Source organism: Oryx dammah, unplaced genomic scaffold, assembly GCF_014754425.2.
Source record: "Oryx dammah isolate SB20612 unplaced genomic scaffold, SCBI_Odam_1.1 HiC_scaffold_25, whole genome shotgun sequence".
Taxonomy (NCBI): Eukaryota; Metazoa; Chordata; class Mammalia; order Artiodactyla; family Bovidae; genus Oryx; species Oryx dammah.
Genome location: NW_024070209.1, coordinates 810,599 through 942,822, shown reverse-complemented (window position 1 = coordinate 942,822; position 132,224 = coordinate 810,599). Strand labels below are relative to the sequence as shown.

Here is a 132,224-nt window from a genome sequence, read left to right as displayed (position 1 = left end):
ATTATGGTCTTTTTCAGTGAGATCCCACATGCTGTAACTAAGACCCAGCACAGCCAAAAAAATTTAAAAAAACTCAAAGAGAACATCATGTGAAGATGAAGGCAGAGATGGAGGTGGTGCAGCTACCAGGTAGAGACCACCCAGGACAGCCAGCCAAAGTCCAGGAGCCGGGAGGGGCCTGCAGCAGGCTCCCCCTCGGGCCTCTGAAGGGGCCAGCCCTGCCGACCCTTTGATCTCGGTTTCCAGTCTGCAGAACTGGCACAGTCAGCTTCTGTTCTAAGCCCCCGGCTTTGATACTTGGTTATGCTGCTCCCAGCAAACTGATACAGATGCTACTAGAAAGGCAAAGATGAGGGGCCCAGGTGTTGTGGGTGGTTTACCTTTAAAATGAACTGTGAAGGCCCCTCAAGCTCTGTCCTATAGGCACTGAGCCTACTTCATGTTGGAACAAAGGGTAAAACCTTGCAAGGCAAGCATAGCTCAGGAGTTCTCAGCTCAGACTTCCTTCTTGGAATCCTTACGCTGCCTTGTTCTCAACAGAAATTATATCATTTATTTCTCCCATAAAGTTTCCAAAGCAATGAAAGCATCCGCTTTCCCTTCTGGGCACAGGTGGGACTCTCTGGAAACCATGGTGTAGAACAATCCCTCTTGTTTAAACAACTTACAGACCTGGCCTCTTGTGAATTTTCCAGTTATCCCAATTTGTTTCCAGGAGGAGACCTGAAAACGCCTTCATATGATGGACATTATGAATGGTGCTTCTAGTGTTAGCATACCCAGGTGAGGAATTAGGTCCCAGTGAGTATCAATGAGGCTTCCCTGGTGGCTCAGTGGTAAAGAATGCACCTGCCAAGCAGGAGACTCGGGTTTGATTCCTGGGCCAGGAAGATCCCTTGGAGGAGGAAATGGCAACTCAGCCAGTATTCCTGCCTGGAAAATTCCATGGGCAGAGAAGCATGGCAGGGCTATAGTCCATTGGGCCATGAAGAGCTGGACTCCGCTGAGCACATATGCATGAATGCAACTTGGATCACACAGAGAGGAGGATGAAGTATAGCCAATTTTCCGTTTATTCAGAAACAAACGACCTTGTAGACTTCTGAGAATTGAAAGATTCTTTAGAAAATACTCAGTCCACTTCTTTGATAAGAGGTCATGGGACTCATCCAGGATGGCACAGCTGGTTCAGTGTTGGAAAGGAGCATGGAAGCCTGGTGTCCTGGTTTGAAGGCAGGCTGTCTATCACATGGAGAAGGACGTCATCTGTAGAACTGGTGTGGCTGAGGGGGGTCATGCATACCTTGTTCTGGAAGGTTCTCTCTATGGGCTCCTGGACATTTCAGTTTAACCTTTACATGCCTCCAAGAAAGGCCAGGCACCTTCATTCCACCTTCTCCAAAGCTGTGAGAACCCCACCCCAGTACAGCCAGCCACACAGACTCTGTTCCCAGCTGCAGAGAGGCCAGTCCCTGCTCCCTGTCGCAACTCCATAGATACGATCGAGGGTGGGGGGTGGGGGGTGAATCACGCCTTTGCGGCGTCCTGCAGATCCTCAAGGAAGGTCTGTTTCCAACCACTGAGGAAGCAAAAAGCAAAACAGACCTGTCGGCTCAGCCACATGCCTTATTGTTGTCAGTCTGAGCATGCATTTTACATCAAGAGAAGGGCTGTGGTCAGGCTAGAGGGAGCCGAAGGGAGATTCAAAGGTTCTTCAGCTCTCAAAGATCTCAACCTCTTCAAAGTTTCAACCCTCAGAGCACTTGCAGGGTTTCATTCCACTCAGCAGACGCGTTTCTGCCCACACGCTCAGGTGCCACGGGCGTGTGTGGGGAATCGGCTGCGGTCCAGAAGGACAGCTGGAGGAAACCGGACGGCTGCCTCTCTGCAGATACCTTCCCAAGAGGATGGAACTTCTCTGGGATTTGATAAACTCCTTGAGGGCTTCGCAGATGGTGCAGTGGTAAAGAACCCGCCTGCAGGGCAGGAGATGTGGGTTGGATCCCTGGGTCAGGAAGATCCCCTGGAGGAGGAAATGGCAGCCGACTCCAATATTCTTGCCTGGAGAATCCCATGGACAGAGGAGCCTGACAGGCTCTATGGGGTCACAAAGAGTTGGACATGACCGAGTGGCTAACACTTTATTCAGATTTCCTTAGTTTTGTCTCCATCTTCTCTTCTCGGATTCCATCCAGGACATCATATTGCATGAAGTGGTCCTGTCTTCCTAACCCCCTCTCCGTTGAGACATTGTCTCAGACTGTCCTTGCGTTTGGCCTGGACATTTTTCAGGAGCACTGGTCAGGTATTTTGTAGAGTGTTCCTCAATCGGGATTCGCCTGGCGTTCTCTCACGATTAGGCTGGGATTATGGATTTCTGGGAGGAAAACCCAGAAGTCAAGTGTCCTCATCACATTACAGCAAGGGTACATGCATTCAAGACGCCTTATTACTCTTGATGTTGGCCTTGATCTTCTGGCCCAGGTAGTGTGTGTTGAGTTTCTCTGAAGCTTACCTTATTGCCTGGGGTCCTCTGGGCCTTCGTTGTGGCACGCAGGATCTTTGTTGGAGCTCATGGGCTCTCTAGCTATGGAGTGTGGGCTCAGTAGCTGCGGAGCATGGCTTTGTTGCTCTGTGCACATGGAATCTTAGTTCCCCGACCAGGGATTGAACCTGCATCCCCTGCATTGCAAGGTGGATTCTTTACCACTGGGCCACCTGAGAAGTCCTTCAGATTCTTTTCCTCCCTTTCCACACTGTACTCTTGAAAGGAAGTTTCTGTGTACAGGAATTCTGCTCCCCCTCCTTGGGGGCAGAGAATCTACATTAATTATCTGATATTCCACTGTGTGGGAGATTTACCTATTCTCCATCTGTTTATTCATATTATCAGTGTGAACTTTTCCATATTTATTTTATATTGGATTATTTACAATCCAAGACTATTTTATTGCTCTCATTGTTTCCGCTTTGGCCAATGGGAGCTCTTTCTCGCAGTGGCTGTGCTCCTTGGATGCGCTTCCATCATTGCCTGTTGCTGTCTGCTTTGCTGAGCCCTTACTCTCTGACCCCAGAAGATGCTTCAGGCTCCTGCTGCCCATCCTAGAAACAGCCATTTCTCCAAGAAGTCCTAGTCCCTTTTACTGGAGAACTGTCGTAAAGCCTAAGTCCTGGGCATGAGGTGTGCTCACTTGCTACAGGGATGGCATTTCTTTCAGGACTTCTTAGCTGACAGAGCAAGTAAATCTGCGAATTGGGACTTGCCTGCTGGTTCAGGGGCTAAGACTCCATGATCCCAAGGCAGGGGGCCCAAGTTCAATCCCAGGTCAGGGAATGGGACTCCACATGCCACAACTAAAGATTCCGCATGCCGCAACTAAGACTCAGGACAGTAAAATAAATAAAAACAAAAGATTCAGAAAACGTAAACTTACTAACCCATATCTATAAGTGGGCTTCCCTAGTGGCTCAGACGGTAAAGAATCTGCCTGCAATGCAGGAGATGAGGGTTCAATCCCTGGGTCGGGAAGATCCCCTGGAGAAGGGAATGGCAACCCACTCCAGTATTCTTGCCTGGAGAATCTCACCGACAGAGGAGCAGGCTATAGTCCATAGGATCGCAAAGAGTCGGACATGACTGAGCAACTAACAATTTCACTTTTATATCTATAAATATGTTGTATGCATCCATCTGTATCAATATTAAGCTAAACATGAGTCCCTGTGGGGGTCTACGTTGCTAATCCACTGCTCCATCGATCATTTCAGCCTCTCCCCCTGGCCTGTCTGTAACCTCCCATTCCAGTGATGAGAAACTTGGCTCCCAGGATCTGCCATCCATGTGTCTAACTCTTCAGCTTCAGATTTCATGACTCAGGGCTTCACTTCCCACACTCCTACGGGTAACAACTTTCTTATTATCTCAGTATTCCATTATAGGGACACATCACTGTTCATCTGTTTACTTGTCGCTATATTTGGGGATTGTTTCTAGTCTTGAGCTATTAAAAGCAAAGCTGCTAGGGCTTCCCTGGCAGTCCAGTCAAGTTTAGGACTTGGCCTTCCAATACAGGGGGTGCAGGTTCAACCCCTGGATGGGAAGCTCAGATCCCACACGCTTCTGGGCCAAAGAACCAAAACATAAAACAAACAACATTGACTCTACCGAAACGGAAACAATGAAGACTTTAAAAATGGTCCACATCAAAAATTAAATATTTTTAAAAAGGAAAGCCGCTGTTAACATTCATGTGAGCAGACATGTGCTTTCATTTCTCTTGGGCAAATACTAAGAGTAGAGTGGCTGGGTCACAGGGCAACTGTATGCTTATTTTTCTAAGAAACTGCCCATCTGTTTTCCACAGTGGATGTGCTATGTTGCATGCCCACTGGCAGTGTATAAGGTGCCAGATCCTCCACATTTCAATCAGTATTTTCAATTTCAGACATTCTGATGGGTGTGGAGTGTTATCTTGTATTGTAGTCTACACTTTATTTCCTAATTCCCAACGATACTGTGCTTATTTGGCCTTCATACATCTTCTTTGATGAAGTGTATGTTCAATTCTTTTTCGCATTTATAAAATTAGGTTGTTCTCTTATTACTGATTTTGAATTCGTTTTTAAATGTTCTGGATGCAAATCTGTTGTTAGATATGTGACTTGCAAATATGTTCTAGTGTATGGCTTATCTCTTCGTCTTCTTAACAATGTCTCTCACAGAGTAGAAGTCCTTAAATTCTATGAGGTCCAATGAATCCAACTTTTCATATGTCATGCTTTTGTTGTCAGATATCTAAAACCTTTTTGCCTAACCCAGAATTTCAGTTTCAGTTTCAGAGGCTCTCTGACTTTCTCTTCTGCCTAGAATTTTCTTCTGTATTTTCTTATAGAACTTATACAGTTGTAGGTTTGTTTTTTTTTAATTTATTTTAAGTGGAGGATAATTACTTTACAATATTGGATGGTTTTTGCCATACATCACCATGAATCGGCCATGGGTATACATGTGTCATTCCATCCTGAACCCCCTTCCACCTCCCTCCCCACCCTATCCCTCTGGGTTGTGCCAGAGCCTCAGCTTTGGGTGCCCTGCTTCATGCATCGAACTTGCACTGGTCGTCTATTTTACATAGGGTAATGCACGTTTCAGTGCTATTCTCTCAAATCATCCCACCCAGCTGTAGGTTTTAAAAGTCGACCTATGATTCATTTTGAGTTAATTTTTGTATACGGTGCGAAATAGTCATCAAAGTTCAACCTTTCATGCATGTGGATATTCCATTGTTCCAGCATCACTTCACTTGTTTAAAGAGTATCTTTTTTTCTATTAAACTGCCTTTGCATCCTAGTTGAAAATCAGTTGATCTACTTCTAAAACACAGATTCTGTTCTCTTGATCCATCTGCGTGTCAATACCACATTGTTTCATTCTTATAACTTTACAATAAAATCTAAAATCAGATAGTGTTACTCCTCCAAATTTGTTCTTCTTTTTTCAAAAATCCTTTAGCTATCCCAGGTCTATTATGTTTTCTTTTAAATTTTAGGATCAGTTTATCAATTTCTAAACACACACACACACACAAAGTCTTTGAGGATTTTTGACCGAGATTGCATTAAATTGATGTATCAACTTAGAGAAAAATCACCTTAAAAATATTGAGTGTCCTGACCCAGAACACATATATCTTTCTGTGTATTTAGGTTTTCTTTCATTCTTCTCAGCAATACTTTGTAGTTTTCAGCATGTGCTCTGCTTAGTTGCTCAGTCAAGTCCAACTCTTTGCAACCACTCTTTGCAACCGTGGACTATAGCCCGCCACACTCCTCTGTCCATGGGAATTCTCTAGGCAAGAATACTGGCGTGTGTTGCCATTCTTTCTCCAGGGGATCTTCCCAATCCAGGGATTGAGCCCAGGTCTCCTGCACTGCAGGCGGATTCTTTATCGTCTGAGCCACCAGGGAAGCCCAAGAATACTGGAGTGGGTAGCCTATGCCTTCTCCAGGGGAACTTCCTGACCCAGGAATCAAACTGGGGTCTCCTGCATTGCAGGCAGATTCTTTACCAGCTGAGCTACCAGGGAAGCCCAGTTTCCAGCATACTTTCAAATCTGTTGCCAGATTTATTCCTAAATACTTCCTATTTTTTAGATTACTATCAGTGGTATTTTTCATTTCAATGTCTGATTGTCCATTCCGGGTACATAAAAATGCAAGTGATTTTCTTATATTGATCTTAGATCCTGCCCTTTTTTGGACTCAGTTCTAGTAAGTTTTTGTAGATTCATATAGTTTTGCCATATTTGTTCGTTTCATGCAAGAGGATAAATCTGGTTCCTGTTACTCCATTTCACTGTGATTAGAAGTATGGAGGCTCTGCTTTTTGAAAAGTGTGTCTACTATAATGAGTCAGGGCATGGGGAGAGAGGTTGTCTGAAGTCAGGGTACAGTGTCAGCAAGACCAAGCACACATCGGAAATCATGAGTCTAGTCTGCTCTGGCTGAGGCCCACGGATGCGGAGGGTATTTCTCAGAAACTTCTGCCCTGGTAAGTAAGAGTAAGATATGTGAGGTCTCGGTTTGAGAGGGCCCTCTGCAAATGAATGTGTTAAACTCAAAGATGATTTAGTGTCCATCATTAAAGACACTCACCGAGGTATGGGACATCCATGTAATAGAATACTCTGCAGCCAGCCACCAAAACATGTCAAATAAGCTCACTGGCATGGAAAACGCTTGTGCTCTATGACAGGATTGGTTTTTAATGCTGCATAAATCACTGCAGATGGTGATTGCAGCCATGAAATTAAAAGACGCTTACTCCTTGGAAGAAAAGTTATGACCAACCTAGATAGCATATTGAAAAGCAGACATATTACTTTGCCAATAAAGGTCCGTCTAGTCAAGGCTATGGTTTTTCCAGTGGTCATGTATGGATGTGAGAGTTGGACTGTGAAGAAGGCTGAGCGCCAAAGAATTGATGCTTTTGAACTGTGGTGTTGGAGACGACTCTTGAGAGTCCCTTGGACTGCAAGAAGGAGATCCAACCAGTCCATTCTGAAGGAGATCAGTCCTGGGTGTTCATTGGAAGGACTGATGCTGAAGCTGAAACTCCAGTACTTTGGCCACCTCATGTGAAGAGTTGGCTCATTGGAAAAGACCCTGATGGGATTGGGGGCAGGAGGAGAAGGGGACGACAGAGGATGAGATGGCTGGATGGCATCACTGACTCGATGGATATGAGTTTGAGTGAACTCTGGGAGTGGGTGATGGACAGGGAGGCCTGGCGTGCTGCAGTTCACGGGGTCGCAAAGAGTCGGACACAACTGAGCGACTGAACTGAACTGAACCATTTATCACAAACCTGGGCAGTGTAACTGCTGCTGCTGCTGCTGCTGCTGCTGCTGCTGAGTCGCGTCAGTCGTGTCTGATTCTGTGCGACCCCACAGACGGCAGCCCACCAGGCTCCCCCGTCCCTGGGATTCTCCAGGCAAGAACACTGGAGAAGGTTGCCATTTCCTTCTCCAGTGCATGAAAGTGAAAAGCTAAAGTGAAGTCGCTCAGTCGTGCCCGACTCTTAGAGACCCCATGGACTGCAGCCTACCAGGCTCCTCCGTCCATGTGATTTTCCAGGCAAGAGTACTGGAGTGGGTGCCATTGCCTTCTCCATGGGTAGTGTAAAGCAACACCCATTTATTATCTCACAGTTCTGCAGGTGTGGAGTCCAGGTAGGCTCACTGCGGTGTCTGCTTGGGGTCCCACAACCTGAAATCAGGGTGTCAGCCAGCCCATGCACTTATCCTGAGGTTCAAGGGAAGGATCTGCTTACAAACACTTTAAGTTGGCAGAATTCAGTTCTCTGTGACTCTGGAGCTGAGATCTCCATCTCCCTGCTGGCTGCCAGCTAGGGTTTTTCTCAGCTCCCAGATGCCTCCCCTGTTTCCTTAGCTTGTGGCCTCATCTTCAAAGACACCAATGGACATTAAATCTTTCCTATGATTTGAGTCTCTCTGACTTCTCTTTTTGCCTTTAAGGGCACATGGGATTCCTCCTGGAATCTTCTAGACAATCCAGGATCACCTGCTTATATTAAACTCAACTAATAACCTTAAATTAAACCTACCAAGTTCTTTTATGCCAAGTAAGGTAATCTTTTCATGGGCATGGTAGCTCATGGTATTCATAGGTTCTGGTGTTTAGGCATAGAATCTTGGGGGACCAATTTTACAATTCTGCATTACATAGTTACCAACTAAGGCCAGATATGATATACAGTATGTGCAATATGATAATCTTTTTGTAAGAAAAAATGCAATAGAAAAACCATGGGTTATATTTATTTTCTTCTTTATCCTTGATGATTTTTTTTTTTTACAATAAACACATATTGCTGGTTATATGAAGAGTTTACACAACACTCAAACCCATAAAAATTCACTGGCAAGATGGAACTCAAGGGACATTTTCCCACAGACAAAAATGTTTTGGGGTGACTAGAGTCCTATGACATTCCACAAAAGACATAATTCTAAAACTCCATGCTCCATGTATTATTTCTAGCAGGCACTAAATTCCAAGTTCTAATCAGGATACCAAGAATAAATGACTCTTACTCCCTCATCCCCCAGCCCCCAAGAGGCATCAGCGGGCAAGGGGGCTGGTGATCAGAAGCTATTAATATATGAAGAGACCATGCTCTGATGTCTGCAAGAACATCTGCCTCAAGAAAGGAGGAGGTGGAGCCCCTTACAGCATGGCGGCACTGGGGCTGGCCTCGTTGTCGTTCAGCTGCTCAGCCATGTCCCCACTCTGCAACTCCGTGGACTGCAGCCCACAAGGCTCCTCTGTCCATGGGACTTTCCAGGCAAGAACACTGGAGTGGGCTGCCATTTCCTCCTCCAGAGGGTCTTCCCGACCCAGGGATCGAACCCGAGTCACCTGTGTCTCCTGCACTGGCAGGTGGATTCTTTACCGCTGAGCAACCCGGAAGTCCAGGAAAGCCCTGGACTTGTGTACGTGTGTGCAAAAGCGTGTGCATGTTAGCAAGTGAGGGAGTGTGTGCATGCAGGGCTGGGAGCTGCAGGTGATCCGCACTGACTTGGGCTGCCTCTTCCCAAGAGGAGAAACGTCTGCTATGCAAATTCTTGTATCAGAATACGGGTTTTACTGAAAATAAGGAACCTGCAGGGGCATGAGAATTTATTTTACGACTTTCCACTCTGTAATTCTCTCTTCATCCCGGATGGGCCCTCCTGGAGCAGCCACTTCCACCTCCCCCCAACAGCCCCTCCCCCCATCCTCACTCACTGCATGGGCTTGCTTATTCTTTCTCCAGCTCATTTGGTTGGTTGTGTGGTTGGTTTGGTGGGGACTCTTTTCTTCATCCTCTCTTGGACCATTTTCTCCCTGATCTCCCTGTCCCCAAATGAGAAACAGCCTTCGATGTTCTTTGGTGATGAGTGGTTAAACACTACAAATCACGGTACATCTATCATGGAATAGCCCTCAGCAATCCAGAGGGAGGTTGGGTATCCATGCACCCAACAACATGGGTAAATTTCCAGAGAGTTACGCTGAGCAAAAAAGACATATGGACCACGACCCCATTTATAAAATATTCTTGAAATGGTAAAATTATAAAAAGGGAACAGACCACTGGTTGCCAGGGTTGAGGGAGAGGAGAGAGTGGGTAGGAGGGAGCATGGGTTATAAAAGGGCAGGCTGAGAGATCCTTCTGGTGAAGGAAATAAAACATACGTTGACTGTGGTGATGGATACACAAGCGCACTCATGGGATATAACTGAACAGAACTAACTGCGTGCATGGGCACCTGTGTGTGCACACACACACCAATGACTATACTAAAAGTGCAGCTATGTCAGCGTTCTGGTTGTGATATCTTACTATGGGTCTGCAAGATGGTACTTTTGGGGAAGCGGCATTAAGGGTACACGGGATTTCTCTGATTTATTTCCTACAGCACGTATGAATTTCCAATTACCTCACAATGAAACTTTAATTGGGAAAAAAAGTGAAGGATAAAGGAAGATTTTTCTCAGGCAAACAAAAACAGAGGGCGTTCATTCCCAAGAGATGTACCCTGCAGTGGATGCTAAAAGGGGTTTTTGAGGCAGAAGGAAAGTGATGGAGGTCAGACACTTGGAGCTGCAAAAGGCAGAGATGAGTGTAGAAGAAGGAAGAAACAGAGCTAAAAGAACGTCTTTCACTTTTCTTATTCTCTATTGATCTAAATTCCTAGCTGTGACTTTGCAGCTTTCTTCTTAGACTTTGAAGCTAATTCTTTGGGCCAGTGTCAAGCATGTTTCTCGAAAGCTTGCAGACTTCAGGCAGACTCTGTGACCTTAGGCCCATGGGAGGGAGACACAAGGGTCTCCCAAGGGTGCCCCAGCTTCTCCCAGGCATGATCCTCATTCTCCCTGAGGAACCATAACAGTATTTATGGGAGGGACACACCAAGCCCTCAGCACGTGGATGCTCTCCAAGGCCACTCACAGCCTCAGTTCTGCCTTTCAGTGCTGTGTGACCTTCGGCAAGTTACGTAAGCTCTCTGGTTCCAGGTTTCATAGTTTTTGTGGTTGTTGTGCTGGGCCTTCACTGCTTTGCAGGGCCTTTCTCCAGTTACGGTAAGGCAAAGCTACTCTCCATTGGCTGTGCGCAGGCTTCTCCTTGTGGTGACTTCTCATTGCAGAGCACAAGCTCTAGGGCACGTGGGCTCAGCAGTTGTGGTGTACAAGCTTAGCTGCTCTGCGGCAGGTGGAATCTTCCCAGACCAGGGACCAAATTTGTGTTGCCTGCACTGGAAGGTGGGTTCTTATCCACTCTACCACCAAGGAAGTCCCAGATCTCATATTTAACAGTACTTTTCCGGGCAGTGGTGGCAGTTATAAGATATGGGACAGAGCCTGCCACATAGGTGCTGAAACACGTTCCTCCCTTACTAAGATGTATATGACCTTTCCTCCTGCTGGGTAGACAGCCAGCACTCACGGAGGAGATCCTATTCCTTGACAAAATTCCCATGTGAGGCTACAGTGCTTTGTCCTCTCCTGAAAGCCTGTCATTGGCAGAGAGGCAAACCTAACTATCAGTTATCCCCTACATAACTTCTCAGTTGTCCTCAAAACTCAGGCTGTGGACAAGCTTCATAGGAGGCCCTGAAGTTTAAGGAAGCAGTTCTAGACCCAAACCACCTAAGGAAACAGCCACCCTGCCACCTCCCTCCTCCCCAAACCCCTTGAGTAGAAGCCTTGTGTTGCCTTCTCAAAGCTCCAAAACCTTGGCAGCTTGGTTTTAATACAATTCTACAGTCCATTCTAGAGACCCAGCAGTCAGAATAGCATCTCTAAAATGAAATCATTTTTATAGGTTCCGTATATATATGTATGTATGTATATGTGGGTTAATATATGATATTTGTTTTTCTCTTTCGGACTCACTTCACTCTTTATGACAGGCTCTCGGTTCATCCACGCGTGTTCTGTTGCTAAGTCACGTCCGATCCACATCTCTACAAATGACCCCCTTTTGTTTCTTTTTATGGCTAGAAAAATGGCACTGATGAACTTATTTGCAGTGCAGGAATACAGATGCAGACATAGAGAAAAGACGTGCGGACACAGAGAGGGAAGGGGAAGGTGGGATGAATTGGGAGAGCAATGTTGACATATATACATCCCTGATAGCTCAGCCGGTAAAGAATCCGCCTGCAATGTGGGAGACCTGAGTTCGATCCCTGGGTTGGGAAGATCCCCTGGAGAAGGGAAAGGCTACCCACTCCAGTATTCTGGCCTGGAGAATTCTATGGACTGTATAGTCTACAGGGCTGCAGAGAGTCGGACACGACTGAGCGACTTTCACTCACACTTCACTCAAGTGTAAAATGGAGAAGGAAATGGCAACCCACTCCAGTATTCTTGCCTGGAGAACCCCATGGACGGGGGAGCCTGGCAGGCTACAGTCCATGGGGTTGCAAAGAGTCAGCTATGACTGAGTGACTAACACTGTTTAACACTGTGTGTGTAAAATAGATAGCTAGCGGGAAGCTGCTATGTACCACAAGGAGTTCAGCTTGGGGCTCTGTGATGACCTAGGGGAAGAAGGGTGGGTGGGGTGGAAGGCTCAAGAGGGAGAGGATATATGTGTATTTATGTGGATTCACTTCATTGTACATCAGAAACTATCACAACATTATAAAGTAATTATGTTGTTGTTCAATCACCAAGTTGTATTCGACTCTTCACGATCCCGTGGACTGCAGTATGCCAGGCTTCCCTGTACCTCGCCATCTCCCAGAGTTTGCCCAAGAAAGCAATTATACTCCAATTAAAGAAATAAATTAATAAATAAAATGAAAATCAGGCTGTGTCAGGCTTCCACTCCCTAAATCCACAGGGGCTCATGCTGTACTTGAAACAAGAGGTGCTCATCAGGAAGGCTTGTTCACAGAGCCCCAGACCTGACCCAGCCTCCTCTGCCTCTGCTCCTCCGGGGCTCCCATCATTCCAGCCACCCTCGCTTTCTCTCTGGCTTTCAAATCCACGAGTGCCTCAGGGCCTTTGGACTTGCTGACTCTCCGCTTGCACTGCTCTTTGCTTGACCTGAGCTCATCTCCAGTGTCAGCAGGCAGGCTTCCCTGACCATTGTCTAAACCAGATGTCCTTCCTCCCCCGCAGCAGCCTTCTCTCCCCTCTCTGTTTGTCCCACGCACTCCCCACAATCTGACAATGTCACTTCATTTACATATTTACTTGATTTTGGCGGGGTGGGGGGGCGTGGGGGGGCTTCTAATTTTTGCCTGTTTCCTCCTTCAAGAACATCAGCTCCGTGGGACGAGGGACCATGACCTTTCGGACCTAGTGCCCAGATGTGGGCCAGGCATGTGGTGTGGGTGGTTTCTAATACGGATTTGTAAGTGGAGAACTGTTCCTCCCCTCCTGGCACAAGTAACTCATGCCTGCATAGGCTCCTGATCCCTGGAGAACCATCAGTGGGTCCCAAGCCATTCCCAGACCACACTCTGGGAAGCTTGCCCAGGGGAAACGAGCCCACGACCCCAGACAGTCATGTCTGGTGTTAGGACCCAAAGACAAAAACTTTCCAGCCCAGGCTGGGGGCCCAAGGCAAGAGACGCTGAGCAAGGGGTCACCGGGCATGTCACCCCACGTGTGTCCCACATGCAGCCAGGCAGCCAGGTTGTTCAGGATTAGGGAGCGGTGCCAGTTCAGCTGACACTAAGGCAAAGGGATTGTACCTGGAAAAGATTTATTTTTCTTGCTCCATATCTCATGTCACCCTCACGTCCCCTCCCCCTCTCCCGCTGGCTGAGCTGCACACCCCTCCCTCCACGGTCGTGATACTTCAGCCAAGACCAGAGCGACTCCCCACGGCCCCCTGCTCCCCACCAATATGTACAGATGTCTGGGTATCCAAGGAGGAACGTTTGTCAGGAGGCTCCAGGAGACAGATGACTATTCCATAAAGATTTCATTTTTGTTGGAGTCCATCCATGTCTCTATATTGTCATAAAAAGTCAATAGGAAACTTCCATTTAGAAAAAAAAAAGAGGCACAATTAAAAAGAAATAGGGACAGCTCCAAGAGAGGTTGAAGATTAAAGACCGAGAGGCCCAGGGCAGGCAGGGGAATTTTATGAGCTACCAAAGAAAGAAAAACACACCACACAGAAAATGTGCCCAGCAGAAACTTGTCTTGGCAGCCTTAGCTGAGTCGAGCCGGCCCGTCTGGAGTGCTGATCTCTGCAGACCCTAGCGTGGGGGCAGGAGCTTGGGGTCTGCTCAGGGTGCGGCTGTGTGCCTGGCCTCTAGCTGGAGAGGGGCTCAGACCCCCAAGAAACACAGCAGCTGCCGCTGTTGGGAGCCACTGAGGCATTAGACTTCTGAAACGGTAGAAATACGCCCACCCGGGAGCCACAGAGGTCAGCAGCCCGAAGCAGATTAAACCATTGTAGGTTCAGAATCCAAGACTCCTCCGAGATGCTCTTGAATTAGCCCTTATGGAGTTTTCCAGATTCCAAGGATATGGAGTTGGACTTCCTCAGGTTTGAGAGACTGAATATACAAATGGACAATGATCAGGCCTAATATAAAAACAGAACTCTGGGATTTCCCTGGCCGTCCAGTGGTTAGGACTCTGTGCTTCCACTGTAAGGGACACAGGTTCGATCCCTGGTCGGGAAACTAAGATCCTGCATGCTGTGGGCATAGACAAAATTTCTTTTTAATTAAATAAAAGCAGAATTCTGCCCCATAACCTATAGCAACCTGCCCAGGAAACCAAACCCTTATCCACAGCCAACAACCCAGGAAACCAGCCTGCTCTAAGTCAGACTCACAGGAACCCAGATTGCTGTTTTGCTTGACAATCCAGGAAGATAAACAGTCATTGCTGTAACCATCAGCCAAAATGGCCAGGAGTTGATGAATCACTGACAGCTTCTCTAATTTTTGTCCCCAAATCCAACTTAGGACCAACACGAGAAAGCCAGATATAAGCCCTAATCAATTATATAGGATGTCCGGTCCTATGTAGCCTGCCTCCAGATCCACTGTGCCAACAGCCTCCAGATCCACTGTGCCAACAGCCTCCACATCCCCTGTGCCAACAGCCCCCACATCCCCTGTGCCAACAGCCTCCAGACCCACTGTCAGCTGACAGCCTCTGATCCCTTCTCACCCCTCCCTTACTATAAAGCTTTCCCATCCCCCTGCCTTTGAGTCTCTGCTACATGCAAGTGATGGTGGCTGACCCCCTCTCTCTAGCAGGCTCTGACCTTCGGCTGATCTCCGAGTCTTCCCACAGGTTAAATGCCCCTCTCCCACCTGTTAGTGGTGCCACCTTATCAGATCACTTCCAGACTCTGAGCCTCTGTCCGAGCATCTCAGTCATGAGTCAATGGCAGTGGGGTTGCCTCCATAACTGGTCACAAAGGATTCATGAGGTCCTTCATATATGGCTCCTGGCAGAATACCTGGCATACAGTTACTGCTCAGTGAATACTGACCACCATTTTTATTATGACGTCATTGCTAATCACCCTTCAAGAATCTTAGAGATGATCTTCTCCTGGAGCTGTTCTGATGACCAATCTGGGAGGAATGAAAACTAAGTCAACTGAGATTCATTGGTGTCAAGCCTTAAGTTAAAGTGGAAGCTTGGAGCTTGGTGAGCAGCCAGGGAGCAGCCAGGGCTCTTTGGAGAGGAAGCTGATGGGACCTGGAAATTCGATATCTCCACTGAGGTGGGTGGAAGGAAGCCAAAGGGATTTCTGTCTACAGGGCAAGGACTTAATACTAGGCTGTTAACCAACTCTGTGGATTATGCAGGGATTATCAGGCCCATTTTACAGATAAAGAAACTGAGGGTCATAAGAGGTTAAGTGAATCTCTCAGTCACATGGGTAGGTCTTGAATCCTAAGGTGCTTGGGATTAGAATCAGCCAGGGAGAGGGAGTCTTCCCATAGAGTGTGGAGACCACAGACTCAGAGGCAGTGCAGGACAGGGACAGTGTCAGTAGGTTCCAGCAAGGGTCCTGGCAGAGAGAGCCCAGTGACCCAGACACACCAGGGGTGCCAGACATGAGGAATGGGCTGCGGCTGCAATGGGTCAGCCTTGGTCTCTTCTGTGGGCTTCTGGGCAGGACTGAAGGGGACAGGGTGAGCTCCTGAGCGAGTTCTCAGGTCAAAGAGCCAAGCTCAAGGGAAGAGACTGGAGGGGTTCAAAAACCAGACCAAAGGCAGAAGGTGGATTTTAGAACTTGGCTGCAAAACCAGCCAATGACCTAGATGACATTCAGCTTACTAAACTGGGTCTTGAACTCGTCTGGACTAAGACATGCCCTGCCCCGAGGTCCATAACCTTGATGACCTGCAGGTGCAAACAGATGGCCTTGGCTGTGGGGAACTGGGCAGGTGAGCCCAGAGGTCAATTTCACTCTAGTCTGTACACCCACATGTATTTACAGGCCTGCACCAATGGTGTTGATCAGTAAGCAGGGAAGATGTAACAAATGAATGCTGTCCTAGAACCAGCCTGGAAGGATATGTAGGAAACTGGTAACAGGAGAAGAAAATCAACCTTTGGATCAGAGTTAGGGGGCTTTTTGTGCTTGAGGATTTTTACAATGTGTATATATTAATTTTCAAGAAATAATTATGACAAAAGACTACCCTCGTTAATGAGGATGAAAAAGATTACAGAGTTGAAAAGACAGTTGAAAGATCAAGAAAAGAAGTTGCAAGACTGTACAGGGACCCAAACCACAGTCTAGGAGGTACATCTGCTCTATGTCTCAACACCCCTATCTGGGCATGGGGACAAGAATTGTGTGTCTTTGGCTCCAGCAAAAAAGCCTGGATGAAGAGCATGCCCAGGCCAGGGCCAAGGGGGCAGGGGGTAGCTAGGCTTTCCTTTCGTCTTAATAAATGGAAAACTGGGATCTCTTTTAGCAATTAGAAATGGATAATAAACACAGAGAAAGGAAGCAAAAGAATAATTGTAAAAATGATGATGGCTCACATTTATATAGTCCTTTCTGTATCAGTTGTAAATGTGCTTATGTGCTCAGTTGCTCGGTCACGCCTGACTCTTTGTAACCCCACAGGCTGTAGCCCAGCAGATTCCTCTATCCATGGGATTTTCCTAGAAACAATAGTGGAGTGGGTTGCCATTTCCTTCAACATGGCAGGTCCTGTTTAAGAATTTCTTGCATAACAGCTGGCACTCCCCTGATGGTCCAGTGGTGAAGACTTTGCACTTCCGCTGCAGAGGGCATGGGTGTGATCCCCAGTCAAGGAACTAAGATCCTGTATGCCAGGGGTGGGGGGCTGGGGGAGGATAATCTGTCATACATAATAGCTAATACAATCCTGATGATGATGAGATAGGCACTATTATTGTCATTTTTTACAGATGAGGAAACTGAGGACCAGACAAGTTAAGCAATTACCCAAGATCACACAGCCAGTATGTGTTGCAGCTTGGATTAAGCCAAGTATTCTGGCTTCAGGGCCCACACATATTTTTATATGTGTCCTGATAAAAGAAATTTTCACATATTGAGGTATGGGGAGATCATTCTGCCTTATACATGAGTTAACCTGAATTTCATGCTGACTATCACAGCCTGTTTGTGGCGTATCAAACATACACTGTATATCTACTTTAATTATAAAAGAAAAAGGTTCATTGGTCAGAAGTAAAGCATGTCTATGTTAAAAATAAAGATCAAATCCCTCTTCCTGCGATGCCCATGCTGGTCCTCCTTTGATGATATGACTCTCCTCCCAGGTAGCAAGGCCATATTGACTCACTTTATACATGCTGATCTATTTTTTTTAAACCTTGAAGGACTATATCCGTGACTCATTTAATGTTCTTTGTTCTGACAACGTATTAAACTGCTGAAAACCATGCTTCTCCCAAACAGATCCTCTGAGAGGTTGTCTTCTGGGCTATACAGTCCTCAGTTTGGCTCAAATAAAACTCTTTTTGATTCTGATTATAGATTGTTTATCGATTATTTCTGTCGACCAAAGCATTCAGCTTCTCAAATCCTTTTATTTGAAGAGCCCAGATGAAAGTAGGGGGAAAAACACACAATTCACAGACCCAAATGGACTGGCCTGAAGTCTAAGAGGTCCCCTGGCCCTGTTTTTACCCCACATATAATTCCTTAAGAGACGGTCCAAGTGGATCTGAAGCCCCAACGGGAATCGTCTACCTGGCTCAGAGGACTGCAGGGCCTGGATGGGGAACAGACCCCTTTCCCATCTTACCTGTGAATGCCCCACCCTCAGGCCTGGCATCCCACAACTGGAGAGGCCACCAGCCTGGTCTGCCTCCAGCCTTGCTCTCTAGATAGACGAGCCAGGTCCCGGACTGAAAAGGGAAGACTCGACTGAGTTTACCAGGTGCAGGGTGGAGAAGGCACAGACTCCCAGGCCCCCTTTTGCTGGTGTCCTGGACCTTTCATCGAAGAGGACTGAACTCCAGCTTCCCTTGTGGTCCAGTGGTTACAAATCTGCCTTGCAATGCAAGGGACACCGGTTTTTCGATCTCTGGTCCAGGAAGATGCCACAGAGCAGCTAAGGCTATGCGCCACAACTACTGGGCCTGTGCTTGGAGCCTGGCAGCCACAGCTACTGAAGCTGCAGGCCCTTGAGCCTGCGCGCCACAACTAGAGAAGCCGCCACAGCAGGAAACCGACACAGGCAAGAAGAGAGCAGCCCTCGCTCCCTTAACTAGAGAAAAGACCCACCCAGCACGGCCAAAACCAAGTTAAACAAACAAATAAAAATGTTAAAAAGAGCAAACTAAACTTTTTTTTTTTTAAAGTTGATCTAAGTCCTTTTAAATCCATAAGACTTTGACAAAGTCTCTGTGGCTTCATGATTGCTGCCTCCAATAGGGACACCGATTTTCCTGGAAAAAAACAAGTGCTGAAATAGACCTAAGTTTAGCTACAGAAAATACACACTGAGGAATATGTACCAGTTGCCTGGATGTTGGAGGAGTGATAAAAGGAAAAACAAGCTATGTGTTTACATGACTCCAGTCATTTCCGGTGATTACGAAAGATGGGAAGTGTCTGCCTTTAGAAATCTAGGAAACAAGACTAAAGTGAATCCACACACACAAAACCAAATCCAGTGTCAAAATACAAGAAATGAACATTGCAGCAAAAAAAAAAAAAAAAAACCTAATAAAAATACAAGGGGTCTGTGAAAATCTGTTCACCTGGACTGCAGAGATGTTTTCTTGCTTCTGAAAGTTAGTGACAAGGGAATCATGGGCACTTCAAAGAACACGGCTGCCCATCCTACCATGAAAATGCTCCCAGGACAAGCTCTTCTTCTCCCAGTTCACTGTTTTCTGTTTTTCTTTCTGAACCATGGTAGATAGAACAATCACTCCTTCACAGTTAAGATGTACGTCAGTGATAAGAACAAAGTCTGATGTTGGGTTTTGATCTCTGCACCCACAGTGGGAGTAATTCTGTGAAACTCCAGGCAACTTCTTCGATCTCTTCGTGTTGTTGTTGTTTAGTCCCTAAGTCGCGTCCAACTCTTTGTGACCCCATGAAATGCAGCCCACCAGGCTCCTCCATCCATGGGATTTCCCAGGCAAGCGTACTGGAATGGGTTGCCATTCCCGTCTCCAGGGGATTTTCCTGACCCAAGGATCGAACCTGCATCTCTTGCATTGCAAGCAGATTCTTTACTGCTCAGCCACCATGGAAGCCCTTGATCTCTTTGGACCTAAGTAAAGAAAGATACTTAAGCCATAGCCAACAAAGTTATCCAGATAAAGAGACACTCAAAGGTGAAGTCTAAATTCATCGGCAGGTAATGCCCATAACTGCTCAAAGGGTCCAGGGCCACCAGCAATTCTTTTGATTTGCTTTCTCCTCAAGGTTCCTATTTCATAAAAGCCACACTTCACTTATCAGTAATAACGCATTTTGCCTGTTTGAGTTGGCCCAAAACATAACTAAACTATCAAGCAGAAGTCCTGGTTGATTACTTCTGCAGAAAGTTATCAAAAGAAATCAATGTTTCCATGAAAAATAAGATGTCATTTTAACCAAAAGTGTTAGTTGCTCAGTTGTGTCCTACTCTGAGATCCCATGGACTATAGCCCGCCAGGCTCCTCTGTCCATGGGATTTCCCAGGCAAGAATACTGGGTAGCCATTCCCTTCTCTAAGGGGATCTTCCTGACCCAGAGATCAAACCTGGGTCTCCTGCATTGCAGGCAGACTCTTTGCTGTCTGAGCCACCAGGGAAAAGTTAACCAAAAGTAATGTCACTCAAAATGGGTTAACTATGTATTTCATATTTGGAAACAGTGTTTATAACTTACAAAAATTGTCCTTCAACTGTACACTATCTTCCGGAATCCTTTTGAAATCCAGGGACCTTGAACTTGGAATTACTGTATCTGGTGGTCTCAAAGATTCTAACATTCCATGATATTTAGCTTCAGATATTCTGGATGCCAAGGGGGAGTATGGATATTAAGAATTCTCATCCACTACCAGTAAGAATATAATTTGGTACAATATTTGTCAAGGCCAATTTTGCAATACATTTTAAAATCCTTAAATGGGTATAGAAGAAGTTCTAGTTCTAATAATGGTGGATGGAGTAGGTCCTTCCTACTAGACCAAACCTCCTGAAGATAACAAGTAACAACTCAAAACAAAATATTTTAGAAAGGAAAGCTGTGAAAGCACTGGAGAGCAACCAGAAGCAGGCAGAAACCAAAGGGGACTTTGACCTTTGAAAAAAGGAACCACACAGGATGAGACCTATGTTTAGACAGTTTTCTGATGAGGGCACTCCTCAGCCTGCCAGACAGAAAGCTGCAATCTTAACTGTTTGAAGTGTCAGAGGACAGAGTTCAGGGCTGTCAGAGTGGCTGAAAATCAAAGAGCTAGATCCTAAAAGAAGCTAAAAATTTTAAAAACTGAATACAGATTTCAAATGCTGAGAGAGACAAGAATGTAGAGTTTGAATCTTGCCAACTTTTCCAGGAGAGATTTCATAAACACCTTGAACATTTTATTGATATCAGAGAAGAAGGAGGGGAGACGATCAAAGATTATGTCCCAAGACAGAAGATATTTCCCTCATATTAAGCAAACTATCCAAAACAGACCCATTTTAAAGAGTAAAAATCAACCAACCCAATCTTTCAATTAAAAAAAAATCAAAATCAAGCTTCCATAACTTCAAGTTGATATGCCATAATTACCTGCCTTCTGTCGTTAAAGACAGACAAAAGATACAGAAGCTCTAAACCCACTGTTCACAAAAAAATACAATAAAAAATTTCTAGATCTGCAAAGAAACAGAAAAATGTGACACATACTCAAGAAAAAAAATCAAGCAATAGAAACAGAACTCTAAGGTAACCTGGATGTTGGAATCAGCAGATAAGAAATTTATAGTAGCTATTCTAAATATATTTGAGGAATTAAAGGAAAACACTGCCATGATGGGCTTCCTAGGTGGCTCAGTGGTTAAAAAAAAAAAAAAAATCTGTCAATGCAGGAGACTCAAGTTCGATCCCTGGGTTGGGAAGATCCCTTGAAGAAGGAAATGACAACCAACCTCAGTAGTCTTGCCTGGGAAATCCCATAGATAGGGGAGCCTGGCGGGCTACAGTCAATATAGTCACAAAGAGTCAGACATAACTTAGTGGCTAAACAACAACATCTCAGCAGAGCAACGGAAACAATTCTTTAAAAAGAATCAAATGGAAGTTCCAGAACTGACGAGACTCAGAACTGAAAAATTCAGTGGATACCCCAAAAAGAAAAATGGGTAAGTAAACTAGAAGACAGGCCAATACAAATAAGCCAATCTTTTTTTAAGGTGCCTTCAAAAAGATTATGCCATTCAGTGCACAAATAAAGGCATAGGAACCGAGCAATGTGATCTATGATAAATCTAAAGCAAAATGAGCTCTTTTAGAAAGAAATTGAGAACTCCCCTGGCAGTCCCGTGTTTAAGACACTGAACTCCTAAGATAGGGGTCATGGGTTCAATCCCTGGTCGGGGAACTAAGATCCCACATGCTGCATGGGGTGGCTATGAAATAGAAGTGTGTGGTCAAAAAGCATTCTCTCTTGGTTTAATTGATATCTTTACTCAAATAAGCCAGTCTTAAAAACACAAAACAAAACAAATTTTTTAAAATGAAAGAGCTTCAGTGACATTTGGTACAATATCAAGCATTCTAATATAAGTGTAATCGGAATCTCAGAGAGGAAGAGAGGGAAAATGAGCAGGAAAACATTTGAAAAATATGGCTGAAAATGTCCTAAACCTGATGGAAAACACTAACTTCTAAACTCAAGAATCTTAATAAACGCCAGGGAGGATAAACATACACACTCACCACAGAAACGTGTGTCATAGTCAAACTGCTGAAAACTAAGAAGTCTTAACCAGCCAGAGAAGAAAATGACACAGATACAAAAGACCAATGACGGGAGTCACATCTGAGTTTTTATCAGATGCAAAGAAGCAAGAGATCATGTGATGATAAGATAATGAAATGATTAGCTCTAAAGTTCTACATCCAGTAAGATACATTCTTCAAAAAATTCAGGAAACAGACATTTTTAGCTAGCTGAAGCTGAGCGACTTCATCAGGAAATGTGAAAGGAAGTTATTCAGATTGATGAGAAATGACACCAGGAGGAAACCTGGGTCTTCGACATGGGGAAAATTTACCAAAAATGGTAAATATGTGAGCAAAATAAAAGACTACTTTTTTGTCCTTCTGCAATTTATTTTAGAGACAGCCAGTAATTGTTTTTGCCATGATATCATACAGCATGACTCTCTGACCAACTGGAATTAGACCTTATCGACAAGTATCTAAAAAAATCTTCAAATAAAAATTAAGCAACACATATTTAGGCTTACCATTTATAACTTAAAAGTAAAATCCTGAAGCTATAAAACCATGGAAGATCTTTGCAGTCTTGGGCCAGACAAAGATTTCTGAATGTGACAGGGCACACAGGTCCACTCTGGCACCCGGATTTTGTCTTGGAAAAGGAAAAGTGGAAAAGAAACCTTGGGCAATGTCAACACCTTAGATCTCACTGTCTAAGTTTTACAGTTAGTTTTACTAACTGAGGACTCTTCAGGTAGTAAAATGGAATATTTGGTTGCTACCAGTAGGAAAAGGGCTTGGAGTTCAAGATGAACTTAGATATTTAAAAAAATGAAAGTTAATTTTTTGGGGTTTTTTTGCCCTTCTGACATGCAATTGAGTTATTTGTGCATTTCTAGAAGATTAAAATGTGAGGAGTGGCCCATGGAGAAGCAGCCTTAGGGAAGAAAGAAGAGGAAACAGTGTCTGGAGACCTCAAGGACTCCAAATCTAGATTCCAGGGTCCCTTGACACTACGATGTAGTCCTGGTAATAAGATGTACCGCACTAAGCTTCATTGAGCTGTACTGGCTCAAAGCAAGCGGTTCTCCCTTTGAAATTCAAATAGAACCCCTGTGCAGTTTTACCTCCAGAGAAAGGATATTTTCTTATATATATGGCTTTCCTACTGGCTCAGACAGTAAAGAATCTGCCTGCAATTCGGAAGACCTGGGTTCAATGCCTGGGTTGGAAAGATCCCCTGGAGGAAGGCAAGGCAACTCACTCCAGTATTCTTGCCTGGAGAATCCCATAGACAGAGGAGCCTAGGGGGCCACAGTCCATGGGGTCGTAGAGAGTCAGACACAACCGAGCGACTAAGCACAGCACACACACACGCATATGTGTGTGTGTATATATATATATATATTTTTTTTTTTTTTAAATTTAACTTTGAAAGTGAAAGTCGCTCAGTCGTGTTCAACTCTTTCTGACTCCATGGACTATACAGTCCCTGGAATTCTCCAGGCCAGAATATTGGAGTGGGTAGCCTTTCCCTTCTCCAGAGGATCTTCCCAACCCAGGAACTGAATCCAGGTCTCCTGCATTGCAGGTAGATTCTTTACCAACTGAGCTATCAGGGAAACCTCATATTTAAGTTTATATATATTTAATATATAAATTTATGTATGTGTGTCCATGCTAAGTTGCTTCAATATATATAGAATGTCAATGTCATTATACATATAGTATAAATTTTATGCAATAAATCATATGTGTATATATATTTAATATATAATTTTATTTATTATATATTAATATGTAAATTCTATGCTATTTATAAGTATATATTTAATATAGGAATTATTTATAAATGCATGTTTAATATACAAACTATATATATATTTAACCTGGTGGCTCAGATGGTTAAGCGTCTGTCTACAATGGGGGAGACCTGGGTTCAATCCCCGGGTCGGGAAGATCCCCTGGAGAAGAAAATGGCAATCCACTCCAGTACTATTGCCTGGAAAATCCCACAGACAGAGGAGCCTGGTAGGCTACGTGTAGTCCATGAGGTCACAAAGAGTCGGACACGACTGAGCGACTTCACTTCACTTCACAGAGTTGATTTACAATGTATATCAATCTCTCCTGTACAGTCAAGTGACGCAGTTAAATACATAGATACTTTTTCATTTTCTTTTCCATTATGGTTTATCACAGGCTGTTGAATATACTGTATGACCTTGTTGTTTATCCATCCTATGTGTAACAGTTTATATCTGCTAATCCCATGTTCCCAGTGATTCCCCAAGAAAGGATATTTTCTACACTGACTCAGTACCAACTCTGAGAAACTTGTCTGAATTTTTTTGAATATTAAAATTAATTGTCATTAATAAACGAAACTCTTATCAGTTCCGTGGAATCCTAAAGGTTTTGAAGCATTCACCGTCCACAGAGTCCAAAAGCCTGGAAAAGCTCTGGCTTCTGCTCCAGGAGGGGATGGTAGGGTCGTCCCTGTCCCTATTCTCACCACCCACCCTGAGCATAACCAGCGGGCGGCAGAGACATCCCGGTGGCCCCAGGGGACCGAGGCTCTTTCATCACTAGAGAATTCTAAGGACAGGTTGGAACCTGAGTGACCAGCCGTCCTGGCTGCCCTGCGACTGTCCCTGCTTCAGCTTTCAGAGGCCATATCTCAGGCGGTTTCTCAGTCACTCTGCTAGCAGGTCAAGAGCTGTCGGTAGGAGGCTGTGCCCTCTCCCTAGGGCAGCTGCTTCCTGTCCTAGAGCCTCTGTTCAGAAGGTTTCTAGGTATGGATGCCCCCCCCCCCACCCCTGCCTGCTTCGGCCTTTTCTCCCGGCTTTGAGTTCTGTTTGATGTCATCCACCCCATCCCATGCCTATTTGGATCTCAGCTACAGTCACCCTTGTCTGGGCCCTTCTGGGTACCTTCAGCCCGAGCACACAAGGCTAGGTTCCCAGAAGACCCGTAATTTAAGAGTTACTAACAACTGTAAGTTATGTGTAAATTTCACAGCTAACCATTCTGAGACAAAGAACATTTACTTGCTGTTGTCTTTAGATCTAGGTCATTCAAAATGCTTTAAAACTGTACAGCACCAGCATTCACTGCCCGCTTCAGGGCCCTCTTACCTTCGAGTAAAAGCCCAAGCCGGGGATTCGCGTTTCTGCTTTGTTTCCGGTCCATGGGAGTCCTAAAGTGGTAAGACAGAGAGACAAAACAAAAAGGACATGAGTAATGTTCGCTGATCTCTGGCTGAGTTTGCGGGCTCACTGCTGAAGCTGTCCTGTAACTTTAAATGGCACGGCAGTCCACTGGCAAGAAGGCTGGTTTGGACTGCAACAACCTTCATTTACTCATTCATTCAACAGTTATGCATTGCATGTCAAAGTGCTTTAGAGATGAAACTAAACAAAAACCCTGCCAGCATTCATTAAGGTCCTGGCCTGTTGTGACTAACCCTTGTGCCCACTTCTGTACCTTCTGTGTCCTTCACACAGCAGGGTATGTGGGAGTCCAGTGAGCAAATTCAAGGCTGAAGGAGAAGCAAAAGTCTTTCTTTGACCATCATGGGGGACCCTGCCTGGGTCTGAAAATTAAACTGACAAAGAGTTAACAGGAGAAAAGCATACACGTTTATTAAGTATGCACATTTTACATGATCTAGAAGCCATCATAAGGAAATGAAGACCCAAAGCAAAAGTTAGACCTGAGTACTTTGTGCTGGGTTTGAGGAGGATGCCCAGGTGTGGAGCATATGACAGGTGAAGGAATAGACGTGAGTGTAATAAACTGAGGGAAACTGAGCAAGGCCTGTTTGTTAGGATTCTTCTCTTTATCTTCAGAGATAAGGATGATCTTCCAGGTAAAGGGAGGGTGCCTCTCACAGAAGGATTTTACGATGTGTCTCAGGGAAGAAGTGCAAGTGGAGGTAGAAAAGGGTAGCTGCTATTTTCTCAAGTCCCTTCAGTTTAAAACACTCGATATGCCCAGCTACCATGTATTTTTGGGTAGTGTATTCTGGACCTCATCATGGCACTGGCAATAATGACGTCATCTGATATAATCAAAGAGCCTATTGTTGGACAATAGGGCACTAGGAGCAAAAATGAGTCAAACCCATGCCATCCTTCAGCACCACCCCTCCCCCAATGCACTCCCAGCCCGTGGTTCGCTGACCAGCAGCCAGAGCCTTGATGCCGGGACCAGGTTTCCCAGATACATCAAGACATCTGTAAGATGGCACTAAAATGTATCTTCAAGTCCTGCATTTATTCAACACAGTTGACAATCGTTGTGGGCCTCCCTGGCGGCTCAGTGGTAAAGAATCCACTTGCCAATGCAGGAGACATGGGTTTGATCCCTGGATCAGGAAGATTCCCTGGAGAAGGAAATGGCAACCCAACTCCTGTATTCTTGCCTGGGAAATCCCATGGACAGAGGAGCCTGGCGGGCTTCAGTCCATGGGGTGGCAAAGAATCAGACATGACTTAGCAACAAAGACAATCCTAGTCTCACAGGTTTGGGACACCAGTCACAGAATCTGCACCTGTGAACTCCATCACAAAGGGCCCGTACACTAAGAGATTGGAGTTTCCATGAATCATGGGGAAAGCCCAGTCGCTGGGTTTGGGAATGGGCAGAGGAGAGAACAGGAATGGCAAAAATAGGCCTGAGGCAGGAGTAATGTGGTCCAGGAGGGCACTGCTGTGTTGAATAAGGTAAGCCCCAAAGTCTCAGACAACAGCATCACAATGACAGAGCTTGGTGGCATATCCCCACCCCCACCCCCCAGCAAACCCCCAGGCTATACGCAGAGAGAGGAGGCATTCAGAGTCATTCCCTCCCCAAGATGCCACACAATGGAAGGAAGGGGCATGGCCCCAGAGGAAACTGGGTGGAGCAGACACAAGTAGCCCTGATACGCTGCAGCTCTCTTGACAAGGCTTCGTTGCCTCTGTAACCGGGCTTCTGCAAGTACCGCTCAGGGGTACAGGCAGCCTCTAGAACAGTCAAGGAAGCGGAATCTGTGTGTGTGTGTGCACGCACTCAGTCGTGTCTGACTCTTTGTGACCTATGGACTGTAGCCCTCCAGGCTCCTCTGCCCATGGGATTTTCCAGGCATGAATACTGGAGCAAGTTGCCGTTTCCTTCTCCAGGGGATCTTCCCGACCCAGCGGTTGAACTCGTGTCTCTTGCATCTCCAGCATTGACAGGCAGGTTCATTACCAACTGAGCCATCTGGGAAGCCCTGTATCTCTAGAGCCTCCAAAAGAGAATGAGGGTTTGCCTTGAGCCCAGTGAGATGGATTTGGGGTGCCTGGCCTCCAACACTGTCAGAGAATACATCTGTGTTGTTTTAAGTCACCCAGGGTGTTTATACCAGCCAGAGGAAATGAAAACATCTTACATGACAAGCAGGAAGATAGAGAGGGACCAAGGGGCTCACTTGTCACATCCTAGGAATCCAGATCTTGCCTTCTACTGGGTAGCATCCTCCTGGAGTCCCAACTCAGGACAAGGCCCTAAGAGTCTCAGGGTGCCCTGGGGCTCAGCAGAGCCCTGGGAAAAGCAGTGGTCCTTCCATCAGCTCCAAGAGGGCTGCTCACCAACCCTCAGCCTTCAGCATATGGGGCATTTTACGACTGTTCTGTATTCACTAATGCACCTGCCAATGGAAAGAGTCTAAGAGCTCTCCGGGCTGATCTGGGTGTCTCCACGGTCTCCATGAGTCTGAACTGGCACATCCGTTGTATGAACAAGTGCGTACTGGAAACATCCAGATCAGAGTAGGAGTTGCCGCAGACTCAGAAGGCAGAGGATGGTGAGGGCCCTCAGAGCAGCTGCTGTTACTCAAGGCGTTTTGATCACCAAGCATCAGGTATGCTGGCTTTCATCGATATCCTCTGAAAGATGCACACACAAGCGCAGGTGGGAACGAAACGTTTTCTGCTGCTCATTTCATCCCAGCCTCAGCCCAAACGTATTTATATCTCAAAATTTCTCAGCACAATGAGGTGTGAAGCAGGGGGTGGGAGATGCTCAAGCCACACTGTGGGGGAGGGCAATTTGGTCCAAGCTCCTGTTTACGGGAATGGTTTTCTACTAACACAGAAAAAAACAAAACTTCTGAAATAAAGGAGGACTGTAATTGTTTGTTTCCTTTTGCTTTTTTGGTTACAACAGTAAAAACTGTCCTTCAAAATAGTCCCCAAAGACATCAGAGCTGGACAATGATGAATGGGGAACAGATGTTTCTAGGCTGTCAGAATGGCAGCTTCCTCCTCAACACGTGGGCTCTGGGATGCAGGGAAGGGGTCACTGTCCGGCCTTGGAGGCCAGACAGACCAGGCCTGGCAGGCCAGGGCTCAGGTTCCAAGGGTGAGCGGGACGGCGGGCCAGCCTTCCCTTGTCAAGTTGGGCAACTTGGGGCTTTTAACTGCCTTGGGGATGAGGGTGTGCTCCTTGAATGAGGAACTAGGACTGGCCCTGACTTCCCAGCAGGCGTACAGCTCAGTTTACAAAGAGCTGGTTCCCCAAGGCCTGGGAGGCAGGGCCCAGAGAAGGATCTGCCTTTCTCAGGACCTGGGAGCTAGCGCTGCAGTTCTGTGCCACCCACTTTCCCACATCACTTCACTTGCCCACTTCCCTCTCCCCAGAAACCCCACATGGCCAGCGCCTGGGGATGGTAGATGGGAGTGGACCCGGGCGAATGGCCAGGCAGCCTGTTGCTCTCAGAGGCCCCCCACCCCATCCAGCCTCTGGTCTCCGGTGGCAGCAGCCTCCCAACAGGTCACCCCACGGTTTTCCTCCAATGACCTCAGTACTTGCTCCGTGGGCTCCTGCTGTCCGTGTCCACAGAGTGTTCAAAGGCCCTGAGGGGCTGGAGGGTCCAAAAGAATACACTGGAGTGGCCATAACCATGCCAACCCCCAGGGCATCTGGTACTGGACACATGCGAGCCCCGCTACTTGCCCTAAGGCTCCCCCACACTCAGAGCTCCTCCCCCGCCCAGCAGGAAGCAGAAGCAGGGGTTGAGGTCACCCCACATCCTTCTTTCCCACCACACTCACAACATCACGTGCATTGCACAGCATGGCCGAACCCCTACTCCTGTTAGGAACCTCCCGTGCGGCAGGTTTTAGATGCCAGGGGTTAGGTGGGAAGCAGCGTCTGGAGTCCAGCTCCTCGGGTTCAAACCCCAGGTCCAGACTCATCATCCTCCACGGGCCTGTGCATTTCATACCCTCTGGGTGCCTCAGTTTCCCCATCCTTAAATGGTGAGTTTAATACTTCCCAAGGGAGCTGCTTGTGACTATTAAATGTTAAGTGCAGATGGTGACTGCAGCCATGAAATTAAAAGACGCTTACTCCTTGGAAGAAAAGTTATGACCAACCTAGATAGCATATTCAAAAGCAGAGACATTACTTTGCCGACTAAGGTCCGTCTAGTCAAAGCTATGGTTTTTCCTGTGGTCATGTATGGATGTGAGAGTTGGACTGTGAAGAAGGCTGAGCACCGAAGAATTGATGCTTCTGAACTGTGGTGTTGGGAGAAGACTCTTGAGGGTCCCTTGGACTGCAAGGAGATCCAACCAGTCCATTCTGAAGGGGATCAGCGCTGGGATTTCTTTGGAAGGAATGATGCTAAAGCTGAAACTCCAGTACTTTGGCCACCTCATGCGAAGAGTTGACTCTTTGGGAAAGACTCTGATGCTGGGAGGGATTGGGGGCAGGAGGAGAAGGGGACGACAGAGGATGGGATGGCTGGATGGCATCACTGACTCGATGGACGTGAGTCTGAGTGAACTCCGGGAGATGGTGATGGACAGGGAGGCCTGGCGTGCTGCGATTCATGGGGTTGCAAAGAGTCGGACATGACTGAGCGACTGAACTAAACTGAACTGAAAGGCGCTGGCCTGATACGCCGGGGCACTACTTATAAGAGGCCCAGAGAGTGAGCACCTGGCCTCACGGATAGACCCAGGTGGTCGTGTGGGGTGTCTAGCATGGACCACCCTTCTCAGCTTTCAGTGAGTTCGCAGGGCGCAGGCGTGGGTCCTGCGGGCCATGCTCTGCGCATGCGCACCGGCTGAAGCCAGGAGCGCTGCTGGGAACAGCATCAAGGCACGGAGGATGCGGAGCAGAGGACAGGGGGACGAGGGGCCAGCTGGAGCCCAGTTCGCTCTTGCAAAGCACTTCCTGAGCTGCACATTCAGTTACCACAGAATGAGTCAAGGTCCCTTTCAAGTGGCTTATTGAGCTTCCCTCTGATCTGGTACAGCCTCCCCAGGATGGACGGGCCACAGGCTTTCCTGGTGAGCTGTCAGGCCCCGCTCGAAAAGCCCTCAACTGGGCACCAGTGCCAGGCTCTGCACAGGCACTGCTTCACTTCTTCCCTACATCAAACCCACAGTCTGGCCTGGTTCCCATTTTACAGATGAGGAAACTGAGGCTCAGAGAGGTTGGGTGAGCGGCCTGGGCTCACACAGCTGGTCAGGGTCAGGGCTGGGATTTGATCTTGTGCCTGTCCAGCTCTTACCTGCTAGCTCTTTCGCCTGGCTCAGTGCAGTGGGCCAAGGCCATGCTCACCTTACCTGCCTGGGTCAGATAGAGGTCCGGAAACTCTCACTGGTAAAATGGAGACACTGGGGAGGTGAGGCTGTGGAAATGCAAGGCTTAAACCCCTTTTCTCTCTTCCCAGGAGGAAGCTGGGGACTATACTTTCTAGGCAGGAAATACTAGGGCCCCACTGACAGGGTGGTATCTCCCGTGGACAGATTTCTCATAAGAAGGGAGTCAATTTGCCTATAAAATATCTGGGGGAATGCCCTATGGGTCAAGTAGTTAGGACTCTGAACCTCCACTGCAGGGGGCCTGGGTTTGATTCCTGGCCGAAGAACTAAGATCCCACAAGCTGCCTGGTGTGACAAAAAAAAGTCTCCCCTGACACACCAAGATTCCATGGTTGAGGGAGACAGCCACAGAAGCTTTCTCTGAAACCTGTCTTCAAGACCAGGCACCTGCCTGGGTGGAGGGGGAGCCTTAGCGGTGAAAGCCCTTCATCCTGGGGTAGGGAGTGCTGAGGGAAGGAGGATGGGCCCCAAGGCCAGTGTAGGTCCCACCCCAGGGAGCGGTCCTTTTGGGTCTCTGGGAAGGAGGGAGGGCTTCTCAGTGGTACCCAGGGAAATAAGAGAGAAAAAAGGAAGCAGGTGCATTTGAAACACAAAGCCAGCCTGTGGAAAACCCACACCAGCCAAGAGGGTCTGGATTGCGCTGGGGCTGGTTTGGTTGTTTGTTTTCGCTTTTGTCCTTGTTTTGATTGAGTTTAGGAGTTTTCTTAATAATCACCACTAGGAAAGTGAGGTGGCCACCCAAATGAAAAAAAAAAAAAGAGAGAGAGAGAGAGAGAAACAAAACTGGGTGATAACAGCAGACAACAAACCTAAGGACATTTTCATGGACCTCGCCCATCTTTTTGAGATGGAAATGAGTCTGAGCCTAAAGTCATATTTTTTTCTCCTGATTCCCTTTGTCTTTTTTAAAAAAGAAGCTTTCACTTACAGAAATATTTCACAGTACCCTTGTAACACGTACACACTATAAATGAGGCTCAGGAGCCCCTTGACCACTGCCCTGCGGACAGGACCTCCCAGCTGCCCACTGCACCCCGAGGGCTGGAGAGCTCTGTGGGCTGGGTGAGGCCTTGGAGTCCTCTCATAGTTACTGCTTCGTTTTTAAGAGTAGGCTCAATGCTGGTGACTAAAGCACATGCCTAAAGAAGCATGGTTTTGTGGGAATGCAAACTAGTACAGCCACTATGGAGAACAGTGGGGAGATTCCTTAAAAAATTGCAAATTGAACTGCCTTATGACCCAGCAATCACACTGCTGGGCATACACACCGAAGAAACCAGAATTGAAAGAGACACGTGTACCCCAATGTTCATCGCAGCACTGTTTATAATAGCCAGGACATGGAGACAACCTAGATGTCCATCCGCAGATGAATGGATAAGAAAGCTGTGGAACATATACACAATGGAGTATTACTCAGCCATTAAAAAGAATACATTTGAATCAGTTCTAATGAGGTGGATGAAACTGTAGCCGATTATACAGAGTGAAGTGAGCCAGAAAGAAAAACACCAATACAGTATGCTGCTGCTGCTGCTGCTAAGTCGCTTCAGTCGTGTCCGACCCTGTGCGACCCCAGAGACAGCAGCCCACCAGACTCCTCCATCCCTGGGATTCTCCAGGCAAGAACTCTGGAGTGGGTTGCCATTTCCTTCTCCAATGCATGAAAGTGAAAAGTGAAAGTGAAGTCGCTCAGTCGTGTCCGAATCTTAGTGACCCCATGGACTGCAGCCCACCAGGCTCCTCCGTCCATGGGATTTTCCAGGCAAGAGTACTGGAGTAGGTTGCCACTGCCTTCTCCGCCAATACAGTATACTAACACATATATATCGAATTTAGAAAGATGGTAATGGTAACCCTCTATGCGAGACAGCAAAAGAGACACAGATGTATAGAACGGACTTTTAGACTCTGTGGGAGAGGGAGGGGGTGGGATGATTTGGGAGAATGGCATTGAAACATGTATACTATCATGTAAGAAATGAATCGCCAGTCTATGTTCGATACAGGATACAGGATGCTTGGAGCTGGTGCACGGGGATGATCCAGAGAGATGATATGGGGTGGGAGGTGGGAGGGGGGTTCAGGATTGGGAACTCATGTACACCCGTGGCTGATTCATGTCAATGTATGGCAAAACCAATACAGTATGGTAAAGCAAAATAAAGTAAAAATAACAATTAAAAAATATATTAAAAAAAAGAAGTATGGTTTTCTCTCTTTGCTTTGGAGATATTTGTATTTATAAAGCATGTTTTAAAAATATTGTCATTCATTAAGGACTCTGAAACTGACCACTATATGTCACATCTGGCGATTAATATGCATCAAGGATGGAAATGGGAGCAAACATCAAATAAATTAGTTAAACATGAAAAAAAAAAGCATGTTCTGTAAGTCAAATTGCAAAGTTCGCCACAATGCCTCACTCCTCAGAAGGACCTAGAAAGGTCTGAATTGCCCCTAAACTCTTCCTCCAAACAGTACCTAAGCCTTCTTTTTGAAGCTGTTTCACAAACCCCACCCCCACCTCCCATGCTCCAAGCCTGGACTGGCCACCTTTCTCATATCTATTTCAGAGATCCCTGGGTCAATAAGATCCTCTGGAGGAGGAAATGGCAACCCACTCTAGTACTCATGCTTGGAACATCTCATGGACAGAGGAGCCCGGCAGGCTACAATCCATGGGGTCACAAAGAGTTGGACACGACCGAAGCAACTGAGCATGCACGCACACACCACAATCACAGAGCTAAGAGTCTTGCCCCAGACTACCCTCCCTTGTTGGTTTCTCCAGAATAGCAGCAACTCCTGACCTCAACTTCTATCTTCTCACTGAGATTTCAGGAAATGATAACCTCCTGGGCACGAATGTCTCATATGCAGACTCCCATCAGAGTCCCTGGGTTTCCTGACTAAAGCCAGCTGCTCCTGTATCAGGCTTCATGAAGCTCTGAGCCTGTGTTCTTATGGAGATTTTCCATCTAGTCTCTCAATGCAGGAGCACAGGAGACTTGTAAGGCTCTGGAACATTCTAGAAGATCAAAACACCAGACCTTCAGGCAGCTGGTTGTAGAAATGGAGGAAAGAGATGCACCAACTCTCACCCCTGTCCTCACATCCTCCAAGCTGAGCTCATCCACACTGGGTCATGAGGAGACAGTATCCAGAGTTCCTGGTTGGACTCCATTGTTGCTCTGACGATAGAGTAGATATATTGTGTGAGTGGTAGCCACTGAGGTGGGTACACAGACTTCCCAGAGGATACTGTGTAGACATGCTGTACACATGGAGGGCTGCCCACAAGGGTCAGGACAGAATGCCAGACTTTAGGAACTGCTTTCCCTTCCATGACTTTTAGCACATTGAAGACCCTGAGAAGTCTTGCAATACTGGAAATAGTTCAATTCTGTAACTCAAGGTTTCCCAAACTTACTAACTCAGAGAACTCATTTCTGGCAAAACGCCTGTTGCTGTCTCCCAGCAGAACACACGCTGAGACCTGCTGGTCCAGCCATCTGGGGAGAGTAATGATGTTGGTCACAATGCTTCTTAAACAGTTGATAATTTGTGCTGCTGTACTCCAAGGGCCCTGACACCCAGCCTTTTTTCTGATAGTTTAGACAGACGAAACCCTAAGGTGTTTTCATGATGGCTTGAGTTTAAAAGAATGGGATCTCAAACTGTGGCCCCTGTGATCCCTGGTCCAGGAGGATGCCACAGAGCGTCTAAGCTCACGCACCACAACTACCGAGCCCAAGCTCTAGAGCCCGCAATCTGCAGCTGCTGAGTCCTCGAGCCTAGAGTCCATGCTCCAAGAGAAGCCACTGCAATGCGAAGCCCACGCGCTGCAACTATAGAAAGCCTGCGGGCAGCAATGAAGACCAAAATAAATTTTAAAAGATCACGTGTGTGTAGACCCTCTGCCACCTCACAGAAAACTCAGCATTTCTTGTTAAGTGTGCCCAGTGTTAAGAGCTCAACAACTATGGTTTCCACCCAGGAATCCTTCAGGGGACTTATTATACGTGGGTGTTGGCATTATCTGGGCAAGACAAAAGCCCCATTCTTCCCTGGTCGGATGTTAGGTGCTAATAATTTGGGTCACCTCCTGAGGGTGATCCTTAGCCTGGTTCTCAAATGTGGGCCTCAATCATGTCACAGGTAAACAGGGCTCATGAGCTACTCCATGTATAAACCAAAAGACCACCTGGGAAGTAGACAGTCCTAGAAGTGTAACGGAAGATGAGCAGTGGGCAAAAGCACAAGGTGATCAACTTTGATGCTGGCATTCTTGATGGGACGTCTCCGATTCTGGAGGGCAAATGAGCAGAGCTGCTCTGTGTCACCCAGCGAGGTCTGCCTGGAGACACTTTGGTGTTTACCTGCCACATCCTTTCAGCTTTATTGCACTCAATGGCCTTGTATATTTAATGCGGAAATTTGCTGAAGTGGTTACCAAGCCACGGGGAATAGGAAGGCATGAGGGAGCCACTTTCTGACCCTGAGGCTGGCAAAGTTGCCTCCTTAACCAGACCTGTGCTGGGTTACGACGTTATTTACATTTACAGCATTAAGTCTTGAAGCAAAAATTGTAGCAGGAGCTAACTGGAGTACAGGCAGCCTGCTCTGCCATGGATTTAGGATGTTTACTCAATGGCGGATGAGAACTTTCAGGGAAAGAAGGATTTTCCCCTCTGTCTTTCCACAATACAATGTCAGTCCACAGTGATCAAGGTCCTGATTTGGGGATGAGGGTGCAGAGCCTTTTTAAAAGCCTTCAGATCCTGTATCTGACCTTCATAGTTTTGCTCTCAAATAGGTGGGAAAAAAAGTAGAAATAGTGACAGATTTTATTTTCTTGGGCTCCAAAATCACTGTGGACAGTGACTGCAGCCACGAAAATAAAAGACGCTTGCTTCTTGGAAGGAAAGCTGTGACAAACCTAGACAGGATATTCAAAAGCAGAGACATCACTTTGCCAACAAAGGTCCATATAGCTGAAGCTATGGTTTACTTTGCCAACTAAGGTCTATATAGCCAAAGCTATGGTTTTTCCAGTAGTCATGTGTGGCTCTGAGAGTTGGACTGTAAAAAAGGCTGAGCACCAAAGAACTGATGCTTTGGAATTGTGCTGGAGAAGACACTTGAGAGTCCCTTGGACTGCAAGATCAAACCATTCAATCTGAAAGGAAATCAACCCTGAATATTCATTGCAAGGACTGATGCTGAAGCTCCAATCTTTGGCCACCTGAAGTGAAGAGCCGATTCACTGGAAAAGACCCTGATGCTGGGAAAGACTGAGAACAGGAGGAGAAGGGGGCAACAGAGGATGAGATGGTTGTATGGCATCAGTGACTCAATGGACATGAGTTTGAGCATACTCTGGGAGATGGCGAAGGACAGGGAAGCCTGAGCCTGTCCTTGTGCTACAGACCCAGGGTTCGCAAAGAGTCGACACAACTGAGTGACTGAACAAGAACTAAGAAGCAATCAGATGAGATGTCAGCGGGGCTAGGGTTTACAGTGGGGCTGAAGGACTGCATTGCTTTGCCCGAGTATGGACAAAGCTGTATTAAGTGCCACTCACACATGTAGGAGACGTGGGTCGGGAAGATCTCCTGGAGAAGGAAATGCAAACCCACTCCTGTAATCTTGCCTGGAGGACCCCATGCACAGAGGAACCTGGTGGGCTACAGTCCATGGGGTCACAAGAGAGTCAGACCTGACTGAGCGACTGAAACAACATCACGGGCCTGACGTTGAATCAGGAGCATCTGGCCGCTGTGCCACTGCAGGAGGGACTCAGAGAATCCCCCGCAGAGGCCCCCACGCCCCTGCCAAGGGTTTGTCTTCAGGTTCTTGGAACTGATTCGTGATGACTCCAGAAAAGGGAGGCCTTCCATTCCTCCCTCCTGTGATAAGACATAGAAAGAAGAGCCACAGGTTTCTGTCAGTCCAGGCAGAACAAAACTTCTGATCCCACAGAGTAAGGGAAAGACGTTGGCCCTCAGAGAGGAGCCTCTTTCCAGAAGGGGATTCCTTACAATGTGGCTCTCGCAGCATCCATCCTACACTGGGACCCAGAGGCAAGGACACGCAAGCCCTAGAGTGCTCAGAAGCATTCATCGCCCGTGCTCTGGTCCTGCTGTATGTGCCCGTGTGAATGTTAAGTCGCTTCAGTTGTGTCTGACGCTTTGCAAACTCATGGACCGTAGCCCACCAGGCTCCTCTGTGCATGGGGTCCTCCAGGCAAGAATACTGGAGTGGGTTTCTACGCCCTCCTCCAGGGGACCCTCCCAAACAGGGATGGAACCTGGTCTCTTACATCTGCATCGGCAGGTGGGTTCTTTACCATGAGCGCCACCTGGGAAGCCCCCTGGTCCTGCTGGTCTTTAGTTATATGACTTTGCTTTGGGCCTGATGGTGGGTGAAAAGTTGGGGATAATAATACCAACCACGTAAGGTTGTTTCATAAGTGAAGTTCACGTTTTTAAGCAGTTTGGTTAGAAAAGCCCACTCTGAGTATCAGCTTTGCTGCTTCCTAACTGGGTCATTGGGGACAAAGTCATTTGCCCACTCTGAGTCTTCATTTCCTTATCTTAAAAAGGGGAGAAATGGGCTATGAAAGAGTGGAGGGGTGTGCTTTTCATAACAAGTATGTTTCATGGTTTTCGATAACTGTTAGATTCATGTCTCAATTTGATGGAAAGATGTATTTCTCCTTGAATTTAGGGAGGAATCAGAGGAGATTGTGTTTTATGCTGAAGTTACAAACACTGGCCTAACTCCAGCTAAAAGTCTTTCTGTTTTTACAAGCACTGGAGGGGGATCCAAATGACACCCCAAAATGTGACTCTTACAGGATTTGAAACTTTTGCCTCATTTGAACCCTGTCATTTCACAACCTTTTCTTTGACAGAGGCCTGACTTCCCAGTACTCATGTTTGTTTGTTTTGTCATCTAAACCAGTGTGGCACAACAGATATAAAGTAGAACTACTTTTTTTCCCCGAGTAAGCTCTAGAGTTTTAATGTTTGAACTCAATATAAAAAGAGGTAGACTCAAAGTAACAGCCCCCCCAATTTGCCACATCCGGGAACCCCTTTTTCCTCGCAGAGGTTTAGGAGAGGAGAATCAGATATGAGCAGCAGTTGTAATGATGAATTGTTGGGGAAGATTTATTACCAGGGGAAGGGATAGTTTTGAATCTACTTTTCTTGGTGCACACAAGTATGTATGTAATTTTGCAAAGCACTTTTGAGATAGAAACACACACGTGCACACACACAGGAGCTATATTTAGTAACACTACCCATGCAGTCTTGGCCTTAAAAACTCCTGTTTCATCATCTGGCTGGAGAGCCAGCAGCCTGAGCTTTACTAGGAGCCCAGGGACGCAAAGCCTTATAAATACTAGCATCAGCCAACCAGCCAGAGCAGGGACAGCAACACCATCGCAACTAAATTACTGTTTCGAGGTGATGCATCTTAAAGCAGCACACAGTTCTTTCCAATTTCAGTAGTTTGAAATGAAAACAATGCAAATCAACTAATTTACAAAACCAAAACCAATTCACAAACATAGACAACAAACTTACGTTACCAAGGGGGGAAGGGGGCGGGGAGGATAAATTAAGAGTATGGGATGAATAGATACATTACTACAGTCCGGTATGTATAAATGACCAGGCTTCCCCAGTGGCTCAGTGGTAAAGAATCTGCCTCCCAATTGCAGGAGACAGGGGTTCGATCTCTGGGTTGGGAGAATTCCCTCGAGAAGGAAATGGCAACCCCTACAGTGTTCTTGACTGGGAAATCCCATGGACAGAGGAGCCCGGCAGACTGCAGTCCATGGGGCTGTAAAAAAGTCGGACATGACTTAGTGACTAAAACAACAAAAATGAATAAAACAGGTGAACCACAAAGACTTACTATATAGCACATGGAATTATATTCAATATCATGTAATAACCTATGATGGAAAAGAATCTGAAGCTGTCCATCTGAAACTAACACAGTATTAGAAATCAACTATTGCTTAATAAATTTAAAAAATGTTTTAAAGAAAATAAGCAAATAAATAAATAGTTTGAAATGAATCAAGGAAGGGGGAAGACAGTATTGACCACAGCAACTGAATTTCTGAAAAATATTTTATTTACAAATAAAGTCTTACATATGAATCTTCAGATTTACCAGTCCCAACAAACATTGTACTGACTGATACCTGTGTCAACTAGAAAGATCCGAAAGGGAAGGAGAAAGTTCCATTCTGTAGTATTTACAAGTATCTGCCTTTGTTTGATTTGAGACTGGTGATTCACGAGCTACTGCAGTGTGTGAAACAGTCTGCTGGTAATGCCAGCTCAGATCTTCCAGAACTAAACCTATGATGAATTCCAGGGGACCAAAACCTCTTTATGATTTCTACAGAGCAGACTCATATCTGGGTGTGTTCATGACATTTACAGAAGTGAGGTGCCTGGGGAACAGGAAGGGGTGCTTTATAAGGACAGATAATCTCTGATGTATGAGCTCATTCATCAGATAAAAATATAACACCTGGGCTTTAGCCCACTCTTTATTCTGAGAGAAAAGAAGTTGAGGATGAAGGGAACCCAGAGCCTTAAGTATTGATTTTTCACAGGCTGCCTCTCTTAACACATTTTGTGGTTAGTTTCAACCCCATCTTTTAAACTGGTGGGAATGTAGACTGGTGCAGCCACTGTGGAAAACAGCATGCAGGTTTCTTAAAAAACGAATAAAAGTAGAATTACCATATGACTCAGCAATTCAACTCCTCGGAATACATCAACAGAAACCCAAACACTAATTCAGAAAGGTACATGGACCCCAACATTCATAGCAGCACTATTTCAATAGCCAAGATATGGAAACAATCTAAGTGCCCATCAAGACGAATAGATAAAGAAAAATGGTACTTGTATACAGTGAAATACTACTCATTCTCTTTTTCTAAAAAAAGAATGAAATTCTTCCAATTGCAATAACATGCATGGACCTAGAGGGCATTATGTTTAGTAAAATAAGTTAGGCAGAGAAAGACACGGTGATATCACTTATATGTGGAATCTAAAAATACAGATATGTCATCAAATATGCAGATGATACCACTTTAATGGCAGAAAGTGAAGAGGGACTAAAGAGCCTCCAGATGAGGGTAAAAGAGGAGTGAAAAAATTGGCTTAAAATTCAGTATTCAAAAAACTAAGATCATGACATCCAGTCCCTTCGTTTCATGGGAAACAGAAGGGGAAAAAGTGGAAGCAGTGACGGATTTTATTTTCCTGGGTTCTGAAATCACTGTGGCCAGTGACTCTAGCCATGAAATTAAAAGACACTTGCTCCTTGAAAGAAAAGCTATGACAAACCTAGACAGCATATTAAAAAGCAGAGACAACACTTTCCCCACAAACGTCTGTATAGTCAAAGCCATGGCGTGCTGCAGTCCATAGGGTTGGAAAGAGTCAGACACGACTGAGCGACTGAAATAAACTGAACTGAACTGATGGTTTTTCCAGTAGTTGTGTACAAACGTGAGAGTTGGACCATAAAAAAGGCTGAGTGCCGAAGATTTGATGCCTTTGAACTGTGGTGTTGGAGAAGACTTGAGAGTCCCCTGGATCAAACCAGTCCATCCTAAAGGAAATCAACCCTGAATGCCCATTGGAAGGACTGATGCTGAAGCTGAAGCTCCCATAATTTGGCCACCTGATGGGAAGAGCCAGCTTCTTGGAAAAGACCCTGATGCTGGGAAAATCTGAAGGCGAAAGGAGGGCAGCAGAGGATGAGGTAGTTAGAGAGTATCGCTGACTCAATGGACATGCATTTGAGCAAACTTCGGGAGATAGTGAAGGACAGGGAAGCCTGGTGTGCTACAGTCCACGGGGTCCCAAAGAGTCAGACATGACTTAGTGACTAAACAACAAACTATAACAGATAAGAAACCAATTCACAGGTATAGAGAACAAACTAGTGGCTAGCAATGAGCAGAGGGCGGGAAAGGGGCAGGATAGGGGTAGGGGGTTAAGTACAAACCACAATGCATAAAATAAATAAGCTACAGGGATATGTTGTGCCACACGCAGAATATAGCCAGTATTTTACAATAGCTATACATGGAATATAATCTTTAAAAACTGTGAATCACTATGTTATACACCTGAAATTTATATAATATGGTACATCAACTATGTGTCAATACAAATAAACAAATATTTTTAAAGCTTCGGCAATTTGTTTCATCTTCTCTGCCTCCTTCTCCTCTGTTTCTTCCTTCTTTTCTAAGGGAGCAGAGAGAAACTTTCTTAGAGGTCCTCTTTGTAAAGTGAAGTCACTCAGTCCTGTCCGACTCCTTGCGACCCCATGGACTGTAGCCCACCAGGCTCCTCCCTCCATGGGATTCTCCAGACAAGAGTACTGGAGTGGGGTGCCATTTCCTTCTCCGGGGGATCTTCCCAACCCAGGGATCAAACCCGGGTCTCCCACATTCCAGGCAGATGCTTTAACCTCTGAGCCACAGGGAAGCCCCAGAGGTCCTGTTAACCCTGTTCTATATCTAAGGGGACTCAAATATTCTCAGTGTCCTCAGTTTCTCTTCCAATGGGAGCATGGTTTGAAAGATGGACTCCACCAGCCTTCAGCTGAAGAGACACAGTACAGCCTGATACAGAGAGGGCTCCTCTTTTCCTCTATTTCAAAGCAGCTTCCAGATCTGGTGTTTTGAACACATCTCCCCAGGGCTTGAAAGCCCAAAGGTCCTATCTTCACGTAACAGTTAAGGAAATTATAGGGTAGAGGTTAAATGACAGTTTCAAGTGAAAAGCTCATGCTACAACCCAGGTCTTCCTTGTTCTGGTTAGTTCCTTGTCCTGGTTCTCCTTTATCACAAAATGCTCTTGCACAATCCACCCTCTGGGACAGTGTTAGTAAACAAAGACGGCTGTCAGCCACCTGCCTGCAGAAATAAAGGCAATTACACATGTATCTTAAGGCTCAGTCTAAGCTGCCAAGACTTGAGACACCCTCTTGACTTCCACTAACTTCTCAGAGGCTCCAACCCTTTGGCCACCTTGATGCAAAGAGCTGACTCATTGGAAAAGGTCCTCATGCTGGGAAAGACTGAAGGCAGGAGGAGAAGGGAGTGGCAGAGGATGAGGTGGTTGGATGGCATCACCGACTCAATGGACATGAATTTCAGCAAACTCTATGAGATGGCGAAGGACAGGGAAGCCTGGTGTGCTATAGCCCATGGGTCACAAAGAGTCAGACAGGACTGAGAGACTGAACAACCACAAGGTCTTAGAAGTTACAAGGGCTGGAAATGGACTGTGATGGTCACCAGGGCCTGAATCCACAGGGAAATGAAGGTCAGGCAGTTTCTAATTATAAACAACAAACCAGAGTTTGGACTGGCTGTTTTTGTCGTCTCAGAAAACCTTCCACAGAATGACTTGTCTCCCTTCATTGTGTGAGGTTTGCGCTTTTTTGAACTGCTCTGTTTAGACAGTTTGAAAGTGTTTTTTCATTAATTTTTGCTGGCCAAGCGTCTCCTGAAGCCGAGTTAAGAAGCAGAATAATGAGGCTTTCAATCATACACGAGACTGACAATCAGCTAATAAAAAATTCCTTTTTTTTTTCTTCCTATTTCCTCAAAAGGCAGTTCTCAGAAAAAACAATTCATTTACTGTATGTACCCTGTTTACCAGCAAGGTTAAAAGTTCAGGAAAAAGAAAGACATCAAAATATTTACATTAAAGCAAATCAGAGTCCTCCTCCTGCGTCTGGCGCTGTAGGTTTCGGATCGGCCGCTGGTCATGCCCCTGCAGCAGGGAAAGCCATGCTCTGGCTGGCCAGCCCCACACTGCTCCAGCTCACTCTGTCTACCACTGTTTTTTTTTTTTTCCTGTATTGCCGTCTTTGCTTCTCTCACTTTCTAGATCTTTTCTTCCTTTGGATATGATTTTATGACTGGGGTCATTAAGACCCCATCCCAGTAATTTTGCTGACGGCCTATTTCTACCACTTCCTTTATAACTGTGACTTTTAAAACATTCTCCACATTCACGTATTAAAATAATTAAGATGGTGGTCCCGTGTATTGATTCTGTACTCTGTGCCTCATGTTGGGCCAAATGGTTTCATAAGAAGGCTTCCCAGATGGTTCAGCAGGCAAAGAACCTGCTCTCACTGCAGGACACACGGGGGATGCAGGTTCCTTCCATGCCTGAGTCTGGAAGTGCTTTCATACATTGCGGCAAATACCCTCGTGTGCCAGCCTGGGAAGCATTTCTCTCCATAGTCGATGATTTTGGAAATCGCGACTCAAAGAGATCAAACTTGCAGACTAAGACCATGCAGACTAGACTTGGGACCCAACAGATCAAGGGCTGGAATTCATGGCTTCATTTCTCTACTTTAGAGGAAGAGCCCCAGGACTGACCAGCTTTTCAGAAGTACTTTCCTGGGTTCTTCTTGCCTCGGGAAGGAACGGGTCAAGGAAAGTCAGGTGTCCCTCTGCTAATGCGAGCAATGATCTTCCAGAGGGTGTGGTGGGTAACGGCAGGACAGGGGAACATGCCAGCCGTGGGTCAGGCCAGCTATCCTCACCTGTGGTCAGCACCTTGCTGCTGTGCTGATCATGGTGGAAACCTGGCCTTAATGAGAGAGGGGCCCCACCAGGCTGGGCTATGTGGCCTCTGCAAGTCTGTCCAGGAGGAGGCAGTCCTGGGGTGCCAGCCAGGGACACAGAGCTGGAGCGGGCAGCTCAGCTCTCCTCCGACACAGGCAGCGGGCATGAACCCTGGAGCCAGGAACACTCGAACAGGCACCTGTGCAGGGCAGAGAGAAGGGGCTTCCAGAGTGAGTCTGCTGTGGGCACATCCTTCTTATGACCCTACTATGTGCCAGTCACCAGCCGGGCATGAACAATGGGGCCGGGGATGGCCCCCAGGCTCCTGGATGAAGGTGGCTCAGGGCCTGTGCTCACCAGGCCCAGAAGGTGTCCCTGTGCGTCCAATCCGTGTCGCCTCTCAGAGTGGCTTCCTTGAAGTGCCCCAAGGGGAGAGGAGGGGCAGAGGTCTCCCCTTCTGTGGCATCCTGTGAGTCTGAAGCGGGGCTGCCAACAACCCCTGAGGGGTCAAGAAGCACACCCATTCCACACACACCATGGACACACACACACACTCCACAGACATCCTCCCCAACACACACAATCCACACACACATGTACGCACACGTCACAGAGTCCGCCCCCCACACCCACACCCACTTTGCACATGTAGTGTGCAGACATCCACACATACGTACAGGTGCTCATGCGCCACAGATACCCATGATCAGCTACACACGAAGCACACTGAGCGCACACACGTGAGCCGTAGACACCTACGCCCACACCGCACGCGTGCCATCCGCACAAAGCTCCATGACCACAGCGCGTGAGTACGAGCACACATACACACACAAGAGCGCGCGCACACATGCGTCCTCCCTTGTCGCTGACTCTCCTTATCCTGGGGCACCAGAAATAGGGGGTGAGCTGCCAAACCACCTTCCTTCTGGAAGAGAGGATGGGTGTGTGAAGGAGTTCAGTGTTTGTAAAGCAACTTCCTGGGCTTTCCAGGGGGTGCTAGTGGTAAAGAAGCTGTTTGCCAGTGCAGGAGACATAAGAGATGCGAGTCTGATCCCTGGGTCGGGAAGATCCCCTGGAGGAGGGCATGGCAACCCACTCCAGCATTCTTGCCTGAAGAGTCCCATGGACAGAGGAGCCTGGCGGGCTACAGTCCATGGGGTCGCAGAGTCGGACACGAGTGAAGCAAGTTGGCACACATGCAAAGCAGCTTCTTGGGAAAATGAAAAAGCAGCCCTAATGTGACCTAAAGAAAGAGTAACCACTATTTTACTGTCCAAACCAGGACATGCTTGAAAGTGAAAGGCAGAGTGGAAAGGCATTACCAGGCACTAACTGATGTCTGAGAGGCACGGATGAGGGTGTCCCGGGCAGACACAAGTCTTCCTCCCCTAAAGGGACCACGAACAGTCATTCCACAGTTGTGCTCTGCTGCCTCTAGAGGCTTCAAAGATTAAAAAATAATAATAAAATTAATGGAATAAGAATCAGTAAGAGCTAGAGACACAACGGTATTTGTTTTAACTTTTTCTTTTATTTTAATTAATTTATTTTAATTGGAGGTTAATTACTTTATAATATGGTAGTGGTTTTGGCATTATTGACATGAATCATGTCAATGTATGGCAAAACTTTTTATTTTATGCTGGAGCATAGCCAATTAGCAATATTGTGATAGTTTCAGGTGGACAGCAAAGGGACTCAGCCATATATGTATGGATATGTGTGTATCCATACCTGTATCCATTCTCTCCCAAACTCCCTTCCCATCCAGGCTGCCGCATAACATTAAACAGAGTTCCCTGTTCTATACAGTAGGTCCCTACTGGTCATCCCTCCTAAATACAGCAGTGTGTATATGTCCATCTCAGACTCCCCTTCCCCACATCCGTCCCCTTCTGGCAACCACAAATTCAGAACACTAGTAGTTTGTGATGATATATTTCCATCATTTTTGCTTGTCTTCTTAAAGGGCAGGGAGGACCACTTCTACTGGTGGAACTGTTTTCACAGTTCCTTAGCCCATCTCAGTGGTTCTCTAAGAGTGCTGCCACTAGCTGAGGGCTGGAGGTCTGCCTGGGGCCCCAGGAGCTTCTGTCTAACTGATTTCCCCACTCCGCCCACCCCACAAGCTCCTCAGAAGAATAAAGACCAAATTCTCTTTACCAGAACTTCTGTAGCACCTACGTCAGGCAGGCATATGTTGGGCTTTGGAGGTGAAAGGTGTGACCACAGGCTCTGACCTCAAGGGGCCCAGAAAGCAGAGCAAACAGCTGTGCTCCCTGGTCTCCTGGGATCCTGTTGAAAAGCAGACTCTGGTGCCAAGGGGCCCAGGTGGGGCCTCTGCCTTTTTGAGTAACCCTCCCACCATGCTTTGAGAGTTAGGCACTTTGCAGAGAACAGACCTGTCCACATCCTGGCCCTTTAGTGATTGAGCATCCTCAGCTGCATCTACCAGGAGGCAGGACCAACATCACTGAGTTACCCCCGGGTCACTGAGTTACCCTAGAAAACGTCTGGGTGCTGCCACCCACCTGCAGGGATGCTGCTGCACCCACAAGGGAACCAGGATCTCACAGGGGTCATCTGACTTCCGATCACCCCATTTTCAAGGATGTCCTGTTGCTGTTGTTTAGTTGCTAAGTCATGTCTGAGTCTTTTGCCACCCTTCGGACGGTAGCCTGCCAAGCCTGCCAAGACCCTCTGGGTAGCCAATCCCTGTCCATGGATTTTCCAGGCAAGAATACTGATGTGGGTTGCCATTTTCTCCTTCAAAGGGTCTTCCCGATCCAGGGATCAAACCCAACTCTTCCTCACTGGCAGGCGGGTTCTTTATTGAGGAGCCACCAGGGACGCCCTCAGTGGCGCTCTCGTATCTTCCAGCTGGTGCTTAGGGTTCACAGCCCTTCACAAGGAAAGAAATGGCACCTGCCGGCATGTGTTCATAAAACTCAGAGACAGAACAGCGGAGGACAGGTGAGGCCAGACTGCTCTGGACGTCACTTAGGGTGCACCATCACATTCCTAACTTTGTGCTTTGGAGCGAAATGAGACTCGGTTTTCTTCACTGAAAAAAAGGATAATAATTCCACCTCTGTGGCCGGTTACGAGAACTGGAAATAATGTTGTGAATCACCAAAGAGTGGGATTATTCTCAAGGTGCCCCTTTATTAATCTGTCTATTTGGACAGTCGTCACCGAAAGCACAGTACCTGGAGACCTGGGCAGAGTGGGACAGGGACCCCGGACAGAAGGAGGGGCTGTGGAGTGAGTGGCTGTGCCCCGTCCTAGCCACGGGGACTCAGATGGCTTCGAGATCCAGCTAAGTCCTGGGAAAAGAGAAAGAGTCCCGGGATTACAGCAGCGAGAGTGTCACACACAGGCACACCTTCCTGAGGGGCTCCAAGTGCCACATCTGGAGACATCAGTGCTTCCCACGCACCTGTGAGTCAAGTCTAGACCTCCCCCGATGTAGACTCCCTTCCACGGGATCAAAGAAAACAAACGTGATTGGAAAGTACTTCAGTCTTAGCAAAAAGACATTTAAAGCTAGAAATTTCAAGTAGCGCTGTTTATCAGAAAGCCTCAGTCTGCATACACCTGTGGCAGAGAGCCTAAAATTATGAAATGCTCACGGCTTATGATAAACAGAGTCAGAACCCGATGTGGGGATTCACGTGAGTGAAGCTGAGCCTTTCAATCACGGTGCCTTTCTGAGCCAGATGCTCACGTGGGGAGCAGGGGAGGAACATCGATTCCTGACACCAAGTTTTCATCTTCACTGGATTCATCCTCTCTTCCTGGCATCTCTGACGGAAAGGGAACACTTGGGCCAGCCAGCAGGAGGAGAGAGTCACCTGAAGCCCAGGATCCCAAGGGTGACTACATCCATCCTGGTCAAAGACCCGGAGCTCTTAGCTCAGTCGTGTTTGTGCTAGGATTGTGTTTGTGCAGATCTAACTGCAGGGCAACTTGCAAACATCTTACAGATACTGGAGTGAAAAAGAGAGGGTCTGGAAATCGAGGACAAGAAAATATCACCACCACTTCCTAAAAGAATGGTTTCTAGAACTTGCCAGAGGGAAAGATGGAGTGAAGGGATAGTTAAGGAGCTTGGGATGGACGTGTACACACAGCAATATTTAATACAGACAACCAACAAGGGCCTGCCGTATAACACAGGAACTCTGCTCAATGTTATGTGGCAGCCTGGATGGGAGGGGGATTGGAGGGAGAATGGATACACGTATATGTGTGGCTGAGTTCCTTTGCTGTTCACCTGAAACTATCACAGTGCTGTTGATCAGCTATATCCCAATACAAAAAGAAAAAAAAAAAAAAAAAAGAACGGGTTCTAAAAACTCCAGAAGAACAGACTTGCTCCAATTTCCAGGCAAACCCAGAAGAGGCGTGAGGCATTTGGGAAGAAAGTGGTGGTCTCTAGAGGAGCACTGCGAGTTCTCTAAGAGAAAGTCATTCCATGCTAACCTCGTTTCCTGTTTTGACGAGCTTCACCAGAACAGTCAATTAGGGGAATGCCCCAGAAAGTGTGTCTTGCTTTCAGTAAAGCATCTGAAAAACCTCTCGTCGGATCCTATGCACGTAAGATACAAAAAATGGTCCAAAGGATGGTGTGACCAGGAGAGTTCACGCTTGATGGGAGGAGCACCCCGAAGGAGTCCACGCACAGCATCATGTCAGCCCTGCTGCCTCTAGTCCCACCGTGGCTGCCGGAGATGGCCAGGACGGCCACCCCGGAGGTCTTAGTTGGACTATTCAGAGTTTTCTCCCTTGTGGCAAGTGTGGTTTGAAATGGTTCTCCGCAGCTCTATATCTAGAGGAGGCTAAAAACTCCAAGGGGACAGTGCTGGTCTCTGGCTGGTTTTGTACCAGTTCTAACAACTGGAGGGAGCAGAAATGCTCCCATGGAGGCCCAGAGGGCTCTGTGCAGTCACCATTCAACTTAAGAGAAGGTCCTACTGTAAAGCACAGTGAATGTTATCCAACTTCCTTGACAAACCATAAAGCAAAAAGAAATACGTGTGTGAGTGTGTGTGTGTGTATAAGTGAATCACTTTGCTGTGCAACAGAAATTAACACACCGTTGTACATCAACCATGGTGGTGGTGGTTTAGTTGCCTGGTCACGTCTGACTCCTGAGACCCCATGGACCGTAGTCCACCAGGCTCCTCTGTGGGATTTCCCAGGCAAGAACACTGCAGCAGGCGGCCATCTCCTTCTCCAACACCAAGTACGCTTCAATTAAAACAATTGATTAATTAAATATAGCTTGGAGGGAGACACTGAAAGCATATTTGTTGAATTTGCAGACCACAAGACCTCTGAGGAAAAACTGGCTCACCCACATGAGCTGGAAAACTGGGATGAAACAAGACAGAACCCATGTGAAGCCCTACATTTCCTTTTAAGTTACACTCCACTGGAGGAGCCCAAAATCAGGGCACGTTTGATTCTAGCCGTGCTACTGCATACTTGAGTGTGACCAGAAATGACAAAATGACACCTCAAAGGCTTCATCTTTACTTGTAAATTCTTTCCATAATATTAAAGCTCTTCAGTGTGTGAGACAAGTCCTAAAAATCCCTTCCCTACTTACGGGGTGACCTTGTTGTAAGGACAAAATAAGTCAGAGGTGGTAAAGTGCTTTGAAAAAGGGAAAGCTCTGAAATTCAAAATAGTGTTATTATTTGTTGTAAGGTGCTTTCCCTCCAAAAAAAGAAAGAAAAAATCTGACAGACTGCAAGTGATAAGCAGAAAGTGATTCAGCGTTGAGTTCTGTTTCTCCAGCTCTAACCCCAAATCAGTAGAGCTTGCAAGCTGCCCGCTGTTGTTCAGTCGCTTAGCTCGACTCTTTGTGACCCCATGGACTGCAGCACGCCAGGCCTCCCTGTCTCTTACCATTTCCCGGAGTTCTCCCAAGTTCACACCCATTGAATTGCCATCCAACCATCTTATCCTCTGTTGCCCCCTTCTCTTGCCCTCAATCTCTCCCAGTCTTTTCCAATGAGTCAGTTCTTTGAATCAGGGGGCCAAAGTATCAGCGCCTCAGCTTCAGCATTAGCTGAGCCCAGCTTCAAAAGCCTAAATGCCTCTTGGACTCCAAACCCCTCTTCTGCCCATCTGCTTTTCCAAAAGTTCTTTCTGGAAGATCAGCTTTCCACTGATTAAATAATCCTTCAGAAAGCTCCCTTTCCAGAGCCGGGTCTTGAAAGATGTAACCAGGTAAATGGCCAGAGTGGATGCCAAATGACTTCAGTTGGGGCCTTAGACTTTTTCAACGATTTTAAATGTTTTTCAGTCTCACCACTCTTGCTGCTGTACAAGCCCTGGTTCAAAAGTTAGGTGAAAAATACACTATATTTAGTTGCTAAATGCAAGACAGGAGAACAGGTCTTAGTCAAGGTAACAGACAGGGATAATGATCTTAAACTTCTTTCAAGAGGGTCAGTATAATTTCACTTGCTAGTTATAGGCCTCAGAGTGGTCCTAGACTGAGCTGCCTGGTAGACCTTCCTGTGACAATAGGAAGGTTCTATTATCTGTTATGTCCAATATAGCAGCCATAAGTCACAGGTGGCTATCTATATTTAAATTAATTAAGATAAAAATAAATTAAAATTTTAGCTCCTCAGTCACACCAGTCACATTTTAAGTTTTCAGTGGATTCTCATGGTCAGTGGCTGCCATTTTTGTCCATATGGTCCTAGACCAATCATTCTGAACCTTGGCTATAGTATGGACTTACCTGGGGAGTTTTTAAAATACTGATATCAGTCCCCCCACCCCAAATTCTAGTGTGATTAGTCCTGGTGGAGCCTGGGCATTTGAGTTTTTTTTTTTTTTTTAACTCCTAGCTAATTCTAATGTCTGGCCTGGGTTCAGAACCATTACTACAAACATCTACCCACAGGGCACAGCCACAAACCCATGAATGGTCCTGGGTTGCTGGCACTCTCAGGGGCTTTGTCTCTGCTGCTCCATACTTTTCTGCACAGTCTCTCCCTCTTCTAGAACCCAGGGAAACGTAATGAGGGAGGTGGACAAAAAGAACTTCAGGGTAGAGTGGGGCCTCAGGAATCTTTTCATCCACTCTTCCTAGTGTTCTGTTAAGGAAATTGGCGTCCCGATTTCGAGAACTCGTCCAAGGCAAAGGCTGGCAGAACAAGGATGGGAGCTGTGTCCTCCAGACACCCCGCACATCCCTTCACTGGGTTGTGGAGGTCACTGTCACCTTCTGGAATGTGGGTGAACGCAATGTAACTTTAGGATATTCATAAGCAATGGAGGAGGAGAAGGGGATGACAGAGGATGAGATGGTTGGATGGCATCACTGACTCAATGGACATGAGTCTGAGCAAGCTCCAGGAGATGGTGAAGGACAGAGAAGACTGGCATGCTGCAGTCCATGGGGTCACAAAGTGCCGGCACATGACTTAGCAACTGAAAAACAACACAAGAAATGCAAAGATTGGTTTCAGATGAGGGTCTGAGTGTCCAGAGGGTACATGGTTCATGATCAACCTTTCCTGCTGGGCAGAGTGACCTGGCAGGAAGATTGGGTCCTCTCTGGGAGTACCCTGTTTATCTCCTTAGCTCATCAGAATAAAGGGATTGGCAGTTTCCTCATCCAGCAGACAGTGGTTAGAATACAAGGTGCTCAACCTCACAGGGTCACTCTGAGAAGCAGTGTCATGACGGATCCAGTCAATACCTTGTCCCTGAGCAGAGTGTGAGGTGCTGGGGACAACCTGAGGAGTAAGATAGATCAAAGGCTGCCTTTCTAGAACTGAAATCCGGAGGGGCAGGTGAGAGCGATAGCTATCTAATAAGTGAACAAGCAGCGTAATTGTAGAGGGAATAGGGTATCTCCGGACAGCTGATCAGAGAGGCCCCCTGACTTGGGGACATTTGGGCTGAGACCTAGATATATATTTTGTATATACTGTTCAGGGCAGTAGGGGGGTTTTGATATGATCATCATGGCCTACTGATAAATTAATTCTGAAATGTGTGAAACAGTAGGACAAGTCATTTTAAATTATTCTTATGCGTCTGCTAAGCTTAAACACGAAGACAGACGGGAATTTCTGGAAGGCAACTCCTAATGGCCTCTTTAGCCAGGTCCCCAAGAGCATGGAAATGTCCTACCAAGAGCTGGGGAAGAGAGTTCGATCCAGCAGAATGGACGTGCTGATGTTTACTCATTTTAAGGAATATTTAGCTGCCAATTCCAGGGGCTCCAATGTGAAGGGTGGGTTTAAAAAATCTGGGCATCTATGGTCTATAATGAACTGTCCAGCACCCACTACACTTGGTGAGTGAAGCCTAGAGAGGCTCACACAGAAGTAGACTAGAGGTGTTGGGAAGGCCAAGCAGACTGACCCCATCCTCACCCTTGTCTTCAGAACCTGGCACAGAGAAGCCCAAAAAACCCTTGTGGCATAAAACAGTAAACGGGTGACTGATGTGCAGAGGGGGCAGCTGAGAAGACAGAAGTCTGCAGTAGCAAGCTCAAGGCTGGTGATGATTCGGGGCCACCGTCTGTAGGCCATGATCAGAGAGGGTGTGGGAAGAGACTTGCAAATATCTCCCAGTATTTTTCTCAAGTGTCAGCTTGCCAGTACTGATTCAAGAGAGGGCTTCCAGAGAGAGAAGAAAAGGCAGGGCAGACCAGACTGAGTAATAAGTGATTCAAGTTCAACACACTTCTTCTAGAAGCTGTCATAATGAGCTGTGTGGTTATGACATGGTTTCCCTGTGGTCCTAGAGAAAAGAATCTCAAACGTTATTTGGTCTCCTTTACATTGAGATTAAAACAGAGCTATTGAGATCGTGGGGGACAGAGGAGCCTGGAGTGCTACAGTCCATGGGGTCTCAAAGAGTCAGACACAACTTAGAGGATGAACAGCAGCAATGAGCAAACAATCCATTTTTCTTTAGTTATGCTTTTAATGAAGGAAAAGGGGCAAAGATACACCAAGAGTGGCCAGCTACATAGGAAACCGACCAGACTAGACCGTGACCGCAATATGGCAGACACATCACACTGGACGGCGAGTCCACGGCGGTTGGAATCAGGTCCCAGGGCCAGCCCTTCCCCCGCACTCGGCTGTGGGCAGCAGGTAGAGGTGTTGCAGAGGGGCTGAGTCCTGTGTCATTTTCAAGCAAGTATGTCATAAAGTTTCCTGTTTCATCTCCCAGTTATTCTGAAACAAAAACATGCACGAAAAACACAGGTCACTGCCAACCGCATTGAGACACAGTCACTCCAGTACATGGAAACCGAAAAGGGAAAGACAGAGCGTAAATGCCACAGTAAGATGGGGAATCAAATTTATCAGCATCTATTCAAATGGTGATAATCAACAAAAACTGCGGTGGGGATGGGGTGGGCGGGACATCTGTTCAAAAATAATTCAGAAAGAGGCTGGAAAGGCAGTTGTTCCCAGAAGCCCACTGCCTGTTTACTGAAAAGTTGAAGTCAATTCTGCCTCCTCTGGGTCCAGGTCTAAGTCTGGGGCACACCATGGCACTTCCCCATGTGCCCGTGTTGGTCTAGCTGAAATCAGACAGGACTCCCTGGACAGCCCTGGTGTTGGCCCAGGTGGTATTGAGAGCCTCTCCTCAGGGGTCCAAAGAGACTTAAAAGAAATCACCATGGAATTGTAGTTGGATGCAGGTGGATGTGGAGGAGAGTGTCTGAACTTCTGGTCCCCTCTCTTCTTCCCATGCAAGACAGCTAGTCTCCCAGGGACCTCACAGCATTATGAGCACACAAGCTTGTACCGAGCAGCCTCAGCGAGGTAGGGGGAAGGAGAGGTGGTAAGAGGGGGCGTCTTGTCCAAGCAAAGACCCTGAAGGGCAGCACAGAGCTGAAGACAACTCCAGAGACGATGATTCTATTGAAAACTGCTTTGTCCACTTGAGGCTGGTGGTATGGTTTGGCTCCCAAGCAGTACATTGTGGAAACTCACCCTTAACTCTCCCAAACAAGTGAAGGGACAGGTTCAGAGCCAGACAGAGGGATGGCTTGATTCATGATTACAAATGGTCCAACCTCTCCCCAAAAAATGGGCTTTGCACTTCAATCTGCTGCTCAGACCTTGGAGACAGCACTCTCTGGGGAGCAAAGTCAAACCCACACCTGCCCACTCCTCCCCATCTCATTCTCTGACCAGCCACCCCTGATGGTCAGAGAGGGGATGCACTCTGCCCAGGACTGCTCAGAACTTCCTTGCATACCCTGTCATCCCTTCCACATGCCATCTTTCCTGGATGCGACCCTGAGTTCACTCGGAAAGCCAGCTGCCCGGGCCCGTCTCCCTTTCCAGACTTTTGTTAATGGCACAAAACTTTCTGCAGAAAAGGTTGGGAGCAGGGGGCGCTGCATAATTTTGGAAAAGCTCCATCCTTCTGGAAGAGATTCATTCACAATGACAGTAATATGCAGAAGACTCTGAGAAGGTAGGAAATAAAGAAAGCCATTTAAATTAATATCTTCTGTGCTTCTCAAACATATCTGGAGTGGAACCCCTCTTACACTGGAACCTCTGCCAACAGGATTCCACTGGGCAACAGAGAGCAGAGCTTTACTTAGACTGAGTCCTTGCTGTCCTGACACTCACAGGGCAATTGTGACAGTCTATTTCTTGGAACTCTGCATTGCTTTTCCTCAATATTTTCCCTCTAAGGTCCCCCCCATACAAGTTCACTGAATCACACAAACTCCTGCAGCCATTTTTTTTTTTTCTCTCTCTCTCATAAGCCTCCTTTGCTAGTGACCTTTCTGAGTGATGACGAATCTGGCTGTGTGCTTGCTAACATCCTGGGGAGAACGCTGCCCACCTGAGCCTGTTGGGAATACCAGTTTCCTACTGTGTGTTCAATGAGCTAGCATTTTCTAATGTGACTTAATATCTGAATCTGGGCCCAAAATTTTATACGCAGTGCCTTCCTGGGTGGGCAAAGAGAAACAGGAACTGTGACATGCATCAGTGGCTGACATGGGTGGAAGGGGCGACCTGGTTCCTCTAGTTTGAAATAGAGAGGCAGCTAAGGAACCTATTCTCCTCTCCAGTTCTGAGTGGGAAGGAAAAACCAAAGTGCAAGAGCCCAGGCAGGATTTGGTATGCATCACTTAACCATGTGGACTTGGACCAAAATAACAATGGGGGGGGGGAGGTGTCATCTGGTCAACCTACCTTTTACAGATACACAGAGTGAGGAAGTTGGCAGTCTTTTCAGGGTCACTCTGGAAAAGACGTTGCTGGGAATGAGACCTGGGTCTCTCCTACCTTCACCCCTAGATTCTGAATTCTAGCTTTCCACTGTAAAACCTGATCTAGCTGGTGTGGGAGTTTTTGCATGCGTAAGTCAAATCCTGAGTGACTCCACATTGACCGGGCTGTCCAGTTATCATTGAAGAGACTTAAGATTTTACATCCAGGGACTCTAAAAGTTTTGCCCCTAATTCAGAGCTGACCACACAAATGGCTTCCCATATGCCAGCACACACTGGGATGGGGCAGAGACCACCAGCATTTCTTTTGCATTGGGATGTTCTAGAGAAACTCCTGGTCACACGTTACTCCTTTATTCTTGCCCCCAGCTTGACTGAGCTGTGCTCTTCCTGCAGTCTCTAGCATTCAGGGGACCCCCATGTGCTCGCCCCACTGTGGGTACCCAGCTCCACTTTTCCTCAAATCTGTACATCACATTGTGAATATGAGTTCTCATCAGGGACCTGAGATGCAGCCCAGGCAATTCCCTGGATGCTCCCCAAGCCAGGTCCCAGATTATACCCTTTTGGCTCCTTACGGCAGGGGAGAGTCCTCAGCCTGGGAAACTGAGAAATGGAGACAGAGCTCAGACATCCACCCCCTGACTGGATGTGTCACAGGTCAGGGCATTTCCCCTCGATTCCGTCCAAGCTTCTACTTCCCAGGTGGTAGGAATAGAGCCGGAATACTGGAGTGGGTTACCATTTTCTCCCTCAGGGGATCTTCTCAACCTAGGGATCAAACCCGCATCTCCTGAGTCTCATTCATTAGCAGGCCGATTCATTACCATTGAGCCAGCAGAGAGAATGGGACAGGACTCAGCAGCTAAACAACAACAAATACCTGGGCAGCGAAATGGAGAAGCAAAGAGCACACACTTCAACTTGGTGTAACATCCTTGACACTGCCGAAACCCCAGTGCCAAAACACCAGACCAGAGCCCCCAGCCACCCACGTGCAAAACACACACTCGAGCCGTCGAGGGCTCCGTCAGCTCCTGGGAAAACGATGGGCCAGGCGCTCACATCCTGTTCCTGTTGATTCATATCGGATTCGGATGGGGTTGGAAGCCAACTTTTTGAGCTTTTGAAACTGTTGCCAGGAGGGTGTGGCAAGCTTGGCAATGCCAAGGTGCACGCTCTCAGAAAACGAAAAGCTAGAGGACACGCTCAGCAGACATCAATGTTTCTTGCAGACTAATTTTAAGGATAAGTAATATGGATCCCCTGTGTCAATGATTCAGCTTTTGTGCTACGAGAGATTTCAGGGCAGGGGAAAGAGGAGCCACCCTTGAGAGGCCCCCTCCCCTTGTTTCTGGGGAGGGCCCCGTTTTTAGAACAAAAGCCACATAACCTCGAGCAGACATAAAAACTTTTCTGAGGGGACCTCCCCGAGAAGCAGTTTTTGCGAAGTGTTCCATGCATCATTACAGACCTACCCATGGTTCAGGAAGTCTCAGCCTTTAACAAAGCCATTAGCAGAGTGCGAGCCTGTCCCAGGGCTGCCCCAAACACAAGCAGCATCCCTTGTATTGAGCTCATCCCATCCCATCCCAGATGCTAGTTTGGATGTGTGCTTTCTGCGAGCATCTGCCCTCTCAGATTGCTGCTGCAGGAGCATCTTTCTCACCTGGGAGGCAGGGGAAGTTCAGCCACCAGCTGGTACCTGATAGCACTCAGCCTCCAGTCCAGCATCCTGATCGTGATGTTCCTCCACCTTCTAGGATGAACAGGAGTTTCATGGGTGATTCACCCTGAGCCCCGAGGATCTCGGAGATTTGTCCACCTTTTGGTGCTAAAAGGGACCCACAAAATACCTCCCTCTGTTAATACTAAAGGTTTCCACAAATGGAGACAAGGGTGGGCAGCCCAAGGATTGGGCCTCACTCAATTATTTCCTGGTCTAGTCAATACCACCCCCCTCCCCTTGGTCACCTTCTCTATCCATTAAAAAAAAAATCCTCTTTTCAAAGAATTAAACCTCAAAAACATTTTAGCAGATCTATAGTATGGTTGACATTGTAAAATGTCAAAGTTACAGGTAACCTTGCTAAAGCTGGTTTTACCTCTAAAGTTGGACTAAAACACATGAAGGGAATCTCAGTGTTAAAGGGGAAAATAGAGATAATCTTTAGGCCTTTAGGTTTTCCAATCACCCTTGGCCCATGGCCCTAACTAATGGTCCTCAATATGGACCTCTGGACCAAAAGTATCATCTGAGAATTTTCATGAATGCAGATTTTCAGGGTGTGCCCTAGCCCTTCTAAGTCGGAAACTCTGGCAATGGGACCCAGGGATGTCTCTTTTCACAAGTGCCCGAGTGGTTGCGCCATGCACCCGAGTTTCACCAGTGGCACGTGATGCCCGGGCCGTGGGCTCATGACCACGGCAGGTCAGCTGTCTACTGATGCTCTTTGTTCGGTCAGCTGGCCCCAGGCTCCTCACTGGAGGGCTCTGCCCTGAGACACCGCAGTGGGAGGAGAGAACCGGCAGCCCCGAAGCCAGCTGACACGGGCAGCACGGTCTGGGCTGACCTGGGAGGAAAGGCCGGCACAGCTCCTTCCGTAATCCTCTTTCCCAGACGCTGCGCATCTGCCGAGCGTGGGACGGACACCGTGGGATTCTACACCTGTGCCCGGGAATCCCCACCACATCACATCTCTTTCCTGGCCCAGCCCTCTCCTCCCACACATTGCCTTCCTCTCTCCCACGCTCTCTGCCTGGGGAGAATCCTTGAGCCATGATGTCTATTGGTATTGCTCTCAAGTAGGAGACTAGAGAATGCCTTTACCTGACTGCCACTCTGAGAGGGGAGGGGAGCACAGACCCCCCTCTGCTTTGGAACCCCGCTCACGCCCGGTGGTGCACAGGTAGGGGGCTGACGGCTGAAGGCTCACAGCCGGATAGGTAGCTGGCAACACATGACCAGGTCAAAAAAAAAGTTTAAAAAAAAATAGTTTGTTTATCATTTTAAAAAAACTAACCTCATACAGGAAGTATGAGAAGAAGAAGAAGAAAAACACAGCCCCAGGCTACAACGTCGAAAGTGGCAGCCTTGGATACAAACCAAGGGAGGGCCCTGCAGTTCCATTCCTACTTTGCAGGGGTGGTGGGAACAGGTAGGGAAGGCCACTGGGCAAAGGTGGGGGCTTACAAAGAGGGGGGCTGCAGGAGAGAAGGGGACCATGAGCCCCGAGGCACAGCCTTGCCACACACAGGGGGAGGACAGCGCCCCATCCAGGGCCCTCCAGGCGGGGCTGGCTGTCCCAGCCAGACGTGGAGAAGAAGACGCCTAAAACGGAAACTGCTCTCCGAGAGCATCCCCCGTGTCCGCCCCTGCTGTCCCACGTTCTGCCCTTTGTGTGTTTCAGGTCAAGACCAGATCATGCTCACCGCACCCCACGCGCCTTCCAAAGCTAACAGCAGTCAGCTAGGCAGACCCCACCATCCCAGGCCTTCCACCCAAGCCGGTGGCTGGGCACCCCTTCAGGACCACAAACCCAAACTGGCCAGCCTTGTTTTGGTTTGAAGGGCATGGACATGAGGCCACCCCAGGCAGACAGGAGTCATGTAGGACCCCTAAACCAGGGCCATCTCCCCTCCCTGAATATGGCTCAAATGGACTTTCTTTTTCAAATGGGGGCCAGGAACTCACAATATCCACCCAAGAATTCAAATGAGGAAAAACAATGAGACTCAAGAACATTTCCTCTTTCATAGCACAAAATAGTAAGAGCATAGGAAACAGGAATCTTCCCTCCTCATCATAAAAAAAAAAAAAAATACAAACGCTCTCAATGTGCCCACACTGGAAATACACCAACGAAATGACTCCAAGTCATGACTATCGCTGTCAAAGAAAGCCATTTAAAAAAGAAAGAAAGAAAGAAAGAAAAAGAAAAAGAAAAAAAAACTCTGCACACCCCAAAATCTCAAAATAGAACCAAAACCTGCAAATCATACTCAGGCGTCTATTGTGAACCATGTTTTAGCATGCTCTTGAAAAGGTTAATAATTTTCCTACCGAAACTGAATGTGGGTTGTGAAAGAACATTAAAATGAAGAAAATTTCCCCGTGGCTGCTATTTTATTATCACCAAAGCCATCAAGTTTCAGTTTGAGTTATTTGTATTTATTTGTGAAAACAAAGATTAGATAAGTAGAAACATAAACCTCATCCTAATTATTGCCCTGGAGTATCTGATTTTTCAGACAAAAAAAAAGAAAAAAGAAAGAGCATCAGACACACACTCAAGGCATGAGAATTCAAAACAACAGAGAGGAGAGAGACGGTCCTGTTATCTCATCCTATCACTTGAAAAAATGTATTGTCTCATGTCAAACATTAATATTTGTTTACAGTCTGTAACAGCCACACGAGAGGCAATAGGTACTTTGAGTCGTTAAAACTTTGGTCCACTGTAGGCTCAGGTACAGAACTATTTTTTTTAAGCTGCAAACTTTCCTGATTTTGTTTTACACTTGCAAAAATGCAGTCCAAGCCATATATTTCCATGTTGAAGTCTTGAAAAAAAGGGGAATTGAAGAGTTTCTTGAAAACATCCAATTCTGAGCCTTGAGATACTTTCCAAGCAGTTGAGCTGGGATGAAACCTGGGGTTGAGATGCAAAGCTGGATTTTAACTCAAATGGGTCTCAGATGCCAGGTAAGCAGCTTGTTTTCTGAAGTTTTCAAAGAAACCCTCTGGATGAAATGGTTAATCAAAATCATGGGTGAGCAAAAATCTCTCTCCACGTTCTGCCGGCACAACATAAACAGCAGAATGAAAAAAATAACATGCAAAAAGTCCTGCAGTGGTCTCACATCACCGAACAAACTGTTTTTCTACCTATTTTGTGTTGCTGGCTTTTGTTATCAGCCCAATCGGCAAATTGTGGCCAATTTTGTCATGGTTGAAGCAGACATTTTGTTCCCAAACTGCTTTCAACATTTTAGCTACCAAATAGTTTATGAGAAATTGAAGAAGCCACAGGACAAACAGAAAGGTACCTAATCTTGCTACATTAACCCCTTTTTAAGGTTAAAGTGACACACACATATACAAGATTAAAAACAAGAATTCTAGCAAATTCAAATTCTGAAATAAACTAAGCAGAATTTCCTGGAAAAAAGAATAATTAATGATTAACCTACTGATTGTATTTTGAAACCAACTACACAACATTCCCCGATTCTGACCACAGGACACCGTGAAAAGAGCTTTTAATGACACAAGAGGTAATTTTTATTTTACATCCACACACATCAAAAACTGTTTGAACCTGCACAGCCAAATTCTAAAGGAGTCAATTAAATTCTGCTAAAGGCAAAGAATCGGTTAAGCACTTATTTACTACTGAAAATAAATGACACCCACGTAGTTCATCTTATATATTAATATTGAAACCAAAGAGCAGTCTTCTACCACAAATCATTTCATTAAAAAAAATAATGAACTAGTTAAAATGAAAACCCAGGGTTTTACTTGATGAAACATTCAGTATTCAGATCAAAATGAGAGAAAGCTAACCTGGCTTTTCAAAATTTGTTTTTGCTTAATTCCAACAACAAATTGAAGATGAAACAAGGATGAAAGACTCCTTGTTAAAAATCCAAGAAGTATTAGTTGGAAGAAAAGCAGAATTTCTGACAGAAGACTTAAGAAAACTCTTCTCTGTTTGCAATCCTATCTCATATTTGAAGGCACAGCATTATGTACATTTTTAGCCTTTTAAAATATCAGCATGCCCACACACTATCTCAGATTAAACCAAGGAGAAAATGACACATTCTGAAACCATTTTCTAAAGCTCCTTTTCCTGATAACACTCAGGCACTCACAATCAATTTAATGAGTTTCTAAAAAGCCCAAACAACTCTCCATAAAGAGACAGAATTGTTCACAACAGCCTGCAGATATTTCTAGATTTTGCAAGCAATACTAAAAGTCCTTGCTATTTACATTTAGAAAAGCTAATGTGTTTTCAACATCTAAAGCAGAAAGAAATACTATTCAGGGCTTTGTCTAATTAAATTGAGGAACAATTTGAAAAACCCCAAAAGATCCAGTCCAGCAGTCCCCTGATTTCAAACAATTTAAAACTTAGTTCATTCTCCCCTCACCAAGTTCTTTGCACAAATATATATTCTCCTAATCTATTCCTACATGAAAATTCTTAGGATAATAAAGAAAGTAAACACCCACAGACAGTAAGAAGTCATTTCTTCCTAAAACATAGGGCAGCAAGATAAACAGTGAAAAGAACTAAAAACAAATAGCACAACTCAGGAAGAACACAGACTGATGGACAGAAAACTTAACAGGAGGAATTTTCAGTCCTTAAGGATGAACTCATTTGTGGTGAGTTTCAGGCATTCTCAGGGAGTGATCAGCATAGCTTTGGGGAAACTTGAAGCGAACACAGTATCAGTGTAATAACATTTTCTGGTTAGGCTGTTTGACATCAGACCTAAAACATGTGATTCAGAATTTACACACTTTATGATTTTATGATCCAGCTCTTTCAATATTATGGGACTGTTCTGATACTTGAGAGCAAGCAGCCTGACTTGCGTAAGGCAACAGCATTTTAGAACAAACCAGAAAACCTTGAATGAACCCTACGATGGAATATGACAGGGAATAAGAAGGCTATGGTAATCACCTGAATTTGTTACTTTCAGACATTTTCTGTATGAGTCTTTTACCCTAGAATATCTGCCCTCACCCTTAACCAGCATAATCGAATATTCACATTCAGAAAAACCCTGACCTTAGCCAATACTTGCCACTCTTAAACCACATATCTCCCCTTCCCCCGACATAAGACTTGGGAAATGAGGGTGATTTTAGTCATCTGGAAAGAGTGAAACATGACATTGATCTTTAAGCACTTTCTTCAGAACCTTTGTCATTTAAACTCTTTTACCACAAGTAAAAAAGGCCGTGCTCACGGGACAAGTTCAAGTTCACCCTCAGTTGTCTCTGTAACCTGGGAATTTCTCATGAGCAGGGTGGCACAGGACAAAAGCTTTCATGGAAGAAAGATTCAAAGCACTTAAAAAAAAAAAAAAAAACTCCCACTTTTTTGACAAGTGTAAAACTCAAAAAGGTAAACTCTACCATATGAAAATTTCATGTTCTCAGCACAATTACTTCACCTACAACTAGCTAACTTCTTCTTCTTCTTCTTTTTTTTTTTTACAAAATGCATGGGTTAACACCAAGGTTTTGAAATACCATTGTTATATTTGGAGGCATTCCTAGGTGTAAGGAAGGGTTTTCTCCCCCATTTTTTAGATACACATTTTTACTGGGAGTCAATTTGTTGTGTATGAAATGACAACAATTTTGTTAGAGCAATCTGGTTTTAAAAGTTAGGACAGGTTCTACTGTAAAATTAAAATTAGAAACCAAACCATTTTTTTCTTGAAAGCAAGAAATAATTTTCCAGAATCCAGAAATAGCTGCCTCTGGAAAAAAGAAAATAAAAATACCAGACAGACAAGGATGAAAAAAAAAGTTCAGAATCTTTGCCCTGGAAACAAAGGTCTCTCACATTGCATTTTCTATTTTTCAGAAGGAAAAAACCAAATAGCTCTCTAGTCCCCAAATGAAATATGTAACAAGTACTGGAAACATGCAATATGTTAAATATTAATAAATCTAAAGGAACACAGTTATTACAATTTTTTTTTTCTTGTTAGTATGAATTCAACCTACCGTGTTGGTGAATTGACAGAGATCAGACCCTGTGTCTATAGCATCAGAAACAGGATGATGTGTGTTGCAAACTCAGGTTTGAGCTAAATGAGTCTCCCTCTGACAGGGTCTGTTAGCATCATTAAAAGCATCGTGAATAACCCTGGATCATGAATAGCATAGTGTATTTTTGAGTTTAAAAATCCTTCATTGATGTTGGCTTGAAAGCTGTTTAATTAGCTGTAAGATGCCAACCAATCTCTTTATCAAAGCCAACTGAAAACAAAACTGAGAGAAATAGCTTGTGGTTTCACAAAAAATGTATTTACATGAAGTATATTTTAAAGGGAGTTCGATCATTAGGTACAATGTCATCTATGCCGTGCGGTGGATTTGACATTTAAAGATGTCAGAGGTTGTCAGATTTATCTCCAGCCTATACTTAGTTTAGAGGTAACCACTTCTGTGAGCAGATCTTGTTTTGTTGATTTCCAGCCTAGAAATCTGCAAAGATTTAACTCTTATTTACTGAACACAGATCCTTTCCGTGTCCTCTCACTTCCTTACTTAAAAAGAAAGTGGGGCCAAGGGTGACAAAGTGGAATTGAAGCCCACTTTCACACTGGGTTACAGGGATTGTGACAGAACGAGCAAACCACGGTGAACTGAGCACAGAGGAGCATGATGCTTCCTGAAATAGAGAGGGGTCCAAACTCTAACCCACTGCTTCACACAGCATGTCTTGGAAACAACATTCTGATAAGAAGAACTGTTCTTCACTTAACACTTAACAGTGTCCACTTCAAGGAAAACCCACAGTGAGACCAGAAGTTTTACCACGATGAAAACTGTCTCAGCAAAAGTCCCCGCGAAGGAGCAGTAAAATATCCCGGAAAAACATCAGCCTTTAAACATCTTCACATCAGGAACATGGTTTGATAGTTGTGTCAGTCTGTTTAGTGACCATGTAGTCATGCTTTACATTTTATGGAGATGGGTTAGTGAATCACCACCATTGAGCTAGCGCAAGAAATGGGTTTAAAGAATGTGTTAGTCACTCATTCACTCTTTCCCAAAGATCACTTTTCATCTTGTCTAATTTGTTGAAAATGAAAATTAAGCTCAAAGACAAATTCAGCTCGAGAGAAGCCGTAGCAGACCCAAGTGAAATTTGCAGCCAACAGCACGCTTGAACCACACAACCTCATGCCTGGGACCACACACATCTTTCAAAATGAAAGGGAAATGGTCGTTGATGTTACAGGACCAAAATGTACATTCTAAGTAAGAACTCTGTTTCTTAGGAACTTTCTACCTTAATTCACATTGTAGAAGTCAAAGGGTACCAGCGTCAGGATATTAATTCAGGAATTTACATGCAGTTAGAAACAGAATTTGTAAAGGGGTACAGAAAAAATGTTCTCAAAGACTGCCACTACTCATCAATTACTTTTCATAGTTTGTTTTACAAAGGGCCTCTCCCCAAACCCAAGTCTTTCGTTGTTAATCATTTTTTTTTTTAAGGTGTAGCATAAAATCTGTCCATATAGGTTGTCATTCAACCCCAGGAGAGCCAGCCCAGAGGAAATCCCCACCAGGGTCTGACACAGCAGCTAGAAAAGGAAGCATAACAGGGGCCTGAGGAACAAGCAGAGGACAAGAATGTGTCCTGTCTTCTGCTCTGTATCTAATGAGAAGCAGCCATTTGATTCATTTTCTAAACTCAAAAACAACTGGGCTTCATTTATTAAGAGTTCTCTTCTTGCCCGGGTGGTGGCTTTCCTTTGGGAAATTACCAAAACCAGTGCCTAAGCACCAGGAAAGCTGGAAGCTGGGGAGGGGTGGGAGAGAGGGGCTTCCCTGTTCCCCAAACCCAGGGGCCTCTGCTTCTAGATTCTGAGAGATCTCGTCCTGCCTGTTCCTTTGACCTCCGGACAGAAGTTCAAAGCTAGCACACAAGGGTCCCAGGGACAGCTAATCAGCCAATTTCCTTTACAGACTGGTTTTGAGAAGGACAGATCAAGAAAAAAGGAGTTATGAAACAGCACTAGAGCACTTCTGATGGGACGATTCTAGAATGGGCAGGCGAGCCTGCAAAATCCGACGTGAAATCTTCCAAACTTTTCAGCACATCAGAAGGATTCCCACATTGGCAGGACCCTTCCCAGCGGCCTGTGGCCTCTGTCACAGACCAGAAGGCCAGGAGGTGACAGGCCCTGCCCGCGTGTGCCTCCCTCCTGGGCTGCCTTTGTCCTTGCTGCCGTTCCCACTGTGTTGATTACGTGTCACTCCCGCCAGGCTTGCCGTCTGTAGTCGGTCGCCTGTTTCTAGGGAAGGAGCCCCAATCACTTCAAAGGAACAAGAGCAGCCGCCGTCCACACTTGGCAGTGAACAGGCACAAACGTCTCCATTCGGTGACAAGGCAGAAGCAATCCTTCAAAACACCCTCACTGGCATTTTCCCTCCGCAGGCTGGCAATACTCCCCCCTGATGAGATGCGTCTTCTTCTCCTTCGCACTGGGGTCGGTGCCTCTGTGACAGATTTCGTGTCTGTACCAACTGTCCTCGTCCCGCACCGCCCTGCCCCCAGGTGACGGCGGACGATTAGCAGAGCTCAGCTGTAGATCTCACTCCGCTGTCAGCCTTTATTTACTATTTTTTTTCTTTTTGTTCTTGGAGAGAAGCAAACCACATTGTCAAAGCATTGAAAAACACAAACCAAAGGAAGCTGGGTTTCCAGGCTTTAAGTAGATGCTATTCAGCCACAGTGTATTTCCAGGAGTCACTTGGAAACCATTGTCATTTTTCGGATTCAGTGAGAAGCCTAGCGTTTGGAGTGGTACCAGTGATCTATATTTGCCTCTTGCCAACGGGAAGTAAAGCCCAGTCTCTGTCCTCAAATCCAGACTCATCTCGGTGCCCTGGATGTGGCTTCCCTAGCTCTCTTGCATGCCTTCTGTGCCGGGGGTCGGCGTTCGGGCCCTGCTGGTGCCCGTGGCCCTGCAAACTGGTGGAGATGGAGTGAGCCTTTCTCTCTTTAGATGCTACCACCCCTCATTTGAATGGAAGTTCAAATGTCGTTTTGCGGTTTGAAAGTCACCTCCTGTCACCTCTCCCTGGGACACGTTGTCACCTCAGACACGTAGGCCTCCGAGAAGTTGGGTGACCAGTGTCGAGACAGGCTCGGTCCGGCTCGACTGTGTCTTACCCTCTCACGGCATGGTGATTGGTCCGAGTTGGCGCTGGGTGAAAATCTGATAGATGGGCCCACAAGCGTGCAGCTTTTCAGGCAGCAGGAGCGTGGGCCTCACCACAGTTCCAGGGGAGGCACGGATGGGTACCACGGGGTGACGAAGACCGACAGCTACCATTCACTGAGGTCCCGTTCTAGGCGCTTCGTGTCGTCATTGACTTTCCTCAAACTTCTGAGGCTGCTACTCTTGTTACCCTCACTGAAGGAGAAGGAAGCCATGGGGTGGGGAGTGGAAGGTGGTTAACCGGCTGCAGATGACAGCAAGCGAAGAGTCGGGAAGGACGGCTGACCTCTGTTGCTCCAACCCACATCACTGCCTTCCTACGCCGCCGCCTTCATCACTGTTTAAATCAGCAGCCCCCACCCACAGCCCACGCAGCGCCTTCCACAGAGGTTGTTGGTCCACAGACCCGTGCGTGTCTGGCCTGACTAAGCTCTCCAGGACACCTGCCTTCCCAGCCCTGAGCGCCCTGTCTGGAGCATCATGGACACCTCATCTGTGTTCAAGAAGTGAGTTGCCATCTCCTGCCCATGGAGCCTTTCAAAGCCAAGAGGGCACTGTCTTCAGTATTGGATGTTTGGGCTCACACTAAGAGGAAGAAATTCGAACCACAGGTTCATCGCTCCCACCTGGAGAAGGCTCCTCGCTCCCAGCATGCACTTTGGGGAGCCTGGGTCTCCCTCCTTTAGCTTTCCTTTGTCCCTGAGGGTCCCCCAGGGAATCCCTCCAGGCCTGTTTCGAGTCCTAACTCCTGCACCGCATTTCCAGTCTTCCATGCCCCCACTCTTGACCCTTCTCAGGAAAGACTAGGGAGGTGGCCTGTGGGCCTCAGGACCCTGGGCTCAGCCTCCCAGACCAGCAGTGAACACACCTGGAGGAGGCGTATGTGTTCATAAAACTCTCAGAGCAGGATTTCAGCCCTCTTTTCAGAGCAAACTGGGGGAGTCGGGAGTAGGGAAGGTGGGGTTTTGAGACAAGCCTGTCCCTGCAGCAAGCAGCTTATAAACTTTCTTCCAGGGGAGCCCGAGGACCATTTCTCCTTAACCAGTCTTCCCCTGCTTGGCCCACGGTCTTGCTCTGGGAAGCAGACAGTCATGGACCACCCAGGGCACCGTGGCTTTTCTGTTCCTCGCCTTCATCTGAGCTCTGACCCATCTCTTTCCCTGGGACCACCTAACACAGACCACACATGGCCCGCTTGGTGGGAGGGACATCCTCTCTGAGTCACTCCATCATTGGAAAAAATAATAAAATAATTGTGTTTCTGTTATTTGCTGCTTCCCTTGGTCTTCTCTTCTTGTAGATGAATATATCCAGGGTGGTTTCACTGTTGAATCTGTGTCTTTTTATTTTTTAAGCAAAAACACAAAAATATTTTCCTTATATTTTTTAAGCAAATTATGTACATTGTCTACAAAAAAGAAAAAAGTTCAGAGAAAAGAGAAGCTGAGGACTCAGGAGAAAAAGCAAGAGGACAAAGAGGAAGGGGAAGGGGAGATAGCTGGGAAGAAAAGTAGGAAGGGGGGAAGGAGGGACGGAGGAAAAATCCACACAGACACTGAGGCTCCTGCCTAGAGAATCTGAAGGAAGCCCAGGCTTCCTCTCTGATTCAGATACTTATTCCATGCAGTTCTTAAAAAGCAATTGTAGGTGGTTCTCTGGTGGTCCAGTGGTTAAGAATCTGCCTGCCAGTGCAGGGGATGCAGGTTCGATCCCTTGTCCAGGAAGATCCCATCTGCTGTGGGGCAGCTGAGCCCGTGTGCCACAACTACTGAGCCCACGGTCTAGGACCCGAGAACCACAACCAGAGAAAGCCCACATGAAGACCCAGCACAGCCAAAACTAAGAGTGATTCACAGGATCCTTTCAAGTCGGGAAAAGGTGATCTTCCCTTGTGATAGAAACGTGACTTTGCCTACCTCGCATTGTGACAGGACTGTTTTAAAAGCCAGTCAGTACACGAAGCCAGGGAGAATGGTCTCAAGACTGTCAACATGACACCAGAAACCCCTGCTGTGGGAATAAATCTCCTTGCCTGCTGGGGAAAGAAACCAAATCCAGCCAGAAGACACCAGGAGCCAGCAGGGGCATTTCCAGGTACTTTTAATGAACTACTGTTATCACGGAAAATGTATAGATATTAATACAATAGATACAATTCCCCAACTTATTTGAAAAGTCCAAAGATATAATAACAGAAAAAGTGACCCATTATGACCATTCATGTCACTCCTGGTTGTGACCTCCATAACACGATGTAACAGTCATAAAGAGGCTTTCGGAGGAACATCGGTGGTCAAGCTTGGGACAACGGGTGTTAAGGTGACAAAAAGCTCAGCTTTAGAAACAGCTCCTGATTCACAGACAGAGGTGCAGGTGTAAACCTGATTTCCCCAATATCTTTTGGCTTGGAGGGGTGTCTGCAAAAGAGCCATATAGTTTATCGGGCCCACACCTGGCCCAACGCTCTACCAACACACACTTTATTTGCTAGCTCATCCTGTTCATCAACTTTTCCTTCTAACCTTCTGGGCAATGTCAGAAGAACCCATCTCTAGTTCTTTTTCTGATAAGTCCATTTCACACTCTGACAGACACATCCCTGTTAGAAAGTTAATTTCTAATATGAAATTCCAGGACGTCCTTTTTTGGTTTCACCCCATTACCCTGATCACCCTTCCTACCACACTAAATACTTTTTTCTTCTCCTAGGCATCAGTCACTTTCATGCAGATCAATTCTATTCCTTTCCCTGCCCAAGCTCCATTCAGACAAGATCAACACATCTAATTCTCAAGAGCCTTGGACCACCAGGCTGTCCTCTGTGACTTTCCTCCAGCCACTCAGCTCCTTTGCCTTCCTCCTCCTCCGTGAGTTTTTTTCTTTTTTTTTTTTTTCCACCCTACTCCTCAGATTAAGAGAAATGTACTTTCGCCTAAGATTCCCAGTGGGGCTCACCAGGTGGCTCACCAGTAAAGAAACTGCCTGTCAATGTAGGAGACACAGGTTTGATCCCTAGTCCAGGAAGATCCCCTGGAGAAGGAAATGGCAACCTGCTCCAATATTCTCGCCTGGAAAATCCCATGGACGGAGGAGCCTGGCAGGCTCCAGTCCATGGAGTCACAAAGAGTCAGACATTACTGAGGGACTAAACAACAACAAGCGTCCCAATGAGCTGAATTACAAGACTAACCACAGAAACAGCTTGGAACAATCTCGATGTTGAAGGTGACATTTCTGGCTCCACATTGGGACGGTGAGGGAGGGCCACTTATAAATCCATCAGAGGTGCTGTTGTTCGTGCTAGACTTTTCCGAATGGCATCTCCGCGGGTGAAGGATGAGACGAAGCATTCGCTGTCTCCAGCAAGATATATTTTAGAAAGCGAAAGGCAAGCTGGCTTTTTAGTTGTAGTGCTGCCTCATTTGGAAAGAAAAAGTATGTCATGCACTTGTTTCACTGAGATGCCTGTCTCACACATTAGGCATTTGTGGTCCCTAGCTCAGGCAATTTCTTCATTTCATTGCGGCCTCTACCCAGAATTATTAATGCTGACACTGGGCACAAATGTGTTACAATTAAACCTTGCACGGGTGCGGCATTTACTCTCAGGAAGTAGGTAAATTGTCTACAAATGGGACTACAGCTCGTGTGAAATTAAATATAATGTGTTAGTTCCAACGAAGTGGACTTTTTAAAAAACCAAATGTGGCTTAAGAACTTGTTTGATGGTGGGGGATATACATGATAGTAAAAAAAAATAAAAGAATATCATAGAAAAAGAGATTTTATGATATAATGATATGGTAGAATTGTGCAATAGAATCTCTTGAGAGATTCTATTCCATGGCCATAGAATGTTTATCAAAATTCATTTTATGAGGGTTTACCTCCCAAGCTGACTTAAACCACTTACAAACATCACGTGACTAATTCTCACATACTTACTTCCCTCAGTAAGATGGTATGTACATGTGACTTAGTAGACGTAAACTAAATGTGAATGAAGGTTCAAAAGCATGGATAGATCCCATCAAATGCAAAATTCACATCAAAGGACATTGTCTGTGCCCTGGGAGAGCCAGGGGGCTGCAAACTGCCACCAGGAACCACTTCAGCTTCAAACACAATTTTCCCATGAAATGAAAGCCCGTCACAGGGCTGGGAAATTGGCCCCAGGTCTAGGGACCTTCCCTTAGTGAGGTATCCATCTGACTCACGGACTGTCTGGATTCAAGACTACAGGATGAAAAGATCCTAGCAACATGGCTTTAGCACAAAGCTAATCTAATCAATGGCATGCTACTGTGAACAAGAAGGAAAGGTTCTGGGGAGAGGCGGCCACATGTCATCTCAGAGCTCTGGACTAGGCTTCCCCGATCCCTAGGGGTGAGACACGCTCCCTCCCAGCCTCAGCTCTCAGATCTGTGCAACCGGAGCTCTGGACTCAGTGGTGGCTCTTGAGATACTCTCCCACACGCCATCATTTCTATAATTCCTTGCAAATTACATCAGCATCTAACTTTATTATACACAGTGATTCAGATGCCTTATTTCCATGCATGTTTTTTTTTTTTTTTTACTGTGGCTAAATATACATAACATAAAATTCACTATTTTAACTAGATTTAAGCTTACAATTCGGTAGCATGAAACACATTCATTGTATTGTATGACAATCACCACTATCCATCTCCCAAAATTAGCATCATCCAAACAGAAATCATTTTAAACAACAATTCTCAGTTCCTCTTTGTCCCCAGCCCCTGGTAACCCTTCCTATACTTTCTTTCTCTTTGGATTTGACAGCCCTAGGTATTTTATATAAGTACAGTCATACCATATTTTTATATTCACAAATATTCTCAGCATGGTAAGGATTAAATAGGATTATGGTTTTTCTGGTACACTGTTCTTTTTCTGTCCTGCAACACATAAGATATATTAAAGTGGCCTTCTTTAGGGTTACTGGTGTGAGAAATTTTTCACAGATTTGAAAAATGGAAGTGAAGTCCAGACATCTAATTGCATAGAAAGCCTGTGTACAGGGAGAGGATTCAGTGGTAAATATTGCTGTTTTGGTTTGGTGACAGATACACTTTAGAAACTGTTCTTTTAGAAGTCATTTCAGAGGTAAAATTTGTCAGGCTGCTATCTCGTATCCATCACGAGTCCTCTGCATGCAAGCTCGCTCTCACCACTGAGTAAACTTTTGTGAAACAACAGGAAATTCATCATGAATCCCAACAGAAAATACAGTGAGTAATTCCCCTGAAGAAAGGGTAGCTGAGGTGGATGATTTAGTGGTTAAAAAAAAAAAAGAGCCAACAAAAAAAAAAAAAAAAGGAGGGAGAAGAGAAAAAGAAACAGGTTTTCTTATGGCTAGAAGAAGCAAGTTTTATTTTTCAAATTCATTTGTTATCATTAAAAAGTGTAGATAGGGCCAGCATGTGGCATTCATTTTGTATAGGGAACCACATGCATCTTGCTAGTTTTCTTGACTTGTGTATTAAAAGGATGAGCTGTAGTATCACAGAAAACTTAATTGCATAGGCAAGCAAATATGAAATATGAATTTCATAGGCAAGTTTATATAAAATACTAATTTAATAAATAAGCAACTGTGAAATATTGATGCCATGCAATATGGGTGAATATGAAGATAAGAATCACTGAATTCTTATCTTCATATATGAATAATTCATATGTGAATTATTGATTAAAGACCACTGTTTACTACTTTATAGCAACAGTAAAAGACTCTAATGCTGGGAGGGATTGGGGGCAGGAGGAGAAGGGACTACAGAGAATGAGATGGCTGGGTGGCATCACTGACTCAATGGACGTGAGTCTGAGTGAACTCTGGGAGTTGGTGATGGACAGGGAGGCCTGGCATGTTGTAATTCATGGGGTCGCAAAGAGTCAGACACGACTGAGTGACTGAACTGAACTGAAAACATGTGAGTGACCATTTCTAATTTGAAACATAATTCTAAATCATATTTTACCTTAGATCTGAAAAGGCCTGATCATATGTAAAAGGCTTAATAGAGAGGAAAAAAAAAAGGAAACCTAAAGTTTCCATTTTGATGCAGAACTCAGCAAATATCAACTTGTTTCAATTTTTGAACTCTCTCCTATTGGGATTGTTACAACAATGTCCTTTTTGATATTGACAAGAAATGGAGGGGAATCAACTATTATTTTTCCTCTTTTAAAAGGATTCAGCTCATTGGTATATATACATTAACTACACAAAATACACAATATTTAAATATAGATGAAATATTATTTATACAATAACCAAGCAGACATATGAATAGGTTTCCTAGGAAAACAGGAAATTTTTCTAGAAAAGCAAATTTCTGATTTGGCCCAATTAACTGAAGGCTCTCTGAATTATCTGAAGGGAGAGATTACAGAGTATATATATTTACATATATTTATAGAAGAGAATGGATCTTTCAGACCAACAATCAAACACTAAAATCTAGAATTACACCATCAAAGTCCTCTACTGTTTCCTTTTTTGGACAAACTCTAATTGCTGGTGGTACACTGTTCGGTGCAAAGTCCGGACAATCGATGAGCCAAGTGAGCTACCTGGCCCCACCAGACCCTAAGACCAAGCTTTATCACACCGTAGGTTTTTGAAATCATCAAGTCACCAGACCACACACTTCACAAAAAGAAAATACCGATATTTAAAACGAAAGTTTTATCGACTTTGGTCTAAAGCTGGTAAAATGACCTTCAGGAAATGTCAAAGTGAAACTGATCAAATTCATTTTCAATCCCTCCTAAAATACAAAATGTCAAAAATATAAATAGGCTGATCAGACTCAGGGTGCCAATGTTTGAAAATGACTCAAACAGCATTGTCAGGGAAAGTCCTGCAATTTCATAACAGGGCCCTTACAAACTGGTTGTTCCACCGGGTTGCATTTGAGGGGTGATCATGCCCAAACTTTCATGTCTGGATGCCAGAATCTGGAGGGGGCGCTGACCCTCACAGGACTCTGGGGTGGTTATTTTACGCCACACACCTCCCTCCACTACCAAATATCATTGACAGAGAGGGAACGAGTGCTTCAAAAATACCTCTGGCTCACAAATGACTGCCAGTCAACTCACATTTGACTGTGAAAGCCACAGCGGGGGAGAAGAGGTCTAAACTGGCTAGTGGGGAGGCAGAGGGGTTCTGCTCTAGAACCCTTGGCATCTGTGGGTGAGTAGATTATTTTCTAGTGAGTAAGACTGAGATCAGTGAAAATGCTCAGCGCTGCAGATACGGATTACTTATCTGCTCTCTAACCTCCAAGCCATCTAAGAAAAGACTCAATAAATCAGGAGCCCAAAGAAGCAAAAGCACCCTGATAGGTCCTGCAGAGTATTTTCACCTGACTGCTTTTGAACTAAATTCTAACCGTTTCTGTTCACAGACACTGTAGGGGTCTGGCTTCCTAAGCATTTAGACACTTTGTTGCTAGGACATTCTATCTGCTGACAGGGGCTAACTTAGGTGGATACAGTTCTTGACTCTGAACAGAAAATAAAATGTTAAAAATAGCCATGAAACCTACTGTACAGCACAGGGAACTCTGCTCAATGTTATTTGGCAATCTGGACAGGAGGGCAGTTTGGGGGAGAATGGAGACATGGATATGTGACTGAGTTCCTTCGCTGTTCGCCTGAATCTATCACAACGTTGTTAACTGGCTATACCCCAATAGAAAATAAAAAGTTTTTAAAAAAATAACCGTGAGAGAGCTGAATACCTATGTACTCAACATAAAATGTGCAGTGTCTTAGGGAAATCCGCTAATCACCGTATCCAGGAACAGTGATCACTGCCCTCCAAGAAACTGGCTAATCCTGTCAAAATCAGGTTTCTTTGCCCTAAAATGTCCTTCAAACACCAAACTCCACAAGGAGCCATTTGTCCCTCTAGAATCTTTCTCCAGAACCAAAGAGAATGTCACACACACACACACACACACACACACACACACACACTCTAGTTCTCCCAAGAGGGCTAAGCCCAGAAAAGACCTCATGGGATTACTAACTGGTGAGATCCTACCAGGTTCAGGGTGAGAGAAGGGATTTATTTCCTCTCTCCCATTTTTAAAATTAAATTTATTTTTTAATTGGAGGAAAATTGCTCTACAGTGTTGTACTGGTTTCTGCCACACAACAACAGGAATCAACCACAGTTATATGTATATCACCTCCCTCTTGAGCCTCTCTCCCTTTCCTCCTCATTCCACCCCTCTAGGTGATCACAGAGTGCCAGGCTGGGCTCCCTGTGCTATCCAGCAACTTCTTACCAGCTATCTAGTCAACAGATCTATTCAACATCTATGTCAGCGCCAGTTTCTCCATTTGTCCCACCCGCTCCTTCCCCTGCTGTATCTACAAGTCCATTCTCTACATCTGCGTCTCTAGTCCACTTTCCTAGATTCCACATTTATGTGTTGATATACAACATTTGTTTTTCTCTTTCTGCCTTACTTCACTCCGTATAACAGGCTCTACATTCACCCGCCTCGCTGCCTCTGACTCACTACCACTCCTCTCTCCCATTTTCTGACATTCACAGCAGCAAGCACTTATTCAAATGGCCTCGGAGCTCCAGCTGCTGGGATCCCTGGGGTGGGGTCTGGGCATTTGGCACGCTCGGGGACAGCCTGGCATGCCTCCCGCTAGCACCCCGATTCTCTCGCCGCCCCTCCCGTAGCTCTGCATCTCTGTGTCTTGCTGGCACCCCCAGCTACAGTGACACCACGGTGGGGGCAAATCCAAAGGCTAGAGGGTCTAAAACTCCAGGCTCTGCAAACCCTCACACAGTATGGGGAAGCCCCGAGAGGCAGAGAAACAAGTACAGGGTTAGAAGAAGCAAGGTGACATTACACTGTGGCTGATGACTGTCCCCCCAAAACCAGAACATCTCAACACCTCCCCTGTCTAGCTTCTGCTTGCCCCAGGGGAGGGTCCCAGACCCCAGTTCACACAGTGCCAGGAATTGCTAAGGGCAGAGGACCTAGGGAGGTGAGGGTTACATTCAGGAGAATTCACTGTTGCCCTTCATCTTATCGCAGATCCTGAAACTAACTGTTGCCGTGATTATTCAAGTCCCCCTTTGAGAAAAGGAGAACAAGATTCAGGTTTTCTTAACAACTTGTTTCAGTGGCAACAGACCAAGGAGCTGTCTTAAAGACAAACAAAGTTTGCACATTCCTATTAAATTGTTTGCTCTTGGTTCTTTAAAACACACACACCCGCACACGCACACACCACACTCTGTCTCTCTCAGGGACACACACAAACGAATATTCAGGAGAAATGAAGAACCCTCATGTACTCAGGATAAGGAGCAAAGAAAAAAAAATTTTTTTTTCCATAGGAATGGCCTTACTTTCACATCCTTAAAATTCTACAACCAGGTTCAGAGCAAATAAAGAGGAAACCGCTGAAAAGTCTGAGAGGGCCCCACAGATCTTGAAGGCTGAGGCCTCACTGGGAGGCAGGCAGATGCAGAGCCGGTTCCAGCAGCCCAACTGGTTCATTTCTTTTTTAACACCACCACCTACAGGGGCTGCTTTGAATAGGATGGTGCAGTATGGTCCCTAAAGCCTTACAAGAAAAACAACATTCAGAACAATTGCACCACATTTTTTTGAACTTCCTGTTTATTAGTATTTTATCTAAGAGCAGAACAAAAGTCTGTATAAATGGGGGAAAAGAAAACAAAAGCACTCAGTCTAACATCTTACAATGCACACACACACACACACACAGTATCTTTTCCAAGGCTGTTTCATGTGGATTTTTTTCATGGGACCCACTTCAGGTCTTCAAACGGCTTTGGTGGCAGAGGTTAAGAGGAAATGTACCATCTTATAAAAGTTATAAAAGTTACAAAAGTTACATGTTATTAAACAGTTTTAAGTGGGCTTGTTTTCTGTACCTCTGGATGATGGCATTCATTTCTACACCGGAAGAATTCACGTGTTATCAGCAAGATTTTTGTATTTTGGCAGACATACCCACGAACACAGTGAAAATACAAATGCCACCCACAACATTTATTGCAAAGGTGGGTTGTGTAAGAGAAGGCTGAGAGTGTGGGATCGAGGCGAAGGGTGTCCTGGTTCCCAGGCTCAGAGGTGGACCAAAGGCTGAGATGCCTGTCTCTCCTCAAAGGAACAGGGGGCCCTGAGAAGGTCATTTCAGCTAAGCCATGAGGTCATTACTGAACCATCACTGACTTCTGTGAAGTCTTCTTCCTTAATTTGGCTACCATGTCTTTCTTTGGGCTCCTACCCTGCCCACATTTTGAACAAGATTCAGGGCCAGTAAGATTGAGGGAATAGAGAACAAATGGCCACAGAGGTAAAAACATAGATCTGGTTGGCCACACTTTCTCTTCGAAACATCCTGAGTGGACTTCCCTGGTGGTACAGTGGATAGGAATCCGCCTGCATATGCCAGGGACATGGGTTCCATCCCTGGTCTGGGAAGATTCCAGGCGCTGCCGGGCAACTAAGTCTGCGCACCACAACCGCTGAGCCTGCGTGCTGCAGCTACTGAGCTTAGAGCCGGTGCTACGCAACCAAAGAAGCCTCCGCAAAGAGAAGCACGGCACCACAGCTGGAGGAGGCCCTCGAGAAGCGAGGAAGACCCAGCACTGCCAAAGGTAAATAAGTAATTGAGTAATTTAAGTGTACAGTCTATCTTTGTGGACATGCATTCATCAAAAACCTTGGCCCAGTTCCATGGAACCCTTTTTGAACAGTTCTAATATCTTGTCTTCGCTTTTCAAGAAGGATACCTAAGCATTTGGAATTATCAGCTCAGGAAATTACTAAAGTTTTCTTCTATGCGCCAGTAATCTGGAGTTTTATATAATATCTCCATGTCTTATTCTCTTATAATATCAGCCTACTTAGCTTTGCTTAGATAGTTCTCATACCAAGTTACTTTGTTCACATGAAAATGAGAAGGAATAAATAAGAGATCTTCTGTTGTATGGGGTAACAAGCAACATATCCCAGCAGATAGGGAAGACATAAATTAAAGCTGAAATGTGAACTTAGCCCTGGTCAAGACCATTTTAACTAATCAGAAACAGACTGTGAATGCTCAAGCAGAACAAATATGTGTCTTTCTAAATGAATGAAAATGAAGTGAGTGTTTAAAAGTGAACTGGACAACCACAGTAAACAATGAAGTTCCCGATTTATACAGCAGCCATCCTTTGCTCGCTGGTTGTAATCACTGAGAATTCACTAGCTAGGCCTTAAACCCGGAAGACAAAGAAATGTGTGGTTGGGATATATGTATATGTATGGGCGAGTCTCTTCGCTGTCCATCTGAAACTGTCACAGTTAATCGGCTAGATCGTTACAGACTAAAAGGCTTTAAAAGAAAAAAAAAAAAAAAAACGTGAAATTGTTTTTTTTTTTTTTTTTTTGGCCAAGTGGCCTTGATCACCCTGCCAGTGGTCAAAACTGAGAAAGGGATACTCTTATTAGAGACAGTATCCCTGTAGCATTGGACTGGCGAAATAGATGAACCCTTAGGAGGTACTTTCTGCTAAGGAAAGACTTGCTCCTTGGGCATAAGAGATGACAAAACATTTTATCAGAATCAGAGAACATTTCTGAAGCAAATCACTGGTTCTAGCTAAATGACATAGAGAAACTCAGAGAGACAAAGCTCCTGGGTTTGCTTCACAGAAAGAAAATGTGGATGCATGAAATGAGAAAATCCTTCTCAAACACAAAAGACAATGCCATGGGCCAATAAGGAAGGAGTCAGACACTTGGCACCAGGAGCTGGGGTTGCTGCGAGGGAGGTGGAAGAAATGACCGACAATCTGTGAATAGGGATTGTTCTGCCACCAACTGCACACCGGGCTTAAGAATAATGGACACAATGCTCAATTTGTAAGGGGTTACCTTGCAAGCTGGGCTTCCCTGGTGGCTCAGTGGTAAAGAACTCTCCTGCCAATGCAGGAGACATGGGTTCGATCCCTGGGTTGGGAAGATCCCCTGTAGAAAGAAATGGCAACCGACTCTTGCCTGGAGAATCCCATGGACAGAGGAACCTGGTGGGCTACAGTCCACGGAGTCACAGAGTAGGACACAACCTAGCGACTCAACAGCAAGAACAACCTTGTAAGCTACTGAGGTCCCTCTTCCAGCTGGCCGAACAAAAGGCATAGGAAGTGTGACAAGTCCATGACAGGTGGCTACTTGGAAGTCAAGAAATGGCTCCTTTGCACACCAGTAAGCATACATTTAGCGAGTCACTGAGTAAAATCTAGTGGATATCAATGGTTTGCTGCCCTAGTTATCCATTCTCAATCTTCATAACTCCACCCCCCTCCCTCCCCACCAGGAGAGGAATGAAGATAGATCAGGTAAGTCAATGAGTATGTCACAGTCCTCCACCCACTGTGACTGGTTCAGGGATATGTACATGACCTCAGCTGGTCCAATCAGAATGAACTTCAGCACTTCTGCAAGGAACCCTGGGACAAAAGCTCTTTGCTGCTGGATTTGGACCCAGAAGGACAAATGGCAGCCACTTGAGGGCATAAAAGTTGAGTCTGTTTGAGAAAACAGTAGAAACTGAGCCAAGAGGAGAAAAATGTTGAAAAGTCTTAATTTCATATGAGAGGTATCTGTGAAAATCCTATTCTGAGACTGTTTACTGACATGAGATGGTAAGTTCTTGAATTTGTTTAAGCCAGTTTGAGTTGAATTTTCTGTCCTCCTTAACCTGGAAAGATTCTTAATTAAATGTGAAGCTCATCTGCAATTATATACTATCCATTCCTAAAGGAAAGGGTCTACAAGTGTAGACTCCTTGTTTTTCTCTAAAATATTCAATGTTACTCAACAGCCCATCCCATTTAATTACAAACATGGGAATATATAACAAAAGATAAAATTAAACAGAAAACAGTTCTCTCAGTCCCTTCAAGTCTTAGCATGATGAGAAATCCTAGAGACCTTACTCCAGGTTTCTCAGGTGGGTCCCTCTGAGACTCCTTTAGAATTGCACAGTTATAAAGGAAGTTAAAAATAATTTAAGCTAAAACATACAGAAAATAACAGAAAGACAAAACTGTTGAAACAGAGAAGACTAAGTCACATGCTATGATCATTAGACTTCCTTCTATTTTCAACATTATTTCTCATCCAGTCATTTTGTAAAATCCCAATTCTCCTCTACCCCAGGAATTTTATTTTCTTTGGGAATCAATAGTATGCTCTAGAGGAGAAGGTGATGGCACCCACTCCAGTGCTCTTGCCTGGAAAATCCCATGGATGGAGGAGCCTGGTAGGCAGTCCATGGGGTTGCGAAGAACCAGACACAACTGAGCGACTTCAATTTCACTTTTCACTTTCATGCATTGGAGAAGGAAATGGCAACCCACTCCAGTGTTTTTGCCTGGAGAATCCCAGAGACGGGGGAGGCTGGTGGGCTGCCGTCTATGGGGTCGCACAGAGTCAGATACGACTGAAGCGGCTTAGCAGCAGCAGCAGCAGCAGTATGCTCTAGAATCTGACCAAATAGGATAGAATAATTATTAAGGAGTTTAAAATATAAAGATTTTTCATTTCCATTCAGTTTATGATAAAAAATGCTCACAGGCTTCTTGGCATTATTGGCTTCAGAATAGCTCCATATAATGAGGGATTTTAAAAGGTGTTCACACATTCAAACTTCAAAATAATAAGAAACATGGATCCAACTTTGGTCAAAGTTCCCTTTCAAAAATAATCTTGATATCATAACTTTTGGTTTGCTTCATAGAAACAACTCTAATCATAAGGTCACCTGCTGAGATATGACATTTGCTCTGCCCTAATCGTTCATTCATTCACCACTGTGCAGCCCTGAGTACAAATAAAAGCACCGGGATACGGAACTTGAGCTTAATGTGTAACCAAGATCCACCGAAGCGAGGAGCAGAGACGGCATCCCAGCTAGCCTCCCATTGGCAATGGCTGAGATGCTGAAGAAAGAAGGTGGGGGCACCGAAGTGCTAGTGGCCAAGTCAGCCCTGCAGCCCATCAGGCTGTCCACGGGCCTCCCCTTTCACGACCTCTTCCGTCCTCCGGATGCACCATCACTCTCGTGCCTTAACTGGCCCATGCACTGCCCTCAAAGGATCTGATGCCAGGCTGGGCATGGTAGCACCAAACAAGTATTTAGTTTTCTAACTAAAAGCCACCAAAGGGCAGGAGAGGCATCTTGCTTCTCCATGGCCCAGCTTGGCCTCTCTCAGATGCACACCACCTTCATTTGCTGTCGTTGTTATTTAGTGGTTCAGTCGTGTCTGACTCTGCATGATCCCATGGACTGTAGCCCCCCAGGCTCCTCTGTCCATGACATTTCCCATGCAAGAATACTGGAGTGGGTTGCCATTTCCTCCACCAGGAGATCTTCCCAACCCAGGGATTGAACTTGTATCTCCTGCCTTGCAGGCAGATTTTTTACCACTGGGCCACCAAGAAAGCCATCACCTACATCAGAACATTTCAAAATCTATTTTTCTCATCACTTACTGGGAGGCTTTCTAGTACCAATAAGTGAAATCCCCAGGCAGCATATCTTGATGAAATGTTCTCTTTAGTGTTACATTTTTTACTCACTTTATGCCCTGAATGACGTGTATGAGAAGTGACATCTTGCTTTGGGGGATAGGAATGTCATCCTCACCAACATTAACCATGTAGCCCTGAACTGAGATCTACCAGGATGAAAAGTAACCAGGGTCCTATAAAATGTGATGCATCTCTAAGTGTGAACAAAAGGCCTTGTGACACTTTTCTTCTACTATCATTAGCAGGAGAAGCCTCCTCACATATTTGCCCAACATGGGTGCCCCTACCCTTCCTGCTGAGCTAAACATCAACTTTTTTTTTGAACACATTCTGGATGCCCACAGACAGAAGCCTCGGAGTTCTTCTCTGGGCTCCCAGAGGGCTTCATTGTGGCTCAGACGGTAAAGCATCTTGCTTACAATGTGGGAGACTTGGTTTCGATCCCTGGGTCAGGGAGATCCTCTGGAGAAGGAAATGGCAACCCACTCCAGTACTCTTGCCTGGAGAATCCCATGGACAGAGGAGCATGGTAGGCTACAGTCCACGGGTCGCAAAGAGTCGGACATGACTGAGCGGCTTCACTTCTTCACTTTAGTGCCATAGCAGTTGAGAATAGCACTCTGGGATCCAACTGTTGGCTTCAAATCCAGGCCCTGCGACTCACCTGCTATGGACCCTGCACAGGTTACTTAGCCTCTCTGCCTCAACAGCCTCATCTGTAAAACAGAGGTCATAATAGGGTCCGTGGACTCTTGGACTGAGTGAAGAAGAAATGAGATGGTTCATAGGATGTGCCTGGTCCAGAGTCTGGCATGCATTTGACCCTTGGGAAAGAGTATTGATACCACATTACCTTTCCCAGCTGTCTGCCCTTCTATGCTATGAACATCCCGAGGACAAAGCACTATTCCTTAGGGTAGCTTGGTGCCTAGGACATAAAATCATTTATGGAATATGTGTGAAAATAAACACAGGTGATAAGCCAATCCTGGTTTTAAAATTGTTTTTTTTCCTCCTTCTTCCAAAATGAAACAAGAAAAAGTAACACGGGTCAGTTAAAATGTCCAGGTTAATTAAATAAAGCCCCCTGCTCCTGTCTTTTAGCCTCAGTCACAGGTTTTCATTGCAAACACCCTACGAAGGCCTAATAAAATCACACACATATCAATTACCTTCTTTTCAATGTTCCATAAAATAAACACTTTTAAATAAGAAGTTGATGGTGAGAAGCTATACCTACTATGGAAGGATGAAAAGTAGTTTCATGAGGTTCATCTTAGGAATAAATGAACAGTGACCAAAGTTTATAAATGAAAATTCCTGGAGAACACAGTTCGCAGTCCTGTACTGCCATCTCCTTGGGGTCCTGCCTGGTACCAAACCTTGTGTCAGGACTGTGATGCTCGTCTCCTGAGCCCCAGTCCCTACCCCTCACACATTTTACGGTACTAGTTATACAGTGGTTCAGCAGTAAAGAATCCATCTGCCAATGCAGGAGACATGGGTTCGATCCCTGGTCTAGGAAGATCCCCTGGAGAAGGGAATGGCAACTCACTCCAATATTCTTGCCTGAGAAATCCCATGGACAGAGGAGCCTGGAGGGCTATACAGTCCATGGGGTTGCAAAGAGTCAGACACAACTTAGCGACTGAACATCAACAATTCTCTTTTAATGATATGATTTTAACTAGGCATATAAAAGAATTTGTATAATATATCAATACATTTAAAAAAAAAAAGGCTCTGTCTCATAGAACACATAAGTGCCAGAACTGTTAGTTAGTTATTTACAATGGCTGACATGCAAGTGTAATTCAGAGGCCCTGAGAACATCCCGGGCGACACGAGGCCTCCAGGGTGGGACCACTCCTCCAGAAAAATGTCTCCCACCGTCGACCAGCAAAGGGTGCAAGCCAACTGCTGGCTGAAGACAGAGCAGAAAGAAACATCGCTACAAAAGGCTCTTATTTTCACAACTCCTATAAGGAGTATATCTTTTACAGCAGAAAGCCTAGTACTGAGTGCAAATCTGAGCTGTATGAAAAAACATTCTGGTGTTACTTCCCCCCAGCCCCCTCCCAAACTCACCCCACTGCTTGGAGACATTAGCTAGCCAAACACAACAGAAAATGCAAGATCATACAGTTTTCAAACTACTACGAGCCCAAACTGCTTTTCGGTACTTCGGGGTACACACCAAGTGGGTGAGAGACGCTGGGTTAACGTAGGGAGCTATGTTTCTAGCACCCTAAGGGTTGAACTGTTCTCTAGGAAATAGCAGGCCACGGGCAACCCTGACCTCTGTTATTGGACTCTGGAAAACTCAAGTCAACTCAGACACTGACTCTCAGGGCAGGGAAAAAAAGAAGGAGAAGGAAAAGGAGGAAGAGAAGCAGCAGAAGAAATCCTTTTAAAAAATGACTTATCCCTGTTTTTAAAGACTTGCCCTATCACACAGGATGAGACCCCATTTGAAAGAGGGTCACACAAGCATCAGGAGAAAAAGATGATGTACGTTTCTTCAGGAGTGAGATCAAGAAGCCCAAAGCCCGCCCAGCTCCAGGTGTTAATTCTGGTTTCACACTTTGTGGTTCCCCCCTCCCCCCGTGTCCCACGCCCTGCCACCCCTCTGCCAGGGGGCTGCCACGGGGCATCATGTGTCGGTGGGGGCGGTCGTGGGCGACGGCGCTGACGTAAGGAAACAGGGCCCCACCCACACAGCCGGGGTTTCAGTTTCACCCCGCCGCAAACACCATTATGCAAATAACTTCCCCGCCCACCCCACCCCACCCCCGTTAAGTCTTACATATTCATTATTCACTCTGAAGTTCTCCTACATACAAGGCCGGCTAAGTATTTGCATCCTATTTACTTTAAAATGCCCAGATGCAATTTGGAGACAAGATTCTCCTTTCGGAAGGGCAATCTCGACTATAAAGTAATGAATTAGGTGCAGCGGCAGGAAAAAAGCCCCGGGGCTAAGAGCAAACTTCTAACAGAAATGAACCCGTTGAAAGGCACCCGCCCGGAATGACACTGAATCCCAGGCAGGAGACAGCTGCGTGTGTGTTCTGACTCCTTCTAGAGCCTTGGAGTCTCCTGGGGTTTAGGAAGGCGAACGTCCAGTTCACATTCAAGTCACTCGAAATTGGGAAGTGCAGTCATTTTGTTTGCATAATGTGTGATTTTATTTGTAGTTAAGGTAGTTTAAGGTGTCATCCATGCTCACCAAAAAAATTACCAAGCAGAAACAGTGTTGGTAAAATGGGGGATGGGGCGGGATATGCGGAGGAGAGCAGAAAGGCATGCCTTCCAGCACTTTTACAGCTAAATAAATCATTTAAGGATATTTTAATACAAGCTTTAGACCAGAATGATTCTTTTTTAAGTTGTAATCCTTATTGTTTCATTTATGAGATTCACATAAATCTTGGTGAATGATTTAGGATTTTTTTTTTTCTTCAAATGTCAAGAGTTTCTATCAGCAGATACGCAGGAGCAAGCATTTGCTGGACAGTCATTTCTGCTTCCCTCAAAGGCATGCTTCCTGGCTCCCACTTACATGCAGTTTCATTTTCAAGGTGCGTTTGCAGGGTTGGTGTGAAGCTCCCAGCTGCATTGAAGTGACTGATGACTCTGTAAATTATCCTGAGTGCAAAGGAAATCTAGTTCATTTATAAAAAGCTCTGAAGTAATTATAAACTCCACAGCAGGTGGGAAACTTTTATAAGACAAAAACTACCCAAGCACAGACACTTCTCGGAAAGCCCCAAGTAGTAAAGAAGTCCTCTAGTGACTGGTGACTCAGTTTAAAGCTGATCCACGTTGAGAGCGATGCCTTTCAGCCCTCACGGTGAGACCCAGCGAATGCAAGGCACAACCAAGCTCATCGGGCCTTGCAAGGGATTCTGAGCAAACTTAGAGGCTGTTTCTGCTTCCACGGCAGGTGCTGGGCACAAGGCCAGGTTGAGGAGAGCTGTAATTGCACAGGTGGAATCCTCCCAGGCTGTCCATGAATCCCCACCGGTCACTGAGCTGAGCGTGATCCCTGCCTTAGATGGGAACCATGTGATGAGCGCTGTCTCTATTAGAGGTGGTAAAAACAAGACTTAGAAGAGATTAACTGCCCAAGATGCTGGAAAAGCTAGAAATCAAAGCATTTTTCAAATATATATATATATTTTGTATATTTTTGTTTATATATGTGGCTGTACTGGATACTCTTGCTTGAAGAGTCCCGTGAACAGAGAAGCCTGGCGGGCTACAGTCCATAGAGTCACAAAGAATAGGACACAACTGAGGCAATGTAGCACACACTCACTGGGTCTAAGTTTCGACATGTGGAATCTTTTGTTGCATCATGTGGGATCTAGTTTCCTAACCAGGGATGGCCTCCTGTCCTGGGAGCTTGGAGTCTTAGCCACTGGACCACCAGGGGAGCCCCAAGGCTTTTTTTTTTTTTTTTTAATCACCACACACTATCCCTCTAAGGGTGAACAAAACAACCAGATGTACGAATTCTGTTCAACTTCTGGACACCATTTATTCAAGAATGGCCTTCCTCTCCCTGGTCAGTGTGGACACATCTGATTAGTTCTGGATGTGACATCAAGGATCTCATTGTTTCCACGTAAGAAAACCATGTTCATCACCAGCTCTGTCAGTGAAGATAGCTGGTATCTGGGAGGGAGTTGATCTTGGTTCAGGACACTCCCCAGTGTCCTGGCATGCAGGGATCCATGTCCCTTCTTTACCCCTGGATGGAATCTGAGAATGTGAGTTCCTTTTGCACTCTGCAGTAGATATTTGTCATCTTCCTTCCCTGCCTTCTTCCCTGAGGAGCTTTGAGTTTGCCACTCTACAGCTGTAGGCTGATGCGGGGAAGAGATGAGGGGCCCTGCATCCCGCAGGGACCATAGATGGGTCTTTACGTAAACTTGTAAGGCATGTAGGGACTTCCCTGGTGGTTCATTGCTTAAGACTCTGAGCTTCAATGCAAGGCTCCCGGTTTGATCCGCAGCCAGGGAACTAAGATCCCACATGCTTCCGAGCATGGCCAAAAAAATAAAGGAACATAGCATCCTGGTGTTCAGTTATGGGACTGTCGGATGCCCCCTGAATATTCACTGAAAAGACGGATGCTGAAGCTGAAATTCTAATACTTCGGCCACCTGATATGAAGGGCCAACTCATTGGAAAAGACCTTGATGCTGGGAAAGATTGAAGCCAGGAGGAGAAGGGGATGCCAGAGGATGAGACAGTTGGATGGCATCACCAACTCAATGGACATGAGTTTGAGCAAACTCCAGCAGATGATGAAAGACAGGGAAGGCTGGCATGCTTGAGTCCATGGGATCGCAGAGAGTCAGAGATGACTTAGCAACTGAATAACAGATGCTCTATTCTGAGTCCCCCCAGGGAGGATAAACAAGCTCCTGGATTCCCAGCGAGCTTCCCTGGGACCTGCCTTCCTAGAATAAGTGTGTCTGAGGTCCAAACTGTAACAGTCCATCCCGGATCCGGCCAATAACCTGTACCCTAGGTGGGAAAACCTTTTTAGGGACTCACACGAACTCACTTGGTCAGGGTAATCTGGGGCCAAAGTTTGAAACCACCAAATAGCTCAGATATAGCTGGGAAATCACTCAGATCCTTTGGGACATTGTTGCTATTGATCCTACAGAGGAAGATTGAACCCCATCACATACATGGGACTTCATTCTTTGAGACAGGAAAGATGTTTCAGAATCTAACATCAATGATTTCCTGAAAGAACTTCATCATTGAAGACATCAAATTTTCAGTTAGGTTCTATAAAATCTGCATCATCATCCCTTCCAAGGAAGATGACTTCTGGTGGTATGGACAGTGAGCACTGATAGGTTTAAAGGTTTCAAGGGTGAAGAAGAGATAAAAATTGGAGCAAACCAAAGATGCCAGTACCAGCTGACTAAGGAAGAGGAGCGAGGCCCAGAGATGGGGTGAAGGGGAAAGAGGACTTGGAGGGTGAATCAAAGAGGAACTGAGGAGAGATGAGCTGGGAGAGGTAGGAAGAGAGCTGGTTGCTTCAGGGGACGAGGTGCAGGAGAAGAGAAGTACATCCACCCGTCTTCAGTTGGGTCTTGCATTATCTTGGAGGGCCATGAGAGAGCCCTGGGAACGGACAGGCTGCACTGCTCTGTACAAGGGGCTGGATGTGGATCAGAAGTTGCCAGATTTTCCAATAAACAGCCTGGCTTAATGAAGACCCCACTTTACTAGCCATTAGAAGAAGGCCTTGGCATCTGGTCATGGGAGGAGGTGTTACAGAGTAGAGAGGTATAGACGGGGTGATACGAGATGGTCACTGGGTCCTCTTGAAGCTTGAGATGAGTCTAGGGAACGAATAATAACTTGGTGAGATGTCACAGCAAAGTGAGAGTAAATATTACAATGTAGCTGACATTTTCCAAGCACCTACTCAGTTTCGAACTCTGTGTTAAGAGATTTACATTTAACACTGGCAGCAGCCTCAGAAATAGGTATTACAGTGCTATATTTAAAATGGATAACCACCAAGGACCTACACGATAACCAAGAGTTCCATGTTAATACATAGAACTCTGCTCAATATTATATGGCAACCTGGATGGGAGGGGCGTATGGAGGAGAATGGACACATGTTTTAATATATGTATGGTTGAATCCTTTCCCTGTTCACCTGAAACTATCACAACATTGTCAATTGGCTGTGCCCCCAATAGAAAATAAAAAGTTAAAAAAAATTTAAACAGAAATAAGTGTTATCATTTACCTCCATCTTATGGATGAGCATGTTGGGAGTTGGGAATTCAAACTGAGTTAACCTAACTTACTAACATACTAACTAGTATGTGGTGGGCTCAAAATTCAAGCCTTTGTCTGTGGGAATCCAGTGATAAAGGAACCAAAGCTGCCAAAAGAAGGTCAAGTAAATTGTATATTTTTTTTCCTATTTTCTGGCCACACTGTGCAGCTCCCAAGATCTTAGTTCCCCAACAAGGTATCAAACCTGTGCCCCCTGCAGTGGAGGCAGAGAGTCTTAACCTCTAGACCGCCAGGGAAGTCCCACTTGAATTGCATTTGAGAGCATGCTGAGCTGTGCTCAGGCATGTTTGACTCTTTGTGACCCCGTGGACTGTAGCCTGCCAGGCTCCTCTGTCCATGGGATTTCCCAGGCAAGAACACTGGAGCGGGTTGCCATTTCCCCCTCCAGGGAATCTTTCCAACCCGGGGATCGAACCCACATCTTTTACGTCTCCTGCACTGGCAGGCGGATTCTTTACCACTACTGCCACCATTAAACAGATTCAAAGTCTGAGAGAGAGACCTAAGTTACTCACTCAGGCATTCCTTGACTTCATCTGGTCATCACCTTAGTGACTTCCTAGGTGACTAGAACATGTGGGAGAAATTAATACCAAAAATTGCCAAGTAAAAGAAATAAAACCCAAAAATCTAGGGCAGAAAAGCACCAAAGATAGCTAACCTCCTCCAACCTCAACCTCTTCCTTCAGAGGAGGAGTCGATACAATTTGAACTTGAAACATGCAAGGAGAAGAATAGTGGAAGGTGGACCAGGTGGAAGCCTCTCTGTGACAGGAGAAACCTGCCTGGGGCAGGAGGTTCAAGTCTGAGAGGGGGAGTCAGCAGGTCTCAGGGGGTAGAGCTGATCCGGGCATCGGTCTGCCTGACCCCTAGAGTTGCTCTCTGCCAGGGGGACCACGTAGGTCAAACCATTTGGCAGGTGGTGTGACCCCTTATCACAGGAATAAAGGGTCCTGTTCTGAAGATCAGGAGCCCCTTGTGCTCCCATGAGCATGGAAATCACATCCCACCTATTTGCAATTGTCCATGGGTCAAAATATAGCTTCCCTGGTGGCTCAGCGGTAAAGAATCCATCTGCAACACAGGATATGCAAAAGGCTTGGGTTTGATCCCCGGGTCCCTGGAGAAAGGAATGGCAATCCACTCCAGTATTCTTGCTTGGGAAATCCCATGGACAGAGAAGCCTGGCGGGCCACAGTCCATGGGGTTGCAAGATAGGCACAACCTAGTAACTGAACTGCAACAACAACATGGCTCAAAATATGTAGAGATAAAAGTATACTGTTTGATCAAAGATTTGACACTCTAGCTGGCAAAATTCTGAATTTGCTATTTAAACCATGGAAGCCAGAATGAAGAATGCAAAGGTGAACGTACTTTGTCTTTATAATTACGAGAAATTATGTCAACTGGCCAAACGTTTCATCCAGCCGCTGGCTGCACAATTCATCCATTGGCATGGATTCGAGTCTTTTAAATGCATCATCCAAAAATGGGCTGAATTGTGTTTCCCTAAAATCTACATGGGGGTTGAGTGGGGGTTCTAACCTCCACTCAACCCCACAGAATAAGACTGCATTTGGAGGTAGGGTCTTTAAAGAGTTGAATTAAGCAAAATGAGGTCATATGGGTGGGCCCTAATCCAAGATGACTGTCCTTATAAGAAGGAGGATCTCCTTGTGGCACAGTAGATCAGAATCCGCCTGCCAATGCAGGAGACCCGGGTTCAGTCCCTGCTCCCGGAAGATTCCACACGCCTCGGAGCAACTAGGCCCGTATGCCACAACTGCTGAGCCCACACTCCAGAGTCTGCGAGTCGCAACTATAAAGCCGGCATGCTGCAACTATTGAAGCCCTCCAGCCTAGAGCCTGTGCAAGAGAAGCCATCGCAAAGAGAAACCTGTGCACCACAAAGAGTAGCCCCTTCTCATGGCAGCTAGAGAAAACCTTTGCAAAGAAGACCGAGCGAAGACCCAGTGCAAGAGAGGCACTGCAAAAGGCAGGCAAAAGTAAATTTTAAAAAAGAGGGAGAGGAGACACGCAGAGAGTCATCAGGTATGCACGAGCAGAGGCGGGGCCATGTGAGGACACAGCTAGAAGGTGGCTAAGGAGAAAGGCCTCAGAAGAAACCAAACCTGCCAGCAGCTTGATCATGGACCTCTGGCCTCCAGAGCTGAGAGCAGATACCTTTCTGTTGTTTAAGCCATTCAGTCTAAGATATTTTGTTATGGCAGCCCCAGAAAATCAATTACACATTTCGAAATCACTTTGGTTTTTCTACTTCCTTACAAACAGTGGTAAGGTGTCCAGGGTTTGTATCTCCTGGGCCACCAGGAACAACAGAGGCCACACCAGCCTGCAAGTGCTCAGAGGACCCTCATCCCACATAGTCTCAGCCATTTTGTGAACTGTGACTTCACAAAACTTAGTATTGTCCTCCCAGTGGATTCCTAAATAACAAGGACTATGGTGTGGAGCCAAGACCACCACATAGACAACACGGAATCACACAGATGAAACCTACCCTGGTGGAGTCAGCAAGGGACAGCTGTGGGAGAAGCAGTTGAATCCAGGTTGAGCACTGTGACAACTCTAGGAGGGCAGGAAAAAGAGAGACCAGATACACAATTTGGAGTCATCTTCATGCTCCATGTGACTGATAAAGAATATTCTTAAAGGGATCCGGTTCTTAAAAATCAGGGCTTTTTCGTGCAATTGGGAACCAGCAAAATCCACTGTTCACTGAACTGCTTGTCCTAGAATCTCACAAATTTGCACATTGAGGCTGTTCATAAAGGACTAAGTGAATAATTCAAACAAACCTTGCGATTTGCAAGTCACGGTTTGGGCTACTTCAGGTTCAGTTTTCAAGCTCTTCTGGAAAAGCTCATCACAGCACTCATCTCAGGCACGGTGGGCTTTTAGGGCCCACCATGCTTTTTCTGGATGCTTAACAGAGTGACAAATTCCATGGAAGAGAGTTTACAAACTGCCAGGTAGAGTGAGCTTGGTGGGGACCTAGCTGAGCCACAGCTCGGTGGCAAGAGCTCTTTCCACTGTGGTTCTCCAGGGCTCTGAGAGGAGTGCCCCAGAAGGGGTTTCAGCCCTGTTCTGAGCAGTCTTAACCTTGGCAGAATGGATGTCCTGAGGGTTTGGGGGTGAGGGGTCATGCTCATTTGCATATGCATGTCGCAGCAGGTCTGATCTGGACACACTCCTGTTCCTGCTGAGTTCCTCCTCTACCTCTGTTCACTCTTTCACCAGCCAGATGACACCCAGCACTCATGTCAGGCACAGTCTGGACTCGCCCACCTCTGTGATCTGGCACCAGCTGGCACCTGCGCCTGGACAGCCTTCTGTTCTCACCACTGTCCATCCCAGGCTACCTGCCTCCCACGGTCTGGTCCAGACCTCACCTCCTTGGCAGACACCACGGTCCCAGCATAAGTCATTCACTCCCGTGGTCCAAATACCCCTTCAGGGAAGCTTTATATCCCTCACTGTCATTTCCACCAGAATTCTTTTCTAATGAATGGTTGCGTCCTCATCAGAACCTATGGTGCTTAAATAAAATATCTGTGGGTTTTCACTTCATTCAGATCTTAGTACTTCCTCATTGTGTGTGTGTGTGTGTGTGTGTGTGTGCTCGCGCGCACTCAATCGTGTCCAACTCTTTTGGGACCCCATGGACTGTAGCTCACCAGGCTTCTCTATCCATGGAATTTTCCAGGCAAGAATACTGGATTGGATTGCCATTTCCTTCTCCAGGGTTTCTTCCCAACCCAGGGATCAAATCCACGTCTCCTGCATAGGTAGGTGGATTCTTTACCACTGTGCCACCTGGGAAGCCCACTTCCTCATTGCGCATGGTATATTTTGGTGCTCTTTATAATGTACGATGACTATCAGATCTGCCCTTCTAAGTACTGAAAACCTTCCATCAGTATGTCCTGGTTATATGCCTTAATTAAGGAGGGATTAAAATATCATGGTCCCAGTGTCTGCATACCACACGTGAGAGCGCTCTCACGCATATATGTGCCTGGAGGGGAACAAACTGAGAGCAGAGGCCGGGTGAATTTCTCTGGGAGACGGTCTGAAGGTGCAGCATTTGATCCAGACATGGTGTGGTTCTAGGAGATGCTGTTGCTCAATCTTTGTCTCCTGAATGTCTCAGTACTCAACTCCAGAACCTGTGACTTCTAACCCACAGGGCTTGTTTGAATTATCTACTTAGTCCTTTATTAAGAACTTCAACGTGCAAATTTGTGAGATTCCAAGACAGGCAGCTCAGAGGAGAGTGGATTTTGCTGGTTCCAAATAACAAGAAATTCCTCTGCTTTTGTGTGTGTGTGTGTGTTTTTTTTTTTTTTTTTTTTTTTTAAGGCAGTGGCCACAGCTGTGGGCTGGCTGTTGCTTCTTTTTCTTTTTTAATAATTATTTATTTATCTGCACTGGCTCTTTGCGGCTGCACATGGGCTTTCTCTAGCTGACACAGGCTTCTCACCGCAGTGCCTTCTCTTGTTACGGAGCGTGGGCTCTTGGGCGCACAGGCTTCAGTAGCTGTGCCTTCCCGGCTCTGGAGCGTGTGCTCAGTAGTTGTGGCACACGGGCTTAGTTGCCCGGCAGCATGAGGAGTCTTCCTGGACCAAGGATTGAAGGCCTGTTCCCTGCATTGGCAGGTGAATTCTTAACCACTGGACCACCAGGGAAGTCCAACTCCTATACTTTAAAAAAGCCAGATGCAATTGGAATATAACTTAAGAAATACATGTCTGGGACCACAGTTACCGCGTGGCAGTGCTTAGCCGTCCATCACTGAAACGGCCTGTCTATGCCTCCAACTTCCTCCGGTCACCACGAAGTTTCTGTGCAGACAGTTGGCCGAAGGAGCTGGCCGCGCCTCAGGGGCTGGCAGGGCACACTGCCACGCCGCATCCCTCACACACAGGTGTTCCCACTGGTGCTGTTCAGCCACTGCACCCGAGGGAAATGGGGAGTCCCTCTGTAATCTTGGGCTAGAGAAATGACTTCCACCCCATGCCCACCCCTCACGTGGTGGCAGCTATCTTCCTCACTCATCTGTATAGACTGGCCCAGGTGTTACCATCTGCTCTGAGTTCTCAAATGTGAAGGCTGGCGTGGGCGACCTGGAGTTTCACAACTCAGCCAGTTCTCCCAGTTGCTGCTTCTGTCTTGATTACGGCTCTTGTGTATCCATCTGCCACCCTGCCATGGGCCAGGTCACTCCTTCCTGGCCATGCGCACCAGGCTTCCATGACGAGTGCCTTCCAAGCGGGCTCCAAGTCTCCCGTAGGTCTTTGAGAAGTGAAAGTGAAAGTGAAGTCATTCAGTCATGTCTGACTCTTTGTGACCCCATGTACCACCAGGCTCCTCCATCCATGGGACTTTCCAGGCAAGAGTACTGCAATGGGTTGCCATTTCCTTCTCCAGGAGATCTTCCCCACCCAGGGATGGAACCCGGCTCTCCCGCACTGTAGGCGGACGCTTTACGGTCTGAGCCACCAGGGAAGACCAGTAGGTCTTTAGTGCTTCCCGTAAAGTCATTTTTCTAAAGCGTCAGCATCCTGTCCCAGGTTTTACAAAACTGTTAAGTATTGCACACACGCACTCACATTCTGCAGGTTAAAGGCCCTTCACAGTGACCAGGCAATCGAGGTTCTAACAAAACACCCAGGCTCATCCCCACCAGCCAGCTCTACAGGCTGTGCTTGCCTCTGACCACGCCACTCCTTCCATTAAGTGAAGTTGCGTCCAAATCTTTGCGACCCCATGGACTGTAGCCTGCCAGGCTCCCCTGTCCATGGAATTCTCCAGGCAAGAATACTGGAGTGGGTAGCCATTCCCTTCTCCAGGGGATCTTCCCAAACCAGGGATCAAACCTGAGTATCCTGCATCACAGGTGGATTCTTTACTGTCTGAACCGCCAGGGAAGTCCACCCCTCCCATTTAAGGATCTTTTCCCATTTTTAAGTTTCAATCCAAACTTCACCTTTCAGCCCATACTAAAATATTCCATCTAATCTTCTATAATATTGCACTGTGTATCCCAAATTGCATTCACTGGAACTCTGGTTCTATTAAAATTCTCCAAGAAATAAATGAGAAGAGGGTTCCCCTATCATCTACCACCAACTGCTTATTTTATGCTGTTTCAGGTATTCACAAAGCATGGCCAAAGGCTCTGAGAAGTTCTGTAGTTTATAAAAAATCTTGAATTAACTCAAATTTTCCCACTCTATCCTTGGGTGTAGGCTTTTTGGGGAGCATAGCCTTTATTATGGTCTACACCCTCACTTACATGGCTACATAATGAACAGCTTGACCTACAACTGGCCTGAACATGAAAGCAGCAGAGAAGGGTTTTTTTGAAGCCTCTGCTTCCTAGGGCTGGCAAACTGCAGTCAGGAGCCCTGGGTGTTTCATTTCAGCAGCGATCAGATTGGTTGAGCTACCAGCTTCCAAGAACCCCGCAGTGGGCTGAGCTCAGTGGGCACTCAGTGGTCCGAACCTGATCTTTGGAATCCAGAAGGAGAACTCGTCTCAGAGTCCTGGGTTTAGGAGAACTGGGGCAGGAACGCAGGCTGTCATCAGACCCTTTTGTGTGTATATGTATGTTAGTCTCTCAGTCGTGTCTGACTCTTTGCGACCCCATGGACTGTCTGGGGTCCACACACCAGACTCCCCTGTCCATGGGATCCTCCAGGCAAGAATACTGGAGTGGGGTGCCATTTCCTCCTCCAGGGGATCTTCCTCACCAAGGGATCGAACCCGGGTCCCTCTCATTGCAGGCGGATTCTTTACTGTCTGAGCCACCGGGGAAGCCTCTGTGCTTCCTTTATAGCTTGACCACAAGTTTCCCCCAGTCGGAGGGTGCCTGAGCCTGATGTCCAGAAACACCCCTCCGGTGCCACCTCACTCCCGGGTGCTGAAGGAGTGGCGCCTCCTGCACAGGGAGGCCACAGGCTGCAGGACACAGCTGGGCACTGAGAGAATCCTCACCAGGAAACGCTGCTCTCAGTCTTCAGGGCTCCCCAGCGATGGGTCAGTTGGAACATAGTTCAACAGCTCCACCCCCTGGAGGATGGCTTTGATCAGGACAGAGACATAATCCCTCAGGCCCCTGGCCTCTTTTGTAAAACACTGTTGTTTTTATTTGCTTTTAATTCAAGGATAATTGCTTTACAATGTTGTGGGGATTTCTGCTGTACAACAGCATGAATCAGACTTAAGTATACATCTGTCCCCTTCCTCCTGAGCCTCCCTCCCACTCACCACCCTTCCCACCCCTCTAGGTCATCGCAGAGCACCACGCTGAGCTCCCTGTGCTAGTCAGCAGCTGCCCACTCCCCAAGCCTCTTAGTTCTAGAAGGGACCCAGTTTAGAAGACGCGCGGACGGCTGCACCCTCCGTTCAGTGGAGCTCCCGGGCCTCCTGCTGGCAGGGTCCCCTTTCTGTGGGTCCTTGCAATGCAGAGAACACAGCCCAGCTGCAGGGACTCACAGGAATGGAGGTACTTTCAAGGCGGCAGAATTTCACCGCAAACTCCCCCCTACACACATACTCTTCCCCTTCATTTCCGTCAGCTGCTCTCAAGCCACGTTTCATAAATCAGGATCTGCTGTTACATGAAGGAGCCGTGGAGAGTCCAAGTCACCCAGGACCAGTCTTTTTGCCTCTCGAGGGCCCCACCTTCCTTCGGGCAGTGGCTCCCTGGAGCACAGTGTGCAGGAAGACGTGGGATGGTGGCAGGACCTGTTTCCTACCTTCAGGCCTGGATGCAGAACACAGTGGGCCCCGGGGATCGGCAAGGTCCCTTGTTTAAACACACTGAAGAATTTCAAGATGGTGACAGCAGGGCATTAAACCAAGCGCCGACCTTCCGGTCACAGGGACCTGTGTGATGCATAGAGCCCATACCTCTGAGGTTGGGCCATCTCTGCCACGGATGCTGGGGACTTGACGGTCTCACCCTAAGTCTTCACGGTGGGAAGATAGACGTCACAGCCTCTCAGGAAGCCTTCTTTGAAAGGAGGCTCTCAAACTGGCCCTCTGGATGCCCGCCACAGATTTCCACCCGCCTCGAGCCCTTAGCAGACCTGGCAGCCCCTCCAATCATCTGGCTTGATTCCACCTCCACATGGCGAGGTCAGGCTCTTTCTTAAAGATAGTGTCCATACCTGATCTTGAGGTTATCTTCATTGATCTGTTTGTTTTTGGCTCCAGAAAACTCAGGCTTTTTTTCTCCCTGGATAGCATGTCTGCTTTTCCAGGTTTAGGTCAGATTTTCTCCATGTGAAGACATTCATCCAAACCGAATTCTCTCAGCACCCATGAGTCTCCTCAGTACCTGGCCCAGCCCCTCCTGCATCCACTGAGTATCTGTGTTCTACGAACTGGCTGCCCACAGGACCTGTTTGTTCCAAGCTTCCCTTAACCCTCTCCTGACGTCTTCTCTCCTCTGCCGAGGCTCTTCCGTCTCTCTGACCGTGCTCCCTGTCTGTGTATCCCCATTTACCTGCCCCTGACCCTTCCCGTTTCTATTTCACATTCTCTAAAAGCTCCCAGCGTCCCTCAGCCCTGAGGTCACAGGATGTTTGAAAGGCAGAGGTGTTGTGTCAAAGCCCTCAACCCCACCTTCCACCCAGAATCATTTATGCCACGCCCTTCGTCTCCTCCAACCTAAAATGTATAAATGTACAATATATTTTCAGGAGAAAAGAGTGAACTGCTTCAAAAATGACACTGGGAAAAAAATGCTGGCCATTTAAAGACTCATTAGACATTCCCCCCAACTTCAAACCATAAACAAAAATAAATCCCCATGGACTTGGAATTTTAAAGCTCAAAAATAAAATTATAAAACATCAGAAAAGAATATGTGAGAATACTTTTGTAATCTAGAGGTGGGAGCAGATTTTCTAAGCAAGCTAAAACCTGGGGGTCAGGGAAATAAAAACAGATCGGACTATATAAAATTAAATGTTTCTGTAAACGGAATAAGACACAAGAAACTAAGTAAAATGTCAAGCAACAAACTGGGAAAAAAAATCTGCAGGGTATTTATATCAAAGGTTTAAAATTCAGAATAGTTGAAGAGCTCTTACAGAACAACAACAAAAAAGAAAACTAGGAAGGAAGGGAGATAGGAAGGGAGGTAGGGAGGGAGGAAAGGAGGGGGAGAAATGAAGGAGAGAAAGAAAGAGAGGAGAGAAGGAAGAAGGAAGGAAAGGGGAAAATAGGAAAAGAATATGAGTAGACAATTTTTAAAAGAATAATTGATGTCACACCCTTTAAACCAACTTCTCCTTTAAATCAACCCTCCCCAGAACAATCTGCAGTTTATACATTTGTTTTTAAAAATCAGTATTTCTGGAGGCTGGGTTTACTCCTTCACATTTTTTTTTTTTAAGTATAGCTACATCTTTTAAGATTTACGCCATGAAACTCTTCAGCAGAGAGGGCAAATTCTAAAGACACCCGTAAATGCAGACTCTTCTGAAGAGGGGCCAGTTGTGCATGACTGCAAGGTAAGCTGAACACAGAAATGAAGGCTAGAGCGCTCTGCATGGAGAGGGTAGCAGGCAAACACACGCGACCAGATGTGGAATAGACGAGAATTTGCTGCATGACTCAGGGGACTCAAACCAGGGCTCTGTAGCAACCTAGAGGGGTGGGACAGGGAGGGAGGAGGGACCTCAAGTAGGAGCGGACTCGGGCAAGCCCATGGTTGAGTCGCTGCTGTTTGGTAGAAGCCAACACAACCCTGTCAAGCAATTATCCTTCAATTAAAAAATAAATAAATTTTTTTAAAACAACGGTGCTCCATGAAGTGTACTGGTCTAAACTTTAAAGATTATTTTATAGATTACTTATGTAATTACTAAATATATACGAGGGGGAAAGACTAGAAGGAAACACGTGTGATGGCAACAACAGAAAGCTCCAGCAGTAAGAATACAGGCGGACGTCACTGTCTTCCCAAGCTGTTTCTAAAGCCTGCACCTGGCGGCGTGACAGGCGTCCAGGTGCTGTGGTGCCGGCAGAGCTCCTTTTCCGCCCTGGGACACTCGTACCGTGCCTCCATCCTCAGGCCACCCTCACCTGGAGCTTTTATGTTTCCTTCAGATATTACCTTAAAGTAATAAGCCATTTACATCCCACGGGTATTTTTTTTTTTTACATGCAGTTTTTGCTTTGTTTTAAATCATGCCCTCAATTTTATAATAAAAGAACCATTTAAAAATGTAAACTCTGGCCCTTGTGGCAAGCAGGGGGCCCCAGCAGCTGGTGTATCCACTGCCTGGTCACAAGGGAACACACAGTACCTGAGGCAGGGCTGTGCACGTGGGCACCCACCCTGCCAGTTGCCTTCTGTTCTGAGTCTGGGCTCCTCTGTCTACTGACTTTGAACTCAAGGTTTCACTTGACAACTACTCATTGCTGAAGGCTCCCCTTGCTACTAAAATAACTTTCCATGAAATACTCTGAAAGAAGCTTCTTGACTGTAAATGCGCTTATATGATAAGAAATGCCCGTGTTTGTGTGTGGTTACATCTTGTGTAACTGATCCCACCAGCTTTTCGAGGTGAAAACTGCTCACTTTTGTCATTTCCCAAACCTGACTTTCTTTCACTATAATGTGGCAACTTCTCGGTTCTTTAAACTATTTTTTTCTTTAAATTCTCATGAATTGATGGTTCCTGTTTTTCTGAACTGCTTGTCAAACCCGTGTTTATGTCAGGCTCACAGGCACCCGTGTTCAATAACCAGGAAATGTGGAAAAAGTCCCCCCAGAAAATGTGACTTCCCGGCCCCTAGGGAACCCCTGCCCCACTCTGTGACTGTGGAGTGATGAGTGCGAGCCTGGGTGGAAGGGAAAGAAGCTGGAAAACAACAATGACCGTGAAAGTTCCGATTGTTCTCGTGTGAGATTCCCTGCTTACATGGAGCCCGTGGCTCAGGCAAGGGCCCTTGGCGGTGACTGACCCAAACAGCCCCCCGTATGGGGACACACCCCATAGCCTACTTCCGGGATGGAGCATCGGAACCCATCACTTGAAAAGATGAAGCACGCTTTTCCTTGTCTTCCCTTTGTAAATTTTTCTTTGAGCAAATGTAAAGAGCACACTCCATTTTTGAGCAGTTGCCTTTCGGCAGTTCAGGGAAAGTGAAAACATCTTCTGTGCGTAGATAAAACCTGACTGCCTGCATCAGTCATTCACTCATAGGCTGCTGGCAGATGCTTCTTCAGGGTTAATCCACCCAGAGCTGGGTGCAGGTGGAGACCTGCTCAGAGGCGCCTCCTGCAGCATCTTTGAGGACGTCCACCGTTTGGTACTCATTTTCTAGACCTGCCATCACCAAATGCCTCAAAGGAAACCAGGGGACTCAAGCCACAGAATCGTATCATCTCACAGTTCCGAGGGCTACAAGTCTGCGATCAAGGTGTTCCAGGGCCAGGCTTCCTCTGAAGTCTCCAGGGCTCTGTTTCGAGCCACCCTCCTCGCTCCTGGTGGCCCTTTGTCACCTTCACATGACACCCTCTCTCAGCCCGTCCCAGTGGCCCCCTTCCTGTAAGGACACCAGCCACCATGGACTAGGGGCCCACCCGGCTCCAGGAGGACCTCGTCTCCACTAACTACATCTGACGCTACTTCCTAATAAGGTCTCCTGAGTTACTCGGGGTGGGACTTCAACAGGTGAATATGGGGGTGACACAGCCCAACCCGAACACACCCAGGGGCCCCGGTGGTGACTCGCAGAGCTGGACTCCTACTCACTTTCATTGTCACCGACTCTGCCTGTCTCCTCCCTCAAACTTATTCCCCCCCAAAGAAGTTCCCTTCTTAAGAAGCACCTGTCATTTGCTTCCTCTTCCATCAGAGTCAACGTCTGCACCGAGATGGGGTCAGATTAAAAAGCTCAGAATTCCACCCAGCTCAAAATCCTGCTGCTGATTTCCAAGGTCCTCAGGAGGAAGGGCTTCGAAGCCCAGCCTCCCTGGCCAGCCCAGGGTCTAGAAAGAACAGGGTTGGATAGGAGGGCTGGGCCGTCATCTCTTGAAAGCTGACACCCAGCCTGGGCCTTTGTGCTGCCTTCTGCCTCCTACGTTCCTGGGTGCTCTGAGGGTAAAATCTAGGAAAGCTCAGAGACCTCAGCTGTCCATTGAGAAGCCGGCGTGGCCTGGGACCAGCTGGCCTGGGACTCTGGCTCCTCCACTTGTTAGCTGTGTGGCTCAGCTGCTGCTTCCTCTCCGAGGAATGGGGACCATCCTTAAGGGGTAGCTGGGGAGCGATGACTGCGTGTGCGACATTGGGCCAGATAAGGTGCTCACTGAAGCCAGCCAAGGCTGCTTGAAACGCTTTCACCACCGAAAACTCAGTGACTTTCAATAGGCAGGGACACTTGCTCAGAAGAATTCTGAGATAATTCTTTGGAACCTGCAGTCTCCATTTCCTCATCTATCTGCTTTGTAAATACAACTTGGTGTCAAATTGACTTTGGGGGCCTGTGACCCGCAGGAAGCACCGCCTGAGTCGAGTCTCTCCTTCCTGGCCCTCAGCCGCTTTCCGAACCATCACCTTGAGGGATGCAGACGCAGCCCCGGGAATGTGTCTTAGAACTGCCTGCTCCGGATGATGGCGACTCACCCCTCTGCCTCTTGGGGCTTCACGGGGCCCATGCACACGACTTCCTAGACTGTGAGAGCCTGTCCATATGTCACCTGGACGCCTGGACGAGCCCACGGCCCTACTGGCAGGACACCGGGAGAAAGGGACGCTAGGCCAGTCGCCCTTGAACCCTGAGATTTGACCGCCCTAACCTCGGGACCACCGAACTTGGCGCCCACAAGCCGACCCTCTCCACACACAAAGTGGTTTCACTGTCAAAAATGACTGTGATAGTTTTTGCGGAAAATAGGAAAGAAAAGAAAAAGACTCATTCAACTACGTGCTGATATTTGCATAAAGAAAGTCTTGGCAGATACATAAGAAACTAAGACTAGGGTGATGGAGGGGGCGTCAGAGGGAACCGGATCAGAGACTGCGGTGGGAATGTGCCTTCCACTGAACGCTTTTTAAGACAGTTTTATTTTTGAAGCTGCTTCAAATAAATTAAAGCTGGAAACCCTATTCCCTATTTCCTGCATTTGTAGATTAAAAGAGACATTCTATATGGTCATCTCAGGGGCTTCTCTGGTGACTCAGTGGTAAAGAATCTGCCTGCCAATGCAAGAGACACACGGTTCAATCCCTGGGTCAGGAAGATCCCCTGGAAAACGGAATGGCAACCCACTCCAGTGTTCTTGCCTGAGAAATCCCGTGGACAGAGGAGCCTGACGGGCTCCAATCCATGGGGTCGCAAAGAGCTGGACACGTGTGGAAATCTCAAGAGATGCTGAGAAGCACCAGCTGAAAGTCAGTGCCCCCTAAGGACCCCTTTCCAGGAGCCAGCCTCTAGGTGCCTGTGATTGGAGGATGTCCCCTACCACTCACCAACCACAGAGCGCCCAGCGAGACTCCCTGCGCACAGGAGAGTTGCTCCAGAAGGGGTTACAAAAGAGCTGTCTTCTTTTGGAAACAATGTACTTGAATGATCCTGAAAGGCTTTCATCTGGATGTGCCCTTGGAAAATAAAATCTCCTCTCTAGTGACTTCCTGTTGCGGGCTCAGCTGGTGAGCACAGGGCCAGCAGGCGGAGCCGGGAGGCTCGCTTTCCCCGGGGGAAGCTCGGGGTTTGCAGTCACCCCTAGTGCTGCTGGGCGGCAGTCTGCACTCACTCCACGTCTCACCTCTCCCTCCGCAGACCTTCACCCTGAGCAGGCACTTCTGGGACTTTAAAGGGACCGCACACACACAGCCTCCCGTCTGTCAGACTGGGCTCAGCGGCTCCAGCTTGCAAGGCAAATCTGAAGCGGATCAAATGCATCCAGCCCACAAACTCTGAGGATATCTATGGAAAACAACTAAAACTGGGATCATTGACAAGCAAGAGTTCAAATGTTCTAGAAGTTTAAGGTAACTTATTGCTAGTATTTAATTTTCCGCTCAGTCGTGTCCAACTCTTTGTGATCCCGTTGACTGTAGCCTGCCAGGCTCCTCTGCCCATGGGCTTTCCCAGGCAAGAGTGCTGGAGTGGGTTGCCATTTCCTCCTCCAGGGGATTTTCCCGACCCAGGGATCAAACCTGCATCTCTTGCATCTCCTGCTTTGGCAGGTGGATTCTTTACCCCTAGTGCCACCAGGAAGCCCCAGTATCTAATTAACAGCTACCCAAGAGTTAGCTAGCCTTCCCAAAAGCTTCTCATGCCTGAGGATGGGGGAAAGAAAGAATAGAACAGGAGAGAAAGAGGGTGGCTACCCATCTCCCATCAGAAGTCTGGCTGAGCGTCTAAATTATTGCTACACCCCCTACCTGTCTATAAGATCACGTCACACACCTGATGGCATCACACCACACATCCTTTCATCCACATCACTGAAACTTGTGTTGCAAGGTGAGTTGTTTGTGCTTACTGAAGTGCCCCAGGGCGTTAGATGCTGGTCGCCTCGAGGACAACCACTAGTGGAGTGCCACAGGTCTCTGCTCTAGGTCTCCACTGAGTCAAAAGATCTTCCAGTCAATTTGTAAAATGGATACCCCTCCAACTGGCCAATGATACGGAGCTTCATATTAAAAAATTTTTTTTTAATTGGAGGAAAAATAATGTTGGTTTCTGCCATATAACAAGGCAGATCAGCCAGAATTATACACATACTGCCTCCCTCTTGAGCCTCCCTCCCCTACCCGTCTAGGTTGTCACAGAGCACCAGGCTGGGCTCCCTATAATCTAAAAAAAAAAATGGTATTGATTAACCTATTTGCAGGGAAGGAATGGAGACACAGATATAGAGAACAAACTTGTGGACAGCAGGAGAAGGAAAGAGTGGGATGAACAGAGAAATCAGCATCCACATATATATACTACCGTGTGTGAGAGACAGCTGGTGAGGAGAAGCTTCACATTTTAACTAGAGGATACGCCGATCAAATCTAGAAGATCAAACAAAGGAAAATGTAGAATTTTACCTCTGCTTAAAAAAGTCAAAACCAAGGTGCCATCAAAAATGCAAAATGAGAGAGACATGGCTTTACACAGGTCCCCACAAACAGGCAGGGTGGTGGCTGATTGTGGGTCCAGAGGATGAGCGTGTTGGCCCAAACCTTCAGCCCAGCAGGCAGGGTATGGGGCCTCTGTGAAAAGGGACGTCCAAGAACTGCAGTCCGTGCCATGAAGGGGTGTGGGGTCAAGGCTGCTGCACATTTCAGGAACCACTAGGAGCAGGAAGAGCTTGGACACAAGTGGTGATGTCCCCGTCATCGGAAGGGCTCTAGCGTGAAAGACGCTGGGGCTCGTGTTATAATTCAGCAGTTTGGGGGACAAAATAATTCATCAATGGATGCTAAGGCATGTGTTGAATTATGACCATAATTACTATCCTGGCTATGACAGTAGGTTCAGGGGCAGAGATAGGTCCAAAATGTGTGAATGCCAGAAAGGAGGCTTCGGATTAATCTATGTCTGGAAGGAGAGAAGGGGTTTAAGGACAGATCAGTATTCTGTAGTAACCTAAATGGGAAGAGAATTTGAAAAGAGAATAGATACACGTACATATACAACTCAATCACTTTGCTGTATGCCTGAAACTAATAACTAATCGCTTAGTCACGTCCGACTCTCTGCGACCCCATGGACTGTAGCCTATCAGGCTCCTCCGTCCATGGGATTTTCCAGGCAAGAGTGCTGGAGTGGATTGCCATTTCCTTCTCCAGGGAATCTTCCCAACCCAGGAATCGAACCTGGGCCTCCCGCATTGCAGGCAGACGTGTTACCATCTGAGCCACCAGGGAAGCTGAAACTAATAACGCTGTTAATCAACTATGGCCCAATACAAAATAAAAAATTTTTTAAAGATATGGGGCTCGTGCAGAGGGACTGTGGGGGTGGAGGGCAGTGCCCTTTGAACCCAGGGCACTCCCAGTGGGAAGCGAGACGTGTTTTCATGATGACGATGACTCCAGAGGGGACGTGTGAGCACCAGCCGCCGTGTGTCCCCACACCCGTGAGTGTGGAGGGTCAGAGAGGTCCAGTGACTGGCTCTTGGCCACGTGGCTGCAAGGGGCAGCCAGAGCTCCACTCCAGCTGCCAGATCGGCACAGGAGAAACAAGCACCACATACACAGCCCTACTCTCAGATCTCCTCTGGAATGTCTTCTCATCAGAGAGACCACTCTTTACACGGGAGGCCCCTCCTCCAGAAGCCCTCCTCACAGCCACATTTGCCCTGCAACATTGATCCCATAGGTCTCCCTGGGTCTCAAGAAACACATGTCAAATAATGAGTGAATACAAGGGATATTGATATGCTCACACTTCTATATTTAAAATGGATAACCAACCAGGACCTACTGTATAGCCCAGGGAACTCTGCTCAATAATCTGTAACAACCTAAATGGGAAAATACTTTGAAAAAGAATAGATGCATATACATGTATAACTGAATCCCTTTGCTGTACCTGCATGCATGCTAAGTCGTTTCAGTCATGTCTAATAACATCGTTAATCAACTATTTGTTGTTCAGTTGCTAAGTCGTGTCTGACTATTTGTGACCCCATGAACTGCGGCACGTCAGGCTTAATCAGATATGGCCCAATATAAGATAAAAATTAAAACAAAAAAGATAAGATGGACAGTTGAATCTCCATCTCCTGGTGGAAGCCACACTGACCCTTGGGCCTGGAGGAAAAGCCTGCAGACTTCTTCAGATGCCAAGGTTGGAGTGTATGGGGTGGAGGTCTTTTGACTTTTTAAGAGAGAAGCATCAAGCTGTGTCCAGTCATTATTGATAAGAAACATACAAGCAGTGTGTTTCCACTCCCACTATAGGGGTGGAGATCTGGGCCCCAGAGAAAAGTCAGGAGTAAATGACATATTCATAATCTATGCCTCAATTTAAAAAACAAAACAAAAACAGTGAATGGCAAAAAGGCATCAGTTCTAATAACAGCTAATTCTATAGAACATTTACTATTTGTGGCACTTTTCTAAGGATTTTTCATGAAGAATCTTTCATCCTCAAAACAATCCTCTGTGGCCATTGCTCCCGTGTTCCCATTTCAAGGATTAGGAAACGGGCCAGGAGGTGCGAATGACTTACCAGGCAGTGAGTCACAGATTAAGCAGAATTTCAGCTCCAGTAGCAGCTTCATCACAGTGCTCCCTGCTGACACATGGTCCAAGAAACAAAAGCAAAGGGCCCTGCGCTTGGGGGAACTGCCAGAAGCAAAATGTTGGAATTTGGGGTTGCTTTTGGGGAGGAACGGCAGCCTGTCTCAGCGCACAATCCCACACATGAGCAATGGCATCATCTGTGCCCGAGTCAGCGTGTACTGTGCTAAGAGCTGCAAGGCCAAAGGGCCAAGGTTTGCCGTCTTCCGAGGTCAGCTCATCTCCCCACTGCTTGTGTGTTTCTTATCAATGATAATTGGACACAGCTTAATGCTTCTCTCTTAAAAAGTCAAAAGAGGGACTTCCTTGACCATCCAGTGATTAGGACTCAGTACTTTCCATGCTATGGTCTCAAGTTCAATCCTGGTCAGGGACCTAAGGTCCCACAAGTTGCATGGCGGGGAAAAAAAGTCAAAAGATGCATTTGGAGGATGTGGAGGAGGCCAGCAACAGGAACACTTGAGGCTTCCTTAAGCCAATCTGCTTAGTCCTTGAAATGGCTCTATGCAAACAAAACTAAGGATGCCTGCTAAGAGGAAAATTCATGATCAGATACCACAAACATAGATGGCCAGGCTGTGTGCTCCTCAGCTGAGGCCCCTGAACCTCGAAAAAGCCATCAACACCACAGGCAGAAATGTTCCGGGTGCCAGGCGCCCAGCCCTGGCATCCTCCTGGACAGACCCCTCACCTGGGGACCTTCAGGCCCTGAGAGTCTCTTGGGGGTTTATCCCCCAGAGATTGGGGACACTGAGGCTTATGGTCACTGGGGACCAAGGTCCAGGATCTCCATCTGCCTGGGCCACCCTCCTGGCGGAAGGTATCTCTACCTGGGAGAGGCACACACTCTTCTGGGGACCCCAGTAGACAAGGTGCCCCATTCTGAAACTTCACCCCAGGGCCACATCCTTTCTCAGGGTGATGACCCGACCCTCAACCTGGATTAGGACAACAAGCCCTCCATCTGTGCCATCAAATAGGGTAACCACTAGCTACATGTAGCTACATACACTCACTTTTAAATTAATTGAAATGAAGTAAAAAATAATTTAACTCAGCTCCTCAGTCACACTAGCCACATGTGGCTGGGGTTACACATAGGATGGCATGCTCTGGAGGGTCTGAGAAGCCACAGAGGACACCACGTGACTCCCATGGGCAGCCCAAGTGTGTCCTGTTTTGCCTCCACTGTTAACATCGCTCTTTCTGGCCCTCCAGGCCAAGACAGAGGCCCAGGTTAGAAGTGGTCCAGCTCTGCTGCTGCATTGGGCAGGACAGATCAGGCAGACAGCACTCCCATCAGACATGGCCAAGGGAAGTTGCGGAGGCTTAGGGGCCCACGCCAGGCTGTGGGAGAAGTAGCGCACCTCCAACAAGGGGGCCTGTGGGCACGGGACAGGTCATGTGGGCTCCTACTCAGCGGAGCAGGATACAGAGGAGCTCTGGGGCCTCACCCCGGCATGCCTTCAGTGCTGAAGCAGCAGCTGCGGCGACCACCTCACTCACTGGACTACTGCCCCTGCCCCCATCCTCTGGCACCACATGACCCCAAGATTGTTTAATGACCCAGGACTAACAAGGATCCTCGACAATGAAAGAATCTGAATTCCCCAGCAGCCAGATTGAGGGGGTGCAGTAGGGGCAGTATAAGCTTGCAAGAGACTGTGATGTAATTTAGAGACTAAAGGACCGTTCTAGCTTTAGATAGGCATCCCTGGTGGCTCAGACGGTAAAGAATATGCCTGTAATGCAATGGCACGATGAAGGACCCAGAAATGGTATGGACCTCACAGAAGCAGAAGATATTAAGAAGAGGTGGCAAGAATACACAGAAGAACTATACAAAAAGATCTTCATGACCCACGTAACCACAATGGTGTGATCACTCATCTAGAGCCAGACATCCTGGAATGTGAAGTCAAGTGGGCCTTAGGAAACATCACTACGAACAAAGCTTGTAGAGGTGATGGAATTTCAGCTGAGCTATTTCAAATCCTAAAAGATGATGCTGTGAAAGTGCTGCACTGAATATGCCAGCAAATTTGGAAAACTCAGCAGTGGCCACAGGACTGGAAAAGGTCAGTTTTCATTCTAATCCAGAAAGACAATGCCAAAGAATGTTCAAATTACTGCATAATTGCACTCATCTCACACGTTAGCAAAATAATGCACAAAATTCTCCAAGTGAGCCTCCAACAATACGTGAACCAAGAACTTCCAATGATCAAGCTGGATTTAGAAAAGGCCAAGGAGCTAGAGATCAGATTGCAAATGGGATCATCAAAAAAGCAAGAGAGTTCCTGAAAAACATCTACTTCTGCTTGATTGACTATGCATTTGACTGTGTGGATCACCACAAACTGTGGAAAATTCTTAAAGAAATGGGAATACCAGACCACCTTACCTGCCTCCTGAGAAATCTGTATGAAGGTCAAGAAGCAGCAGTTAAAAATGGACATAGAACAGACTGGTTACAAATCAAGAAAGGAGTACGTCAAGGCTGTATATTGTCACTTTGCTTGTTTAACTTATATGCAAAATACATCCTGTGAAATGCCAGGCTGGATGATGTACAAGCTGGAATCAAGATTGCCAGGAGAAACATCAATAACTTCAGATACTGCAGATGACACCACCCTTATGCCAGAAAGCAAAGAACTAAAGGGCCTCTTGATGAAAGTGAAAGAAGAGAGTGAAAAAATTGGCTTAAAAATCAACATTCAGAAAACGAAAATCATGGCATCCAATCCATCACTTCATGGCAAAGAGATGGAGAAATAATGGAAACAGTGAGAGACTTTATATTGGGGGGCTCCAAAATCACTGCAGATGGTGACTGCAGCCATGAAATTAAAAGACCCTTGCTCCTTGGAAGAAAAGTTATGACCAACCTAGATAGCATATTGAAAAACAGAGACATTACTTTGCCGACACAAAGTTTTTCCAGTATGGTTTTTCCAGTAGTCACATATGGATATGAGAGTTGGACTGCAAAGAAAGCTGAGCATCGAAAAATTGATGCTTTCGAACTGGTGTTGGAGAAGATTCTTGAGAGTCCCTTGGACTGCAAGATCAAACCAGTCAATGGTAAAGGAAATCATTCCTGAATATTCATTGGAAAGACTGATGCTGAAGCTCCAACACTTTGACCACCTGATTCGAAGAGCTGACTCATTAGAAAAGACCCTGATGCTGGGAAAGATTGAAGGCAGGAGGAAAAGGGGAAGACAGAGGATGAGATGGCTGGGTGGCATCACCAACTCAACGGACATGAGTTTGAGCAAGTTCTGGGAGTTGGTGATGGGCAAGGAAGCCTGGGGTGCTGCAGTCCACGGGGTCACAAGGAGTCGGACACAACTGAGGGACTGACCTGAACTGTAATGCAGGAGAACCAGGTTTGATCCTTGGGTCAGGAAGATCCCCTGGAGAAGATAATGGCAACCCACTTCAGTATTCTTGCCTGGAGAATTCCACTGACAGAGGAGCCTGGCAGGCTACAGTCCATGGCGTGGCAAAGAGTCAGACACAACTGAGCAACTCACATACACATATGTGCGCACACACACACACAGACACACACAGACACCCGCTTTGATACCTTAGCATTAGAGACTGAAACCCATACCCACTGGACAAATTCTCTGTACAAGTGGTGCAATTACAGGGAGAATGAGGAATTGGGAAGTAAAAATGCACACAAGCATATGAATCTGCTCTGAGAATCCTTATCTGAAAACCCACACGGTCACTTCCAAAACTGAAGTGAGCCTCACCAACCACACCCAACAGGCCAGGCCCACTGGCCACCCTCAGAGGCACTGCTGTGGGTCACGCATAGTCCAGAGGACCACTCACAATCTAGAAGGCCACCCATAGTGCAGAGGGCCACTCACAGTCCAGGAGACCATCCACAGTCTAGAGGGCCACCTGCAGTCCAGAGGATCTCCCACAGTCCAGGGATCATCCACACTCCAAAGGACCACCTACAATTTAGAGGGCCACTCACAATCCAGAAGCCCACTCACAATCCAGGCAATCACCCCAGTCCAGAAACCATTCCCCCGATCGGGACTGGCCTACAGTCTCCATGACAAGACCCTCCCAGGGCCTTCCTCTGCATTGGACACACAGAAAATAAGGCCATGGGCTTACAAACTGTTCCCTCCACTGGCCACCTTGCGTCAGGAGCTGAAAGAGAAAGGCCTTGAGAAGGTGCCAAGTGAGAAGAGCACAGGAGGGACCTGAGGTCCCAGGCCTGTGTTCCTTGCTTCAGTTGCGTCCCACTCTCTAGGACTCCATGGACTATAGCCCACCAGGCTCCTCTGTCCAGGGGGTCTTCCCGGCCCAGGGCAGGTCCAAGGGGTGCTAACAGCAAATATTTCCCCTCCCCCAAACTCCTCCTGCCCCCAGGCGTCGTATCGCCGGACTGTGTCACTAGGCAGCAGGCGGCTGTGTGGAGCCAAGAAGGCCAGATTGAGTGGCGTGAATAACCCGCAGGCCCTCGGAGCCCCGCCTCTTCTCCTTCAGTCATTCTACTCTTCCCTGGAACCCCGCCCAGCCTTTGAAGCCGGATCTGGGCGGTTTCCTTGCTACAGCTCCCGGATTGGAAGGGCGTGGTCCTGACCCGGGAGCTGGTCCAAGTTGGGAAAAGCTGGATGCAAGGAAAGGGGTGAGTCATGAGCCCAGACATAGCTGAGATTCTTGGTGTGTCCCCTGGGGGAGGCGGGGTGCAGAAGGCTCAGCTCGGCCCTGATTCGGCAGTGTGTCTTCTCCAGGCATGAGGTACTGCCAGAGATGAGAGCTTCCCCATCTCACTGGGCCGGTCTCCTGGGGGCACCCGCAACCTCCTGGTGTTCCTGGATTTATTTAAGTCTGTTTCACCAGAAAGATACGATAGGTGAGAGCTTGTCTGCCTGTTCTCATCTCTGGGTCCAAGATGGTTGGTTTCAAACCCAAGCTCAGTGTGGCCTTACTCAGCTTCCTGAACCCCTCTGGATCCCAGATTCCTCTTTTGGACAATGGGGACGATACCTGATGGACTCTGCACACACTTCTGTGAGGACTAAGTGAGGTCATATATACAATGCATCCAGAACTGGGCCTGTTGCCAAGTAAACACTCCGAGATAAACAAAACAGTACTCAGATTTTCATTACTTTGATGGATAAAAGAGAAATATTTGCTAAATGCCTGAATGAAAAGAAGTTCTATTTAGATATAACACAAAAATCAAAGGGATTTCTGTCCCTTTGAATGTCTCCTCCAGTTGTTCAAAGCTCTGGAAACCAGTCTGTTTGTACTCCCCTCCTGATACCTCCAGTGAGAGCAATGTCAGGGTCAGCAATGTGCCCAGTTTAAAAAAAAAATTCCTAGGATCCTCTCCAGTAGGAGGCCAGTGAAAGATTTAGGCAGATAGGGTTAGTTGGGAGTTCTAGGAAGGCTCTTTAAAGGAGCTTGACATCTAGGGTTCTTGCTTTTTTCCCTCATTGTCCTTTTCCTCCTGTATGGAATGAAGAGGTGATGGCTGGAGATCCAGCAGCCTTAATAAAACCATAAGGCAATTTCAAGGAAAAGCCAGTGCTGAGGATGGCAGAGAAGAAAGATGAATGAACTGTCTTTTGGCCTTCACCCTGCACAGACAACCTGCTTTATCTTTTTGTAAGAGAAAGTAAACCTAAACACTTGCTGGACGCACTGCCGTTTGATAGTTTCCCTTTATACCTAGCTGAACCGATAGAAACTCTCCCTCTCACACTCTATGAAGGATTTGTCCAATGAGAACATTTCAGCCATTATTAAAAATTCTAAAATTTTAAGTATGATACTTTTTTGAAAGGACAGGGTGGCTAAAAGGGCTAAAAGCACCTGCAGTAGACGCCTTCCCTTGCAGAATAACCAATCCCGAAAGCAAAAGATAAGCAAGAAAACTGCAGTAGATGAGATTGGCCGTCACCATTAGCTTTTATGATTACACAAGGGGCAATAAAACCAGTTGTCTAGTTTTTTTTTAAATCAGAGGAATCCTCTGAGACCAGTCGAGCCTCCCCCCCACCCCTCCTTCCTGTGGCCTCGACTTCCTTCTGATCTGTTGTTGGCTCCTCCTTGCCTGAGCTCTGTCATCTCCCCAGAACCGTCCTCTTGAGTCTGGTAGGAGCCCAAACTCTGCCCCGCAGCGCTGAGCGAAGCACAGCACTGCCCCACCCCAAGGCGCTGGGTAGAGGGTCCTCTGGATTATGGCAGAAACGACTGCAGGGGGAAAACTGTCCACAAAGTGACACCACTTAAGACTGACTGACACACTGGAGCCAGAGCCCAGGAGGCAAAGCCTGAACTCAGACAGGAGATGCACAAAGCTCCTGGCGCCTTACTTTGATGGGGCAATTCCCAGGAGGGCAGAGCGAGCACGAGGACACACTTGGGACTTCTGGATCCCTGCAGAATGAATGTAAAGATCTGACTTTTGAGACACTGTCTGATCTTGAATGTCTCCAGAATCAACAAGGCAAGGCCATATTATGTTCCCCTGTGTTTTAGTTTTAAGTGTATCTTACTTAATATTTTCAATATGAGTCAGCTCCATCTACTATGATGATTTTCAAACAACCAGAAGTTGACTGTAGCCGACTTTAAGACAGGAAGCATGGGTACAGAATCCAGTTGCTCCCACCCTGGGGGCAGGTCTAGGTTCAGGGGTCGTGAGTTTTCTGGCTTGTGGCCTGAATCTGGTTGGATGATGCTCAGAATCCTCCTAGTCCCCTGATTTTCCTGACTCTCCTCTCCTGGGGGGGCAAGGGGCTCTCCCATCACCAGTGCACTCCTTGAAGGAAACTGCTCTGCCTGATACACCTGCCTGGGAATCCTGGATCTCCAGTGAGTAGAGGAAAGTGGCCCTCCTTTCTGTCTTCTAGGGTGGGTACATGTGGGGTTTGGGAGAAGGGGGTTAAAGGTAATATACAGACAGTTACTATTATTACCACGTGGTTGGGCAGAATGAAATTAGAGCTGCTCTCTCTGTGATAGTGTTAAGGACAAGGATGATGATGATGGTAATGATGGTAATGACATCTAGAACCCCAGTGTTCCTGGAGAGAACCAAGAAGACTTTCCCACTCACCTAATCAAGAAATGTCCTGCAAATACAGAACGTGTCATATTACGGATGACACAGACGGGATCTCACTTCAGGGGCATCAGAGCCAGTTCTTTATGGAGTCACAGGGTTCAGGGCCCAGGGAGAGATGGAAAGGTGTGTGAATGCATTTCTGAATCAGTGAATGTGTACGTGATGGCTACTGAGTCTCCTTGTAACTTGTGTGCTAATTATCACTGATGTTTACAAGGTCCCATGAGACTGGTGCTATGCTGTTTGCATTTCATGGTGATGAAGATAGGACACGAGTAAGTTAAAAAACTAGCTCAGATTGCCAAACACCGAGGGTTTTGAGGGCCACCTCTCAAGTGCCATGGAAACCTCATTGCAAGGGATAATGAGAACCCTGGTTGGGGTATTGACTAGGAGCAGAGAGGGGGGTACCTAGGCAACAAGCCACAGGCCAGTCCTCAGGCTGAGGGCACCACAACCAGAGGGCACAGGGCAACTTGCCAAATGTCATCAAACTCAGCATTTTCTTTTTGCCAAAGATGTGCTTTTAAAACATCTGAAGTTTCTATTATAGAATGTTTCTCTCTCTTCATCTCTACCCGCATGCACACTTAGACTCAGCACCTTTGGGTAGTTAGAAAAAGATGTAGTTATTGTTCAGTCGCTCAGTCGTGTCTGACTCTCTGCGACTCCATGGACTGTGGCCCGCCAGGATCCTCTCCCAGGCAGGAATACTGGAGTGGGTTGCCATTCCCTTCTCCAGGGTATTTTCCTGACCCAGGGATTGAACCCGGATCCCCTGTATTGACAGGCAGTTTCTTTACCACTGGGCCACCAGGGAAGCTCTAGAAAAAGATGATACAGCAGCAAATCACATTCAGAAATGTTCTTTTCAGACCTACCCGCGCCTTTACTTCAGACCTTCCTAAATGAGTCTCCCTTCTGATTACAGAAGTGATGACAGGGGTTCACCGTAGGCTTCTGTCTCGGGTGAGAGACCCATGGACCTCCAGCATCCATACGACTGCCTGACTTCCACACGACAGAACACAATCAATGTCTAGGCTAAAAGCAGCCACCCCAAAGCCAGGAGGATTTAAAGACACAGGACCCAGGGATAAACACACGTCTGGTGCCTGGTGCAATCTCTGAAATGTGGACAACAGAGAGGACTGGTGGCCACAGGACACAGAGGCACCGCCTAAGGCATTTCTACTTTTATGGGCTCTTCTCTCCACAAAGATGGCATTTCTCTGAGCACTTACAAAGATTACTCATCAAGGAAGAGATGCTGGGCAAATCTCTCACCTTAGAAACCCCTGCAGCCTGCCTGGCTGAGCCCCTGAGTTGACACGTGTATGGCTGTGACTCAGCCTTGGAACAAGGCTCACTCCACTGGAATCGCAGGATCTTGCTTGAAAAAGTCCAGGGACTAAACTCAGGAGCTGTAAGCCCAGATCCCTTCAGAGTCCAGGTAAGAGGAGAAGGCAGTAGAGCTAACATTGAGGAAGTCCCTGCCAAGTCCAAGGGTTTCCCAGGTGGCTCAATGGTAAGGAATCTGCCTGCCAATGGGAGAGAGGCAGGAGACTCGAGTTTGATCCCTGGGTCGGGAAGATCCCCTGGAAGAGGAAGTGGCAACCCACCCCGGTATTCTTGCCTGGAGAATCCCACGCACAGAGAAGCCTGGTGGGCTACAGTCCGTGCGGTCACAAAGAGTCGGATGTGACGTAAGGACTCAGCGCATGTGCGCTGCTGAGTCCAGACCCTCTTGTACACACTTGGTTCTCTGAGTCCTCCCGACCACCCACTGAAATCACACATGGTCTGGAAGCCCGAGAACCTTGCTTGAGGGTTATAGCCTTGAGGGTTATACAGGGCCTGCGATCCAAAGAATATGGACCCGCCACCTATAGTCAGCGGAACACCAGAAACCAGCCCTGCGCGGCCAACAGACTTTAGTGCAGGATGGAGTCAAAAGGGCCTGAGCTGGGGCCTTGAGCAGCTAGCCTGCAACCCAGTGATTATTGTTTAAAATTTTAGTATTTTTCTCATGTTGTAGATAAGAAGAGGAAAGTTGGAGGGAGGTGTTCTCCCCCAGAACCTCGCTCTTGGCTTTTAAGCAGAGACACGTAGCGGTCTTCCTATGTACTTCTCACCTGCACGACGTGGGCTTTGAAACTCACGCAGTGACCGCCTCCACCCCGGGTCCCTCGGCCAGTGTGACGTCGCAGGACACAAGATGCAGCTTCAGCCCTGGGCCACCACTACCCTTCATAAACTCTGGATTTTTAATTGCACCAACTGTATACTCAACCAGTCCCATGATGGCAGACCCTCAAACCCCTCAGCATCAGCCAGAAGAGATGAACCTGCGCAAGGACCCCTCAGCAAAGGGGTCTCCCAGCCACACAGAGCAGAACTGAGACTGAAGCCAGACGGGCCACCCAAACAGGAGAGGAGACCAAACAGCCACACCCTCCAGGAGGGGCCCGCCAGCCCCCGGGCTGTGCTGGGGGCAAACAGAATGTTGTCTCAGCCACTCCAATTTGAGAAATCGGGTGCTGACTCATTATTAACCCAGGAAGCCCACGCACTCAAATGACTGTACTGAAAAAGCTCTGTCATACCCTGCTTACTGATGTGCAGATTTTTAAGCAAATTTGAAAAATGTTTATCATAAGGTATTTATGACATTTTAACCGTTTCATTTACAGTAACCAGACGACATTTGAAAAAAAAAGTTTCCTGTATTTTACTTGACAGTAAAGCGAAGCTTTATCAGAATAGTAACAGCTTGAGAAACACATATCAAGGTCAAGTCAAGCCTCAACGACTCAGCTCCCCCATCCTTACACCCCCGCCCCTGCTGCCCCCAGCCCCCTGAATATTTTCTTTCTGATTTTACTACCATTTGTGACTTTCAGTGCTAAGGAAAAGTAAAAGACATTCAATAAGCTCCTGGACTCATTCACATGCTTTTAGAGAGAAAAGTCAAAATTCTGTCTCTTTATTGTAATCCTTGCACCAAAAGTGGGCAGCTCAGACCACGAGGCCAGAAATTGCTCAGAAGCTGTCTTGCCTCCACCCCTGAGAAGCGGAAGCCAGCCCAACCTCAGCACCCCTGGGTTAGCACGGTCACCCACCTCCATCTCTGAATTTCCCTTTGGCTCTAGAGAGGAGTCTTAAAACAGCTTCTTTTAAACCAGCCAAGCATCACTGGCTTCTCCGTAATACACACGCTCACAATTAACAGGCTAAGAAATTTCTCCAAACCATCAGGCTCACAGACAGTAGCTAGGGGGGTGAGGGCGCTGGGAAACCAACTTCTAAAGTCAGAGATCTTCAAAGTCTGAACGAAACACAGCATCCACGCCAAGACCCCTCAGCCAAGCTCCTGGAGCTGAGGTTCTTGAGACAAACTGCAGAAATGAGCAAGAAAGTGACAGAAACATACTCACCAGGGAGAAGCTGAGAGCTCTACCTTCTCAGGACCAGGCTATGAAGGTCTGAAAGCCCGAGGCTGGCTCAGGCAGAACCCGCCTGGAATGTCGGTTTGAAACTTAAAAAGCAACGACCATTCAGTCAGTTATTTCCCTTCATTCCCAGTGATGTCCACACGATTGAGACTCAAAAAAATAAAAAAAATTTAAAAAGTGAGAGAGAGAGAAAAAAAGGCGCACACCTCAGTCTTCATTCTCATTGGAACGAGATGACTCATGCTGACTCACAGCCACCACTTCCTCTCCCGACATTCTCTTCATACTTGTGAGCAGCCTAGTCCCGTTCCCAGGGTCTCTGCAGCCCTTCCTGGAAGAACAGCCTTCCTGACCCCCGGCAAGCAGACTCAGCCACTGCCCTGACATGCTGCCCGGGAGCCTACTCTAGGGAAAAATGCCTTATTTAGGAGGTCTAGGAATGGCCAAAAAAAAAAAAAAGAAAGAAAGAAAAATGCATGAGTCTTCCATGCATGAACCTTCATAGACACTGATGTTTTCTAACTGATTGCAAAGCTCCTGCACTGAATACTTGCTTTTTCAGGGCATTTCGGGGACATAGAGAAAAATGAGAACTATCTCATTCTTTGAGGACATTACTTTGCCCTCATGATTTCAGTGTGTGTTTATTCCTGTACCTCTTCCTCTACCAAACTAATCACAGGATCTACAACCACAATTTCTTCAAAGTTATTTATTAAAAAAGGGTGTGCCCTGTTTTTAGGATCAAGTGACTTAAAATCACTTCTAAATCCATCTCTCAGGCTTCAAGAATATGCCAGATTTGAATATTCAAGTCCCAAGGAACAAAATGAAAGCAGAAGCCTGGAAACTGTAAAAACCGTTGACGGACGTCTGCATGCAAGGACTGAGGCAAGCCTTACGTCCCAGTTTTCTTTGGAATGATCCCTGGGGTGGGGCAGCCTTCCACAGCTTCCCACATTTTTAAATTATGAGAAGCAACGGAAGAGCAAAATGCAAGTGATGTTAAGCAGATTGAGCCACCAAGAAGGGTGGCTGTGGTTGCATCAGGCCCGTCCTGGTTTCTGGAGCGTGACCCACACAAGGCCACGGGTGAACACTGGAGCCCTTCACCCTTTCTGACTTAGTACCTGCTGCTGTGCAGCCCACACTGTGATACCCCTGAAGCATGGAGAGCAAAGGGGAAATACCGTTTTGGACAGGGACAGAAGACTTGAGCAAGCTGCATCGTTGTGTGGTGGTCCTCACCCTGGAGGGATCAGGAGACCCAGTCTCCATTTAGAGTCAGATTCATCTTAGAGCAATAATTGTTGTTCTTATTGTCTAGTTGCCAAGTCGAGTCTGACCCTTTGCAGCCCCAGTAGGCTGCCAGGCTCCTCTGTCCATGGGATTTCCCAGGCAAGAATACTGGAGTGGGCTGCCATTTCCTCCTCCAGGGGATCTTCCCAGCCCAGGGATTGAGCCTGCATCCCCTGCCTTTGGCAGATGGATTCTTTACCACTGACCCACCACAGAAGTAATACTTGTTTGTTACTCTAGATCTCAGTTCTTTTAACAGAACCATCACGGCTGTTAAAATTTTTCTATCAGACAACACTAAGTCCTTTGAAGTCCCTGTGAAAGTTGCAGTATATTAGTGACTTGACCAAATATTCTTATTTCTGGCAGTTTTTTTGGCAGTTGGTTTTTTTTTTTCCAGGAGAATGGAAAGCCTGTTGGTTTTCCAGAATTTCAGAACAGCTTTGTTGTGCAATGCATCACAGTGTGTTTTCCTCTGGGGGGGGGTGGTGGAAACAAGGGTGGGGTGGTGGGCCCATGAGCAGCCTGTCCCAAAGGGACACACCTCAGGCCGTGAGGCCCAGCAGCCCCCGGATGCAGGCTGTGGTGCAGGGGTCTGTGCGGAGAAAGCCAGCCTTCCATTATGAAGGCTGAAAGTGAAAGTGAAGTCACTCAGTCCTGTCCGACTCTTTGCGACCCCATGGACTGTAGCCTATCAGGCTCCTCTGTCCATGGGTTTTTCCAGGCAAGAGTACTGGAGTGGGGTGCCATTGCCTTCTCCAGGAGATCTTCCCGACCCAGGGATTGAACCCAGATCCTCCCGCATTGTAGGCAGACGCTTTACCATCTGAGCCACCAGGGAAGTCCATTATGAAGACTGTATTAGGTCAACTCATTAATCCCTGGGGGAATTGAGAAATTATTAATTGAAAAAAAAAACTGCCAGAATGAATTAAAGAAATGTAAAATAGTTGGGAAATGTAGGCTCTGAGGGGCAGCCACACCCTCCTGCCAGAAGTGCATTCTTATTTTACCAGTGGTTTCTTCCTTAGCAACACTGTTTCAGGGAGGTCTTCCAGAAACTTCCAGTGCAAGATCTCCTCCCAATAGCAGCCATTTAAGGCATCACAGAGCAAGGTCAGTAGAAATGTGTCATCCATGTGGTGTTGCAACGGATAATCCCAAGAATGCTGTGTCAATTCCTGACTGCCCCTCCTTCCAAAGGTCTTCTCCTCTGGGCTAGGATGTGAGAAAGGCCATCAGTGCGAGAAGGGACTGCCATCAATACATTCATAAATAAACCACTCATTGAGACAGATCAGCACCACCTTCCATGACAGTTAATATGGAAAGCTCTAGAATGGATTTTCTTTAAGGTAGCTTACCTCTGCACAGTTCATCAGAAAGGAGACAATGATGTCATTTTAAACCTGGCTACGTGGAAACACTTTTTATCTTTATTTTTCCTATTTGTTGGCTAAGCCATACCACATGCAGGATCCTAGTTGCCCAAGCAGGCATGGAACCCGTGCCCCTTGCAGTAGACGCACAGTGCCTAACCACTGGACTGCCAAGGAGAGCCCTGGAAACACTTTTGAAACATCCACATGATCCTTTCCCAATGAAAATAGCACTGGAAAAATTTAGGTTTCTGTGAATCAGGAAAATAAACAAGATTCACTTGTAAGGACAGTGCACAGTCTGAGGACAGTGCATACTACCTTGTCACAGGATTCTTACAAGCCCTGATGGCTTACCTTTCAGTTCAGTTCAGTCCCTCAGTCATGTCCGACTCTTTGAGACCCTATGTATCACAGCACGCCAGGCCTCCCTGTCCATCAGAAGGAGTTCACTCAAACTCATGTCTACCTTTAAGAGTATTTAATATGTACCAGTCAGTCTCCTCAACACACAGGTATTGTGACCTCTGATCCTCAAAGTAGCCCTATGAGGAAGGTAGCAACACATATCATGTTCGTTTTCTAGCAGAGACTCTGAGAGGGCCAGGAGCCTGCCCTGGGCAGCACAGCCTAGCTGTGAACCCAGGACATCTAATGTCAGAACTCATGTTCCTAACCACCAGGCCAAAGGGATTTCCACGAAGGACTTTTTAAAAAATCTTGGCATGTACATCCCCTAACCCCATGATGAGTTCTCCCTAATTCTGCAGATATTTGTAAGGTAGAGGTACTTTCTATTCATTTGAGAAGTAAATAAAAATCCTACCCTTGAAGTGCCCCCCACCTTGATATAGCAGCAATTCTCATTAAGGGGAAAATCAATTAGGTAAATATTGTGCAGGCATGCTAAGTCGTTTCAGTCGTGTCCAACTCTGTGACACGCTATGGACTGTAGCCCACCAGGCTCCTCTGTCCATGGAATTCTCCAGGCAAGAATACTGAAGTGGGTTGCCATTTCCTCCTCCAGAGGATCTTCCTGACCCAGGGATCGAACCTGCGACTCTTAGGTTCCCTGCATTGGCAGGCAGGTTCTTTACCACTAGTGCCACCTGAGAAGTGACTCACTAGTACTTCCCAAAGAGACCCATGAAGCTGCACATGCCAAGACAGCGCTGGCCCCACATGGTACCCAAGGGCGTCAGGGGATATTCCCAGTGGTCCTCCCTCCACTCGCCTCACAGAGCTCATTACCACTCTCCTTCCTTGGAGAAGACCCAGCCTCTCATTTCAAATCTAGCCCCTTCTCCCCTCTCCACTTCACTTCTTCTCTAGGAAGAAGTGATTTACTCCTAATCACACATAGGTCCTCGCCCTCCATCATTCTTAAGCTTTTCCTGTCCTTGGGCCTGAACACAGGCCAAAGTCTCTTCCGTCTGCAAAAAAGCCCCCTGTCTTTGACCCCATGAAACAGACCCCAAAGATGTCCCCCATATTCATCCCATCCCTCCCCATTGGCAGCAGCCTTGACATTTGGTTGGAATTGACTCCACCCCCATACCCAGGGGAGGATTTTGATTGGGTGAAGCAAAACAAGAGAATGCCACTGTGACTGGTTCTAGGATGGACCCCCAAGTCAAGTCAGTTAGTATGTGGCTTCTTTTGGCCAAGGTAATGGGCTCAGCGGTAGGGCCATTGCCTCAAGGATGGCAGGGAAGAATGCGCAGAACTAAAGAAAACAAACTTATCCCATTTCAATGTCTGTTCCTCAGAGAAGCAGGAGGGGAGATGCCATGCTGTCTAAAATGTTTAAACAAAAAGCACAGCCTGGGTGAAATCTCACTCAGGTTTGCATCCTGTCACTAATTGCATGATCAAAGTCCAGTGGTGGCCCACCTGCCTCCATCCTCCCGTCTAAGATGGAAGGAGAGTCATGCATGATTCAAAAGACTATCATTTCAACACTTATTCTAGAGCTTGCGTGTATATGGTAAGTGTGCCATAATATTAACTGCCATTCAAGCTCTTAGTTATCCCGTCTTCTTCTCAAGGGCAAGGGTTGTTGTTGTTGTTGCTGTCACTCAGTTGTGTCTGACTCTTTGTGACCCATGGATTGCAGCACACCAGGCTTCCCTGTCCTTCACCATCTCCCTGAGTTTGCTCAGACTCGTGTCCATTCAGTCCATGATGCCATCCAGCCATCCATCCTCTGTCGTCCCCTTCTTCTCCTGCCTTCAATCTTTCTCAGCATCAGGGTCTTTTCCAATGAGTTGGCTGTTCACATCAAGTGGCCAAAGTATTGGAGCTTCAGCTTCAGCATCAGTCCTTCCAATGAATATTCAGGACTGATTTTCTTTAGGATTGACTGGTTTGATCTCCTTGCAATCAAAGGAACTCTCAAGAGTCTTCTCCTTGCTTTGAAAGCATCATTTCTTCGGTGCTCAGCCTTCTTTATGGTCCAACTGTCACATCTGTACATGACTACTGGAAAAACCATAGCTTTGACTATACAGATTTTTGTGGCCTGTGATGTCTCTGTTTTTTAATAAGCTGTCTAGGTTTTTCATAGCTTTTCTTCCAAGGAGCAGGCATCTTAGGGGTGGTTTTAAGCCACTGGGTTTATAGTAATTTGTAACACAGAATTGGTACACAGTAATTTGTTACACAGAGTAAACCCAGTGCATTTGCAAAATGGAGGCTCCATACTCACAAGGGTATATGAGAATTGAAAGTTGACATACGCGAAGTGCGTGGAATAATAAAGACTATCTCTAAGTATCGTCTGTTAGTCATAGATGCCACTGACTTGGTAAAATGGCTGACTACTTGAAAGTTTTCCCATCTCTACAGTATCTGAGTCACAGGATACAGTCAAAAGTCTAGAATTTTAATGAATGAATCACATACTAAATATGCATCATCTTTGAAAACGCGGTACCTATGAATGAGCTGCAGAGTTACAAACTATTATGTAACAAAGCAGACTGTAATAAAGAAGATGTCGGGGTATATGGAGCCAAATACAAGAATTCTGGAAACTCAAGCATTCAGTGAATATTCAGAGAAGGCTGCCAGAGGCCAAGCACTGATGCAGGTCCTGGGGCCACAGCAGGAAAGACACAAGGTCTCTAGTCTCGTGAAGCTTTCCTTCTGGTAAGAGGAGACAGAAAACAAGAGCACAAGAAAAATCTGAACTAACAGGAACTGTGCAAAAACTTAGCGAAGGTGGAAGAATGCTACTTGAGATGAGTGGACCACCTAGAAAGGCCATTCTGTTCGGGTGCCATTTAAACTGAGTTCTGAACAATGGCTAGGACCCAAGCAGCAGCATTCGGGAACAGGGCCCAGCTAGAGGCAAAGCCCCTAAGGCAAAAGGAGTGTGGCATGTCTCAGGACCAGCAAGGCTGATGCTGATAAGAAGCAAGGAAGGCACAATGGGCTCGGCAAGACAGCAAAGAAGGAGCTCAGATTTTATGCCAAGGTCAGTGAGAAGGCTCTGGAGGGTTTTAAATATAAGAGTGACATGGTCTGATTTGGACTTTCTAGAGGCTAACTCTGAATCCAAGTGCAGCTTCCCAGTGGCTCCGTGATCTTGTATTCCCTTTCAGATCTGGAAACTCTGAGAACAAGGATTTTGTCTCATTCACTATTGGACTGTCAGAGCCTAGACTAGTGCCTGCCATTTACATCTCCACACTACTTCAAGTTAACCGCAGGCCCTGTAAGGAATGGAAATGGAATGACTTCAGAATTCACAGGAGCAGGACTGGCAGAGGAACTCAGCCCCCCAACCCCCCCACCCCCACCGCTGCCAAAGACCTCACAGCAAGCCTAGGTTGAGGAAGCAGAGATTCGGAGACATGCCTGCTTTTCCATGACCAGTGAGGGGCTGAGCTAGGATCTGAACCCACATCTAAGTCCTTGTTCAGAGATTAGTCTTGATGTTGCAGTAGAAGGACCCAGAGCTCACCATCTCTGACAGGCACGCCAATAGCAGTAGAAGGACCCAGAGCTCACCATGTCTGACAGGCACACCAATATTACAACTATTTATAGAACTCCTTCTCCAATGAAAAGGCTAGAACCTACCAGAAAAGATCTTCTACAACTAAAGATATAAAGAAGGAATCATAATAAGATAGGTGAACACTGATAAAGAATATACCTGCTCATGCAGGAGACATGGGTTTGATCCCTGGTTCAGGAAGATCCCCTGGAGGAGGGAAAGGCAACCGACTCCAGTATTGTTGCCTGGAGAAACCCATAGACAGAGGAGCCTGGCAGGCTACAGCCCATGGGGTCGTAAAGAGTTGGACATGACTGGAGTGACTTAGTACACACGCCCTAGATGTGGAATTAAAGATCTAGTTTGGTGACAGAGAGAGATAATGTGTTGAAATAGTAATGAAGCGCAGTGCCCTGGCCAGGGTGACTGGAGGAAAACCAAAGCAAATACTGCTCAAATGGAGACGATTTTATAGCAGAGGATTCGGTGGACGCTAGTGAGCGTGGCATGATATCCGCAGGTCCTGGCAAACACGTTATTGGTTGCTGTTTGCATCTGCTCTGCTAAAGACAGACTATACTTTTGAACTGTTAATGAAACACAAAGCAAACTATCCTGAAGCGCCAAGGCAGTGAAAATCCTGCGTTCTTGGCAAACAGGAAGAGCTTATGAATGGCTCCTTTCCCTTGTAAATAGCGGCACATGATAATCGTCTTCATTTTGCAGGATTTGGTGTGACTGGGAGGTTTCTTAGGCTTGATCATTGGTGAAACAAAATAAAACCAAGCTCTTCATGTGTAAATAGTTCACTAGTCTGTTGCACGCTGACAAAAGATCAGATGGAGACTCTTCCTCTGAGGTACCATCTTGATTTAGAGTTGAGGGATTTTTTTTCTTCAAGAGCAGCATTAGCTTCTTAATTTTCATTTCATTCACGTGGACACATACACCCTCAAACAATTCGAGTTTGCCCCTTGAACAGCTCATAGTTGAAAACTTTACTGAAAAAAAGAAAAAAAGCCAGTGTATTTCCTGAGAGCCAGTAATGGATTATTTGTTTGTTGTTCACTTGCCAAGTCATGTCTGAATCTTTGCAACCCCATGCAGCACGCCAGGGGCCTCTGTCCTCCACCGTCTCCCAGAGTTTGCTCAAATCCATGTCCATTTTATCATTAAGTGTCATCAAACCTGAACCTGAAATAGTTCATGCATCTCTAGTGGCTCTTAGTGGAAACTTATGAGTTAAATCACATGTCTAATAGGGACCAGCTCCACCAAGCGCTTGAAAAGGAGTAACCGGTGAAAGCACTCCCACCCTAGGGCCACTCAGCCCAACCTCACTGGCATTGCCTGTCACCATTCAGCCCGAGTCAGGGCAGGCTCCGCTGTGTGTCTTCCTGCCTCTGGTCTGCCAGGCACCACTCCCTTCTCTGAACTGTTTCTTTCACTTTTGTGATGTGACTAAGCCACAGATTTGGTTGGGCCAGTCTCCCACTGTCACATCTGCACAGCCCCTTGGGGTCTGTCTAGGGCTTAAGGGTTTGTCCTCAAGTCAAACAGATCCAGTTTGGAACCTGGCTCCCAACCAAGTGGCCTTGTAGAGCGAGCTTCCTGAGTCTTTGTTGTCTCATTTGTACATTGAGAATAGCCATGTGGAGCCACACGGGGGGTCTTGTCACGGCATTCTTGGGGTGGATTAAATCACGGTGCACGTGTCGTACCCAACAGAGAGCTGAGCGGTTAGTGAGCGCCCAGCAAGTGGCCGGCCTTCGTGGCGGTGCTGCCATTCAGTCTGAGAGAGCTCTTGCCCGGTGCAGCCTCGCCTACCCACTTTATGAGTCCCAATGGTTCTGTCATCCTGCTGTGCCTCCCACTGAGTGTATCAACCCGGATTCGATATGGCTGCATACTTCCAGGAAAAAGAAACAAGGGTTTAAATTAGGATTTCATTTCCCACTCATGTAAAAGCAGTCTGGCATAAGTATCAGGAGCTGATGTGGCAGCCCCAAAGTATCACCCAGACCTTGGGCTCTTATCTTTCTGATATACCATCCTGGAGCATGGCTTTCAACAGCAAAGCAAACTCTTGGTCTAAGATGGCTTCGGGAACTGCAGCCAGCAAATCTATATTCTCCATCTTGACATCAGGAGAAAGTAAGGGAAGACAGAGCTTCCCAGGCAGTGCCAGTGATTAACAACAACAACAAAAAAAAACCCACCTGCCAATGCAAGAGAGATAGGAGACACGAGTTTGATCCTTGGGTCGGGAGGATCCTCTGGAGGAGGGCATGGCAACGTGCTCCAGTATGCTTGCCTGGAGAATCCGACAGACAGAGGAACCTGGAGGGTTACTCTTCATAGGGTCTCAAAGTGTCAGACATGATTGAAGGGAAAGTGTTAGTCTCTCAGTCATGTCTGACTCTGCGATCCCATGGACTCTAGCCCTCCAGGCTCCTCTGTCCATGGAATTCTCCAGGCAAGAAGACTGGAATGGGTTGCCATTCCCTTCTCCAGGAGATCTTCCTGACCCAGGGATTGAACCTGGGTTTCTTGCATTGCAGGCAGATTCTTTACATCTGAGCCACCAGGGAAACTCATGCAATATATATACATATAGCCTTCCCCCAGCCCCCTCATTAGGGAATCTTACTGAAAGTTCTAAATAGTAGTTCTGAATATAGAACTAAATCACATGACCTCTCCTAGTTGCAAGCTAGTCTTAGAAATGTAGTTGTTTCATTGGACACATTGCCATCTGAAGTATAATGTGATTTTGAATAAATAAATCAGTTGTCGGATATGCCCATGGCATGGCCAGTCTGAGCCATCAATGCCCTTCTGTGAGATCTGGTCTAAGACAGCGGGAGAGAGGGGAATCCATATTCCCTGTGGACCACGGGCTGGAGGGACTACAGTCCCATACGCAGCAGCACAGAGAGGAACACGAGCCAGGGAAGGGACAGAGTATGGGCCCGAGGGAGGCTGCCCATGGAGATCTCTCTCTGCATCTCATTCTCCTGCTTCACTGTAACCCTTTCCCCTCCCTCAAGATGGAAAGGTCCTAGAGGGAAACTCCCCTCCAACCCATCTGCCTGCTCCTACAGGGGCCCATCAGTGTTGATCACTGAGTGATTGAATGCACAGCAAGTGTACTCAGGTCTGGCAAATGCAAAATATATCTCAACAGGACGTGATCAAGGGCTGTGGAGCCAGGCAACTGGGTTTGACTCCTCCCCCTGCTTCCATTGCTCCATTGTGTGAAAGGAACAATAACAATGAAAGTTCTCTCCAGGGAAACCCCACAATGCCTGACACCTAGTAAGACCTCAGTAGCTGTTGTCAGTCATGTTATTATTGTTATTACTGTGTGCCAGTGACTCTGAGATGCACTTTTTCTTTAACATTATAACAGCATTTGTACTATATGACATGTCATAATTAATTAGAGAGGGTTTTTTTTTTTTTTTCCTTAGTGAAAATCAACGCTGTCTGAGAGTCAATGGAATTGTTATCATCAGGAAAGGAAAAGAGTTTAGAGATTCAGGGCCTTGCAAGGTAAAAAAAAAAAGAGAGAAAAAAAACTCAACAACTTATAAGATGCCAAACAGTGAGAGCTGAACTTGGGTTGGTCATTGAGTGACCAAGCCTGGAAACAGCTTAGAAAAAAGAGGAAGAGGAAGGCCTGGTCTTCGCCACACCGTGTTTCAGAAAGACTCAAGGTAGCCACCATTTGATTAAAAGAGAGACAAGTTAGAGGCAAGAAAGGAAGGAAATAAAGCAGGTCTGAGGCCAACGTCTTGGCAAGAACTCTGGGAAAGATTGTAACCATGTGGAACAGGCTAGAAGCAAATAAATCAGAAGCTGACTGTGTATTTTTTTTTTAACCTGGATTGCCAAAGAAACCATGAACTTTAAAAAAAATGATAGTTAAAATGGCATATTATTCAACCATGAAAAGAAATGGATTACTGATCTCTGCTGTCATATGGATGAGCTTTGGAGACATGAACTAAGTGAAAGAAGCCAGACACAATAGATCACACTCTGTATGATTCCATTTATATGAAATATCCAGAATAGGCAGGTCCACAGAGACGGAAGGCAGATCAGTGGTCGCCAGGGACTGGAGGAGGCAGGAACGGGAACAAGTGCTGGGTGGAGAGCGCATTTCCTTTTGGGGAGATGACCGTGTTTTGGAACTACAAGTGATGGTGGGACAATGCTGTTGTTGTACTAAATGCTACTAAATCATGCATTTTTATGTGGCTACTTTTACGTTATTTAAATTTCATCTCAATTTTTAAAAAAGCTTTTACTATTCAACTATGGATCTCCAACTTGTCAGCAACAGGAAGTGGGCTGAAAATACTCCGTAGCACCCACTGAGGGCAGGTTCCCACCCATACGACATGCTGCCAGGGGCTCTAGGAAACAGTGGATGGAGAGGTCCTGCAAAGATGGCCCCATAGATGATGGGACCCCAAAACCCAGGGGAGAAGTCTCACTCTGTCTGCCTGGAAGGCTTCGGAGTTTCTGGACTGGAAACCCCTGGATGCCTCCCATCATCCCGTCTTAGCGTGGCCTATTCCACTGAGGGAACCTGGGCTATGCGAAGCAGCTCATTTATCCTGTTGTTTTATTTTGTGTTCATAGGCCATGAGGACACCACTAAGAGGTTGCCATGACTCACCTGAAGATCCAGGCACAGTCTACCAAATGCAGCTTAAATCATGGCCATGGCAATGACTGCCGGCTGCCTAACCCCATTTCTTGTCTCCTCTGCCCCCAGTAATGGAGATCTTGATTTTCAGTTGGGCACAGGAAAATTCTTCCTAAAACAATCCTACATTTTCAGTTTCCCCACTTGCAACTGGTAAGCCACCACCTGAGGAGGGCAGGATGATGAGCTGGAAGGGGTCTAAGTTAGTCAAGATGGGCAGCTGCCATGTAACTATAGACGCCCTGCCTCTGGGTTTCTTTTACATGAGAGAATAAAACTTGTATTTGAGCCTCTATTATTGGAGGTTTCTATAATATACAATCAACTCTAATCATAACTGATATGTCGACCTTCATTCTGATCAACCGATGAGTCATTTGGGTACCAAAATATAGGAGTCTGCAAAGCAGCCTCAGTTCCATCATCATTTGGGATTTTATAAGCCTGTTCAGTCTCTTATAACTTTCAAATGTGACCAAGCGCACTGTTGCACAGCAGATCTTTAGAATGTATTCATTTTGTACAACTGAAATTTTATACCCACTGAGTGACTAGTAACTCCTCATTCTGCCCTGTTCCCAACCCCTGCAAGCACCATTCTACTCTCTTCTATGAGTCTGACTGTTAGGTACCTTTCCTGGTGGCTCAGAAGATAAGGAAACTGCCAGCAATGCAGGCGACCCAGGTTCAATCCCTGGGTGGGGAAGATCCCCTGGAGAAGGTAAGAAGAAGAAGAGAAGTCACTCAGTCGTGTCCGACTCTTTGCGACCCCACGGACTGTAGCCCCCCAGGCTCCTCCGTACCTGAGATTCTCCAGGCAGGAATACTGGAGTGGGTTGCCATTTCCTTCTCCAGGAGATCTTCCCAACCCAGGGATCAAACCTGGGTCTCCCATGTTGCAGGCAGACGCTTTACCATCTGAGCCACCAGGGAAGGGCAACCATTCCAGTCTTCTTGCCTGGAGAATCCCATGGACAGAGAAGCCTGATGGGCTACCGTCCACTGGGTCCCAAAGAGTTGGACATGACTTGAGTAACTAACACTTCACTTCATATACGTTGAACCATTTGTCCTGTGACTGGCTTATTTCATTCAGCATAGCGTTCTGCAGGTTCATTCTTGTTATCACAAATGGCAGGATTTTCTTCTTTTTTAAAGTTCAGTGATATTCCATGGCATGAATCTACCACATTTTCTTTATCCTTTCATCTGTGGATGGACATTTAGGTTGTTTCCACACCTTGGCTATTGTGGATAATGTTGCATGAATGCAGGAGTGCAAATATCTCTTTGAAATCCTGATTTCAATTATTTTGGATAAATGTCTAAAAGCAGGAGTGCTGGATCATATGGTAGTACTTTTTTTCAATTTTAAGAGAGTAGATCTCATGAAAAATATTCTTATCACAATTTCAAAAAAGGAAGAAAGAGAGGAAAGAAGATCCTATTGTCTGCAACAAATAATACATAAATTAAATATGTTTTTTAAAAGTTGATCAGGGCACTATCAGTTTTTAGCAAAATGATCTCATAATTCCATATTAGAAATTGCAAAAAGGAACTTGAACAGTGCAGGCAAGATGGTCATTCCTGACCTCCCTCGACCCTGGAGTTTCTAGACAGATTTACAAAGCACATCTTTCTGTTCAATGTGTGCTTGGAAAAAGATTGAAAAATATGTTAATTTTACTCAGAACATTTCTTAACATGTCTCTAAGAGGAAATTCACTTCTAACACAGCTCATGGGATTTTGATTTTGTTTTCATATTATTTTCATTTCATGGATGATTTTATTTACTGATTACCCAACTGACAAGAGCTCCTACCAGTTTCTGTTCAGCATTTATCTTGTTAATGGTGAAAGAATGCTATCAAGAAAACAAAATCCAACCACGTAAATGTGAAGATCTGATTGGCTTTCACAGGCAATTCATAAACTGAGCAGCATCCCTTCTGCTGCCACTGCTGCTGCTAAGTCACTTCAGTCGTGTCCGACTCTGTGCGACCCCATGGACTGTAGCCCCACCAGGCTTCCCTGTCCCTGGGATTCTCCGGGCAACTGGAACAGGTTGCCATTTCCTTCTCCCAGCATCCCTTCTAGCAACCTTTTAAAAGGATGCTTGGAGGAGTTGCACAAAATGGAAGGTTTTTATAGAAAAGAGGGTGGGGCAAGAAGGTTATTAGCAAAACAAAAGAAAGAGTTATTTGAGGCCAGTACTTCTACTTAGTAAAGTAGTACTTAGAAGTACCAGAACTTCTACTAGTAAAGTAATGCTCAAAATTCTCCAGGCCAGGCTTCAGCAATACGTGAACCATGAACTTCCTGATGTTCAAGCTGGTTTTAGAAAAGGCAGAGGAACCAGAGATCAAATTGCCAACATCCGCTGGATCATCAAAAAAGCAAGAGAATTCCAGAAAAACATCTATTTCTGCTTTATTGACTATGCCAAAGCCATTGACTGTGTGGATCACAAGAAACTGTGGAAAATTCTGAGAGATGGGAATACCAGACCACCTGACCTGCCTCTTGAGAAACCCTATGCAGGTCAGAAAGCAACAGTTAGAACTGGACATGGAACAACAGACTGGTTCCAAATAGGAAAAGGAGTACATCAAGGCTGTATATTGTCACCCTGCTTATTTAACTTCTATGCAGAGTACATCATGAGAAATGCTGGGCTGGAAGAAGCACAAGGTGGAATCAAGATTGCCGGGAGAAATATCAATAACCTCAGATATGCAGATGATACCACCCTTATGGCAGAAAGTGAAGAGGAACTAAAAAACCTCTTGATGAAAGTGAAAGAGGAGAGTGAAAAAGTTGCCTTAAAGCTCAACATTCAGAAAACAAAGATCATGGCATCTGGTCCCATCACCTCATGGGAAATAGGTGGGGAAACAGTGGAAATAGTGTCAGACTTTATTTTGGGGGGTTCCAAAATCACTGCAGATGGTGACTGCAGACATGAAATTAAAAGACGCTTACTCCTTGGAAGAAAACTTATGACCAACCTAGATAGTATATTCAAAAGCAGAGACATTACTTTGCCGACTGAGGTCCATCTAGTCAATGCTATGGCTTTTCCAGTAGTCATGTATGGATGTGAGAGTTGGACTGTGAAGAAGGCTGAGCGCCAAAGAATTGATGCTTTTGAACTGTGGTGTTGGAGAAGACTCTTGAGAGTCCCTTGGACTGCAAGGAGATCCAACCAGTCCATTCTGAAGGAGATCAGCCCTGGGATTTCTTTGGAAGGAATGATGCTAAAGCTGAAACTCCAGTACTTTGGCCACCTCATGAGAAGAGTTGACTCATTGGAAAAGACTCTGATGCTGGGAGGGATTGGGGGCAGGAGGAGAAGGGGACGACAGAGGATGAGATGGCTGGATGGCATCACCAACTCGATGGATGTGAGTCTGAGTGAACTCCAGGAGATGGTGATGGACAGTGAGGCCTGGCGTGCTGCGATTCATGGGGTCGCAAAGAGTCGGACACAACTGAGCGACTGAACTGAACCGAACTTCTACTTTGGGAACTGAAAGGGGATGGCAAGGGTCTTTATTATGCAGATTTCCTCACTAATGTTGATTGAGAAATTTCAGATTGCCTGTTTTGAAGATCATTTCTGGGAGGAGTTGAAGCTATAATTAAGTCTTGGTTGGGGAGTGAATGACTCCATTTTGGGCTTTTGTTTTTTCAGCAATACAAGATTCAAGATAGCAGCTGCTGCTCTAAGAAACAGAACTTTCTTTTACCAGACGTTCTTTAAGTTGGAAGAAAAGTAATAAGTCTTGAAACCATGTATATTTTAATATAAAATTTATTGTTTAATGATTGTAGAAATTATAAATTCTGCCTGGAGATAATCCAGAAAATACAGAGGAGTAGAAAAAATTAATCCCACCTCCCAAAGCCAAAGTACTACTAATATTTTGCTCTATTTCCTTCTGCATGCTCACATTCTCTCTCTCTCCCCTGATCTGTTTACATAGTTGTGTTCACACTGTATACATAACTTTGTACCCTGCTTTATTTCACTCAACGTGACAACATAAACATTTTTCTCTATTATTAAAACCCTTAGTGTGCAGAGTGGAGACCTCTTTTCATAGTGAAGCTTCAACAGTACTCAAAGAGATCATCACACCCAGTCTTCATCACACACAGGCAAGTTCCCTCCAAAGTTTTGGGCTGCTCCTGGTTAAAGAACCCGCCTGCAAATACGGGAGACATTAAGAGACCAGGGTTCCATCCCTGAGTCAGGAAGATCCCCTGGAGAAGGGAATGGCAACTCTCTCCAGTATTCTTGCCAGGAGAATCCCAGGGACAGAAGAGCCTGACGGCCTGCAGTCCACGGGGTTGCAAAGAGCTGGACATGACTCAAGCAACTTAGCACGCCTGGTCTGCTGAACAAGGCCCAGAGCTAGGACAGTCTTGGGCAGGAAGGACATGCCCAGACACGTTCATTTGCCCGCTCCCAGGGCCAGGCTGTGGCCTACAAAGCAATCCCATTAATCCAGAAGTTCTTTCCTGCAGAAACACATACTTGTTTTGAACCAAGCAGGAAGGCTCATGGGCACAGCAGCCCCAGGGGGATAAAATCCAGACACCACAAGAGAAAGGAAACTATCCCATTGATCGTGTGGTAAGATAAGTCAGAAGAGAAAAAAACTGTCCTAATACACAGTCTTGGTGTGGCGAGGCCTGGCCCACAACCACATACCTGCCTGTGACATGTGACAAGCATGTGGTAAGCACACCTGAGTTTGCAGAGAGCCTGTGGACCTGGACGAGGGGAGATAGCAGGCACGATGCACTGACCCCAGCAGAAGAGACCCCAGCCGGAATCCCTGCTGTCTGATTTGACTTCTCTGAAATAAAACAGGGGAAGCCAGTGTGGAAACAGAGCTGGCAGCTGTGCGAGAGGCAATGAGGGCTCATTCCTTGCCATCCAGTGCAGACAAGGCTCTCAGGTTATTCGCCCAGTTTTTCATTTCATTATCCAAGATGTTTAAATGGTGGCTGTGGCAAACTGTAAAACTCAGAGTGTGCTTTAGTCTAGAGCAAGTCTATGTATTGGGATTAACAGATGCACACTACTATATACAAAACTGATAGCTAATAAGGATTTCCCAGTGACCAAGACTCTGCATTTCCAGTGCAGGGGGCCTGGGTTCTATTCCTTTTCAAGGAACTAGATTCCACATGTCACAGCTACATGTAGCCACATGAAAATCATGCCGCAATAAAGATTGAAGACCCCGTGTACTGCTACTAAGACCCAGGCAGCCATATAAATAATAAATATTTAAATAAATAAAAGTTTGAAAGAGTAGATATATGTATATGATGTATAACCAACTCACTTTGTTGTACACCTGAAACTAACACGATCCTGTAAATCATCTATACTCCAAAATAGATAAATAAATAAAATAAAACAAGTTTATGTAAGTCTTTGTGCCAACATGTGATTGTTTGCAAAGTCCTTCTTTTATATTTCAGGGGTTAGGGGAAAGGATTTTGCGAAATAGAGATGGTGTGTTGGTTTCTGGGTGGCTCTGGGCACAGGAGATGAGCAGGAAGGAGGCTGCGTAGCAGAGGCAGGGGGGTAGGCGCTGGCTCCATGGCTGGCTCCAGTCCCCCCTCTCCAGAAAAGACACACTGAATGCCTATGACCAGGGTCCACAGTATTTCTTTGCCATGGGGACATCATCCCCTAAAGAGCTATTCACATGGCAAGAACAAGATTTCTTAATCTGAATCCAGTTTTCAATTCAGAGAAAAGTCTCTCCAGGCTTTTCACTGTTGCTGCTGTTTGGCCCCTCAGTAGTCCGTCTCTTTTGCGACCCCAGGGACTGCAGCCCTCCAGCCTCCTCTACCCATGGGATTTCCAGACCAGAGTACTAGAGTGGGTTGCCATTTCCTTCTCCAAGGAAATTTTTAATATGATTTGCTAAAATGTGTTAAGTAAGTGAATG

General features: G+C 46.5%; 1 long non-coding RNA gene across 1 annotated transcript; it reads right to left on the bottom strand.

The window, feature by feature from the left end:
* Positions 1–52,205: 52,205 nt before the first annotated feature.
* LOC120883512 lies at positions 52,206–115,303 on the bottom strand. The gene is made up of 2 exons (XR_005725798.1): positions 114,826–115,303; positions 52,206–52,473 (listed from the first exon to the last, which is right to left on the bottom strand). It is a non-coding gene; the product is annotated as an uncharacterized LOC120883512 (long non-coding RNA).
* Between the last annotated feature and the right edge of the window lie 16,921 nt (positions 115,304–132,224).